Source organism: Pyrgilauda ruficollis, unplaced genomic scaffold (assembly GCF_017590135.1).
Source record: "Pyrgilauda ruficollis isolate IOZ18807 unplaced genomic scaffold, ASM1759013v1 scaffold82, whole genome shotgun sequence".
NCBI lineage: Eukaryota > Metazoa > Chordata > Aves > Passeriformes > Passeridae > Pyrgilauda > Pyrgilauda ruficollis.
Genome location: NW_024530155.1, coordinates 1,162 through 145,340, shown reverse-complemented (window position 1 = coordinate 145,340; position 144,179 = coordinate 1,162). Strand labels below are relative to the sequence as shown.

At 42.6% G+C, this 144,179-nt stretch overlaps 3 protein-coding genes across 3 annotated transcripts; 2 read left to right on the top strand and 1 right to left on the bottom strand.

Annotated features, from left to right (window-relative positions):
• Positions 1-50,485: 50,485 nt before the first annotated feature.
• LOC121364408 (fer-1-like protein 4) lies at positions 50,486-89,607 on the top strand. Its single transcript, XM_041487656.1, is given in 45 exon segments — positions 50,486-50,564; positions 50,664-50,719; positions 51,669-51,757; positions 54,398-54,497; positions 56,959-57,050; positions 57,653-57,694; positions 57,801-57,965; positions 58,243-58,303; positions 59,463-59,594; positions 59,713-59,775; positions 60,793-60,877; positions 61,156-61,315; positions 61,534-61,717; positions 62,488-62,674; positions 62,881-63,245; positions 63,588-63,696; positions 64,451-64,649; positions 65,403-65,523; positions 66,146-66,246; positions 66,816-66,903; positions 68,217-68,333; positions 69,469-69,621; positions 69,861-70,038; positions 70,646-70,770; positions 71,153-71,287; positions 72,999-73,172; positions 73,418-73,534; positions 73,841-74,002; positions 74,315-74,474; positions 75,247-75,353; positions 75,748-75,879; positions 76,468-76,516; positions 77,691-77,797; positions 78,146-78,277; positions 78,986-79,096; positions 79,529-79,656; positions 80,116-80,286; positions 81,060-81,214; positions 83,086-83,264; positions 84,229-84,314; positions 85,252-85,350; positions 85,616-85,857; positions 87,760-88,040; positions 88,794-88,894; positions 89,427-89,607. Coding segments are annotated over 45 exon segments (6,060 nt in total).
• A 1,137-nt stretch (positions 89,608-90,744) lies between these two features.
• LOC121364404 (CMP-N-acetylneuraminate-beta-galactosamide-alpha-2,3-sialyltransferase 1-like) lies at positions 90,745-99,381 on the top strand. Its single transcript, XM_041487646.1, is given in 11 exon segments — positions 90,745-90,908; positions 93,733-93,936; positions 96,287-96,470; positions 96,764-96,969; positions 97,250-97,358; positions 97,701-97,818; positions 98,214-98,253; positions 98,381-98,504; positions 98,627-98,689; positions 98,691-98,734; positions 98,736-99,381. Coding segments are annotated over 11 exon segments (1,320 nt in total). The 3' UTR covers positions 98,800-99,381.
• Positions 99,382-100,710: 1,329 nt separating this feature from the next.
• ERGIC3 (ERGIC and golgi 3) lies at positions 100,711-127,314 on the bottom strand. The gene is made up of 13 exons (XM_041487647.1): positions 127,187-127,314; positions 126,999-127,069; positions 126,404-126,491; positions 126,166-126,285; positions 124,169-124,262; positions 122,841-123,006; positions 121,135-121,192; positions 108,433-108,464; positions 107,695-107,791; positions 105,973-106,037; positions 105,029-105,165; positions 104,135-104,190; positions 100,711-101,564 (listed from the first exon to the last, which is right to left on the bottom strand). The coding sequence occupies exons 1-13, from the start codon at positions 127,272-127,274 to the stop codon at positions 101,485-101,487; spliced, it is 1,152 nt and encodes a 383-aa protein (XP_041343581.1). The 5' UTR covers positions 127,275-127,314; the 3' UTR covers positions 100,711-101,484.
• Positions 127,315-144,179: the final 16,865 nt, after the last annotated feature.

Genomic DNA, 144,179 nt, shown 5'->3' with positions numbered 1-144,179 from the left:
TGATTAAACTACAGATGTAATGATCTGAAGAAGGAACAGGCTCAGAAACATTTCCTTATACATACATACCCACTGACTTCAACTTCTTTACTTTTTAACTTCAGCCATAGCTTAAAATGGCTTGGGCTGGGTCTTCATCATGGAATTAACAACATGTGAATACAGAAGACATCATTTGTCACTAAACTTCACACAGCAACACTACTTCTGTCCTAACGAAGTGAATGGTTGTGAAAAGATTATGTTCTCTGTTTAAATCCTTGCTATGCAGGTTTTCTGCCAGGGTTTGTTTGTCTATGTAACCTGATAGATTAGTAAGGTTTGGTTTGGAAGCACAATTGATTGCTGTTGACTCTTGTTTTCTGCCCTGTGTTCTACATACCTGTAAAAAAATTCTTATTTTGACTAATGAGCAACCTTCTAAAATCTACAGTATTATTGAATATAATTTATTCCTCAGTGTAAATAATGAAGACTCAGACTCTAAGAGATTCATATATCAAGTCTTCACCTTCATCTGCCCTAGACAATTATTGTATTCTGACCAAAATATGGAATGAAACAACAATGACCAGAGGTACATAATAATACATAAGGTATAACTTTATTTTGTGTTTCAGTCATTCAAGGATGGTTCCCTCAAGTATTCCTTAATTGATTGCAGACTATATTGTGGGGTTTGGGTTTTGGGCAATTGTATCAGGAGAATCCAAGTTGTAATCAAGCTAGTTAGAAATTGTTTTCATGGAATAATTTCAATGGATGTTATATGATAATTGCCATTCTAATACTAGCATTAACAGCAGGCATAATTTACAGAAGTCACTGGCCCTAGTCCAAGATGACCCTATTTCCTACCTGAATAAGCAGAATAGTAATTATTTTTTTTTCCTCCCTCAACATTAATGTACATTTGTAGCAGTAAGCGCTGAAAAAAAAATTAACCCTGTTTTTACGATCAAGTCAGAGCAAGCGTGAATGGTTTCAAGTGGTAACTTTCTGCTTACAGAAAAACACTCTTAGCAGAACATGATTTCCTAAGTTTCATACACTAGTTTATCCACCTTTGGAGAGACAAATTAACACATTTTAATGAAAGTATTTTTCTGGACCTAGGTCTATATCTCAGAAAAGAAAGAAAGCATAAAACCCTTTTCACTATACCGGTCCTGATGCAGGGCTAACATTGATCTTCTTTCCACATAGTTTTTGGGAGTTTTTTTTGCAAGATTCAGTGACCTTTAATGGTGTACATCAGCTGTGAGCTGCAAACACACAAGTTCATTTTCTCTCCCCGGTCACATACCTAACTGTCATAAGGTGATTGCTATAGAAAATATTTGGATATTTTGAGCACTAGGTAGCCACAATATTTTGCCTTGTTTGTCAGGTTTCAACATATAAGAAATTTTTATAAAGCATAAGAAAATATTTATATTGCTAGGATTTTATGGAAGTTCTTTAAAATCAAACTTATATAAAAGTTTGTCATGATACCCAAGAAGCACAGAAGATGTGCATTAGATAGTTATGCTTTTTTGAATTAAGATGAATTAGAAAAACCTTGTGTTTGGTAAAGACAAGAAAGTTGATATTTTATTGGGTTTTTTTGAAAATCCAATAGAAGAATGCATTTTTAACCTCTTTCATTTCATAGAGAACATGAATTTGAAAAGTGCTTTTGTTTATGAATGCATCTCCTTTACAAATTATTTTAGCTGAAACTCTGGAATCATCCTTACATACATAAGAACATATCTTCAAGATTCGATGCGATATTCACTTCTCTCTGAAAATTTATGGATAGCTGAGGGACTGGGAAAGCTGGAGAATTTACAGGATACAGATTAGATTTACCTTCTTTCTCAGTCATCTGTTGAAAACTCGGTGCACAGTCACCACTGTAGGCTTTTTCCTGTGATCCGGCACCCGCCTTTGCATCCCTTTTGTTTTATCAGTGCACTGACTGCCATGTTAACTTCGTATTTCAGGCTTATACATGAAATTTGCATCAATCCTGGTCATTGGTACCCTCTGGTGCTGGATAAGTATGAAACCAGACGTAAGTTTGCTTTGCAAAATTCTCTGCTTGGCAGGAAAGATCTCACACTGTCTGCTAGTTCCTGCCCTTGTTTCACTTTTCTTGTAATCTCTGGTACTGCCACACACTGCTTCCCCCCATGCTGCTAGTCTGGAAACTTCTGATAGTAGATGAGAGAAGCAAACATTTTGAAAAAAAAATCTGTGGAAAAGGCACATTACCACTTACGATCTCTCCAGTGAGTGGAGAGCTAAAGTGTTTTAGCTTTGTTTTTGCAAAGTAGGTTTCTGTGTACTGTCTTTGCTATTAGATATAACACAGTTAATGTTAAAATTTTCTGTCAGCGTACCTACACCAGTTCGGTCCATGAAAAAAAAAGTCCTACCTGTTCATTGATAAACACAATTAATATTGCTTGAAGAAATTATTCTTTGAGGCACATAAATCGTATTTTTTAACTTTTTCCTAAGAAACATTTAACCTATGCTAACTGTCACTCTATCACCTCCCTGAACAGTTCTCAGGAATGCTCTGGTATTTAAAAGGTAGGGACCAATAGGTCTTTGCATACAGACATCATGGTGTGGAAGCAGACAAAGTATACTACCTTAGACACCTTGTACAACATTGTACCTTATACAACCCAGCTATGGGCCATTCTCTGCCCAGAAGCATTCCCAAGCCTGCCTAATAGGATAGCTGTAGCTAAAAAAAACCCAAACCACAAAAAAAAAAAAAAAAAAAAAAAAAGAAAAAAAAAAAAAAAGAAAAACTAAAAGTGAATTCTTGCTGACTTAACTTTCATATCTTGTTTTTTTTTTTTGTTTCTTTTCTGTTGGCATAGATCATGCAATCATTTGGGTTCTGCCAAAATGGCCAAAATAGCTAATATGGCAACAAACCCTTTTTAAAACTATGAAAAATCAAATAAGAAACTCTTTACAATACAGCAGCAACATTTGCAGACATCTATTTTTATGTTTGAAGAGATCATCCTTTCTTTATGTGACAGCAGGGAAGTACTTTTTGAACTGACAGTTAAAACCACCAGTCACTATTGAGCAGGAATTAAAACAACAAATAAGAGTTTGTGTTATTTGAGCTGTTTGTTTATTAGAGCATGCCTTAAGAGCACAATAAACACCACACATGTGACCTTTCTAGCAGATTTGACAACACTTACAACTTAAGAGTGCTTAGACAAAATAATTTTTTACTAATAGTATTGTATTTCTATCTTTACCTCTTCATGTTTTGAGTCAGACAGACCAATTATTAATTCCTTCTTTTATTCCCTTTGTAAGTTTTCTTTTGCCACTTGCAAAGTCTTTGTGAACATGTGGAAAATAATACATAAGTCAAAATTTACCTATGAGGAGGCCAAGGTTCTAGCCTCTGTATTTGGATGTCATAAAAGCAGGCTGGGGCTTTAGCATCTGTATTTGGATGTCATAAACCTGATTTCTTTGTTAAAATATTTTCATCGTCTGCTGAAATTACTAAAAATGGAGAAAATAACATTTTTCCTCTAAATCAGTGTCTACTGTGAGAAATGAGATTTTCAATTTTTAATTTTAACCTTTGAATTTATGAAAAGAAAGAAAAAGCAAAATAATTTTAAAATATGCAGTTGTATGTCAGAATTCCAAATTGATAATAAGTTGAAGTGATATCAAATGATTGTGTCAAATGTCCATTGCATGCAAATGAAGAAACCAAAATATCATCCATGGATGATAATTTGACCCTAAATTCTGTACTCAAAACCAAGAGGTTTCATAAGTTTTTATAAGTGTGTGGAAATCCTGTAATTCTTTTAAAAATGTATCTTTATTCAAAGTATGATATAGAGATTCTGCAGCTAAAATACAGCTTAATTCCTTCCTACTTTCTTCCCTTCTGCATGTTCCACATGCAAAACTTTTGTTTCCTGCTGTGAAACAACCAAACAACATACAAAGTTCTTGTTTCAGCTAATCTAAATTAATCTTATTTATTATGGAATGGAATATTTCTCTTCTTCACAATAAATTTTGATACTACTTTCTTGCAGTCCAGTAGAGAGAAAAACATCTGTGATCAGAAGACACCTTTTCAGTCCTTGCTTCACTGCTAAGGTAATTGTGTGGGGAGAAAAAAAAGACATTACAAGTGGTATATGACATTAAAAGGCATGAAAACAGTAGAACATATGTAACAATGCATTAGGAACTGTAGTGAATATATCTTTGAAAATAAATGCAGTGGAACAAAATACATTATTGCAAGTACTGAGAGGGTCCAGTCTAAATCAGGATTTTAGACAATAATGATATATAAAGAAAAGAATGACTCTCTTTCCTGAAGTGGGTATGCTTCCTAAGGATTCAAATTTTAATTTCACTTGTAAAGGTCTCTAATGTGTTTATAGATTAAAAAAAATAAGACACAAAAGAGGTTGGTGTTAAATCTAAAGTTCAAATATCTGGATCTCATTAGCAAGAAAAATATTAGACTTTCAATTATCTCACAAATACAATCACCTCAAATACAAACATGCACAAATATTTTACCCCTTTCTTTTGAGGGAAAGAAGGCAGAGTTAGTTTGAGAGTAGCCACACAAATTTAGACACTTTTTTTGTTATTTATGTGACAGAATTTATTTTTGATACAATCTTTTATCTCATTATAAACAATTATAACAACTCACACCATAAGGCAAGATGGACTTCTTCCTGACTTGGAATTTTACACTGGCAAAAATAGGCACATTTTTGCTGTCCATTCTTAGCATTTTATAACCATTTCTATGTACTCGAGTCCATAAAGGAAAAAGGAAAACTATTTGCTGACTCAGTTCTAATCAAGTCTATTAGCTGACATCTTATCACTATAAAATGTTATCCAAAGTAATCATTTACTTTGCTGAATGTTCAAATAAAATTTTACTCAGTCTACAGAACTACTTCTCTCTTCTTTGGAAAGAAGAAATATAGAACATGCTGACATTTTAAAAAAACCAAATCTTTTAACCCTTTTACTCCAGAATTTTACAGCCACAGACTGCAGTGAGGGAAGAAGCAGTGAGAGATTACTTTTGTAAAGTTGCATTCTCTTCCTTGCCATGGAAGGAGAACTGAAAGTTAGATTTATCTAAGTTTCTTGTGACTTCACCAGTTTTTTAGCTGGGGTTCTATTCCTTGCATTAAAAAAAAATTGTGTACCTTAGCCAAAACACATTCAAGGTAAACTGCTTTCATGTTAACACCTTTGACTCTTCTGGCCAACCAGTAGCAGAGCCCTCACAGAAATCATACTGCCAAAATACTGAATGTGCAATATCTACACAAACCTTACAGACCTTAGGAAGTTATACAGTTTTTACCTGACTAAATTAACAAGAATTTATAATTTGTGTGGATTTGTGATTCAGAAGAATATGCTGGGTGGTAGCAATGAAGAAAAAGATGGAGTAGATAATTCTGCTGAATGCATCTGAAAACTTTTTTAAAAATTCTCCATCTTTATGTGGCTTTTTTTCTTCCCTCTGGTATTTTTACCCCATGTGACAAATTATTTTGAGGCTCTATTTTGAAGTTGTCCTGTTTATAAACTTTTATTTAGAAATTCAAATATGCAAGCTAAAAATTTCTGCTGTTAAGACTTGCATAAACACCACTCTCTTATTTCTTGTATGTACAATTATCAGTAATATGTTGAAAGTTTTTCTTCCCCTGCAGAATCTTGCCTTATATTTTCCACAGAAATCTGAAGAAAAGCTGGAAGAATCTTGAAGAGTTAAGCAAGACAATTTCTACTTACTGATAGAAAAAAAAGGTCAGCACTTATGTTATATCATTTATACATATCTCATAAGATTTGGAGGACTGAGCAGAATGGCTGGCATCCTTACACAGATATCATAGCTGAATATTCAACAGGAGGCCTACAAAATCTAATATTCTGGGTAACAAGTACTAAAAATTAGCCCAACAGCAATTATGTTGGAGAAAAATACACCTTAAGGTCCACTTCTCCCAGTCATCCTACTCTATATTGGATATGGATTTCCAGAGAATCACATCCTTGATATTTATTTTGGAGTTTTACATGTAGGTCAACTGTCTCTCCACATCCCATCTGGAGACAGGTGGGTAATAGTGATCTCTGTAGATTTCTTTTCATTTTAGGACTTTTGGTGAGATCTTGTGTTCATTATTTTCAAAGATTATTGCACAATGAAGGAGGCTGAATTTGTCACCTCCTAAAGTCTTCATCAGCTGCAAACAGACTGACATAGGAACAGACCATTAACAAATAGTGTTGGGAAAAACCATTGTCTTTAGACATTAATGTCCCAAGGATAAACAGTAGATTCAATGTTCTGAATTTTAGCAAGGATTGGCAAGAGTAGGCAGGACACTATCTATTTAAAACTCCTTATATGTGTGAGTCTTAAATAAGTGATGGTATTCGCTGACCTGTACCCATCCCTCCTTTACCACATGTTGAAAAAATATGGCATCATGTAGCTTTTTACACCATTTGTAGCAGCTTGTAATTTCTCACATATAACAGTATTTCTGACTGCTGTGCATACAGCTGAATCAGGAAACTTACACGAAAAATATTTTAGTATTTATGGCAACTACTGTTACAAAACAAGGGTTGGATAACGTGCATGTGTTGTATAACAACAGACTTCAGTTGGTTCCTAATCCTACACAAATTGCATTTCTCTTTAGCTGAATACCAATGTTATGTTTTGCTTCCATTCCTTAAAATTGAGTTGATATGTGATATGGTTTTTTTTTACTGAAAAGGAATCTCAGATTTCGTGCAGAGTCACAAGAAAATACTTCTGCAATATTGATATAGTTGGTTCACTGAAGCATCAGAATTACCATTTGAAGACATTGGTAAAAAAAATATTCAGTTCTATAAATTGTCAACATTCATATTTAAGAAACATAGACATCAACTCACCAGAATAATATAATCCTTGATTAAGAGGTCAGATCATCAAGTCAAACCACTTAGAAGGAAGGTTAAATATAACTGAATTTTATACTCAACTGTATTGCATCTGCCATTTAAAATAATCCAGGAAATAAATTCCTCTTAATAATATTTTTATATCTATAAATAGGAATAAATTGAGCAGAAATTAAAATCTTTAATAGTCATTGGATTCCACAGCATATGGAGAACGCTGATTAACCCAGAAGGTCTGATCTGTGCAGTTTTATGTTATTAACATATTCTGTCAGAAAAGACATTAAAAGTTCTAATTTTCTGTATTTCATCAAAGGAGGTTTGAAGAAAAAAATAGAAATATTTACATTTATTTCTAAGTCTCTAATACTCTTATTGCTCTATGATAAAGTCACATTAGATAGGATTAATCTGAGCAGCTGTAGATTTAGCCTAAAAATGATGTCTAACATAGGTCAGATGAATCATATCACTAAGTGATTAACTGTCTGCTGTAAAAAGGAAGCTTAGGATAACTAGCTCATATGTGGAAAGCTACATTGTAAATGTTGAAAGTTAAGTGAAAGTAATCCTGTCTTGCGGCTTCAAAATATAGGACTCAAGCACTCGATTACTGGATTCATAATTAGATTAAAAAGATAAGTGATTGTGCTGCCAGTGTGAGTGAGTATGAGCAAAGACAAAATTTACTGAGCTCACACGAAGTAGGGGCTATTGGCATTACCTTTTTTCCCAGTGGTCATGGAAGACTCCAGTTCATGCTGGCAACCTTTTCAGCAATCAGTGAATTGATAATTCCCATGAGGAGACATAACCATGAGTAAGCTAATTTTCAGTCTACAGAGACTACTTATGGGTTGATTTTTTTCTGCCTGAGTAGCCTTTTGACAGGTTGTGAAATGGGAGCTGAGTACTGTTGAAGCTGAGAGTAGTTGTCCCTGAGAAAAAGTGTAAGTGGCAGTAGAAATATAAGAAAATTGAAAATAAATGTATCATCATTGAGAAGCAAAAATACTCCAAATAAACTACTCAAATACTCAAAAATAATATTGAAAGTACAATATCTTTTGTAATTGCCTGATTTTTACTGGGAGATTTATAATCTACTGAGTATCAGAAACCATTCAACATTTACATCTGAGCTAGGAATCTGTCGAATTTTATGTCATTTAGTGAGATATGGCTGTTTTCTGTTAATTTGTCCTTATGAAGATACAAATAGAAGCCTTTCCAATAATCAAAACAATAAGGCCCACTAGACATCTGTGTGGGTCAGTAGGAGAACAAAAAGCACAAAGAACCGTGCTCTCTGGTTATATGAAAATATGCCTTAAATGCATCCAACTGTACAAATTAGAGAGGCAGAGCATGAAAATTGTCACCACCAATGTTTTCTTTGGTTTTAAAAAAGGAAGGCACAGAGGCCTTATCTATCTTCAGCCATCATTCTAACACAGGTTTATTCCCAAGTGAGATCTGCTTCAATAAAAGTAAATTACTAGTATCTTTTTCTCCTGGAGAGCTTTTGAAGAAGAAGAAACTTTGCACAAAATATTGTTTCTCAAATACTGATAACACCTTCTCTTTTGGTTCAGTGTACACTGCAGTCTCTAGTAAAATGAAAGTGAACAGCCATATAACTTGCTGCATATTAGCAGGAGAATGATGTGCTAAACTTATTTACTCTTCATGTATAGACAAAAACACCTTAATTTAACATGATGAGTTTTAAACTATAGCTCTCTACCTTATTTTAGTTGATGTTGTGTTCAACTTGTACAAACAGACAGGCGGGGATATGTCTTTACTTCTGTCAGGTTAACACTCCATAATCTCAGTCCACATTAGAATTACATTGAAAACAACCCTACAGAGAATTTTTATGAATGCTTTATGCACATTTAATGTGCATGTCGAAAGAGAAATGTGTATAGTTGAAGAATTATTCCAAATCTTGACAACAGTAAGTCTACTGATACCTGTACTGTTATACATACAGGGAATACACCTTTCATGGGGGGCACTGGCACTGTGCCAGAGTCAATCCATGACAATGCATAAAAGAGATGATGCAGTTTTAGTTTCATATATTTCAAATATGTTGAAAGTTAGCCCAGAATAAATTTACACTTTCAAACATGATTTCTGCATTTTGTGTGTGTTCATCCCTCACTGTACATGCAATTGAAAATAGAAGGATTCAGTGTCTTGGTTACGGCCTTGACATTTAGCTTGGCAAAAAAAAGTCTTGCCCAAGATTATTCTGATTAAGATTATTCTGATTAAGTTTATTAAATAATTGAAACAGGTTTTGGTACAGACTGGGAAATAACAAGTATTTATTTCATAAGAAGACAGAAAATAATCTCTTGGTAACTTCAGAATATATTTTGTTGGCTGTTCAGCATTGATGACCAGGAATAATAGCCTTCAACTGCTCATCTACATTTCTGATTATTAAATTTTAAACGGTCTGACAGTATGAGACATAAAGAATTAATATAATTCTCTATCACTGCTACAAAATCTGACATTTTTCTTCCTCTGTTGTATTCATCCAAATTAGAAATGCAAAGTTTTTTCTAGTGGGGAATGATACCGCCCACTCTCAGATTTTGCATTTTGTGATATCGAGTGCTTCTGAAGGTGAATAAATGCTGCTCACTTTTGCCATCACACTACTTTTTGAAATCAGCCTGTTTCCCAGCCATTAATATCAGAGCAGTTATTAATCTGTGCCATTATCTTTCAAGATTAATGAAGTTATTATCTTATTATTAAATGAGGTAGTTCATGCTTCCCACACCCTTTCAAACAAAACCTCATAGCATAATCTGCACCCAAAAGTTTCTACTGAGAGTTTAGAGAACTAGCTGCAGAAAGATTATACCATCAAACTTTTTGTAATGAATTACAGCCAGGATTTATCTCCATTGTTAGGCCCAAGACTCAATAACCACATTAGACAGTGCTTACATGAAGCAGAAGGAAAGTTCTAGCAGTCAGGAAACTAATGTCTTATACTCACTTCCAAAGTCAAGACACATTAGTCTGTATTTTCAAGACAGTTAGTTTCAGAGGGCTGTCAGGTAAATTTTGCAATCTGAAACAATTTAAGTTGGTGTCCACATCATGTATCTTATAGCACTCAACTATCCAGCTTTGGTTATGGTAAGTTTAGAAGATTGTTTGTAGTGAAGGGGAACAAGTCAGTAAGAAAGTCAGGTAACCTGACCTTAGAAAACCCTTCTAGATTCCTCCTGTCTGAAGACATTTTGTTGGACTGATTATTAAATTAGTATTTCCAGAGAAGTTTAAGACATGTAAGTACTCAGGTAAATGAGGATAAAACGTTCCAGACCAGGAATCAAAATATCAGGGTAGAAAAATTTGGGACCTGTTTCTTGAAATCTAGGTTATAATACCCTGTGATTATTCAATGTGTATAAGCTAGAGTGAACTTTTCTTGCCTCTGTCAAAATTCCCATGTTAATAGCATTATTTCAGTGCAAAGGGTAATTGCAGCAGTAAGCAAAAGTGAGAGAAATAGAAAAAGTAGCTAAAGGTTAACCAGTAATAGTAAGAAATATGTATACATTTCATTAAAAGGTAATTACATTTAAAGGAGAGAACTTTAGGATATTTAATTAGTTCTACAATAGAAACAATTATAATGAAAAAACATGTGTAGGAAAAACAAAAATGAATCTTTTCCCAAATGTATTTAATGACACACAAAGCAAATGGAATACAGAATATAATTAACACAAAAGAGGTAAAGCTAACTGCTTTTTTTTTTTTTTTTTTTTTTTTTTTTTAAATAATTGTTCACATTTAGAATAGGTTGGCCATAATAATGGGAATGGAAATATTACTGCAATCTGAACAGGGCCATAGCTGAGAAACCCTCTAAGAATATGTGTAAGTACTAGGAGATATTTGAAAAGGCACAAAGTTATCCTTCACATTTTAAGACACAAATGTAAATAAATTCCTAAAGTGGACTGGCATAGTAATAAATGCATGTGGTTGAATAGAAACGTCTGGCATTATGATTTTTCAGAGCTTTGTGTTCTTGGTCAGTTCTGTCTAGTACAGAAAGGAGAATAAGAAATGCAAAGCATTGAAAGACTCCCCTTTTCAAGTAGCCCTGAACAGTATTTTTAACTCCTCTGTCTTTTACACATTTTTCTGTTCAAGTAATTTGTGTATTTCTGTTGGCATGGAATTTAAGTTATGAGAGTGATATAAGGATGAAATTCAAGTTTGCCCTACAGCTATAACTGTTGTTTGGCTGGGTATGAAGAGTATCCTTTTATGCACTCACAGTGGTGTTAGAAACTCTCTGGCTAGTCTCTGCATAGATGAGACAATGAGCTGATGTGAAACAGCAGGCTGACTTGAAACAATATGCTTGACCAAACTCCTAGCTCCTGTCAAACAACACATTTGATTAACTGCTGAAGAAAGCGGGAGTTTTGGACAGCCACAGACATTTGCCAGGCTATGCACAGACTAGTTGGTAGATGCTATTTGTGTACTTCATTGTGTTGGTCCTTCTGGGGGGGAAATCTGGCAGTATCAGAGACTTGATGAAGAATTGACCAAAATATGTATAAATAATATAAAATAACTGTTTCTGCTTGTGCAGGTTGGTCACATAGCAGTCCATTGCATACAGCAAAGACAGGCAACAGAGGTTTTGTATATAGATTAAGATACCACAACAAGAAAGATCATGCATTTTCTCAAGTGGTGGCATAGAACCATCAAACATCTTGATTATAAAAATCCATTGAAGAGTTTAAAAGTCTCAGATAATTCAGATGAAAATAATGTTGAAAGGACCTCTACAAGAGGTTCTCATCCCCATCCAAACAGTGACTAGCTACTCAGTTCAGTGGACTTGATTCCTCACAAGAATTTTTTTCCCTATTCAAATATGCCAAAAAATCAGATTTTTTTTTTAATTAGTCCTATTTGTGAATAGCATTGCAGGATCTTAAATGGAATGCACTGCTCTTGCTGAATGCTATTTCTAACACTGTGACAATGGAAGCAAAAAAAAAGAAAAAAATCATTTGTATATAACACTACAGCAAACAAAACACTCAGGATAGCAAACTACATTTTCAACCCTGATAGCCTCAAGTTAAGAGTGGAAATCAGCACAAGTACAAGAGAAAAATTATTTATGACTCTGCTGGAAAGATCAAGTGCAATTGAGAAAGGTTTATTCAAACTGCATTGTTCTAGTTACAAACTTCTTTAATTCCCCAAGTCCTCTCTTTCTACAAAACTTATAGAACAAATTGAAGCATTGAGTTTAGTAGATTGATGATAGGTAGATAGACAGGTGGATTAATTATTTATGTTGCTGAATGGAGGTCAGATCTCTACTTTCATCTTTTGGATCTGGCTGCATATTTAATAATCTTATTAGAAAGATGGCTGGAATGTCTGATGTTAATGTTCCCAATTGTTGATAGATTATGGTCTTTAGAAGGCCTCCAATGTCTCTTCTACCTGAATTATTTATAGCTCACTAATTATTTAGACCCTGCTTATTTTAAAGAACAGGATTTATCTACACACTAATTAAAACTGTCAAAAAGTTTTAATACTATTTAAGGATACAAAACAATGTCAGTGGTGAGATTGAATGCACAGTAGGAATCTATCTTTTCTGAGTACTAGAGTGTCCTAAGCTTCAAATGCAAGTATTCTTTTGGAAATCTGCGCTGGAATTTCTTTGACCAAATGTAAATATCTATACGACAGATAGTTTGCCCTACCAAAGTTGACACCTTTTGTAATAAATGGAGACAAATTAGTACTCAAGGGACATGTTAAATTCTGAATCAGAAGTCTAAAACTGAGTAGAGAAAAGCACTGCCTAAACATACTAATTTCTTCCTTTATGACAAAGGAAATGTAAGATGGCAATTCACATGTGGCCACCTGCCTTCTGGATAGCTGAGGTTATAATGACTGCTGTCTGCAGAGTCTGTTTTTGTACACACTCTGATTGCATGATCAGATCCTTTATTTTATTCATTTGAAATCAGCTTCTTTATTTGTTTTTTTTTTTTTTTTTAAGGGAAATATCAGATAACCAGAGCTTCTTTATTTGAATATATTCTTTTTTAAAAGGAATCCTACATGGATGGTCCATGTCACCACATGTAATACTGAATGCAAGTTTACATCATTTTCTACTACTGTATCACTATTGATATCACTTACTTAGAATATCTCTGCAAATGAGCTAAAAGCAGGAATTTTTAAAGGTCTATTGTAGGTTTGAAACTGTGCCAACTGAAATTAATGGTGTATTTGTCACTGAATCTTGTAGGTACAAAACCAGGACAAATCCCAATGGTCCTACAAATCTTTCACTGAGTTAAAGACAGGTTAGTTGTACAAAATCAAATTTGGCCCTATAAGGATGAACATATAATGTTTAAATTTCAAACAGTTTGCAGTTTAGAGCAATTTGTAATACCAACCAAAATGGCTTATGTGCATGCATCTTTCCAAGAATGGTGCTCATCAGGCCTAGGCACTGGATAGAAGTTCTGCTTGCTATGCTCAAAGAACAGGTGAGAGTGGAAGACAGCTTTTCAGAAAGCAAGTAATCTAAACTTAGGAGGGATTTAGTTTCATCTGCTTGAAACTCACAACTGTGAAGCATATTTTGAAATTCGGCACATAGGACTCATAGTTTTATGGTTAAATAGGATTGAGTGTTTTTTGGTTGATTTTTTTTTTCAAATGCCAGTGATTAGGGAAGGCAAAAATAATGCTGAAAACACCATATCTTTTGTATTTGCCTGATTTTTAACATGTATAAGATACTAAGTTTGAGAAACGATTCAACATCCATATCTGAGCTAGGAATCTGTTGAGTTTTATGTCACCAAGTGGGATATGGCTGTTATCTGTTTATTTGTCTTTATGAAGGTACAAAGAGAAGTTTTGCTAATAATCAAAACAACAAAACCCACCCAAAATATGTGTGGGTCAGCAGGAGAACAAAAAGCACAAAGTAAGCACTGAGGTACACATATTATCAGTTGTAGCAGAATACAGGAATGCCAAGGACTCCCTGGCTATGCTGATAAATTCAACATCACTCAGCAGCTCAATCATCCCTACTGCACAAGTGCTGGAAGGCTCCTTCACAGGCTTGTGGCTGCTAGAGCTATTCACAGGAATGCTGACAATCTGGGAGATCCATGACTAATGTAGCAGGCAGCCTGCATGAAACCATATGTTTCTGAGGTCTTGCTAACTAGCATTGTAGGGGCTGTTCTATATTAGCTTCATGCTCAAAAATATTAATATTTGATTTGCTAGTACAGACAAATATTAATCAGAGATTTCCCAATAATTATATTGCAGCATATATTGTAATATAACGATAAATAAATGGATATTTTTGCTTAGAAGCAGACACGAATCAATGTTCTGACATTAAATATATCCAGATAATACATTCTTATCTTGCACTGACTTCATTCATGATGCTAACATTTAATTGAAAGTGTTTAAACTAAGAAGAAAGAAAATATAAATAAGAAGGTACTTGGCTGAAAGGGAAGAAAAGGATAACTATGAAAATAGACAATCTCCTGGGAAAAAACATATAGGATGTGGAGGCAATACATTACAATTCCTCAAAAATAGCAAAAAATTATTCTGACTTATTTCTATGACAAATTTTTTTTTTTTAAAATTCAATAATGTTGAAGCATATTGAACCCACTTAGTCATAGATATCTTTAAAAGGACAGTTGGTACACAATTTTTTTAAAAATATCTTTCCACTTCTTATTGCAAGACTGACATTGTCTCCTCTAGTATCTGTCTTTAAAATATTTTATGAAATCATCCTAAGCAGGACATGCCTATCCAAATCTACCACTTTCCAAAGCTGAAGTAGAAGAAATAAGCACTGGTGTTAGGCCAGATAACCAGAGCAATAATCTGCTTGGCACACATCTCTAGAAGAAATTCAGCAGAATTACTAAAACAGGATGAACTCTAATACTGTACATTAGTGAGAATTTAAAATTACAAGAAGGATCAAAGTTTACCTGGACAAAGCAAAATAATATGTAATTAAAAACACATTGATCTTGCTCTGCCTAAGCTTCCCAACCAGCTTAAACCTCCATGACCACAATAATATAGTGCCAGACCCAAGTTAACAAACTGCTGACAATTAACATTCATTTATTTATTCACTTATTTTTATGTTATGCTAGGAAGGTCAGAGATTTCAGATGTGTTTTTAAAATATACTATGTAAACCTACCCTGTGCAATAAAACACTGAAAGATAGTCGGGCAACAGCAAATTTACACCAAAATTTGACTTAAGTTTTCCTGGGTACAACATCCAAAGTTACATTGTTTACAAATATTGATCTTTTCTAACTGGTTCTCATACCTTAGTACAAATTATTTCTATGTACCATTTAGCTGTCACAATTCAAATGTCTTCCTTTGTTCTGTGCACATAGAACCGTACTTTTCCTCCCAGTAAGATGTGCAGGGAAGGAAACACAAAACTATCATCTACCAATATGCCAGTGCAGTATTAAAAGCAGCTTCTTTAATAGAATGTTACATAGGGCATTATTCTATCAGTATTTTGTCAGCAAGATGGCTGCTGCAAGAAGGAGTCTCAGATATCCCAATTATAAAGTAAAATTTTGTTTTCAAGTACATTTTATTCACACTGAGGAGCACTTTCTGAGTTTCAAACTGCTGGCTGAGCAAAACAGATACAAGTTTAACTATTTATTTTTAAATCTCCTCTGAGTATTAAACATGCTCATAAAGATATGTCCATAAAGAGAATAAGTACAAATTTTATCCTGACATTTGATTTAAGCTGTGTTAGAAAACTTACTTGACAGATACAGTTTTTCCCCCAAGCATTGAAATAGAGCAGATTGGCACAAAGATTTGTACTTAAAGAGAAGACCTGATTTTATAATGAAATATGAATATGAATAATACTCTTAATCTCTGCAGATTTTCCTACCTTTCAGAATATGGCACTATGTAATGTCATTAACAAAACAAAAGAATGACTACCATCCTTCCTTAAAAGGATACTATTAAGTTATTTTAGCTCCAAGTTTGACCGGTATTAGTATAAGCTCTTGGCAAATGTCCTCTAGGGGGAATAAAGGAAACCATTAATCTGTTACTTGCTTAAATTACTACTCGGTCTCAATGGAAGGAGTAAAATTAAAGTTAAAACATTCCAGGTGATATGATGGCTTTAAAAAAAGCAGAGAGAAAATCTTCATAAAATAGAAAATTCTTATCTTAATTAAGACACTACAGGGTGTATACTGCTTTTGAATTATCATCTCTGGTCTGCAATAATTCAGAGGAAAAATCAGTACAGACTAGTGTCATTATGATTCCAATTAAACGTGACAGTTTAGAAAGCTCTTTTTAGAGCTGTTTTTCATCTGTAGTGCACTCATGAATAACATTAGGTCTGTACAAAATGGAACAACTTAAATACATTTTAATACAAAATGTCAATAAATATATAATTATAAATTACTATAATTACTAATGATATAACTATAAATTTAAAAATTTTTGACTGATGAGTTTATTTTCTACAAATAACTTATTGGTAGGAAAGATATGGACATTCCTCATAATGGGAGAAAAAAAGGCATGCATATTCCCAGGTAGAAGTTAACACGACATGCTTGCTTAATGACAAATTAATAAGCTTTGTTCATCTTAGACAGTGCAGGTGTTTCTTAGCATGTTACTACAGTGAGATGCATTTTTTTAACTATTACATCTTGTTTTGATGATGCAAAGGAACTCTATGAATACTGTATAGAAAGGAAATCTGATTGCTCAGATCTTTCTGACACAGAAATGACATCTTCATCAGAATACAGTCTGTATGAATGTGCATTTTTTGCTTGATAAAACCTGCATTACAATTCATAGAACACAGTTGTATACTGTGTAGTGTTATACTTTTGCTGGTATATGGTGCTCTTATTACTGAATAAAACTCACATCTATAAGGAAAGAACTGTTTTTTAATTAATTCATGAAAAAAAACCTTCATCAACATTTTTTCAAAGGATTATTACTGGAAGTAATCCTAAAACTGTTCTGAAATAGATGAAGAGGGGAAAGAAAGGGAATGTACAATTTACTTTAAAAGAGAGAGAGAGGGAGAGAGACGAAAAAAAGGGCCACATCTGTGCAGAAGGTTGTGATTTCATACTTGCCATGAATAGCAAAGAGCTCAAGAGTTCAAAAGCAGTATGGGTAGGGATAAGCTTCACATCAACTGAGTTTAACTACCAAGGTCATAACTGCTTTTAGTAACATCATAGCTTGTAGGCTGAATCACATGTTGGCAGTACACATTTCTCTCTCTCTAATTGTACTGAGAGCCCTAGGAGACAAAGCTTTTAAAAGGGAGGGATGAATTCTGACCAGTGTAGATCACTGGACATCTTTTGTAGCTCTTAAAAAGCAGTTTACTGTTGACACATTAATTTCAGGGGAACAGTTTAACGGAGTAAAACAAACCCTTCCACAGCAGCTCAGTCAGAAATTGTGCTAGGCTCTCCTGCTCAGCTGAAATTATTCATTCCAAACTATCCAACCACAGCTAATCAGAGAGAGGTTATGATCAGAAAAAAATAACTAATGTAATTTCCACTTATTTTTTATTACTAGCCTTGAGATGTTCAAAGAGAACGTACAGTCTCTTTGGAATAAATAGAACAGGTTTGGGTTGGGAACTTATTTTCAGAAAAATCAGATCTCAAAGACCAAGTTTCTGGATTTGTGTTTCAGCAAGTTCAAAGCTATGAACAGTATTTTTGACAATTTTTTTTCTTGGTATATGAATCTGAAATATTAGTTGTTCTAATGATTACAATTTCAAGTCGTTGCATTAAAAAGGGTCGGTGTTTGAAAAGTTGATATTTGTAGCAGCCCTGTGTGCTCATTTGTGATTACTATTTCTGAAATGTTGAGCATACCTTTTATCATAACAGCCTTTCATAAATGCATTTTATGGCCAAATAACTTTTAACTATTTTTTCTGTAGGTACATTTTCCCATCAGTACACAATTTTGTTTTCTTTTTAGTTGATCAATTGCTCTCTTTACTCTCTTACTGAAAGAAGTAGACCTTTCTTGTAAAATTTACAGAACATTCCCTGGAATATATTTCACAGCAGATGGACATTCCCTGTTTTAGGGAATTATATTCAACACTTCAGTGATATCATTGCTACCAGTTGATAATTAGGTTCTTTCATGTATTAATTTTTTTTCCTGATAGCCAATCTTCACCTCTAAGAAATATTTAAGAATATAAATATGGGATGTGTTTCACTTTGAAAACCTCCAAACCTCTTATACTCTCATAATGCTACATTTTGACATCTTTAATCTGGTGAATTTTCTCTTGTTCTTTAAAATTCAATAAGACTACTTAAGTTACTAATTACCAGATAAATATTAAGTAAATGCCATATAGCAAATTTCAAGAATATTTATTTAATCTTGTATGACATGTTTAAATTGTCCTTATCACAGTGATGTTCTACTATTCATGGTATCATTGAGGCAGCAACAGGTCAGAGATTTTGGCTTGCAGTATATTCCTATGAAAGGCTTTGCAAAAGCACATATCTTCTAGAGAAGTTAGTAAAAAAAAAAAAAAGAGAGATTTTTATCTATTTCTAGCAAATATCTGTCAGTTTGAAAGGCATAGAAGGAATTACTTGTGTGATGATGAGTAGCAAATGATTTCTCCTGAAAATGAGACCTCCTTTTTTCTTGAGGGCCAGGGGGAGAAGATGGAGATCACTAGACCAGGTGACTTCATAGTAAAGATAAAAGATGTGTTGGGAAACAAGATAACTGACCAGGTCAACAAATGCATCTTCATCTGGAAAGACAGGTCTGCAATTGCAGCTCCTGAGTCTGCCCAATCACAGAATTCCATGGTTGAGATTGGAAGTGAGCTCTGATGGGAATCATCTGGTCCAACACTTGCTCACACAGGGACACCTAGAGCCAGTTTCTCAGGACCATGTCTGCTCTGCTTTTCAATATCTCCAAGGAGGAAGATTCCACAACCTCTCTAGGACACCTGTGCTGGTGCTCCATCACCCTCAAAGTGAAAAAGTGTTTCCCGGTGCTTGGATAGAACCTCCTGAAAAACTTTCTTACACCCACTTTCCACAATCTCTTCAGATATTTAGATTCATTAATAAGATTCTTCCCTGTCCATCCCCCATTTCTTCCTCCCCTCCCCTCCCCACCCCCCTTCAACTTCATGGCCCTCCACTGTACTCTCACAAGTATGTCCAGGAGTCCAGAACTAGACTGTCTTCCAGGTATGACATCACTACTGCTGAGTTGAAGGAAGGATTCACCTCCCTGGACCTGCTGGCAATGCTTTTCATAGTGCAGCCCACACCACCATCAGAGTTTGATGCCAGAACACTCTGCTGGCTCAGGTTCAGCTTGGACTACGGGTCATTTTCTGCCAAGCTGCTTCCCAGCTGTGTGGCACTCAGCATATACCCGTGTCAGGGATTGCTCCTTCCCATGTAGCAGGGCTTTGCACTTCTCCTTGTTGACCTTTGTGAGGTTCCTGCCAGTCTGTTTTTCCAGCCTGTGGAGGCCCCTCTGGATGGCAACATCACACTCTGGCATACAAAGCCACTACTGGTATACTGCACCACACAGGTATGTGTCATCTGCAAACTTGCTGAGAGTACACTCTGCCCCAGTTTATTAGGACATATCTAGAAAAAGAACAGCAGAGCGGAGAGAAGAGGTCTAAATCTAACCTACCCTTTTAAATTCTAATGATAAGGAGACTCAGCAAGTGCAAAATAGCACAGAAGAAAGAAAATCCAACTATCAGCAGAAAGCCAGCTGAGCTGTTGGTGGTAAAGCATCACTTAATCAAATAAGTTATTTCAAAGAATTAAGCAGACCAGAACAGAAGCTTAAAAGCTAACACTGACAAAGTACCAATCAACGTTATCAGCAAACATTAAATTGCTTTCCAAAACAAAATCCACTTAGAAGTTCACTTCACAGGAAAGGGCTACCTCACCATAACATAGCAAGACAGATGTAACCATCAGCAAAAATGCTGAACCCCAGGACAGCGATTTCAAGAGTAAGACATTTTATTTTGATAAAACTCCTGTCATGGCTTTTGTGCTAAAGACTGTATTCAAAGTCAAATCATTCACTACTAACAATGGCATTTTTTAATCATGTAAGGGCAGCGTTAAGGAAGAGAACTTTCTTCAGTATATGAGATGTACAGATGCAAAAAATAACTAGTTTATTGTTTAACTTTCAGGGTGCTGTTCATTTAATTATTATTTTGATTATAATTTTCTTAGGTAGATTTTCCACAATTGCTTGCTCAGAAATACAGGGAAAAGTACAGAACTAAGTAGTTTAAATCTCAGTCTGAAGCAGACTCAACTATATTTACTTATGCCATTCCTGATAGATTACTTTCTTACCTTTCTAATCTTCAAATAGGTTTCCCTGGACAAATCCTAATTTAATGTAAAGATTGCTAAATGCAGGATTTGATGCAATAAACTTCATGTCAAATTATAAACTTCTAATTATTTTATTCTTTACATCTACTTTACTTTTTTTTTTGCTTCTGATTTTCTTTTTACTCTTTTCAGCAGTAAAACTTGGAAAAGACTAGTTATATTTTCCTCAAATTTTGAAACCTGAAGAAAATTAGTTATCTGGGCAAGAGGAAGTAAGAATAATTTCCTTTTCATTGCTATTCCAGCAAGTTGGAAGCTACCAAGGAACTAATAATGTGGTGACATGGCATAGCTTACAGGGTGCCTCATCAAGCAACAGCTAGTTCACCAGTAACTACAGAATATATTGTAATGAGAAATAAAAAGCATCTACAACAATTATATAAATCCTCCTTTCTTGTTTCATCACAGTGGTTTCACCTGCAGTTAGGGAGCTTGATTCCTATTTTAGAATTTTTTTTTTCTTTCAGTAATTTAAACTCTCTGATTATGTTCCTTAAAGCATTATACCTGAAATGAGAGGTTTAGATTTTTGGTGAGGGTTTCCTTGCTTTTATGGTTTTTTTTTTTTTTTTTTTTTTTTTTTTTTTTTTTTTTTTTTTTTTTGGGGTTTTTTTTTTTTTTTTTTTTTTTTGTTTTTTTTTTTTTTTTTTTTTTTTTTTTTTTTTTTTTTTTTTTTTTTTTTTTTTTTAGTTTGGGGGTTTTTGTTGCTGTTCTGTGTTTGGTTTTGTTTTTTTTATCTTTTACAAGAGGCTGAGTAACAATTTCGCAATGAAGAAACAGACTTTATTTCTACTGTATATACTTTACTTTTATACTGAGTATCTTATATCAAGTAAAGGGAGCCATTTGTATCTGATGCAAATCACAGCTAGGAGTGAGATTATGGCCTTATTTAGGTCACCTGGGCTTTGTGTACATAAAGTATTCAAGAGTCCATACAGAATGAACATGGCATGAAGTTGTCAATACAAATTATGAAAAAGGAGACAGTGTTCATGAATTTTTTTTGATGTGGCTTCAGTATATTATTTTCATTATTCTTCCATAAAATCAAGGAAAACATACTCAGAGTAAACAGTTAAGGCAGAAGCCCAGTTAATTATATACATAATTATGACTATATGCATATATATATAATGAATCTGAAATCATGGAGAAGAAATTCAGTACAAAACAGATTTTTGATGCATATCATATGTTATAAATGAATTTTACATAAGCTATACTAGGGTTTGTTATTCAGAGAGGATTGTAGACCCCAAAATCACCTTGAAAAACAAGCAAGAAAATGAGAAAAGCTGACCTTGTAACAGGAAAATATACTACTGCCATTTAACCCAACTCATAAAGAGGCAGTTTGAAGACATGTAGAAGGGAATGCAAAGCAAAGGTCAGCATTTTGTGGCAAATGTAATAAAGACTGGGACTGGATTGAAGAAATTCATTGCACACAATACTTAAAAGCCTATAAAGAGTGACTGATGGATGTAGCAGAGGAAGGAGTAGCGTGACAAAAAGAAGGTCCTGACCTGACAGTGCCAAGGAAGAGCGCAAAGATGGGAAAAACAAGAACTTTGACCTTATCAAACAATATTTAGCTGTATTTTCACTTATTTTCATCTGTAGAGTAAATTTTATATGTTCTAAGAGGCAGCATCCTTTATATGACTGGCTAATCCAGTTTTTTGTGCCTACAAGTGTAAGAGTGCTTTGGAATAAATACTTGTCTTCACAGCACCCACTGCTTTGTCTTATTTTTTTGGAACTCAGCTGGTGGATGGAAACTGGAAGTATTCCTTTTATCAGCCAGCCTGACTGGGAGGTGACAGCAGCATCAGAAGTGGAAATCAAGCACATGTACACACATACAATAGAAGTTATGCAGATAAGGAGAAAAGGAGATTACATTTTACTAATTTGATGGTTAATGGCATTTTAAAGTATTTGGACACTAAAAAGGCAACTTTAACTGATATTTCATTAAACAGAATAGAGTTCAGTCTGCTTAAATTGTATACAGTCTTGAAAAAAATTGTAATTATGTATCTTTGTGGACAATCCAGGACACAGAAAAAACATAAAAACATATTACTTTATTTTCCTCAAGACTCTCCTTTTTTTTTTTTTCATTTTTAAGTAATGGAAAACTGTTGAGGGCCATTCGAACTCCTTACATAACACACTTCTTATGATTACAGAAAAACAGTGGATGTGGTGAGTGATTTCCTTTACTTTCCTTACCGCTTTGTTGATAATATTACAATAAAGTAAATTATTTCAGAGCTATCCAGAAAAAAAGAAGTATCTGCACACTCTAAACTCTACTTAGAGGCAAACCTAATCCATATTTTCTACATATCAGAAGGCTTTCCTATTAATGATAATAAATGATCTGATCAGGGAGATCACAAATCAGCATGGATTTATTAGCACTTCTGAGATACAAAAGCACTTTTTGTTAGCGTGTCACTATCAGTTCCCTTTGACATGAATAAAAATAAAACCTAAATGTCAAATTGTTGGCCCAAAACTAGGAAGAATAAATAACCACCAAAGCTGAGATCTCCTGACAAGATGCTGTGAGGTGCTTCATCACTCTTTGATGAACCTATGACTTACCTTGGTTAACCAATCCAAACTGCAGCTCAGCTTTCACAGATGAGAATAGAGCATATTCAGACCTCTCTACAAGCTAGTGATTTTGGCACTAGAGGCACAACATTTATGAAGTCACTTCATCTTCAACTAAATTAAACATAAGAGAGTTCCCAGTCTTCTCCTTTCCTGAATGAAAGTTTGTTTTAGCTGTCAAGCTATTATGTAAAAATGAAAACAGATTTATTTTTAATTTTAATCTGTCACAGCTCACTTTAACCGGGACCTATCCCAATACTCCACTTTTGTCCATGTAAGGAGAAGCACTGGCAACTGTTCCAACAGCTCCCAGGTTTGCAATTACTTTCTGAAATTAGAAATTCATAAATAGCCTGTCCGGGAAACTACATCTAAAACTCAAGAAAATTCAGTACTAAGGGAAGATGTGGTAACAATGTCACAGTTCAAAACAAGTTATATAAGACAAAACCAATTTATTCCATTTTTCTCTTAGAAAAATAACAAGAAAAAAAGTCCACCCAATTTGCAACAAAAAGGACAAACAATACTTGTTTAGAACAGCTGGGAAACTAACCAAGTAGCAGGAATTAGTGCTGCTGAAAGAATATGTCAAGGATGAGGAACACCAGTTTGTGCTGTGGTAAGCAACCTGATCTTCCAACAACAGTAGTAATAACTAACCTCAAAATCCCACCAGGAAGAACAAAATCCATTAGTCTAGACACAATTTGTACTCCTCTCATTTGGCTCAAAATACTCCATCTCTTCCACTTTAGTTGCGCTAGCAGACAGCACCCAACACCTTATCTTTATGACAGAAAAATTTGGATTTGCCTGCTTGTTTGCAAGGCCCTGAATCAGCTCTGCTGATCAAATTAAGTTAAAGAACATACCAGAGATCTACTTACAGATGAAAGAAAACTCACAGTTTCAAAAAAAAAAAAAAAAGGATATTATATTTTAATCACTTATTTATTTCTAAAATCAGAACTGTAGACACTCCTACCTCCCATCCAGAAAACAGAATTATATCTACCCCTAATTCAACGTACAAGATAGAATGAAAGACACACTGGGAACATGAATTACTGCCAAACTACCATCTCCTACCCCAGGCCCTGCCCAGCTGTAATGGATTTAAGGAGTCACAGGTGTAGTCAGCAGGAGAGGCCATAGGCTGTGCTGCTCTACTAATCAACAGAAATCAGCAGACTCACTCCAAGCAAGAGTGTTAAAGTAGCAGGAACAGAAATGAGAGCTGATAAAAAGATGTGTGAAATCTGTAGGTACAGTGCATATATGCAGATGTTTAATGATGTAGTTCATTTAGTGTTTATGTTTTACCATAATAGTTCATGCATGGAACTATTTATGTTTTTTTCTTTGGTTTTGGTTAGGTGGGTTTTTTTGGGGGGGAGGGTGTGGTTTTTGTTTTGACAGCTTGGTTGTTAGATGGATGGGAAGACAATAATGCTTGGGATACATGGCACTACAATGGGATTTTGGTAATTTATTTTAATATTAATTAATATATTTATCTTAATGTGTTTTCTTTAATCTCAAGGTTTTTTGCTTTTTAAGTTATTATTCACCAATTATGTTAATGTTTTCAGTAGACAAAAATGATAATGATAATTCATTATTTAAATGATATTTTGAAATTTTAATTTCAGTACAGTATAGGTTCATGATATGATAACTGCTGAGCTGTATAGTTTTTTTTTTAATTGAATATTAATTTGTGGGAAGAGCACCTGCGAACAAAGCTTATTTCCTTCTTCTCTTTGTACTAATCAATATCTGAAGTAGTACAGCCATTTCATTAAACTTTTGCAATGGATGATTAATGTCTCACTGTCTGTGGCTGCTGTATGAGGAATAGCCCTTTATCAGACAAGTCTCTTATGTCATGAAGCTCTCTTGGAATGTGTGTTTCATGCTTCTTATCTCTAGAAAGTCTGGCTCTGTGTAAACACTTCTGTTAAGTGTTGCATTCAGATTGTTTCCTCTTTGCTTTCTGTGGAATTAGTGGTGGGTTAAAGAAGGTTCAGAGTGTGTGTGTTTATACAATTGTATACATTATATTTGTATTGTATAGATTTTTTACAACTTCTTTCAAATGAGAAATGTGACAAGTGCTTCATGAATCTGAAGTAGCTGGGACTCTGAATTCTTGATTGTGTTTCTTAAAAACAGAGTATCTGCTTCCATGGCTATTGGTCTCTGTTAGAGGAATTTAGGAACTTCCCATACATAATGCACAAATGACCAATTTAAAGTGGAATTCAGGAATGGGGATAGCTTTCTCATCCATAAGCACTGAAGTGCAGTTACCTATGTAAGACACTCTTCTTATGTAAATGGGGGAACATTTCAGGTTTGTCTCTCTTGCTCCTGGTTTGTCCAAACTGATGAGGATTCTGGATGCTTGTCATACTATTTTGCATTTAAAAGGGGGCAGAGGGGAGGGAGTTCTGTTTATTTAGAAAATTAAATGTAATTAACAAAAAAACTTGTATTCCTGATGTAATTATGACTGAATGCTAAGGGATACTTGAATACACTCAATTTTTGGTGACAAAAGTCTTATTTTTGCAGTACTGCACATGATCCATATACAGAACATAAAGTAAGACCTGCTTTATCTCTTCTTTGAGCAAAACAATAACAAAAACCTCTAGATTTTGCTGTACATAGCATGCCATATATTTAGGGCAAAACATGGGCATAAAAATTACAAGTTGAATTCACTACTCTTGACTTCAGAATGCTAAATTATTCTACAGAGTAGAACTACAAAACATTAGGAGATATCCTGACTTTTAATTATTACTATGGTTTCATTTTGGTTTTGTTTGTTTGTGGAAGAAGTTAAAGGAACAGGCTGAAAAAGGTTTTTTTGGCTCAGAAAACATTCATTGAAACAAATTTTTCAGTAAAAATGACTAGAAAAGACATCATTGGCCCCTCTAACAATATGAAAATCTTGAAGTACAGTGCAAGTTTGCTCACTGGGTCAGGTAGATAGATAAATTATACTACTTTTATAAAATATTTCTAAGACAATAAATTGTTTGGTTCTGCCTCAGCATACTAGCACTTCAAACCCATCCCTGCAATTACACTGATATATATCAGCTAGTATTTTTGCAAGATCTTTTTAGAGTGGGAGTTCTATTCATTGAAATAAATATTTTGTATATTAAAATTACACATAGAGCTGTACTATTTTGTATTAGTCAAAGAAAAGTTATGAGAAACTTCTTGAATGGTAAATTACAAGCAAGGGCAAATTTAAAACAGTTGTCCTTGACTGCCTCATATCTAGTGAGCGAAAATAAACTTTAGTGATTTATGATAAGAGAAATAATGACTTTAATAAAGACTTGTTCAAGCTCATTTTTCAAAATGTATAGTACATGTGATTATTTATTACTGATGTTTTTAATGCTTCAGTTGTATCATGCAACACACATCATTTGCTTATCTCATTAAAATTTTGTCTACAGAAAGAAAATATTAGGTCATCAACCTAATATTGCAAATTCTTTAAGCTAGATTAGATGAGTGACATTGAAATAACAATATCTTTGATGAGAACTACTACAGAACTCTAAAACATTAACTGTTAAAAAGCTTAGCTGCTTAAAAGCTCTTGTCAGTGCTGCCTTGTTTGTGATAGTTTTGGAATTTGTGTAATGATGAACAGTGAATCAAGAGATGTAGCTTACTGGAAAATAATTTAAATCTTTTTCCCTAAATATTTTCACTAATGCCTTGGTTTTCATTGCTCTAAGGATATAATGTAATATTAGGTAGATTCTGAAATTCTGATTTTACAAATAACTATGCATTGTCTTAATTTAATAATGTGATGTCTCTGTAATTTTAAATAAATTGTCATGTCTTTTTTTATTTAACATTAGTTTTATGACAGCTCCCTTAAAATAAATTTCTGTTATGTGATTGCAGTCTGCCAGCCTTAGCAGTTTTACTCTCTGGTGCATCCTTGACTTCACCTTTCCCAGAACATTTTGCCCAATTCTTTGCAGTGTTAAAAGCACTCACCTACATGGAGACAGGAATGCTTCAGGGTGTATATGTACACTTTGGTTGTACCTGCAGAAATGTATACTCTATGCTCCTATGCAGCATCTCTGGTGTCAGGGAAATTTATTAAGTCCAGCTGGTACTGCAAGATATGTCTCAGGTTCATCCAGAATAAACCCAAATATTTATTCATGACATCTTTTAAGAGATGAAGCATCCTAGATTTCCTCAAATAATCCTGAGTTTAGGTAATCTGTATCTACCTCAATTCATAGTTGTTTTAATAAATAGTATAAACAGTGAAGGGCACTCTTCTGCCTTTATTACAAGGTTCATACTTGTAATAAAAGCCAAAATATGCATTTTATAATGGGTGTTTCTGGATGGTTCAAATATGAGCAATTTAGAAACAGTGGAGAAATTTATTCTTTCTTAGAGAAAAATGTCTTTTCTGATTTGTATAAACAAGATGCAAATGTATAGAACTCTAGAAATAGTTTGCCTTAACCATGTATTTCAAGAGTAACCCTTTTATTTCTGACAAAGAAATATTTTGAATGCAGCTCGAAGTAAACCATGTTCTATTTCCCTTTCCAGTCAGAGTGTCAAAGATTAATGGATCCTGATGATGAATTTTGATTACAAAGAAAATATGCAAGAAAATATAAAAAACCTTTTAGACTTCTTGTTTTGAAGATAAATTTATCACAGCCAATCTTGCTTGGGACTGTGTGTCTTTACAAAGACAGAGATATAGTTTATATTCTAAATAGCTGAACATAGATAAATGGGTTCACTACTCTTGCCCCACTGAACAAAATGGCACATGAAAGAAATTCATTTTACAGAGATCTCTTGCATATATTTTCAGAATTTCCAGTCCCATAAAATTCAGCTTTCAACCAATCTTTTTAAGCCATGTGTTGCTTTAGACCTGTCAAAGATCCACATGAAAAATCTCCGAGTATAGAAAAAGGCAAGTGGAGAAGTTTGCCAGACAGATAACTCTGTCTAGATGCTGTGATTTGACAGAAATTGAAGGAGTCAGAGCAGGAAAGTTACTTTCCCTTAATGGTAAATATTAACCATCTACACAGGAAAAAAAATCCTGTGAAGCCTGATTATGTACTCTATTCCAAAGTAATGAAGCAGCAAGCCTTATGGAAATAATGTCTTCACAGTACTCAGCAAGCTCCTTGCCAAAGCTATTTCTATTCAATTTTCAAGCCTAGAAACACAGAAATACAATGCTTTTGGTATCACAGTAGCTATGCAGCCACTGATGAAAAGGATATTGTACAGTAGTTGTTTCTATTTAGCCTGACAAAATAGCATATTAGAGCCGCTGTAAATAGTACATCTCATTAGTTTTGCATTAAAAAAGGACACATTTTAAAACTCTACATGAATAGGTTAGTCTGAAATACTTTGAAAAATCCTGTTACACAAAGCCATGGTTAAATCTTTTCCAATAAATTATTTAGGTTTTAAATAAAAGAGGAAAATTATATTTTTTTAAATGTGTATTTAACTAAAGAACTGAGCACAATTGCTTTCCGTAGAAGTATAACTAGAAGAGGAAGTACTCAGGTATGGTTAGCTTCTTCAAGGAAGTACAGAGTTTGAGTTTTCTAAAAGTACCATAAGAAAGAAGAGTTCTGGTATGTGTGACAATCCAGAAAGGGGATGAAGTGGACTAATTGAGTCAGATATGTAGGTAGTCTGTTCCAGGAGGTTTAAGAGAGGTGTTATATGCCAACACATTCAAAAATTTTAAACTTTTTTCAGTCCCTGAAATGTCTTTGCCTTTTGTTAGGAGTTAAAGAAGTGAAAAAGAAATGGAATAGAAGAGACATTCAGGGTGTTGCCTCATTGTCAAGAAGTATCTTACAGAATGTTAAATAACGCTGAATGCATATGTTTCTTGTATAACACAAATGTAAACACATCACTTTTTTCCTTCTCTCAGGTCTTTCTCATCTGCTTGCTATCTGCTGTGTTCATTGGTGGATGGAAATCTTATATTAAGATTGTCAAAGTAACTGTTCAAGACATTTGAACATTTAATCAAGCGTCTTTCTTTCTCTGTTTTGGTAAGTCCTCTCTTGACTAGGCTATCTGGCACATGGAGTGCTGATAGTGTATAATTCTTCTTATTTCTTTTGCAGTGTTAAATATATTAGTGACATGTTAGATATGTTGCTGTTGTGAGAGATATGACAGATATGTTTTTGTCTCTCTACAAATGTCTCTACAAATGACCACAGTAATTGTCACTTTAAAATGCAAACTTCAATTTGTATAATTTCTGAAATATAAGAAATATTGCTGAAAAAAATAGTTTAAAGAGCAGATACATAATGATCCTAAATGGGAAGGACAAGCTGAAGTTACAGTGTAAGCATCTCTTTCCCATTGCAAATTAAAAAATGGAAATGGATACTAAGTACCTGAAGCACACATGTACATCAAAAGTAGGTAAATAAAATATTTGAAACTTTAGAATTTTTTTTTTATTATTTTTGGCCTTTGTAACTGATAGGTTTTTAGTGGTTATAATCACAACATAAATATTAAAAAAGGATGGTCTATGTGTTGTTATACTTGCTTACAATCTTCTTATGTTTTATTACTAGGACAGCTCTTTATCCATGTAAGAACTGTTTAGCTCTCCATTCTGTGGAATGTGGAATTTTTCAATCCTGGATTTTAATTCACCTTTCTTGATAGGTTCTTGATAAACCTAGAGGTGTTTTTTTAATAGATGTTATCATTCATTGATTGAAACTGGTACATCTCTACAAAGGCTGCCAAATACTGAATAAAGCAAATTCTCTTTCAAAGGAGGGTCACATATATTGAACCTTTTTCCTCTTGATTGCTTTGAAATTGGATTGTTTTCATAGCTGCATCTTGTGCTTATTTGTGTGTATATCACTTTCTGCAGGAAACACATTTTCAATCTTCAGAGCCAGTGTTTATCCATTAACAGAGACATTTCAAATGCTTTTAGACTTAGTGAATATTGTGTGTTAAGAAAGACTTCACAGTATTTGTGCTTTCACAGTAATGTTCTTTAGCTACAAACATACATTTGAAAAGAATCAGCAGTTCCCCACTTGGATCAGAATGCAGATGTGAACTTTGGAAGCACATAAAAGTATATAAGCTTTTCACAACATTCCCAGATTCACTAGCATTCATTTAACTATATGAAAAACATTTTGGTAGAACAAATGCAAAGATAGCACCATGACAACCTGCATTTGATTCCTATTGATGGAATATGCTTTTTTTGCATTAGAATTGGGACTAAAAATATATATAATTATATTCTCTTAAATAGTGTATGATATATCATTAGTCAGGCACTAGAAATATAGAAATGAGTTAAAACCCTTACCCATTAAAAGTGGTTTGAAGTGAAGTAGTAAATTCAGCTGAGAAAGAAGATATAAGATTTTCTTTCATGCTGTTGTTCCAATAATCTTCAGTTTTTTCTTCCAAAAGCCTTGTCTCAAATAGCTGGATTTCTACATTCTTTCAGTTGTAACCCCTTCTGCTAAGGCTGTCAATAACTGAGATAATTTAAGACAGTTGTGATGGTATCTTCATAGTAAAAATGTCTGTCTTCTAGAAACTCATTCAAGATTACAAGTTCATGATGCATTCTCTTTTTTTTTCAAACATAATGTAATTCCACTAATTCTGTGATACTTAATGTTGGTGTGTCTTAGCTGTTGGGAAGATTACTGTTAGATTTGCTTGAACAGGGGATGAAAAGAAAAAAGAAAAGAAAGGTTCAACCACAATGTCATTGATTAAGCATTACTTACATAGGCTCATACAAGGTCATGGCCAGCAACTAGCTGCAGGAACTACCTCCCATTCAGATCAAGGTGATTCTCCTGAATTCAGTGCAGTTATGTTTATTTTTATCGCTAGAAATATTAGAGTAATTCTAGAACAAGAAGAAAGTGGAACAGAGCTAACCACAGTAGAGAATCAAAAACAAATCACACTATGTAAAAGAACAATTTGGAAAATTTAACATCCATAGGTGTCTTCTGAAGAAATCAGTCAAGTCATTAATCATAATTTTGGTTACTCTGATTACATTGATCAACATCATAGTACAAATGACAAGTCAAGAAACTTTATTCATGCTGCTCGTAAAGAAGCAAAGCAGAGAAAAATAGCCAAAGAATAAGTTTTCAGGAAAGACTGGGCTGAGGCTTTCAAAATTGCAGGTTTTTTGAGGTGGAGGTTTTGGGGTCTTTCATTTTGAGTTAAAATTTAATATATACATGTGTGAAGACTACCTCATGAAGACAGAGCTGAGGGTTTTTTTAGAGTGAATGACTTTAAGTTCTGTCATTATTAAATACCCTTAGTAAATTAATTCAATGAAGATTTGTCTTATTTGATGTAAACAGTGTTTGTGTCAGGCATATCAGCTTCACAAAATTACTGTTTTCTGTTTTGCTCTTGAATCTTTCCCAAGGGAATAAATAAATGAAAGAATTCTAACATCTTAGCTATTATATCACACTCATTCATAAAAGATTTACCTGGTAAATGCTCCCATATTAATTGTAGTTGTTTGCAAGTAATTCCTCTGAAACTCATAATTAATTTATCTTGTTAGCATTAAGCAAGTCAGTATCAGTTACATCATTATGAAGCAGCACTTCATGCTAAATTTTAAGAACCTTACAAAAGGTAGTTTTATAGCCCAAATTAAAAAAAAATAAATAAATCGAATCCACACTAATAATTTTGCTGTAACTAGATGCTAACAATTATTGTATGTGCATTCGTTTTCTTTCTGTATTCAAATACTTGATGCCTTTAGAATAAGGCATCTAGTTTCATATTCCTTAGAACATGAATTCATATTCTTTAGAATAAGAATGCATGAGCGAACAGTCACAAGATTGTAGCATTTGTCTCCAGGAGTACAAGATAATAGAAGCCTTGAAATTACAACACCAAGGTAATACCAGACCAGAGAACACAGATCTAGATTGATCAACAAATGATTGCTGTTATGGTTGTGTAAAAAGCCTGATGAAGGTACACTAACTGGCAGCATAGAGGAGCTCTCTGTATGCAGGTGGAGCATAGTAGCTGCTGCTTCATATTCAAGTATGCTGTACTGTTCACTCTCATATTCTACACTGAACTGTCACATATCTTAGAGTTATTGTCATTGAAGGGAATTGTTTCTTTGCATTTGATGTAAGGTTTCTAAGGTTTCATTGGTTGTGCTTATCTGCCTTTGAGAAATGGTTTTTAATTCTGAATGCAACTGTGGTGGCATCACTACACTCTCCATCACAAAAATGTCCCCACATTTAGTGCAAGATGGATATTTGTGTCCTGTGAAGGAGAGAGAAGAGATACGATAGCCAATTATTACAGCCCTTCTTCAGATAGATCAACTCAGTTTCAGGAGAACTGCACCTCAAGGCCCTGAGCTTTGAATGTCTCATATATTTCATTGAGTTCTAATGCATTCTTGAAATCTTTTAAACACCTGGAAATGACAGACAAGAGTTCCATTTTCAGACAGTCAAACATTTTTCTAAGAAAGAACTATCCTAAATGAGAAGCTCCTCAGCTTCTCTGTTTGGAAGCTTTCTCCATTCCTAAAAGAAGAGATTAGAAAACAGATGATGAATGGGAAAAAAAAAGAAAAAGGATTTTAGAACTCTATTGTGTTCATTCCAGATATGCTGCTTTGGTAATAGAGAAATTGATATAGAAAGTGGGATCAATGCACTGTCAGGTAGTGTATTCCCAAAAAATTGCTCTGCATTTAGATTATGTTCATTTGTACCAAGCCAAGAACATGCATGTAAGGTTTTGACTTATTGTTGTTCTCATACAAGTATTTCCTGGAAGATGATACTGAAAGAACTTTCCAAGTATTTGAGCATGCATCAAGAACACGCTAATGTAAAAAGATTAAGAAATAGAAATTCTTATTTGAGCAGGAACCATCTGTATAGGAAAGGCATGTTTTAAAAAGATAGTGCATTTGTACTTTTGCATAGCTGCAGTTACACAAATAATGCCAGTGGCAGCTATTGCTGTTATTCTGTAACAGAGGGTATGGTGGGTTGACCCTGGCTGGAAGTCATGTGCCTACCAAAGCTGCTCTATTAATTTCTGCCTCAGCTGGACTGAAGAGAGAGAATATAACTAAAAGCTCATGGGTTGAGATAATGACAGACAGCAATCACTCAACAATTACCATCACAGGAACAAAAAACTTGGGGGAAAAAATTTTATTTATTGAAATCAAATCAGAGTAGGGCAATGAGAAAGAAACGCAAATCTCAACCCCTTGTACTTTGCCCCTCCCTTCATCTTGGGCTCAGTTTCACTCCTGATTTTCTCTACATCCTCCCCCTTCGCTTTGCAGGGGGATGGGAATGAGAGCTGCAGTCAGTTCATCACACATTTTCTCTGCTGCTCCTTCCTTCTTGAGAGGGTGACTCCTTGCACTTTTCCCCTGCTCCAGGTGTGGGATCCCTCTCGCAGGAAACGATCCTCCATGAGTTTTTAAACCTGTCCTTCCAACAGGCTGCAGTTCTTCAGTAACTTCAGCATGGACCCCTTCCATGGCATGCAGTCCTTTGGGAACAGACTGCTCAGGAGTGGGTCCTCCACAGGGTCAGAGGTCCTGTCAGCAAACATGCTAAAATGTGGGCTCGTCTGCCCACAGGGCCACAGGTCCTGTCAAGTGCCTTCTTCAGGCATCCACCTGCTCCAGCATGGTCTTTACTGTGGCTGCAAGGATATCTCTGCTCTGGCACCTGTAGCACCTTCTCCTTTCCTTCTTCACTGATCTTGATGTCTGCAGAGCTGTTTCTCTCACATACTCTCATTCCTCTCTCTGGATGCTGTCACATATCACGTTTTTCTCCTTCTCAACTATACTAGCTCAGAGGCAGTACCACTGCTGTTGATAGTTTCAGCCTAGGCCAGCAGCAGGTCTGTCTCAGAGGCCTCCAGAACCGGCTGTGTTGGACACAGGGGAAGCTTTCTAGTGGCTTGTCACAGAAGCCGACTCTGCAGTCCCCATACTACCAAAACCTTGCTGCTGTCACCCAATATGAGGAAACAGGAGGGAAGAAGAACTGAAACTTGATGTTAGATATTAATTTCTTTAAGCTTTCTGAGAGTTCTAGATGGATGTTACTTGAAATAAAAATGTCTTTGGCCTACAAATGGATTATTAAAAGGAAAAAATGAAAACAAAAAACATATTCAGCAATGTAATTTTCCTAGCACAAAATCCTCTTCTTCCTTTTACTCTTCTGAGATGCAGACACTAGGGAAAAACTTTGAAGAAATGTTATGAATGCTTCACTCTATACTTTGTGTTAAAGAAGGGTTTTTGCTAGTTGTAAATGATTAAGAGATTAAGTCTTGTTCCTAGCACATTTTTTACTTAGGTGAATTTTAGTAAACTGAGACATAGTAATGCTGCCAAGAGTCTGTAGAAACTTATCCTTCCATTAGAAAAAATTGCTTTCAGAGTTTTTTTCTTGACAACTGTGTAATCATGCACCTGAAACAGATTGGTAATGATTGTAAAGTTTCAGAAGAGAAATGGAAATCAAAACTACAAACTAAGATGGCTTTAATTTGATTAGTTAAAATTCACTACCATGAAATGCATAGAGTTTTTCCAATGGACTTTTATGTCACCTTAAGACTTGTTGCAGTCTAGTAATTAAGTAATACACAAAAATTAGAGATCAGAAGAGATATGTTAGTTGTATGCATAACTACTATTAGTACTTGGGAATAATACAACTCAGTGCTGACGGAGTTATATGCTTTAATAGACATCATATTAGCATTTTTTAAACCATTAAAAATAATAACACTTAAAAAAAAAACTTTTATCCTCTAAAAAGCTTGATACCTGTCTAGACAAATCTTAATTTCCCTAAGCATTGTTTTTTGGTTTTTTGGGTTTTTTTTTCATATTTCGGTCATATTTGTTTTCTTTGTTATTTTGTCTGTCAGTCTTTGTCACTTTTCCTATTTTTGTTTAACATTTGGAACAAAATCATGTTGAAAGCACATTTTTTGAGCTGTTACTGTACTTTTATAATTGTTTTTCATTATCATAAATTAAAAACTTGAATGTTAAATATATATTTCTGTTATTTTAAAACTCAGAGTGTATAAAAATTTAATGGTTTTAAACAAATAATTTCTTCCATCACGACTCAGAAATTATTGTCCTAAGATTTATGCTTATAGATAGTAGAGACAGAAGAGTTTAACACATAGTGGACTTAGTTATATGCTGCCTAGCAGAAAGGTATTTTAAATTCATAGCTTGTCAAATGGGAGAAAAAGGAGATACAAAATAAAAACAAAAAAATGTGGGCAGAATTAAAATGGATTGAGTAGAGGAAAGATTTCTGGTGTCTCAGACAAGATCTGTCACCTGTCATGGATTATCACTGAACTGTAAGCTTTATTCTGACATAGAGTTAAGGTTGTCATCAGTTCAAAAAAGCCTGATCATGAGACTTAAAGAACAGGAGACCTTTTTTTTTCATCATTTGCCGTAACCAGCTCTTTCACTTAAAGTGTCAATTGACCCCGAGCTAATACTAGTTCAGTTATCTTTCAACTAAATCTTATAATAATTTTTGTTTAACTCTCTTTTTCCAAAAATTTCTATGATTCCCCTATAGTCTTTCTCATAATTTCTGCCCTTCATTGTTTCAACAAGCTACAAAACAGCATTTACAACAATGGGGACAGGATTCTGTTAGTGTATGATTAATACAGATATGATTTTAATGGGAAGAGGTTACCTTGTCTGCCCTGATAACTTTCTCCTATGTTTTCTTTCTCTACATTGAGATATCACAGGAAGATAAGAAGGGAATGTTATATTTTTGTACATGGCAGTAAAAGAATTAGGAAGATACAAATGCTTAGTTGTTTGCTTGAGTTAAACAATGACACTCTTCAGTATTTAAAGGAAGCTTTTAAGAAAGATGGAGGAAGACTCTTTAACAAGTCCTGCAGGCACAGGGCAATGGGGAGTGGTTCCTAACTGATAAAGGTTAGATTTAAATTGAACATGGAAATTATTTTTTTTTTATACAACAGGAATGGTGAGACACTAGACTGATCTGCCCAGAGAAACCGTGGATGTCCCATTGTTATAAGTCAAAGTTAAGTTATGTTAAATTAGAGTTCAATTATATTGTATTAATTGTGTTATGTTAAGAGATAGAATTGTTAGAATGTTCTGGAGGAAGGGTCCAGGGTTTGGTGGAGGAGCAGTGAGCAGAGCGAGGTTGAAGAAGATTGGGTGGAAGATCTGACCAATCATTTGACGCCCTGGAGAAATGATTGGTCCAGAATGAACAGCATTAAAGATCAATGAGAAGCCTGGAAATGGACCAATCACTGCACAGATCCAAAATCCACCAATCCTGGACTCAAAGGGGGCTATAAAAGGGAGAAGTTCCATTGGGCTTGGTTCTTTTTGGAAACTTGTTTTCTGGGGAAAACCCAGTACGTTTGGGGATAACGTACTGTTCTGTTTTTGAGTTGCTGCGTGAGTGCTCGGGTTTATCCTGGGCACTCCGTTCCTTGTAGCTATTTAAATAAACGAGAACCTCTTTCTCCTGAGAAAGTTTGGCCTCGTTCATATTCATAACACCATCACTGGAAGTATTCAAGGTCAGATTGAATATGGCTTTGAGCAATCTGATCTATTACAATATTTCCTTTACCAAGGCTGAGAGGTTAGACTAGACGATTTTTAAAATTTGTTTCCAATACAAACTATTCTATTCCATGATTCTATGATTCTATTATATTTGATTCTATGGTTTATGATTCTGAAAATATGGTTCCTGTTAAACGCTGAGTAATATATATACATAAATGTGTGCTGTAAACCTCAGTCAAATTTACTTGATCAATTTTTTCATTTTGTACTAAATCAAAATTCTGTTCAAGTTTGGGAGTCCAACCAAAAAATGCTCACGTATGTTTATTTGGGATTGCTTTAAATCAGTGAATTCTTTTTCCAGAAATAGATTAGCTGCTCCTTTTTAAGACATGTTTTTTGAAGCCACTGCGTTTTATCAGAGGAAGAAACATAGAAACTTTTATTTTACATAATCCATGGAAGACAAGTAGTATCAATTATTTTATCTCAATATATTGAATAAAATCACAAAGTGTGCAGTTTGAAGCCCTTTTTTCTAAACCAGAGAGAAATGCAATTTTAATTCTGTACAGATTGAAATATTTTGATTATATAGAGTAGCAAGGATATGATGAACATTGTTTTTTATAGCACACCCTAACACTATAATATTTTTAGGTTGCTTTTTCTCTTTCTTTTTTCCTTTTTTTTTTTTTTTCACTTTGGATTGCAGCACAGTGACTAATTTAAGTAAAAGAAGTCCATAATTATTATTGCTCTTTTGGTTTCCATGTAAAATCTAATCTGTTTGTGCATATTTGCAAAAGGGGAAGCAATTTGACCTTGTAAAGAAAATAATTATCTAAGTGCTCTGAGCCAAAGGTAAACACTAAAATGACAGCTCTTCAGTATTGCTTAATGTAATTTATGCCTTAGCAACAGCACCACATCAAATGTCAGACAAATCACTGTCCAGTTTTAGTTCAGTAGCTGGAATGAAATTATGCCTCTAATGTTCATATGTACATATTAATCATTCATAACAAGATTTATCACTGGAAATTTAAGTGTAGTACAGTCAATATTTCAGAGATAATGTTACAGAAATCAAGTTTATTTACTACATGAAAACTGAGCTACAATTCAAAAGTTTTTTCCTGAAATACTCCCAAGAATTATGGTAGATCCATTTAATACAGAGAAACATTTTATGTAAGTGATATTATCCAGAAACTGCCTAGTTTTCCACACCTATTCTTCCTTTATTTCTTGGTGAAAAACTCATAAATGAGACACTGTCAAGTTGCTTTCTGTCATCTAAAGTATTTCCAGATGGATTCAGTTCAGCATGCACACAATTTAGACTTACAATTTGTTTTAAATAGCAAGGCTAGCAAGTGCTAAGAGCACTTACAGAAAGAGTCTATGAGATTTCACTTTCACGTTGGACCAGCAATTTATGTTTTTAACTCAAATTGTCTTTTTATGTGTCTGTCCTCTTTAGGATTTTAGTTTTGACTTCCCCTTTCCCCCAGTTAATATAAAAAGTAAATTTATATTAACAAGCTTAAAAATCTGTGGGGGTTTCATTATCTCAACATTTTTGAAAGCAGCACTTTTAAGAAGAGCATGAGGCAGAGGTAGAGGTGCCTATAAAAGTGCTTCATCTTTAGATTTTTCAAGGGAAATATTTATTTTCAGAGCACATTTACAGAACTATTTTTGTGATTTTTATTTAGATTATGCTTTTTAATGTGGTTGAAGTAATATACAAAGTGTGGTAATGATGTGACCCAGAAGGTCTCTATTTTCTGGATTATAATAATACTACAAAAAGTTAAACATACAAGGTGGAGAGTTCATTATCTGTGAGAAAAAGAGTTATTTGTAAAAAAACCAAATTAATTATTTTTTTATAATATTAGTTGTTATAAACTTGAATTCTATAGTTACACTTGTTTATATTTTCTTCTGGAATTAATTCTGTTAAATTAATGTTCAAGTTATTGTTTCAGTAATTGTGGATTTCTTTCACATTAGAGCAATTCTAGATTTGTCTACATGCATTTATACATATTTAATAGAAACCTCCCCCTACCTGGCTTTTTTCTGGTATTCTTTTTCTTGTAAGATAAAGATGAAAGAATTCATATGAGATTTTCTAACTGCCCATAAGAAATTCTGTTTGCTTTGTAGAAAACTTCTAAGAGAAGTCTTTAGCTATAAGTTGTAAAGCTAAGTCAATGACAAGTTGCAAAGATAGATTCATGTGATCAAGTGTTATACAGACACGTCTCCTCAAAGAACAATTGTTGTTCCTGACAATGATTTATTTTGAGGATATGAGCTACCAAAACACTTACCTAAGAAGAAGATATCTTTAAAAGACAAAGATGTTTTTATTAGGGAATAGAAATATTGAAATGCATATTTGATGGTAATATGAAGCACTAATAACAAATTACTAATCACCTGATTTTCAAAATTAAGTCAATTCTCATAATTACAGCTTTTTAAGAGCTGTCCACATCCAAAGGGAACAATTCAAAGAGAATATTTATATCTAGAATGGTATTGATAATGCACCAGTGCTCTGGATATCGCTCAGCAGTACCTAGACAACATCACGGCTGTCTCTCTAACCAGCCTCTCTGGCATCCACTGCCAAGGGGAGTAGGCTGGGACTGGGCAAGGAGGAGTGAGAGGAGTGGGGCATTAATTTCTAGGGTGTTTGTCCTTTGAAGTAACTGTGACTGGTACTCAGGCCCTACTACTCTGCAAGTCTCTGTGTTGTATTGTGTTGGTTATGTTGTATGCCGATTTGGTTTGTTCCTTGTACCCCTTTCAGTTGTGATGGTTCTGCCCTGGTTTTCCCTCTCCTTGATCCCCTGTCAGTCTAATCTCTCCTCCCTGTTACCCCTAGCAACCAATGTATCCATCCCTCAGTCCCTCCCGGGTTCCCTGTCCGTCACTTGGTGCCCCAACCCTTCTGTCTAGAATCTTCCATCCTGGGCATCGAGTGATTGGATCAGGGGCCAGGACTCTGCCCCTGCTCTTCCCCCACTGGTTTCCCTGTGTGTCTGTTATCCTCCCACCACTCCCACCTTAATTCCTATTTGCTGGAGACCACCTTGATTCTTTGTACCCACCCATCTTTATTAACCCAGGTCGGAGTCCAGTTGGTGGTCTTCAGCTGGTAGCTCCCCTGGACGTTAAACCCAGATTGCACTACCGCTGGAGTCCGTCTCTTTTTTGCCTCCTGTGGGATAGCAGCCCTCTCTCCTTTACTGCGGATCCTCGTCCCTTAAGGCAAAAGCCTTAGGCGCTCCCCTGACCGAGCCCCGAATTGGGAGAGTGCCCCTGTGCTGCCGGCGGTGCTGGCCGCAGCTAGCTGGGACGTTCCTTAAGGTCAGCCGCAGCCGCTGCATCTCTGGATATCAACTGCTGATGGGAAGTAAAGAATAAATATTTTTGTTGTGTTTTGCTTTACTTCCACAGAGTCTTTGCTTTCCATCATTAAATTGCCTTTATCTTGTCCCACAGGTTTTTAATCTTTTCGCCCTGTCATGGTGAGCAGGGGAATAGAGCAGTTTTGTGAGTATCTGGTGGCCAGCTGAGGTCAACACACCACACAATCTTTCCTTATTCTTTTCTTCTTGAGGAATGCTCTCATCCCATTGTGGTCTTACTATGTGAATTCCTTCTGACTTTAACAATTCTTTCAGAATTACATCAAACTTTTTATTCCCCCAATTATCAGGCACAGAATCTAACTCTGCTGTCATGATTAAAATTAAATGATTGTGCCTTTGGTAAACTTCTGTCCTCTTTTCTCCTCTGCATCCTTTGTGCGTGTTTATTTGGATTCTTTGTTCTCTCTCTTACTTCAACCCCTTTCACGTAAGAAATGGAACAAAGGTACTCTTATCAGAACTACTCAATGCATCCTTTCTCATTAGAAGTGTAACAAAGTAAGGCAAATATTTGTGTTTAAATGGTCTAACAGAGGAAACAGATTTGGGTTAAGAAAAGGAATGAGAGTAAAGGAATTTCCATGGCTTGGGTTGGGTTGGGTTTTTTTATATGACCACACTGTTGTTTTCTCTTTGCCATGTTTTTCTAATTCTCTTTAAACCTTCACAAGTTTTCTTTTTGAGCTTGGGAGACTGAAGAATAAAGTTCCTACTTTTTTACTAATAAACAGCTTGGAAATTTTCAGTAGGAAAAAACTTGAAAGAGAATAGCTAATCAGAATATATAGACTACAAGATTTTTTTAATATAACTAGTCAGTGATTATTTTCATAGATCCTTAAAAATACACCTACTTACTGTTCCCAATTGTTATGTAAATCTGTGAATGGTTAGCAAAGCCTGCCTTTGTTAATCAGCTGCACTCTTAGACTAAATGTTTATAAATAAATAGGTTCTGATTGTGCCCCATTATGAAACTGAAGAAAAGAGAATAAACATTTGTTCTCAATTCTTGATTCACCCTTGCCTTGTTTTTGACTAGACTGTATGTTTCCATCTTGGTTGCTTGAAAAAATAACATCAGTATGACATAAGATAATGAAAATGGAAGAAGAACTAAATAAAGTGCATGAATATTTAATATACATAACTACACACACACATACATACACACACACACATATACACATAAAATTAGAGAAGTCTGGTACAATGGAGATGATCCTTGCAGTAGTTCTTTTCTTAGACTCTCACTACAGTTACAATATGAATTTCAGTAACACTGAATTAGCTTAATGAATTCATTTCAGTCATTTAGTATCTGAATTATTAGTTTCTGTAATGTACTATAACTTATTAATCAGATATATGTTTTGTCCATGATCCCATGCTGTTGTGGGGTGACAGCCTTTATCGCAATATCGTGTGTTGTGTCTGGCAGCTGCGCCTTTTCCTCCCCCGGCCATCTTGCCGCGGCGGGGCGGGGAGGAACTGGTGTGAGTGTGACCAGGCACCTTGGCCTTTGCTTTTGGCTGCTTGGCTTGGCTGGCTTGCTTGCTTGCTTGCTCCTGCCTCGGCTGCTAGCTGTTTTTTTGCCGCTTTCTGCTTTCTACGCTGTTTTTTTTTTCTTTTTCTTTCGTTCTCTCTTTCTTACCCTCCCCCGAAGATACTGGACCGGCTCCGGACCTGACCTGGGACGTCCAGGACCCCCCGGAGTCTGCGAGAGAAGCTCAGCGCCCTCCACAGCACTGCCTGGTTTTCTTTTCTTTTCTTGTGTTGGGGAGTGTTCTTTTGTTATTTGTTAATAAATAGGTTTTGTTTTCCACTGTGCTCCTCCGAGGAATTCCTTCCCGAACCCGGTATTGGGGGAGGGGTGGTTGGAGGTTTTCTTTTTAGGGGGCTCCCTTTTGGAGATTTCCCCTAATTTGTCCTAAACCAGGACAGTATACTTTTTTGGTGCATTGGCCGGGAAACGAAGGCCAAAGACAGTGGAAAAAAAACCTATAACAATAATATTTTGGTTTTGGTTGTTTTGTGGAAGTCATAATGTCATTTGGGGTGGAAGCCTGCCGGTATTTCTGGTCCCTAGGGGTTTTTGAAGTTTTAATACCTTTGTGGTCCCTAGGGTTATTTCCTTACCCAGAAATAGCTCTGGTGTTGTCCCTAATAAGTAGTTCTTGTAGACGAGGGGCATTAACCAGAATAGTTATTGGGCTGGTCTTATGTGTTATGATTTGTCGGAGGGTTATAAAAATGCTGGACTTTGTTTCAGGAATGTATGGATTGTTCTTATGGCTGTGTACTCAGTTTGTTTGGAGAGAAGAAGGGGAAGGGGCTTTTCAGCTTTTGTCTTCCTTCTTCTCCTCCGAATTGCTGACATCTCTATTAGAAAATATTGACTTTCCCCTGAGTTTAAAAGAAACCATCTTTCTGGCATTTAATTTATTGAGCCTTTTCTATACTGTCTGGAGTGTATATGAAATGAAAGCTGAGATTTCTAGAGGGGTTAGAGAGACTCCTGATTCAGGAGTAAAACAAAGCAGGAAAAATCTTGACTGGAGTGGGAAATGGGAGGAGATGGGCCAGACTTTAAAGGAATTCTCTGATCCTATAGACTGGGACTTCCCATCTGATCAAATTCAGAACCCAATCGAGGTGGCAAAGTATTTGAGGGAGAAGTGCCATGGTAATACTAAGGAGGAAAGGATTACTGCAGTGAGCTGGGCCTTGGCGTTTGTTTACCGTACTCTGCTAGATACTGTGGAGCAGCAGATAGCAGAAAGGGAACAGGGAGATAAGTTAGTTACTATCCCAGTGACCCAGGCTGCAGCTAACATCCCAGGCTCCAGGCTAGCAGCTGAATCAGACAAGAGGCCTCAACCCATGGCTGTTGCAGCTAATACAAGAGGTGGAAAGTGTAAAGACAAGACCGATCGAAAGGTGGAGGATGATGATGATGATCCAGGAGAAGGACCCTCACCAAAATCAGAGGTCACATCAAGGGGCACAGATTCTGGAGCCAATATTGACTCCTTTTCTCTGAAGGACCTCAGAGGCCTAAGAAAGGATTACAGACGACAACCTGACGAATCTATAATTAGTTGGCTAGTCCGCCTGTGGGATGCTGCAGGGGAGGTTACGATTTTGGATGGCACTGAAGCGAGGCATTTGGGATCCCTGTCACATGATCCTGTCATCGATCAAGGTATGATGAGGGGGGCTAACCCTCACAGCCTCTGGGAACGGGTCCTGGATAGTGTAGCACAAAGATACTTATGTGCTACGTAAGTATCTTTGTGCTACATAAGATCTCTATATACAGCAGACACGGTGGTGCTAGCCCTCACAGCCTCTGGGAACGGTGATATTCCTGTTTCATCTCAAACCGTGATATTCCTGTTTCTGAATTTGGCAGAGTCCTGATATTTAGTAGAGCCAATGGTAAGCATTTAATCCAGGACATTTTGGTTTCTAAAATTAATTTTGTTAGCTGTGCCTTAAGAGTTTGGTTCATCCGCTCAACCTGGCCCGAGCTTTGTGGGTGCTAAGGGGTGTGATACTCTCAGCGGATCCCCAAGGCTTCTGCCATTTGTCTTATTATTCTAGAGGTAAAATGGGTACCCTGATCCGAATCGATATACTTCACCAGTCCATATCTAGGCACAATTTTTTCTAATAATATTTTCGATACTACCTGTGCGGTTGCCCGGGAACTGGGAAACGCCTCCACCCAGTGTGTAAGCTTGTCCACTATGACTAATAGACACCAGTATCTTCCCAGCTTTGGCAGATCGGTGAAGTTGACCTGGACCCTTTCAAAGGGTTGATATGCCACTGGTCAGCTTCCCATTGTTGTTTGTTTTGCCCGGTTTCGGTTGATTTTCTGACACACCATGCACCCTTGCACCTCCTGTTTAGCTAATTCATATATTCCTTTACACCCAAAAAATCTTAGGAATTGATCAGCCAGTGCTTGGGTTCCCCAATGAGTTTGTGCATGTAATCTTTTTAATATTTTCTGGGTGTATTCTTTAATCACTAACTCCCTTCCATCAGGTAATTTCCACTTACCTTCTTCGAATTTTCCCCCTATCTTCTTGTATTCCTCAATTTCTTTCTCAGAGGCATGTGGGGGAAATTCTCGCCCTTCCTCCTCACAGTTCTCTGGGGTACTTACTGGTAGGAGTGCTGCATGTTTAGCCTCCTGGTCTGCTAAATTGTTACCTCTTGTTTTAAACTGAGTTCCCCTTTGATGTTCTTTTACATGTACTATAGCGATGGCTTTTGGTTCTCGTATAGCCACCAATATTTGTTCTATCAGCTCCTCATGTAGAAGTCCTTTTCCCCTAGTACTAATCAGTCCCCTTTCTTCCCAAATTTTTCTGAAGGTGTGAACCACTCCAAAAGCGTATTTTGAATCAGTGTAAATGGTTCCAACTTTACCTTTTAACTTTAGCAGGGCCCTTAGCACTGCATAAAGTTCACACGCCTGAGCCGACCACCCTGTATTTAGAGGACCCGATTCTATTGTCTCCCCGGTTACCCCATCTACAACCGCATATCCAGTTTTCCGTTTTCCCTCTATGACCCGGGCTGACCCATCTACGAACCATTTTTCCCCTGTTTCCAATTCCTCTTCTTCCAAATCAGGCCGAATTTTGGTCTGCAACTGGACTATCTCAGTGCAGTCATGTGTGGGTATATCTGAGGCTTCTCCATATAAGAATTGAGCTGGATTTTGTGCCGTTGTGGTTTTTAATTCTAGGTTGTGAGAATGAATTAAAATAGCCTCGTATTTCAAAAGCCTTGCGTCAGTGAGCCATTTTTCTGCTTTCTGTTGCAAAATATTTCTGACGCTATGTGGAGAATGCACTTCCAAAGGAGCCCCGAAAGTTACCTTTCTGGCCTCTTCTACCAACACGGCCATGGCTACTATAGCTTGGAGGCATGTGGGCCACCCCCTGCTAAGAGGGTCTAATAGTTTTGATACATAGCCCACCGGCTTCCTTGATCCTGCCCACTCTTGAGTTAGCACCCCACATGCAGTGTGGTTGTTCACATCTACAAACAATTGAGAGGGTCTTTTTACATCGGGCAGGCTTAGTACCGGAGCCATTATAAGTGCCTCCTTTAATTCTTTAAAGCTCCGTTCATCTTGTTCACCCCACTTGGGCCTTTCAGTGGTCAATTTCTCATACAGAAATTTAACCTTTTCACTATATCCCTCTATCTACTGCCAACAAAACCCTAAAAGCCCCAAGATTTGTCTTACATCTCGCTTTGATTGAGGTGAGGGCAGGGAGATAATCCCTGCAATTCTTTCCGGATCTAGCTTTTTCTGCCCCTTTACTAGCCAGTGACCCAGATATTTTACCTCGGGCTCCGTAAACTGGAGTTTAGTTTTTGATACCTTTAAACCTCGATCTCCCAGGAAGTTCAACAGGGCAATGGTGGTCGCCCTAACTCCTTCTTCCTCGGGTCCTGCTATTAATAAATCATCCACATATTGTAGTAACTTAGTCCTTTTTACCGGGACAAATTAACTTAAAAGCTGCTCAAGGGCCTGGCCAAACAGGTTGTGCGAGTCTACAAATCCTTGGGGCAGGGAGGTCCACCGGAGCTGCTGTTTGCGGTTTGTCTCCGGATCCTCCCACTGGAAGGCAAAGTAATTACGGCTTTCCTCTGCCAGAGGGCATGTCCAGAAAGCATCCTTTAAATCAATTACACTTTACCAGATATCTTCTGGTGAAACATTATTCAGCAGGGTATACGGGTTGGGGATCGTGGGGAACAAGGTTTTGGTTCTTTGGTTCACCGCCCTTAAATCTTATACAAGGCAATAACTCCCGTCCGGCTTCCAGACTGCCAGGATGGGAGTATTGTGCCTCGACATACACGGCTCCAAAGTCCCCTTTCTAATAAGATCCTCTATTATTGGTTTCAGACCCCACCGACCCTCTAGCGGGATCGGGTATTGTTTTTTTACCGGGACAAATTAACTTAAAAGCTGCTCAAGGGCCTGGCCAAACAGGTTGTGCGAGTCTACAAATCCTTGGGGCAGGGAGGTCCACCGGAGCTGCTGTTTGCGGTTTGTCTCCGGATCCTCCCACTGGAAGGCAAAGTAATTACGGCTTTCCTCTGCCAGAGGGCATGTCCAGAAAGCATCCTTTAAATCAATTACACTTTACCAGATATCTTCTGGTGAAACATTATTCAGCAGGGTATACGGGTTGGGGATCGTGGGGAACAAGGTTTTGGTTCTTTGGTTCACCGCCCTTAAATCTTATACAAGGCAATAACTCCCGTCCGGCTTCCAGACTGCCAGGATGGGAGTATTGTGCCTCGACATACACGGCTCCAAAGTCCCCTTTCTAATAAGATCCTCTATTATTGGTTTCAGACCCCACCGACCCTCTAGCGGGATCGGGTATTGTTTTAGCCTGATGGGGTCTTCGGGTTTCTCCACCTCTATGCATATAGGTTCCATTTCTAATTTCTCCGCTTCCCCCCCCATTACCCAAGGGTTAATTTCTCCCTCATCTTCCAATGTTAGTTTATACAGCCTTACCATAAGCTGTGATTCCCATGCTATCAAACTTATGCCTAAGCGCACCATCAAATCCCTCCCCAATAGGTTATAATCTGCTTCTTCCACTAGCAATAAATTCCCTAAACACATTTTATTTTCTGTTTCTATTTCGACATTTCTATTTTTTATTTTTATTACGATTAGGCCAATTTTTATTTTTACCTATAACAGTCAGGGTGATGGTACTAGTCCTGTCGAAGTTCTGGTCCTCCTCCAAATCTATCAAGTGGTAGTGCCAGAAGTCCCCAGGCCTAAAGATTTTATATACTCATGTTTGTTAGGAAAATATATCCACAACGCCAGAGGTTTATGTCCGAAAAGGAAACAGAGGAGTCCTGTAGCTTTATTCATGAATGAAGGGGGAGACTGTGAAAAATGTGTATTTTATGATTGGCTTTTCGCAAGTATTAAAATGAATATTGTATGTGTTATGTTAGAAAGTTATGCTGTATTAATTTTCTTAAGTATTAAATTAACTATTAAATACTGGTTTAGGTTATAACATAATGTTAAAATAGAATCTATGCTATGTAAGATATTTGGTTAAGAAAGGACTTGCACTAGATAGACGCCACAGGACACCTAAATCTTTCAAAGAAAGGGAATTTATTGCTCCCTTATCAGCAGAAAACGAACTTCTTCCCACCTCGCTCAGACAGGAAGACGGCATGAGGATTAAGAGGAAGAAGTTACAGTGACCAGACAGAATCCTGTGTTTGAATGGAATTTATGCATCATGTATGAGGTGTATGAATATGCAACAGGCGATTGTTTTTAAGGGTTAATCCTCTGTTAACGGGTGTCCTTTTTCGGGCTCATGATGCCCAGAAAAAGGTACCCGGACGTCCGTATCTCTTTGTTTTTATTGTCTCATATTGTCCTAACCTCAATTGTTCAAACTTTATTATTCTAATTATATTACTACTATTAAACTTTTAAAATTTAAAAAAACAAGTGATTGGCGTTTTTCACAGAGACCGTGGGCATTTTCTACAGGGTCTCTCAAAATGGTGGAGGATGCAGTCTCCTATTTATGCTAATTCCCAGCCAATTTTCCCTCTCTCTTTTCCCATTGGCTGAGGTACTTGAGAAGTACAGACTTCCCTAATGGCCTAATACAGACTCCCTTCCAATGTGCACACCACACAACTCCAAGCCCCCACCCCTCTTTTCTTTGTATCTCTGTTCTGTTTCTCTAAGTCCAAGAATTTAGCAAAGCCTTGGGTGAGCGACAGTGTCAAGTGGTGGAATTTTTCCGGAATTTATGTTTCTTCCCATTGTTTTTTTTCACATATAGCATCTGGCCTTATCTACAAACAGGCCCACAGTTTGTAAAAACACATTCCTCTCATTCCTTTCAGGTTCAGGTGGGGATGCTCAACACCTCCCTCAGGGCGGAGAGTTTTATAATTCAGGAGGTAGCACTGTGAGTCATGGGATATTTTGAGTCCTTGATAGTTTAAGTGTTGCAGCTGCCCATACTCCTGTCCCATTGAGTCCTTTATGACCCATTAGCAGAGATGACCCCTCAGGCTGGGTGTGACTGTGCTGGTGCTTCCTTGGTGGGAGTTATCACAGCTCAGTCATTGGTGTGAAGAAAAAGGAACTCTGCCCTGTGTCGAAGGGTTTGCCTCTCCTTCTTATTTAACCCCCGGCTCATAGTCCTGAGGGGTTGGGTGTGCACTGAGCAGCTCCTGCAAATCCATCATCAACAGTTCATCAGAAATGAAGTAGAGGGGGGTAGAATACTCCTGTAGCTAGGACAGTGGCAAAACTGCATCTTCCTACCACAGCATACTTCCACCACCCCCAGCACTGCTTTTCAGGTGGTCCAGGAAGAGCCTGTGAAAAAGGGGAATAAACGGAATACCTGCAGGGCTTGCTTCAAAGCAACTGGCATTACACAGGTATGATTCACTCCTTGGTGTTTGTGGAGCTGAATAAGCCACTCTAGCCTGCTGCAAGGCACTCTGTACAGCGTGTATGGATGGAGGTGTATGGACAATCATGCTATGAAAAGCTCACAGAGGAGACAGAAGAGTCCTGAAACTTTATTTGAATAAAGGGAGAGAGTCCACTTTTCTCTCTTGAGGATTTGCAGGCTGCAGCCTCCTTTTATCCTAAACTCCCGACCACATATTGCCCTCTTCTTGCCCATTGGATGAGGTACCAGGAAGGTACAGCCCTCCTGAAGCGCCTACCATGTATTCCCCTATGAACCTGTCATTTTACAGCAAAGTTCAGAAGTTCAGGCTTGTGTAGACCCACTTGTCTGTTTCGGGAGCCAAATTGTCTGGGGTCTGCAAGAAACCTACTGCCCAAAGTTAGTAGAGACATTAAGACCCATTTCAAGATAACACCCATACCTTCACCCATCAAATTCTTTGTAAAGACATTAGCACACATCTTTCCAATCACCAGTGTTTGGTGCTGGGTGCTGAGAGGCAGAACCAGACCCTCAGGAGGAAGAAATGATCTCCAAAATCTGCTCAGCTCATGATTGTTCGATAACATAATGTTAAAATAGAAACTATGCTATGTAAGCATAGTTTCTTTGCTTTAATCTGGTCTGAATTAGTGCTTTGAAAGAGCTCTGACATCTCTATCAGCTCTCGAGCTGGATTAGGCCCGGGGGCTGCAGCAGGGAGCACAGCCAGCTTCTGGCACCATGTGCCCCAAGTCTCCCTCCTACCCCTCCTTGTGAGGTTGCCAGCACCCTGTGGAGCAGCTGAAGCTCCTGTCCCACTGCCTGTGGATTTTGATGCTTGTGTCTGCCCTGCAGAGATCTGGCAGCTGGGGTGCAGCTGCTGTCACAAAGTGCTTTGGCATCCTACCTCCACTGAGTAGCACCTCAGGCCGCTGCTCAGGAGGCTGCTGAGCATGTGTTATTTCCTCATGTCAGAGGAGCCTAACCCTCACAATCTGAGCTGCCCTTTCTCACACTCGCTCTGTTTGTTTTGGAGGGTTTAAGCCACAGGACCTGTGATTTTGTGCTGGGGAAGGTGCAGGGCTTGAGCTGAAAGCAGAGCCAGGCTCTGTATTCGCAGCTGGTGTCTCTCAGTTCTGAATTCAGCAGCCCATGTCCTTCCAAGCACCAGCTGAAGCATGGCCATGCGATGGGTTCCCTTCTCCTACCATTTCCTGCAGTGCTCCCCGAGGGTCCCCCGCGGCCCAGGGCTCTCTCAGTCCGCAGAGGTGCATTCGAGGGGGTTCAGCCCGGTGCCGTGGGTTGAGGGAGGGAGGCAGTACAGCCAGAGCTTCCCCCTCCTCTCTCTGTCCCTCAACAGGGGCTGCCCGACCCATGGGCCACTGGGGTGTGGAGCGTCTGGCCAGACCGGCTGGGTGAGTCGGGGTTGAGTCACTCTGGGCGGTGCACGGCTGAGCGAGAGGCAGTAAGGCCCACCACGAGCTCCATGGCGCTCAGCGTCGGTGTCCGGCGGCTCTCCCAGCTGCCGGGCTATGGCGAGCGGCAGGTCCATCTCAGCTTCCGAGGTGGGCTCCAGGTGGCCGGGAGGGTGGGGGTTTGGGGATTTAGAGCTGGGGGCTGTCTTCCCCTGCCAGCCACCTGACACCTCCTCTCTACTTCTCAAGGCTTCACCCAGAAGACAAAAAAGGTCTGCTGTGGCCCAGAGGCCATCTTCAAGGAGGTGAGGAAACTGGGATCATGTGGAACATGTGGGACTGGGGTGGGACAGGTCAGTGTCTTGGTCATAAAATCATAGATTGGTTTGCCTTGGAAGGGACCTTGAAGATCATCTCATTCCAAACCCCACACCATGGACAGGGCCTCCTTACACTAGACTGTTTTCTGGAAATTTCTCTGCTGTCTCCTTCTGCTCTGCTCAGAGGGGCAGATGGATCCCTCACATTGTGTATGTGACCTATACATACAAGCTCCAGGATATGAAATTCAACTGAGTGACACTGCTTGGAAGCCTGGGCACATCAAATCTGAAGGCAAAGCTTCCCTTGCCCTCAGAAAGCCAGATTGTCACTGCAGTTGATGCCTTGTGGGGGCAGGAGTGGGACTCGTGTTTGAGTGCATATATGTGTGCATATGTGTGTGTGTGCAGGGGCAGGGATGGGGGTGGCCTGGGAAGCATGTCCGTGTCTCCAGTGCCATCCCCACAGAAGCCTGTGACAGCCCACCTCTCCCTTGATCAAGTCCCAGTGCCAATGTGCTGCCTGGGGGGGAGCAGGAGGCACAGCCACTGTTTTGGATGTGTGGTGAGTTGAAGCCTCAGAGTGCAGCTTTTCTCTAAGCCAGATGACTCCCTGCCTGGGTGATCACCTCTCCCCAAGCACCTCTGTACATTCCCGTGTTCTGTCTCACTCCACAACCTTCCAGCTCAGGGACTCCAGCAGGCACAAGAATCCTTCTTTTTCCAGGGTGGTGCCGCTCTGACTTCTGTAGCAGCTGACTGTGCTGCTGGAGGGGTTCTATGCCTGGCCAGCAGGAAAGTAACTTCCCATCACAGCTGCTTTTCATCATGTCCATGGACTTGGTCACCTCACAGGGGAGCCAACCAGCCATGAGACATGGGAAAGTGTGGCTGAGAATGAGTTGTCATTCCTTCCTGCTCCATTTGTTTGCAGCTCTTTCGTTGGCCACACTATGGGAAGCTTGTCATGGGTGAAATGCTGTCCATTAAAGTTTACAACTGCAGCAAGGTTTTCAGTAACAGGTGGGTCCTTTGATTGTTGGGGTGATCAGTAGAGGTGGGGGACAAGACATACTGGTCTTTACATTGTCTACTGGCAGTAGAAAATGTTTATTGATTATTTGATGGAAAGAAGATGAGCAGAATGCCACTTACAGAGGAAGGATGGAGCTGGTTGTTCTGGTGGGGCAGCAATACTGTATATATTAAGTTAAATAAGGAGAATGATTTAGCTGTGCCAGCAGTAACAGGGACTACGTAAGGATCCAGATCAGACCCTCAACTGGGACAAAGGTTAAAAAAGGCCCTAAAAAACAGCTACAAAGTCAGGTCTTGCTGCAGACTGAGGACCTGCTGTCATCCTGAACATCCCTGTGGTGACTGTGACCGTGCTGCACCCAAATTCAACATATCTGTTGGTGAAGAAAAGCCCTGAATGCATTGTGTTATGGTTTAACCTTTAATAAGACAGCAATTTCAATGTAAAAGATCAGCCAGAATTCAAAATGCTTCTAGGTGGCACAGGCATAACATTGTGAACTCAGTGGCTATTTCAACAGTTGTAAAACACTGCAGCAAAACCCAAGAATAGAGATGACAGATTGAGTAGTGGAACAAGAAAGGCAGCAGAGGCATGTCCTTCAGGACATGTGAAACATGAAGATGCAGGGAAAGGTGCCAGCTCTGATAAGCAAAATTTAAGAACTGAAGAAAAATACATCAGCTAATAATGCAAACGTAATAAATTTGTATACAGCTAATAATGCAAACGTTTTCAAAGATGCCAGAGAGGGCATGGAGAAAACAGATGAGCATAACACATGCGAAACACAGATGATGACAGAGCAGAAAATATGGCAGAATGTTGTGTCACTGTTTCCTGGATGCTTTTCTTATGGGAGCTGGATCAGAGGAATTGTCTCTGACTGAAATGTCAACAGAAACTGCTGCAGGACAAAGAGATACCACAAACAGTAACAAAACAGTAGGAGCTGACAGCCTGAAGCAAAGGAGTCCAGTGGGAAATGAGTGGATTGACACTATATCCACACACCTCCACTGCTGGGGAGAAGCATAAGAGCAGGTGACAAACAGTACAATTCAAAAGTGTTTGGTTTGTGCACTGGGATGCTCAAAATGAAATAGAAAGAAGGGAAAAACTTGTTACATTGCTGTATCTGTTTATGGTCTCTGAATTTCTGTGTGTGCATCCTTCCTGTGGCAGCAGCATCAAGCTGGCAAAGCTGGAAAGGAGGAGGATGAGCAGACAGCCTCCTTCTTTGGGGGTAGGAAGTTGGACAGGCTCTGTGTCTCAGAGAAAAGGGAGGTGAGAAGGAATACAAGAGATCAACAGCTCACAGCTGAAATTGAGATGTGTGGGGAGCAGTTCCTCTTGTCCCAGTCCTGGGTAGGCTCTTCCAGTGGTGGTTCCCAGCTGGCATTGGGAAGCTCTGCTTCATGCAGGGCTTAGCTTGGCTGCCAGAGAGATGCCATGAGGAGATGGAGGTCCATGTACACATGGGTGCAGATAGTGACACACAAGCCAGGGTTAGGACTGGCAAATGCTGTCCTGCATGTCTTACTGCCACTTGCAGGGAGCCAGATAACCCTTCTCCAGGGAGAAGCCACTTTGGTGTAGGTAAATTCTGGCCTGACTTGCTGCAGACATTCTTGTGGTCATAGCTTTATGTCCTAGTTCTATATTTTCTTGTGTAAAGCTTCTGTTTCCCAGTTTGGTTTTTTTTTGGTTTTTTTTTTGTTTTTTTGTTTTTTTTTTTTTTTTTCCTAGCAGAGTCCCCCCAGCTCTGCTGGGTGCCCAGACACACACTGGCTCCTCTGAAGCCCAACTCTGCTGAAGGGGAGATCTCCTTTGCACTCCATGAGTCTGGATCTGCACAAACCTTTAACCATCAGTGTCAGCTCAGTTGCAAGTAGCTGTCTGGGCATGACTGGGGAAAAGGCAGGACCTGCTGCAGGGTCGGTCTCAAGTATTCAGCTGCCAGACTCCCTATGGAAAACACTTCAGGGCAGCTCAGAGAGGCTGTGAGTGGCAGAGTAGAGGTCCCAGTACTCCCCAGGATGTAGGCACTGATGCTATGTACAGTGTTGTTGCAGTCTCTCTTTTTATTCCAGTGTTAGGAAAATTAATCCACAAACACCAGAGATTTTTGTCCAAAAAGGAGACAGAGGGGTCCTGTAACTTTATTTGAATAAAGGGAGAGGTTATGGACATTTTCCAAATTGTTAGAGGTTATGGACATTTTCTCTCAAATTGTTAGAGAACACAGCCTCTTTTTTATCCTGATTTCCCGGCCACATTTCCCTCTCTCTTTCCCCATTGGCTGATGTACTTAAGAGGTACAGACTTCCCGAAATGCCTAATACCTAAGACTCCCTTGTAATTTGTATACGCAACCCCCCGCTTTTTTTTTCCCCCTTGTGTCAATCAATGGAATTTCTATGGAATGTATGGTTCTTCTTTTATCTCTCTGTATCTAACTTTATTGATCAGCAGACTCACTGTTTGCAAAGACAAATCTCTCGTTCCATTCATCAATCAGTGGAATCCTTCCCATTGTTTTTTTTTATCTCTCAGTACTAGTTTTATCTACCAGCAAACCCACAGTTTGTTTGTAAAGACAAATCCCTCATTCCTTTCACCAGGCTGCTTGGTACCCTTGTCCTCAGCCTTCAGCACCTGATGACATCTGGAAGGCTAATCCTGCGTGAGTCCCTTGTGGACAAGAGCAACAGAGTCACTGATGTAAGTCCTCCATGGACAGCCTGGCTATTAGTAATCAGTAAGGCTTTTTGGGAAACTTCATGTGGTACTCTCTTGGTGGACTGGGGATTGAGGGGAAATCCAAAATGCTGTTTGAACTGGAAGCACTGTGGCATTTGTGCCATCTCTGCACAGACACTTCATATCCACCAAGAGGTTTCTAGGAGCATCTACAAATGCATGGGTTGGGCTAGGGCTCTTGGAGAACTGTCAAGGGCCTGAATGAACAGAGGGAGGCTTCGTAAAACCTTCTCAAGTCTGGGAAATGGATGTAGGAAGTGGCATCTCCTCTGCTTCATGCACCATGAAGTGCATGTGTATGGGCTGCTGCAGTGATGGAGTGAGGTGGAAGGTGATAGGGTGCCTTGAAACCCCCAGTAAGCTTTTGGGTTAAACACTAGCACTAACTGGATGGCTTAATGAGTGTCTGGGACAGCATGAATGTTGCTGACACCTGACTGCCCCTCTGCTCTGCGGGTCCTGCTCTCCTCCAGCCCTGGCATTGGGGCTCAGTCGGTCCTTTGCACTTGTAGAAGATGAACACCACCCTAAAATGAGCTCTTTCCTGCTAGCTGGGTGTGCAGGCGCAGCTCAGTGTGTTCCAGAATGCCAGACCTGTGTCAGGGCAGCTGGCAGGCTGCAGGAAGAGCAGAGGCAGCAGTCCTGCAAGGTGCTGCACATGTGTTTACTCTTGACACAGGCAATATGACTAAACCACATGGTGGCACAAGGTATGCAAGCTCTGTGGCCACCAGACCACCAGCCTGAGTGGCACAGGCACAAGTTGCCGGTGTTACTGGACTCCTGGATCATGGATCAGGTCCAGTTAGAAATTGATCACTTCCAGGATGATTTTTAGCCCATTCAGCTCACTGGATAAATGTTCATGCCAGCAAAGAGACAGGGATTAGACTCACCTCTTGGTGCTGTTGCTGGCTTGAAGGGACTCCGTTGCATAAGGTCAGAGGTACACTGACCAGCCCTTTGCCCCAGGTGCCTCTTCCCTTGCACTAACAGCAACACATGTGCTGGTGAGCTGCTCCAACCAAAACCCAACCATATTCAGTTTTGCTGGGTTAGTTTTGGATTGTGCAACCCTGGCTGCACAACAGCTGCAGGGGATAGAAATAGGGCAGGCAAGACTGCTCATCCAAGAGCAGCCTGGGACCCTCTTAGGTCAGCTTGGAAGAGACATGGCCCCAAGAGAGAATCTGCTCCTTTAGAAAACTGGAAATCAAGCCATTAGACTTCCTGCTAGTTCAAATCCTGTTCTCCTCTGGGAATAGAGCACCCCTTCTTCTCCTGGTGATTTGAAGGAGTGCTTTTAGGGCCTTAGCTTTTCATCCAGTTTCATCTCAGGCTTCTTCACCCTCCAGCCTTTGCTGCTGCCTTTCCTGATCACCGTACTGCTGATTTCTTGGGCTGCATTTCTTTTCCCAGAAATATGTATTTTCCAGGGGTTGAGCTCTGAATCCAGAGTACATCCCTTTCAGCCTGCTAAGGAGTGATCTGCACCATGCTAGTGTTTTTGGTCTCTGCTGGGAAATCATTTGTGTTTAAGTTGGTTTGAGGTCAGGCTGGCCACCTGCAGACAAGGGTGTTCAGACCTGTGTTGGCTGTGCCAATACCCAGCATGCTCTGTACGTCTCTGGCTGTCCTTCCTTGTCTCTTGTGATGCAGGCTCTCGATGGTGGTTTCTCCAGCATTTTAATCCAAGCTGTCCTTTCTAGGGATCTTCTGCCAGCTGTCTTGTGCCTCCTCCAGAGAGACTGCTCCAAATCCTGCATGTTATTGTGCAGGGCTCTCCCCAGTTCCCTTGTCAAAAACGCCTCAAGGCTATTCTCAGGGCCTCTTTATGGTAGATTTGTAAAGTTGAGCCAGCTTTTATTCAATGAAACATGGAGTTTGAGAAGCTGTGGAGGGGGGAGTTTTGTTACATCTAGCTTGTTTATGGAGACAGATAATGGGAGTCTGGTATAAATACGCTTCTTGTGGGGACATGACCACCTTTCTTCTGCATCTTTCCACTAGCTTCTCATTTCTTTTCTTCCATGTCCCCCTTTCTTTTTTTTTTTTTTTTTCTTTTTTTTTTTTTTTTTTTTTTTCATTTTTTCCTTTTTTCTGCAGGATCAGCTCCCCAACTGTTCATTAAGGCAGCAGACAGAGCCCACTTGAGACTACTCTGGAATAACCATGGCCATAAAGTTTACATATGCTTTTAATCCTGGCACGCAGGACTTTGACACTGTTCCAAAATTTGTCAGTCATTGGCTGACTTTTGGACATCTTGGGGCTGTTGAACAGAGGATTTCTTTTTTTCTCCCCCCCCCCTTTTTTTTTTTTTTTTTTTTTTTTTTTTTTTTTTTTTTTTTTTTTTTGTGACATTTTTGCCATTGTTTTGTGGCTACCAGACTCTCAGGCCCTTTCACTTTCTACTTTGTAGATCTACATTGAGTTGGATTTGCGCTACCAGCCTCCAAATAGCTCAGCGGGGAGCTGGGTTGAAGAGGATTTTGTCTATCTTATGAAAGACAGGTATGAAAATCCTAGGAAGAGCAAATTTCCAGGCAGTTTGTACAGCTGCCTTTGTCAGTGGCATCCTTTGGGATGCAATCCAGCCTTATTTACTCTCCACTTCTTGCCTGGCTGATGCCAGGTCTCAACTCCACAGCAGCAATAAGGGAAGGGGGCTCTTGGATAAAGATATACCTTGTTATCACAATGAGCCTTTGACTGCAATGATCTGCTGTAGGTGCTGGGAGTCCTGGGACTCCCTAGGAGACCCTTGAGAGCATTTATGCAGCCCTCCTGGCTTGTGGTTGCAAAGTTGCTGGCCTCCAGCAACTCCATGCACCCTGCATGCTAGTAGTGCCCAAAGCCAGGGGAGTTGTAGGTTGTAAGTTGTAGGCAGACAGGATGACAGGCAGCAGCAAGGCCTGCAAAGTGTCACTTGTGGAACTAGAGGGAAAACAGCAGACACATGGGGTGGACAGTGGATTAGCTTAGGAAAAAATTGCTGGTGTCCCAGCTGGCCAAAAAATAAACAGGGGAGTGGCTGGGGCACTGTTCCTTAAATGCATCAGGGAACAGTCATGGCACACTGGTCTTTAGAGAAAAACATATTTTGTTTTTTACAGTTCGGAGTTAATCATCCACAATCCTGGATTTGAGCAGCTGGAGTAAGTAGCCCTTGAATGTTTTGGCTCACCCTCCTGGGTGGAGGGCAGTGCACAGCCCACTTGTGATGGCTGACGTATGGCTCATGGCATGGGGTGGGGCTTGCAGGACTGCCGAGTGGCTGAGAGCCAAGGAACTGGACAAGAAGGCAGCTGCACTAGGCAGGAAGCTGGCAAAAGGTCTGGAGACTGAGGAAGAAGAGGAAGAGGAGGAAGATTTCTATGATACATCTGAGACTGAGGCCTCGGGCATCATCTTCAGTCCTGTGAAGAGGTATCCATGGCATGGTCTTCTTTCTTGCCCTTGCTTAGGTCCTGGTGTAGAAAGTGCCATATCCTGAGGAATTCCTGCAGCTCATGACAGTCTGCTTTGGCAAAATGTCAGAAAACGTCCATCTCTAAAGGCCCTAGACAGGGTGTGCTGGGGATTTGCTCATTCTCAAGGCGATGGACCACTATTTGTGAGGTTTTCTGTTGCTTCCCTTGGTGGGGACTTACTCAAGTCTATGTTGACAAGGACACCTGCTCATGTGGGCTTTTCTTCTGTGCAGCCGCTCCAGACTCTGCTCTGCACGGGACCTCTTTGCCATCCCAACGCCGCAGAGTTTCCAGGTACTGCAGCACTGGGTGCATGTCCCCATAGCTGCCTCTGGCCCCGCAGCCAGTCCCTTACTGCCTTGCTGAAGGCCTGGGCTTCTCCAATTGCCACATATTCTGTCAAGGCCACTAGCATGATGACCATCATGCTTTGTGTGACTTCCCTGTACAAGATGTAAGATTCCCTGAAGGAACTGCATCCATGAGTGCCGGCCACAGTATCAGTAAGCCCATGTAGTTAGATATGGATAAACAGGAGAAGGGAATCAGCTACATGTGCCATTGCAAAACACTGACTGAGCAGAGCTTCAGGGAGTACCCAGGCAGGGCTGGTACCTGCCAGCTTTCCCAGGGTCTTCTTTGTCTTCCTTAGGGACGGCTGTGGGACATGACCAGGGCCAGAGGACTATGTGGGGGCTTGCTTGGACATGCCAGGAGACTGCTAGGAAGTGGTGGCTCTGGCTGATTATCTCACACCAGGCTAAATTGATTTCAGGGAGTCTCCCAGGATGACTATGGATTTAAATCCTTCTCTGGTTCTAAGTAAACATGGACTCACATTTTGTCCTATCAACCAAGCATGAAGTTTTTGTGAAGGTTGAATTTCCTACCATCATTCTCTTGAAGCAATCATTCTGTACCTTAACCATGGCCTAATTGCTTGTACTGAGAAAAAATGTGAGAACATTTCTTTCATATCTTAGACTTGTAAGCAGTTGCAGTAAATGTAAGTAAATTATAAGCAGCCACATTCCAGTCTTTCCAATGGTGTCCATCTCAGTAGGATTCAAAAAGGAGTATTAACAGAAGATACAAAAAGCTCTGTGGACCCTCCCATGTGGGAGCAGTGGATTTTCAACCCCTTGGGATCAGAAACTGAGAGTACAAGTGCTGCTGGGAAGGTCAGCTCTTGTCAAAAGTACTGGGGCTTTTACACTTTATTTCCTTGCTTGTCTGAAAGAAACAAGTATCTCAAATACTACTTTGATCTGTCCTGGCTGTAGCAGATTTCAGCAGCCATGCTTTTGCCTGCCCTAGGCGTCGAGCTCTGCATTGAGACTGCCCTGTACATGTGCATAGTGGTATTCTTGAAACAATCTCATGATGGAGGTGTAAACAAGGAGAGTGCTGATCCAGACAAGGAGAGTGCTGGTTTTCTCCCATATTTTCTCAGGTTGGGATTAATGTAATTGAAGCACAGAAGTTGGTGGGGGTGAACATCAACCCCTTTGTTGTAGTCAAGGTGGGAGAAGAAAAGAGGCACACAGCGACACAGAAGTCAACAAACTGCCCCTTCTACAACGAGGTATGTGATATGGACAGAGGCTCTGTCCTTGCCCCACCAGTGCCCCGAGTGCCTGGGACCATGCTTGCAAGGGATGCCTGGAAGCCTGGGGCTCAGCTGTCTTGCTCTTCTCTTCCAGTATTTTTTGTTTGACTTCTATGAGCCAAGGGACATTTTATTGCACAGACTCATAGAGATCTCGGTATGTATGTCTTCATCTTCATCTTTCACTGGTTAGTGGTACAGCCTGATGTTTCTGTGTGTAGACACTAGGTGCAATGGGCAAAGCAAGGCTACCAATACCATTGAGGTGGTCCAGCTGGAATCACCTGCCCACAGAGAGTCACAGGGCCTTCCTGTGGCTGCACTGGGGCAGAGATCTAGCCCCTGCTCTGAGCCAGTGCTGGGCAGTGTTGCCTTCCCCCCTCCTCCAGGTAAGGGTTTTTCTTCATCGTGTGACTGCAGTGGGGCCTCTGGGGCACTTTCTTCCCTTTTGTCTTGTTGCCCTGCTGTATGGCAGCAATTCCCTACTGCCCCCTTACCCCGGAGTCTCATCCTGCAGGTCCTGAAGGTAAGTGATTGATATGAGGGGAGCTCAGAAATTATTTGTGCTGTAGAAAATCCCAGGCAGGCAGAGAGGTTGAAAATCCCTTGGCCCAAAGCACAAAGACTTTCCCAAGACACAGGGATGTTCTGAAGATAGCTAAACCCAGCCAGCACATCCTTTGCCAAGTAGTCTTCAGCACTTTCTCTGTGAAAAGCTTCATGTCTCTTCTGCTGTTGAGAGTTCAGCAAGAACTGAGCAAGACTTGGGTTTTGGGAGAGACGCTAGCCTGGTGGGGTCACAGCTCTGCCCTAACCCAGCAGGATATGGACACAAGGACTTCCTGTGGGAAAACAGATCTGTCCTAACTCCATTGTTGGGCTGTGGCTTACCTGGGATTGCAGAAGCTGAACTGTTTGCACATGACTGCCTTGGTCTAGGTTTGACTGTGGGCTATGGGCTGGTGGGCTTTGTGGGAGTGGTTTGGGTAGGAATATATATGGGATAGTCCTAGGGCTAACACAGATGGGTCTATCTGCATGAAGAGCATGCAACCACTACCTCAGCTGTGCTTTGGAACACCTCTTGGCAGCCCTGTGTTCCTCAGAGATATCTGGATGTGTCACCTGGCTGCCCACACCTCATGGTGTTCAGGGGAACTTGTGCTGTCTGCAGGTTTTTCACTCAAAGAAGATACCATTTCTGGGAACTTGCATAGGAACATTCAAGATGGATGTTGAGACAGTGTACAACCAGCCAGGTATGAGAACTGCACCACATGCCTGTGCCTGACCCTGGTGCTGTCTGAAACTGGTCTTTCTTTCATGCTCTGATGGGTCTGGTCAAAGCCCTGGCTTTAAAGCACTTAGTTTTCATGAAGATCTGAGCTTGCTTCTCCACCCAGCTCTCTGAAGGCAGGTGACACCTTCTGCACCTTCAGAGGCAGGGTCAGGGCCAGGGCAGTCTTTGTGCCGACAGAGTTGGATGTGAAATGGTAACCTGGCTGCTCCCTAGTGAACTCCTCCTCTTCCCTCTCAGATCACAGGTTTTTCCAGAAGTGGGCAGTTATCAGTGACCCCATGGACACCCGGGCAGGTGTGAAAGGCTTTGTGAAGTGCAACATCTCTGTTTCTGCACGCGGGGATATTGTGGGCTTCCTTCCTACCTATTCCAGAGACAAGGATGAGGACATTGAAAGGTAAGTGCAGTGGGATCTTGCACTGCCCTGGGGAACACTGCCACGTCTCTCTTCATACTACATTTTTTTGCCCCATTTTCCCCTCTTCTGATGGGCAAAGACCCAGTAAAAAAGACCTGTGGTGAGGCAGGATCCAATCCTCCTGCCAGTCAGTGAATTTCCTATCATTGTGTTCTGTAGACTCCAGGAGGGAGGCAGAACATGAATTTGTCTTTCAGGAATCTGCTGCTGCCTAAGAGAGTCCCTGCAGAGAGACCCTGGGCCAGGTTCTGCATCAAAGTCTATCGTGCTGAGGGCCTGCCCAGCATGACAGCAGGCATCATGGCTGGTATCTCCAAGATCATAGGGGAGAGAAAGGTCTTTATCGACCCATATGTGCAGGTCTCATTCTGTGGGCAGCAGGTGAGTCTGAGGGGAAGCTGTGTTGGGACAGGCTGATTCTCCCTTGGATTTGTGGCAGCATGTGGTGGGCTCATGGTGCCAGAAGCCTCCATGGGGCACAGCAATCCCACTGAAAATAGGCTGCGAGAGCCCAGGTGTTGCGGTCTTTCGCAGCAGTCTGGGCTGTGTGGCCATGGCTGTGCAATGTCTGAATGAGAAGGCTGTTCTCTGCTTTTGTCTCTACAGAGAGCTGCTCATAGGACATCCCCAGCCCTGGGCACAGCTACTGGCTGAGCTACTGGCTTTGCAGGCAGAGATTCATATCCTTAAATACAGGGATAAATCCTGGAGCAGAACTCCTTTTTCTGTGTCAAGCTGGGCTCAGCCTGAGACCCTTGAGAGACTTTACTGAGATAATGACCCAGTTTTTGCACACAAGGTCAGGGTTTCTGGTCCCACAATATCCATTAATATGAGAATCAATCCCTGACTGGCAGTCTTGTGGGCATGGAGTTCTCCAGGCAACCCTTAGGTACCTATGAGTCTGCTGCTCGTTTGCATTCCCTTGATTGTGTAGGTCATGCCAGGGCCTTGGGATAGGCCCCCATTAATGAAACAGAGAGGAATTGCAGGAATGGGGATAGGAACAGGGACGCTGCCACCCCCAGAGCCTGCCTGGCACTGTCTGCAGGTGGTACAAGAGTGCATGCCATTCCAAGACAAGCTCTGAGGCATCCCTTTCTCTGGGCACCATTTGGGACTATGTCACTTTCACACCTTCTCCTTCCCAGGGGGAAACGTCAGTAGAGACCAGCACCACTGAGCCCGAGTGGAATGAGCAGATCAGTTTCATTGAGATGTTCCCACCTCTGTCTAGGAAGATAAAAGTCCAGGTGCTGGATGATGCCAATGTTGGTGATGTGGCCATTGCTACACACTACATTGACCTGCAGGAGATCTCAGACCCGGACAGGAACGGTAAGGCTTGGCATGGCTGCCTTGGAGCAGGATGTCTTGGGCATCCCGGTGCCATGCACTTCCTGCTTGGCATGCTGGTCTCCTGGGGCTGGTAGCAGGAGTGGCTGAAGCATGCTGACATTGTGGTGTCCTGGACAGTTTTTTTGGGGAGGTCTCTCCGCAGTGGCACTCTGGAGCATAATGAAACCCCGTCCCTGTCTCTGCAGGCTTTAACCCCACATTTGGCCCAGCCTGGGTGAACCTGTATGGCTCCCCCCAGAATTCAACTCTCTGGGATGTCCACAAAGAGCTCAATGAAGGCATGGGTGAGGGCATCTTCTACCGTGGGCGCATCCTCATGGCCATCACAGTGGAGATCTTCAGCAGCCCCAGTGCAGCAGAGAGGAAGCTTGGGTACAGGATGAGAGGTGCCCTGAGAAAAATGAAGCTGAAGAAGAAAAGTAAAAAATCCAAGCAGAAAACTAAAGAACTGAGCCAGCTGCAGGGAGAGGGGGAGGCTGGGACCTCTCAGGAGGCTGAGCAGCCCAGGGAGGTCACTGTGGAGGTGGAAGAGCTTCATCCACTCCCTGAGGTGAGTTCTCCTGTGCCAACATGGCTGATTCATGCCAGTCTTTGGCATGCACAGCTGTGAAGGGAAAGAGGCAAGGGGGAGGCAGCTGTGTTGATGCAGTAGCCATCCCTTAGCCTACAACCTGCTCAGTGGCTTCACATGAGCATCAGCCAATCCATGGCTCTGCGCCAACACCTCAGGATTTCCAAGAAAATTTATCCTACTTCTGGCAGCCCAGTGGTGATCTCAGCAGCATCCTGCTGAGGTCCTGTGGAAGGGCTGGCAGACATCAGTTATGCCGTGGTGCTCAGGCAGTGCTTTGGCACACGAGACTCTCAGGCTGATTTCTGTCTCCTTGCTCAGAATGTGTTGGGGAGAAAGGATGAATTCCTTCTCTTTGCTGCCTTCTTTGAAGCCACTATGATGGACTCCTCTCTCAGCTCGAAACCTGTCAACTTTGAAGTCTCTATAGGTGGGTATTCCCCAGGGCCCCATGCCCAGAAACTATGGGAACAGTGTGAATCTCCCTCTGACAGCCAAGTCAGTTCTTCATACTGCCCTGTCAAGTCACCTCGGGAAGTTGGGAAAGATGAGGAACGAGTCCAGGGAGTGTGCACAGTGCTTTACTAAAATCCTGAATCTCTTCTATGGGACTGGAGATTTGCACCATTTGTGTGAAATACCTGCTTTGGGAAAGTTTGGGAAAACTCTTCTAGTAAGTAGGGGTACAAATAAGTAAAAGGATTTGGTAGCAAGAAAGAGAAAAAAAGGAGGGAAAACTGGGATACTGGGGTTGGCCATGTGGCACTGAGGGGATCTGACAACAAGTGATGGGAAAACAATGGCCTGAGAGTGGGTCAAAGCCCCCACCTGCTAAGCTGGATGGGTGAAGATGCTTGATGCTGAGATACTACTTGAGGAGCTGATGCTGGCCCCAGTGTAGGGATGTAGATGGTAATCAGCAGGCACTTGGTGGAGCTGGCAGAACTGAAGAAGGCATACACAAGGACCTCCTTGCAATTGCTCAGCTCCCTCTTGGACCTCCTGGTTGTCCATGTGATGCGCCAATGGTTGGACACAACTACTAGTTCCCAAAGCAGTAAATGCCTCTGTTTCTCTTGGCAGGAAGACTGCCAAGACTCTGGTATTGCCAGCTAGAAAACATATTTTCTAAAAAACCTGAGTGATCTCACTTACTTGTTTATAATTTAATGCTCACCTTCAAGGAAACTATGGCAACTCTGAAGAGGTTGTGACCAAAGGATGGCAAAAAGTGGAAAAGAGAGAAGTGAAAGAAGAAAGGCAGCCTTTATTGGATGCTGGTTCAGATGGTGAGCTAGATGCTGAAATTCTGACTCCAGATTTAGCAGCACTGAACAAATCAGTTACAAAGAGTCAGAGACCGGAGCCCATGGAATATGACAAGTAAGTGTTCTATATCTTTCTATTCCACCTTTCTTGGAGCTGTTACAGCTTCCCACATTGGTTGTTCCAGATGTTATTAGAGGTCTGCTCAGCAGTGCATCATAGGTTTCTCTTCCTTGCAACCCTGCAGCTTGCCATGGCCTAGCTGCCTGGGATTTCCTACTAGCTCTATGAGCTCTATGGTGTCTGCTTGATGTTTGCAGATGGCCAAGGATGGGGTCCCAAGGAAACTGAGACCTGTCAATAGCAGCCATCCCTTTTCTGCTTCACAAGCAGTGTCCTGAGGGCTTGTTTCCAGTGAGCAAGGAGAGGAGTACTCTTGGCATATGCTGTCCTATGTTGAGCAGGCAAGACACATACACAAGCTCTTCTGATGTTTGCTCTGGGAATATTGCCTAGGTTGTCCCACAGGCCTGGCAATGTCTTGGTCTTTGTGTTGTGCAGCCTGTGCCTGCTACTATTTAGTCCCATAGCAGTGATAAATCTTGGCAACATCCCATGCTCCTGTCAGCCTCATTCATCTCAACATGTACTGCTGTCTCTACTAGAAACCCTGTGTGCTAATTTGGGATGACCAAGGTCAGATCCAGCAGCTTGCACCCATGTCCATGGTGCAAAGCCCAAAACAGCCAATTAATTTCCTGTGAGTGAGACAGAGCTCAGCCTCTGCTCCCTTGCTGGATGTGCAAGTGCATGATGTGGCATATGCTATCTGTAGCAGTAGCCATAACCTCCTCTGCCTGCTGTCCTTAGGTCATACAGCTGCCTGCCCATGACGCACGAAAAACCCTGCGTGTACGTATGGAGCTACTGGGAGGATCACACCTGGAGACTCTGCATTTCCAACCGGATTGTCAAACTGGCAGAGCGCCTGGTAGCATGTTCAGGGTGTTTGTCTGTGGCATGCTCCTTCCTGGTGTGCTTTCTTTGTTGTGTATGGAGTTGCTGTGCGAGATGTTTGCTGTCCTCACCACCCATGCAAGTCCATGTCTCTCACAGGGCTTAGTCACACCTGCCCTTTAGACACGGTTGGGTAGGCCACATGGACTCATGCTGTGCAACTGCCTAGTGGTGGTTCCTGGAGGAGTGAGTGATGTGATATGATGTCTATGACAACAAGTTCCTCTGCTGCCAGTCCTGAGCTGTGTGAGATGATTGGGCAAGCAGACTCTCAACCTCAGGTTATTGTGAAGGGGATGCAGTCTCACCCCAGGACCTTGCCTTTCCCTTTTGGCTTGAAAATATGAAAGTAGAGCTTGCCACAGTGTATGTTAGCGGCTGCTCGATGACTGAGACACAAGGTGTTGTAACAACAAATGCTAAGGTTATCCTCAAGCTCTGGAGAGTCCCAGGCAGCATAGTGCTGATCTGCAGCACTCATGAATCCCAGCTCTGCAGAAAGGTATAAGCCATTAGTGAAAAATGCATCCTTGCAAGGTTTTACTCTGACCACTTAGCCAGGTGCAAGCTTCGTGAATATTGTGATTTTGCCACAGGAGCAGGGGTTGGATGACGTGGAGAAGCTCTTGAGAAGACCAAAGGCTAAAACAGAAGAGCGGCTCAGAGAGGTGTTGGAGGAATTTGTAGGTGGATGCAGGTTAGCATTTCCCTGATGTCCTGAAGATTCTTGTTTTCAGGTTAGGAGGTCATATAATGTTCTGCCTCAGCTGTGTGCAGCCTTCTCTCTTCTCCTTTTGAGGTGGATATGCAGAAGGAAATGAGGATGACTTGGGAAAAGGACCCTCTCTGTAGCTTTTCAAGCTTGGAGAGGAGACTCCAGTTCTGTTCTAAGAATCAGAGGGGTCATAGATGACAGCCTCAGTGTTCTTGGGGTCTCACATATGTCCTAAATGTGAAGGATATTTCCTTCATTCTTTTCAATCACACAGTCAAAAGACCACTGTTTCAATCCCCATGACTACCCTGTGGGGACCGTTATGCACTTCAGTCCACAGTGTTACAGTAGAAAGGGAGTCTCAGGTGTTGAGAATCCCCAGTGTACCTTCTGAACCAACAAGCTTGTAGAAGAGAAGGCATTGCAGAAATGGAGCCTCCTGACACATCTGGATTGGTACCAGGAATTTGGAGCTTGTGTCCCTGCAGTGAGCTGTGCTCTACATGCTGGATGCAGAGGATACAGAGTCTGTGCTGCTTTTCTCATTGCAGGCAATATTCACTCAGTGCAGAGAGGAAAACAATGGCTCATCCAAATAACCTGGACAGATGTCGGACAAAATACCTGATGCGCAACATTGTAAGTTTTGGGGTTTGGTGGTGGTTGGTGGGAGCCTGTGCAATCCCTGCTCTGGGGAAACTTCTGGAGGATCAGCAGGAACTGATGCAAAGAAGGAAACCTGGAGCTAAAACTCACTGTATCAGTCATAGGCTTTTACTACAGCATCTTCCAGCTTCTGCTCAGAGCAATACAGTTTCTGGCACAGGGAAAAGATATAGGGTCTGTCCATGGCTGCCCCCTTTTTTGTGCAGATGCTGTGCCCTGATGCCTTCCTTCACCTCCACTGGGGCATATGTAGTTGAGCATGTGCATATTGCTGCCTGGTAGGTTGCTGGAGGCCTTTTGGTGCACCGTATTCGTGCAGGCAGTTTTGCGGTGGCTCACTGAGATCCTCTACTCCTGAAAACTCAGCCCCTTGGCTGAGTACATATCCAGCAGGTCTACAATAGCCATTCATCTGTCTGTCCTTAGAAATGGCAACACTTGGGCACTTATCACCTGGCACACAAGACTAGCTAGCTGAATGAGAGCACAATTACATACCCTCCAACACAGCACAGCTGTAGAGTCATAGCCCCGCTCAGACTACAAAGCTTTGAACGGCTGACCAAAATGCAGTGACAGCAGCAGGAAATAAAATTTAGGCATATCTGGGTCCCAGTTCCTTTCCCTCTGCTTCCTTTCGTGTCATCACCTGAGCTATGGTGAGAGTAAACTGCTAAGCCTGAGAGACTTTGGAATAGAGAACCCACCTAAAAGATGAGTTTTCTGGCCTTGCCAGTCCATAGTGGGTGTACACCCTGAGTTTCTTCTGGATTTCATTATTATATTTCAGTTTTGATTCATCCCAAAGTTTCTCTTCAGATGTGTACACTGTCTCTGATATGCACTAATAGTGGTGAAAGCCAAGCCCCATTTTGCAGTTTCCTACGTCTTCATAATCCCACACTACTGTGGCCCCAAGTTGCTCCTTGGCCAAGGTCTCCCCCAGGAGACCATCTGGAGCCTTAGACCACCAGCTTCTGGAATGTTTATTCCTTAGACGTATTTCTGCCCCAAATGATTTTAAAGCTCATGGACTTCTGTTACCGGATGATATCGGCCAGGCTGATGAGTTACTGTAGTCTCCAGCTCGTGGCACCCTTTGCTAAATGGCTTGTGACAGGTTCATGGAGGTTTGCTCTCAGCAACTGGGCAGTAAGCCCATGGTGGAGGTCAGGGTGAAATGGGGCAAGATGGACTTGGTCAGCACAGTAGGCTCCCTGCAGACCCCCCATGTGGGGTGGCAGTGGGGCGTGGGAGGTTGTGTGACAGCTGTGCTTTCTGTTCAGATCCTGTATGCAAAGCAGGGGCTCCGTGTGAGGCGGCAGCTGACCCGAGACAATGTCAAGGAGAAAGTTAAGGAGACAAGGAGGATCCTGGCAAAGATACGCTCCATGGCTAAAGAGGTACAGTGACTACTAGGGAGCCCTTGTTCTGAGCTGGAGAGAGTAGGCAAGGAGAGGATACTGAGCTGGCTGCTGGGGTTCTCACCAGTCTGAGCTGAAGCTTTTCCTCTGCTGTCTTCCCTCACTATGTAAAATTCCAAGTTCCTGCTACTGGAAGTTACCATGTTTCTTGTGATAGCTCTAATGAGGGATGAGGCCAGGCAGCTTTGCAGGGCTGTTGGTGGCGGAGCAGGGGTCCAAGCAATCTTGCAGTGGGTAGGAGGCTGAGCTGGGCCAGCTCCATGCCTCCTGGGCCTCTCCGCCCCACCAGCTCAAGGCCTTGTCTGCAGCAGACAGTTTTGCCTTGGAAAACAGCCTTGCTTGTGCTGCCCGCACTTCCACCAGGGGCTGACCCTAGATACTTTCTGCAGATTCAAACTTGCATTGGAATAAGATTCTCATCCATAGCAGAGACTCTTCACATTCAGAGTTTCATTGTTTTATTTTAAGTAACTGAAAAAAATTGGCATGTTGCTGTAGTGTCAACCAGAACCCCATGTTAGCTGACATAAGGTGGACAGATGCTGTTGAAGTTTGGGGAAGTCTTTCACCAAGTAAAGTCAAATAATTTTCACATCTTTAGCTATGTGAGGGTAGAGTGATGTACAATTGTAGTGATGATGTTTTTCTTCCCAAGTCACTATTTCTGTGATGCAGCTCTGCTGTTCTGGGAATGGTTGAAGACCTGCCTGTTCACAGGAAGAGGGGAATGAATTCTTTGGTTTGCTTTGCTTGTGTGTGAAGTTTTTCTTTCCTTATTAAACTGTTTTTATCTCAATCCATGACTTCTTTCACTTTTATGTTTTGAATCCAAACATCCTATGTAATGTTTCCCATCACACGGAGAGACAGCGAGGGACAGGCTGCATGGGGCTGAGTTGCCAGCCAGAGTTAAACCACAACACCTCCAGAGCCATATTGCAGGGCTGACTTTCAGAAATATGTGGCAAATGTTAGGTCCTTTATTTCTGGATCTCTAAACCGCCAATACTCAGCAGTCCCTCCTGTGGGGAGATGAAGCTTTCACCATGTCAGCGGAAGGAGGATGACACATGCTGTTCCTCTGCTGTGATGTTCCTCCCTTCCCTCCCTCTAGCCCCAGTGCACTCTCCCTGATGTACTCATCTGGATGCTCAGCAACAACAGGCGTGTGGCGTACTCCAGAATTCCTGCACAAAACATCCTCTACTCAGTAGTTGAAGAGGAGAAAGGCAAAGACTGTGCAAAGATCCAGACTGTCTTTATGAAGGTAGGGTTTATATAAAAACAGTGTGCTCTTGGTTGCTTCATGCTGTTTCCCTCTCCTTGCTTTCAGCTCTCCTTCCTGAAATCTGGGAGTTTACAAGGAAACACAGCTCTCAACTCCACCACTGCCTTTTGCCTCTGACGATGTGGTGCTCTTTCTCCTGTGCTCTTTGGTCAGTCCCAGACTGACGGTGATCATCTTGGTCTGAGATGTGAAACCTGCAAAACCTTCTGTGCTTTCAGGTCCCTGGCTTACACACTGGTGAGATCTTTGCCAAACTGGAAATCTACATGTGGCTTGGGGTAACCAAATATGCGAAAAACTGTTTGGCAGAGCTTCCTGAGGAGCTCCATTCTGAGAATGAGCAGGAGATAGCCCAGTTCTCAGCATACAGCCCTCCCAGCCTGCTCAGCAGGGATGGTGAGTACAGATAACAGTTCTTCACATAAACAGGAGAGCAGGGAGTTGAGAGGTCCCATCCATGGATTAGTGTCTGTGGTGGGACATTGTCCCCCCACAGTCCTTCACCTCAGGCCATACTGTGATCTGAGAATTGTAGTATGTCTGAGAATTAGGACCTGATCTAGGGTTGTCTCCAAGGCCTGACTGAGATAGGCACGTCCAGTTTGATCTCATCAGGATGTATTTGCACATTCACAGCTAAAGCAGCAGACAGGATGGGCGCTTTGTAGGCATTGAATGTGCTGCCAAATTGGCGATGGCATGAGTTCTGCCCCACTGATGAAGCTTAGTGGTGCTCCCCTGCAGTAGATGCTCATAGCAGAACACTGCACATTTCACATGTCGCATGTCATGTACTTCCCAGAGGTGTCTGGGGAGCCCACTGAGCTTGTCTGGCTTGGCCAAACCTTTTGAGATGTACTGGCCTGAGAACCACAGTCCCTAGAAGTGGTAGCTATTCATCACAGAATGTGCCCACTCCTATTTGGCTGGCCTTCTCCTTCAGGCATTTTTTTGACCTCATACAGGACTTTGTTGGGGACTTCCTCTCTCCTTTTCTTACTAGACTTCAGCTATTTCCAGCTCCGAGCCCATCTGTATCAGGCTCGAGGGATCCTCCCTGCAGATGATAATGGTCTTTCAGATCCATTTGCAAGAGTGGTGTTTTCAACTCATTGCCAGACCACCAGGGTAAGACCACTTAAATTCTTGCCTCTGTCATCTTGGGAACCTGGGGAGAGAAAAATGACCATGCCCTCACTGACATGTTTAAGGTCAGTGATATGGAAGTCTTCCTAGGACTTTTGTTTCTCCAAGCACTCAGGTATCTCTGCTCTGAGCAGTGTGATTATGTTCAGGGAATATTTGACAGTCATTGAGCATGGTCTTAAAGGGTGATTGGCATGTGCTAGTTGATCTTGAGTGCTGATCCCACACTTTTACCACATCCCTTCTTCCACCAGCTGCATGTGGCTGTTTGAGAGAGGAAATCAGCCCAGAGTTCCTCACTTTCCTGCATGTGGTTTATTTCCACTGACTGTGGAACACTTGGGCCTTCTGTCTCCATCTGCAGATGCTGGAGGAGACACTGAGCCCTATGTGGAATGAGCTACTTTTGTTTGACCAGCTCATTATTGATGGGAAGAAAGAAGAGTTGAAAACAGAGACCCCCATCATTATAATCAACCTTTTCAGCCACAATAAATTTGTAAGTATGGCCATGCTGCCCTCCTTCTGTTGTTTCTGGAAAAGGGAAGGCAGAGGATCTCTGAGTGCTGCCACTGCTCTGTTTGGTTTCCATGACAGCTTGGTGCTGGTCCACTGGTAACAGTGAGTTGTGGGGACTGTGGCTGAGACTTTCTGACTCAGAGATACTCTAAACTCATCAGGGGCTGATGAGTGCTTGTTGGATCCAGGATCTCTTATTTTTGAAGAAACATTACGCCTGCTTCCTTGGCAGGCTCACATTGCAGAGGGCTCATATCCTGGGGGAATTGATATTGCTTTTAGGGCTATTTCTTCCCTGTGTCCCCACATGTAATTGATTATCCCTCCTCAGTCCTCCCTTTTCTCTCTTTATTGGTGCTTTAAAGTCACACTAAAGCCTCTTTGTCTCCTAGAGCCTCTTTTGCTATCCTAAGGGTAATGACATAACTTGCACCAGGTTCTCCTGTTGTAACTCAGCAGCTTTCTTGTGGTTCCAGTACAAGACAAACCCTGTCATATTGGGATGAGTCCAGAGGAGGCCACCAAGATGGAGCACAGGACAGAGGAGGAGAGCTGAGTATATTCAGCCTACAGAGGTTGAGAGAAAGCCAGTGTCTGTAAGGGTCTAAATGAGAGATGCGGAACTCCAGGCAGCTCTTCCAAATGCAGTTTATTACATCCAAGATGTTACAGCAGTCCAGGGTCGTGGGTGACAGAGCCTGTGCCTACAGCTGTCGGCTGCAGGCAGGCCTGAAGACCCTTAGCTTAGGTTACAAATGCATTATATACTTTGCTGAGCATCTTAATACAGTAGAACTAATCTATACCTTAACTTTTATCTATAGCCTATCATAACAACTATAATTACCATATTCATGTTACTATTCTCCAATCACTAAAAGTTAGTACATTACAGTTTAAGCTAGTTGTTTTTCAGTTTTCTTGCAGTGGAAAATTCTGAGACCTTTTTTCTACTTGCAACATTTGCTGACTTGTTTGCCTGTGCTATCTTTCTGCTTGGTAAAAGCATCTTCTTCTTTGAGGTGGGTTTATCCTTTGCTCAAAGTCATAAAAACCCCTTCTAACTAACATACCCTTTGTCTCCTTGGTTAACCAGTAAGACTGGCTCAGCAATTCTCTTCTACATTCAAAAATCTTTCTGCTAAGCATACATATCTGTGAGACTTTCTTGTCAAACTTTCATCCTTCCCAACATGTGTCTTTTTGCTGTCTGCAGCTACCTGGTGGGAAAGGATGGAAAAGCTCATGTAAGGTACCAAGGGGTCCAATGGCAAGTAATGAGCACAAACTGACAAGAAAGAAAATCCATCTTGATATAAGAAAGCAATTTTTACACAGAGGTAGAATGCATGCTGTAGCTCAGAGAGCTTGTAATATATCCGTCTTTGGAGATACTCAAACCTTGTCTGGAAGAGACTCTGAAAAACCTAATCTAGCTTTGATGTACTCTGCTGCATGGTTGCAGGCCATTTGCCAAGTTCTGCATGGAGATGAACCACGAGTTAAGTGGAGCTGCTGTAAACATGCCTTTATCTGTTCCTAGCTCTGATGGAGCAGAGAAAATCAAAGCAGAGGATAACATGGGTGGAAGAGTAGTCTTGTACTATCCCAGACTGGCTGGAATTAGCGGTGGTCTTTGAGGTGGTGAGATACCACAGGGATGATTTGAGTCATTCCCCTCTTTCCTGCAGGGCTCCCCTGAGTTCCTCGGGCAGGCCTTTGCTGTCCCACAGGTGAAGCTGGTTGATGAGTCATACACCAAACCTGCCCTGCAGTTCTTTGATTTCTACAGAGGCAGCAAAGCAGCGGGAGAGCTCATTGCCACTTTTGAGCTGATCGAGCTTGATTACAGTGGCTATTTGGAGGTAACAGGCTTGTAGAAAGCTGCACATGGTTGCTAGCTCTCTGAGGAGAGCTATATGGGTGAGAAGCTGGTTGCCTGGGGCCCACCAGAATTCCAAGTTGGAGGTCATATCTGGCTTTCCAATGAGAGGAGGCTGCAGGGACAGCCTCTGAGCACAAAACCAGAAGGTGGAAGAGAGGGGGCTTGGCATGGCATAGAATAGAAGTGATTTTCATCACCTGCTGTATCCTGGTTCCACCTGTTCAGCCATCAGTGCCTGAGGATGTGGAGCCCAAGGAGCCCGACTACCTGGAAGACCCCTGTGCTGGACGGTTCATCATCCCTGAGGGCATCCGCCCAGTACTGAAGGAGTTTCGCATAGAGGTGTGCCACCTTCTGATGCACTGGCTTTCCCCTCAAGCTGGCCCTGGGTGGAGGGCAGGGCTTGGCGAGGGAATCCAGTTTGATGGTCAAATGTGCCTGTGAGGCCTGAGCAGATGCCAGAAATGGAGGTGCTTGACCTGAGGGGGAAACCATCTGAGTAGTTCAACAGGCAAAGCTGCTAGGCAGCTGAGCTGGGAGAGCAGGCCTGTGCCTGTTCTGGGGACTGTGTCCTGTGGGTGGGGGGTAGTAGCATGGGCAGTGCCATGGCTGGCATGTCTTGGACAGCAGCTTCATGTTGTTCTTCAGATCCTGTTCTGGGGCCTGAGGGACCTGAAGAGAGTGAACTTTTTTGAGGTGGATGAGCCGCAGGTGATCATTGAATGTGCTGGCAAGAAGGTGGAGTCAGAGGTGATTGTGTCCTACAAAGAGAACCCCAACTTCACTGAGCTGGTCAAATACATGGATGTGGTGAGTGGGAAGGTGGATTCTGCCATGCCAGGGTACACCATGGCTACCTTGCATCACGTCCCTGCATGGGACAACGTAGAAGGAGGGAAACTGCTTCCAGGACTTTGCTCTCCCATGACCACATGGTTCAGCTGCAAAACAAAACCTCTGTGAAATTGCCCGCGAAGAGCCATGGCCTATCACTGCAAGGCTTTGATTTTTAGGCATAGCTGCAAGGTGCCAGCAGGCTTCTCCTTATGTGATGGGGCGGTCATAGTTTGATAGCTCAACGCAGCTTTACTCCTGTGAACTCCATGCATAATTCTTTTGCAGGAGCTCCCAGAGCAGGTATACCTGCACCCTCCCCTCAGCATCTTTGTGGTGGAAAAGCGTGCGTTTGGGCGCACCGTGCTTGTGGGTAGCCATGTCGTGTCCGATGTGATGAAATTCTCTCCCAGAGAGTTGGAGGAGGAACCAGAGGATGTGCCCAAAGGTAAGCTACTTGGAGAAGTTCTTACAGAGACAACAGGCAGGTTTTGCCAGTGGCAAAGATCCCTGTCTCTTCCACTTTCTCTTAGCCAGGCAGCAGAATCCTCTCCCTGCATTCACAAGGTCATAGAATCACAAAATGGTTTGGGATGGAAGGGAGCTTAAAGATCATCTTGTTCCACCTTCTGCCATGATTAGGGACACTTTCCACTAGACCAGATTGCTCCAAGCCCTCTCCGACCTGGCCTTGAACATTTCCAGGAATGGGTCAGCCACAGCTTCTCTGGGGAACCTGTGCCAGGGCCTCACCACCCTCACAGGGAAGAACTTGCTCAAGGAGACCTCCATCTTTAGGGAGCTGGTCCACTAGGACCAAGGATTGAAAAATTTTCAGTTCTCTCACGTTGTCAGGTCAAAGTCTGTTCATTGGATTATAGCTTAGCTAAATAGCTCTATGATAGCAATAGCCAGCACTCCTGATCTGGAAGCATGAAGAAGAAGTGAAAGATTGATTCATCTGTGGCTATTTCTGAGTAGGGAAGGTATATCTCATAATTCTGAATTCCTGGGAGTCAGCAACAAGCATATTGATGATGGTGGCCAATCTCAGTACTGTAGTTGGATTTCCAGCAGAATTTTTGCAGGGTCTGCTTTAAAAAGCTTTGAAATCAATCAGACTAGTGTTTTAACAGGGAAGATTTTCCTGTGGCCAAAAGTAAGAAGCAGTGGGCAGAAATAAATGAATGGAAACATTAAGTTCTTTATTTTCATCTCAGCTTGCAATGTCTCATCTCACCATCTTCCATCTCAGACTGTGGTAAACATTGGACTGGCAGCTGGAGACCCAGGTTCCACACTCACTCCCTTAGTTTTGTGAAGGTGAGTGATGTGTTTGGCCCAACAAATTTTGAAGTTTGTAAAGCCAAACTGTAGATTACAAACAAAAACACCAAAAATTTCAGAAATTCTGTGTTAGGTTTCATCTACCAGGTCTTTTTCTGGACCGAAACACTCCTCTCTCCTGCCTGCTCATTGGCAGTGCCATGTGCTGGGGCTTTGGCACAGGGCCATTAAGGAGGCCTGCCCTGTGCCTTGAGAATGGCTTCTTTTGTAGCAAAGGACAAAGCTGGAGCCACGGGCAGCTTTGCACCTCCTGCGCTCTGCCTGAATACTGAGCCTTTGCCTTTGCCAGAGGCTCCCACGGCACTGGAGAAGGATGCATGAGTGCCCTGGGTGGTCATTTCTTCCCTCTGAACCCTCTTCTCTTTTCTCTCAAGCCTCCTTTGAAGAAAATTCCTATCAATAAGATTGTAAAGAAGGAAGATGAATATGAAGAGGAAAAACCAGAACTGGAAGAACTGGATTGGTGGTCCAAGTACTATGCGTCCCTGAAAGAGCTGTATAACCAGGTAATGTTTTGTGACAGCTGCCAACAGAAGGGAAAATAGGCTGCACTGGTCTGAGGAAGATATTTTCAACCATACTGAGTGTCACAGGAGCTCTCCTGGCATGGATCTGCAGGAAGATGTGAACTTTAGTGTATCAAGCATATTTAAGGTAGTTAGGTATCAAGCATCTACCAGGTGGGCTGATTTCAGCAGGAGGTGGGTATTGAAACATCCCTGAGGCTCGGTGCTCAAGTGGTGTGAGAATGAGGCGTCTTATATTGAGGGACTCCTGAAAATGTGATGTTGCTGACTTTAACAGGGACTTTCATGCTGCTTACTCTGTCCTGGTTATGTGTTATGGGAGCAGATCTGCTCCAAATTTCCTTCCTTGCACTGTCAACTTAAATTCCAATCAAAAGAAGCTAGAAGGAGGATCTGGGGAGAAGAAAAAAGTCATTAAGACACTCGCTGGATGCCATCCTGCAATGATGTTATTGCAGAGTGATTTCACACTATGTCTTACTTACTCTGCTGGAAAATGTCAGTGTTCTGTGCTTGGAAGGAGAAGCCTTTTCTGTCAGGGATATGAGGTGACTGTGTGTGTTTCAGGCATGCAGTGATGAGGAAGATGCTGAGAATGATGACCTGAATGATGCAGGTGAGCTCTCTAGCAATACCTCACTCTTTAGTGGGGAGAACCAAGATTTTATACCATCCCAGAGGGTACTGGGCTTGTGAGAATGGCATCTGTGCAGACAACACCCTTGCAACATTCAGCAACAACAACATAAAAGTGAGCAGAGAGGCTGAACACATTGACAAGGTTGTTTCAAGTTGAAAACACCAAACTTTCCTGAAAAAAAATTGGAAAAGTCAGAAAAGTCCTGGAAAATAGTGAAGTTTTGTAAAATGGTGCTAAAGCAAGTGCTTTCCTGTGTGAGAAAAATGCAGAAAAATCATCTGCAGGGATCATGGGATTGTCTAGGTGAGACCAGGAAGCAGTGGTAGGATGGAGAGAGGATGATGGACAGGAAAACCTGTCCAGGATCTGGGCATCATTCCGTGCTTATGGGGTACTCACGTGGTGTGCAAGTGAATCAGGTAACAGGAGGTACCAGAGGTAATGGACAGTAATAACAGTATTTTTATGATCTGAGAACAGTGTTCCAGCGGTAGGTTCAGGTTTACAGAGGTGTGAGCAGTGACTCATATGGCTCTGACCTGGGAAAGTGCAAAGTATAAAAATGATGTAAATCATCACAATTTAAGGAGAGACTTTGAGGGTACCTGCATGCCATTAGCGCTTGAGGGATCTGGAGCCTTGGGAAATGGGACAAGCACACACCCACTCTGTCCTTGGTTTGGTTGTGCCCCTGAGAAAGGTTGAGACATGGTCTCTTTCATCTGGGTGTGCCGAAAGTAGCAGTGATGCTTCAGTTAGCCACCCAAACCAACAGGCCAGCAAATAAGCACTCATCCACAGAGGAGGGTGGGCTCTCCTCTGTGCCTTCCCTGACAGCACCTGTGAGCTGGCCCAACCACCTTCCTTCATTTGGTTTCTGCCCAATTCCTGTCTGATTGGTGGCCATGCAGGCAAACAGGCAGGTAGATCTGTGCCAATTTTTGTCCGCCCACCCATCCAGTCATGCTGTGCTGGGAGACTGGAGATGCTGGAAGGACACCTGTTACAAACAGCAATAGCTCCAGTTGCCGTGACACAGGCCAAAGCCCTGGGTGGAAGCAGAAACTGTGGCTGGGGTGATTTCATGAAGAGACACTTGACGTGATGGGCGAAATCAGGGTGTTTCCTAATCTCTTATCATCATTTCTAGATGGAGGGAATTTAAATGCATCTTCCATTGACATGGAAGCAGAGGATGAGGCAGTGATTGAAGCTGAACCTGCTCAACCCAAGAGGAAGCTCATTGCCACCCTTCAGGTGATAATTGGGGTGACCTAGTCACTTTCAGCCCTGGCCCTTTGTCCATGTCTTCCTCACTGCAGTGGAAGTTATGCTGGGAGGAGAACCTGCAGTGTGTGCTGAGGCCCCACCATTGCTGGACTTTGATGCAGCTAGTAAGACCTTGGAGCCAAGCTGAGATGTGCATCCACATCTAAGGCTGGCCGTAGGGACATGCAGGAAAACCATTAACACCATGCACTGAGTAATACAGAAGTAAGGTAGGACTAGGTGAAATGATTGAAACAGAGAAAGAATGGTCTTTCTGACTCCCCTTCCCTTTGAGATGGCAAGAAAAGGCCCAAAATTACTTTCTACTTATTTCAGATCTACAACTCTGAGCTGGAACATGAGTTTGGTAATTTTGAAGACTGGTTGTGTATTTTCCCTCTTCATCGTGGCAAAGCAAATGAAGATGAAGATGGAAATGAGGATGAACATTATGTGGGGAAGTACAAGGTACTGTTTCATTAGGATGATATTTGTGCTGCTTGTGGAAGAAGATCCTTATGACCTGTATTTCGGAGCAAGCCAACACCAGCAAAACCTTGCAGAGTGCATGGGTGTGCAGTTTGGGCTGCAACATGACCAGGGTACTGTTAGTGCCTGTTGAAGCAATTGTACTGTGGTCCTACTGTTGTTATCTTATAAATCCATCCAATTTAGATTTTTTAGCTGTGACAAGGAGAAAGCATGAAGCATAAAGGACTCATTCTGGTTGCAGCCGCTGGGTCTATTCAGTATACATATAAGTATTATATAAGTAAGCTTCACTGGTTTTAAAGTTAGGAAAACTTATTTAAAAGAGGCATCATCCTCCCACCCAGGAGCTCTTGAAGACTCTGAAATATCAACTACAGAAGTTGTAGCTGTCCCTAGAAAACGTGTGGTGTCCTCTGTGGCAATCCAAAGTGCCTAGAGGTGCTCAGATCTGACACTGGCGGTGGTATGACGGCCTGCAGCCTAAATTGCAAGCAGGGATTGCCTGGGCCATGTGGACATGATTTGACCCTTGGAAAGGACTGTCCCCCATGGGCACAGGGTGTCTGTGGTCTGCATGGGGAAATGGCTCTGATTTTCTAGCTGGCAGGTGAAGCTGGTGGCTCCAGTCCTTTCTGTGATATTCCCATGTATATCCAGCTGTTCCTTGAAAAGTGTTTTCTGCAGGGCTCCTTCTACGTCTACCCCACTGAGGAAGCTGTTACAGAGCCCAAGGTCTCCCAGGGCATTCCAAGGAACAGACCCATCAAGGTTCTTGTAAGAGTTTACATTGTTAAGGTAAGTCTCTGGGGGAGGTGACAGTAATGCTTGGTGGTCTCTCCCATCCCTGTGGACCTTCTCTGCTCAGTAAATGCGAGCAGTGGCGCTTATGAAAAATGTGATGCTGGCTTGAAGCTCTGCCAGTGGAAGGCACCTACATCCTGTTCATGGAGAGTCTTCCATGCTTTGTAGCTTGAGGATGGGGAGATGGGCATTTCTTGGCTCCTCACATCTGCCTTGAGATCATGAGCAAGTAGGTGGGTCCACAGCTGAAGACATCAATGGCTTGTAGAGTGAGGATTTGTGTGGGATCAAGTGGCTGTTTCACTGCTGGAGTGGTTGCTGGAGGGACCTAACCAAGCGGGCTTGGGTGGTGTCAGGCCTGTGCAGTGTTCCTTGTGCAGGTTGCCCTCCACAGCTGTGTACAGCAGTATCTCTTATATATTCCAGGCTACAAATCTGTCTCCAGCAGACCCCAATGGCAAAGCAGACCCCTATGTGGTGGTGACTGTGGGGCAACAGCAGAAGGACACCAAGGAGCGATACATCCCAAAGCAGCTCAATCCTGTGTTTGGAGAGTATGCAGGAAGGTTTCATCTAGTGGGTTTAATAAGGACAGTGCAAATCTGGGGCTTGAAATGTGGTTCAGCATGTAAGGTCTTCTGTTCCTTTCTGATGGAGAATCTTGTGCTTTTACACAAAGCCCTTGGGCATGTCTCTTGCCTCCAGCTAACTCAGGAGCCATCATGCTTTGGGTTAGGAGGCAAGCACACCCAAGGACTTGATTTAAAATTGGAAGCTGAGCATTCCATAACTCCAGGCCCTCTATCCAAGCCATACATCCTGGAAAAGTAATTCCTTTGTTTGAACATGCACACTGAAAATATCACATACTGCATTTAGAGAGAACCAAAGTTTATCAGAGACCTTTAAGTTGTCAAATACAGTTCTTAAATGTGTAGGATTATCAAAGCAGAGCATGTGTTTCATTTCCATCCTCTTTGCTAATTGTGCTTTCCCTGTTTGATTCTGTCCAGAGTTGTGGAGCTGACAGTCTCCTTTCCCATGGAATCAGAACTCACTGTGGCAATATTTGATCATGATTTGGTTGGATCTGATGATCTGATTGGGGAGACCAAGATTGACTTGGAGAATCGATTCTACAGCAAGCACAGGGCCAACTGTGGAGTGGCTGCCCAGTATGACTTGTAGGTACCAATTTGACATGTGAGGGCCAGACATTCTTCTCACCTGCCACACGTGGGTAACAGAGCTCCTCCTGTTCTGCGAGACAGAATATGCATTTGCAGGTGCTCCACAGATTCGCTACAAGTTACATGGATAACTCTATCTCTTTAGACACCTACCAGCTTCCAGTGATAACTCTAATTCCTACTGCAATCTAATATACCTTGCATAAAATAGCAAAAAAACTTCTTTATTCCTTACACATTGGTGTTCTGCGAGAAAGGTGCTTGCTTGACTCTGACCTCTTTCAGAAAGTACACCAGTTTCTCTAGCAGCATTTTGTAAGCAGCAACACTCAGGACATCTGATTTCCTTTGACCTACTTCCATATGGATTCTCCAGATCTTCGGCCAGATTTCTGCAAACTTCTCTTCTCCTACCCTGCTATTGAAAAATTAGCTGTGGGAATGGAGCTGAGCACCCAGCACAGCTAAAAGTTCTTTCTCACTCAGGAACTGCATCTAGAATTGCTCCTGCTCCTAGCATTGCTTCTGCTGCTCAGAAGCTAATAGCTCTGTGGGGTGCAAGTCCAGCTTGTTTTCTGTCAGGAAAGAATTTGTTTAGCTTTTCATTCATTAAGACTTTCTGTAACCTCTTTAAGCCCAGGGTTTTCCAGTGGAAATCTGAGCAGGGTTCTAGTGATATAGCCTGTGCTTTGGGAAGGAAGGCTGTTTCACAGCCTAGAAAAGAAACTTAAGCTGAAGAAGTTCTGATGTTTTCTTTTTCCATGCAGAAATGGCTACAACATGTGGCGAGATGCTTTTAAACCCACACAGATCTTGGATAGTTTATGCAAGAAAAATTCAATCCCTGCTGCAGAGTACAGATGGGAGGAGATCAAAGTGGACAATAAAATATTCAAGGTCCCTCCAGAGGCTTTTCCTGAAGGTACAGAGGGCTTGTTGAACTGGTCCCTTAAGCAGCTGCCTGTGCTCAGCAATGCATGTGTTGGTGGGTGGTCTGGGAGCCCACAATCCTCTCTTCCCTGAGGTATCCAGGCTGTCTTCCCCACTGTGCCCTGCATGGCCCAGTTTTTTGGGTCACTGTGAGGTGCATCCTTGGTTCAGTGCCCTCATTTCGGTGGACATTGTTGCACTGGGAGAAGATGTGATCCAGGCCATTAGATACCAAAGTGGCTTCCCCGGCAGTGAGTGGAACAAAGTAAACCTAACTTTCACAGCAGTGCTGGTCATGGAAGGTTTGTTGTATGCCAGTTTATTCTGGTGACTGGCACTATCACAAAGCTGTACCTTCATCTGCTTATGATCACTATCAGCAAGAAAATGAAGTCCTGTTTGAGGTTATGTGTTTTTGCAGTTTTTTGGGCTTTTGTTTTTTTGCTTGGTTGGCTTGGCTTTTTTTTGTGTTGATGGTTTTTTGTTTGGTTTTCTTTAATGCTTTTTTTTGTTTGTTTGTTTGTTTGTAGGTGTTGTTTTGTTTTGGGTTTGGGGGGGGGAGGGGGAAGGGAGTATTTCTTCTTTCCTGTTTCTAGCTGACTTTGTCCAGGAATGCTCTGTGCTTCCAGCGGCTTCAGGTGGCCTTGAGTGATTCCACACTGCTCCTCTCTACTGTTGATCTCCACCTTGTGGGCAGCTTCTGCTTCTCATTTGCTGTTTTCTTTCCTTCTACCTGGCATTACAAACCCTGAGCCAGGACACACCAACCTTTCACAGTCTCTACCAGTGGTAATGGAGAACTTCCCTCAGCAAAGGCCAGGCCCTGCTGCTGCCAACACCTGTGCAATTGAATCCAACCTTGAGGAAAGACTACAGCAGATGTGGCTCACATGTGGATGGCTGAGTACTGCAAGGCAGTGATATGTAGCCTGTAGGAAGGATGATCCCTGGCCTTACCTGCTCAAAGTGAGGACACCTACATGTATGGCCAACTTTATTTTCTCCTTGTTTCAGTGAAACTGTTCCTCAGTTTTCTGGTGGTTTCTACGACTTATGCAAAGAAGGGAAAAGAAGTCCTACTCAGGAGAGGGCAAGGAACCTCCAGAAGCCATTCCTCCTTTTTTTCAGGTCACTGGATAGCTGGGGAGAGAGAAACAAGGTGCTCTCCTGGTGTTCCCTGACAGCTGGCTCTGGTTCTGACATAGCTACAGCTGGTGCCCTGTGAACCTCTGTTGTGCTTGAGCACTGCTTGAAATGGTTTAGGTCTCAGATTGATATCCAAGGGGCAGTTGCGCTCCATAAACCCAGGAGTGAGTGGGTCATTATGCCCTCACCTCTTGGCTCTGGCTTATCTCCCACCAGAAAGATTTGGTCCTGAAGTGCCATTTGACTTCACTGTGCCAAAGGAGTCAATTACTGATTGTGTTCATTAACAGAGAGCACAGCTGCATGTCTTGAGACTGACAAGTAATGCCTTCCAGTAGCACTTCTCTGGCAAAAAGTCATCCATGGATCTGTTGGCACTACCACAGAGATGTGGGGACTTAAACTTCCCCAGAGGATGAAGTCCTTCTCAATGTCCCTTGGATCTTTTTCCCAGGGCCAGAGTAAATTTGTTTTTGCCCTTTCCATTGCATTTCTCTTGGCTTGTTTTCTTCCTGCCTGCCAATTCTGTCACCACTGCAACATACTGAACTCACCCCCTTCATCTTTGCCCTCCTGCTTCTCCCCATTTGTTTTTCTGGAGAGGTGCTTGTTTGCCCAGTCCATCATCTCCTGTTGCTTGTGCTAATGACTGATGTCCTGACATGACTCTTGCTGGCCAGAAGCCTTTATTTTCTCCTTGGCTGTGTCCTGCTGCAGAGGCTTCTGTGAGGAACAAGAGAGGAGTGGCAGAGGAGAACTTGTCGCTGGATGTTGAACATAAGGCTTTGTACGTCCTGCAGCACTGGGAAGAGATGCCAGGATATGGGTACAAGCTAGTACCAGAGCATGTGGAAATCCGGTCTTTGTACAACCCCGAGAACCCTGGCCTTGTGCAGGTGAGATGTGTTTCCGTGCCAAACCTCAACATTGTTTTGGGGAAGGACCTTCTGGACAGCTGGTTTCTAGCCAGCTGTCTGGTCTCCTGTGAATCTTACACATTGTCCCCTTCCTGGGTGGGTGACTGGATTTGTGTCTGTGGATGGCTGGCCCAGCTATGAAGTGAGGACATTGGCCATGGTTATCCTTTGCTCACACCTACCCTCTGACGTCTCATGATGCTTCTGAACACCCTCTCCTCAAAGAAATACTGTCCACTGATGTTGTGTTCACAGTGTTGGTGACCGAGAGTCCTTCCTGTCTCCATAGGCCATTTAGCACTGGCTCTGATGAGGATGCTGTGTGGGTAGCAATAGACCTGCTCTGCTTTTGAGCCTTGCCACCATGCACCCCCATGGGTGATGGTATCCTTGCCTCTACCTGCCTCCTCTGCATTGTCCCATATCACTGCTGTTTTGCAAGAACCTTGTTCTCCTCCTTTGGCTTCTCCATCCTTAGTTTTGTGCAATGCAGTCACCTGAACTCACCATTTTAATGTCCTGAACTGAAATCTCCTGTTCCCTTGGGTACTGGAGGTTTGAAGAAAGCAGAATTCTGCAGTCAAGCTGGCTTTGTTTGGCATTGGAAATGCACAAGTCAGACCTATCACTTCTTAGTTTTGTTGGTTTTGCTTAAGCATTGCATTACCATATGCTCCTTGTTAAGACAGAGGGACATGTTTGGAATGGATTCAGTGTAGGTGAAGTGGTTTTTCTTGGGAGCAGAAATAAGCAATCTTTCATAGCCTTAATTTTTTTTCCCTGTGTAAAATTGAATCTCATGTCACTCTCAAGTGCTGGGAATGGAGAGAACCAAGCAGGGGCTTTCTGATGAGAACTTTCCTTGCAGGATCAAGCCCTTGCTCCTTGAAGAGCTGGAGAGTGGTCTGTCTCTTGAAGTATCTTTGCTGTCTTCTCTCATCAGGGCTCCTTGCACATGTGGATTGACATGTTTCCAAATGATGTCCCTGCACCACCACCCGTCAACATCAAACCACGACTGCCTGTCAGGTACCACCTGCCGGGGTAGGCCTGGGGCTGGTGGGCTGCATGGAGGGTCAATGTCCCTTGCCGTGGCTGGTGGGATGTGCCACAGGGCACAGGCTGAGGGTCGGTGCTAGTGTGGCATGTAACCCTCTGACCACAGGATGTTCTCTTGAGTGTATCATACTGGGCCATAAGAACTTCAGCTGCACAAAGGTTTGGGGAAGGGCGGGTCAATGTCTCTATGGCTGGACATAAAGGTAATAGAAACCCAGGCCAGAGCTATTCATCAAACTCTATTCTGGCTAGTGGACAGATGTCCTTGGGAGTCTGAAGAAATGCAGTTGAAGGAGGAAATCTGCTGTTTTCAAGGATCAAATTGTACTTTTGAGATGGAGGGTCCAGATTATTCTCAGTCATGCACCTGAAAGGACAAGAGATAATGAACATGAATTGCAGCAAGGGAAACTCTAACTGACTATAGGGTAAACATTTTCCCAGTGAGAGTGAAGCTACCCTGCAATAGGGACAGATTGACTCAGATGTGCTGGGATGTCCATCCCTGGTGATATTAAAAACTGATGCAGACAAGGCCCTGCACAATCAACCTATGAAGCTTGAGCAAGAGCTTGGAGCAGAGACTGCAGAGATCCCTTCCTGCCTAAGCTTTTCTGAGCTTCTATGGCTTAGTTGAGCAGGGTGGATTTCCCATGAAACAGGGATTTGGTTTGCAAAAGCTACCTGTATTGACTGTGGTTGTTTGTCTTGTAGGGTTCTAGTGTCCAGAAAGGGTTTTATGCTTGGCAGTGAGACTGCTGGCCTGTGCTTGGCGGGAGGAGCAGGAGGAACCACATGGCTGGGAATTTTCAAGTCCTGCTGCTCTGGCATTGTGCTTAGGGCTTGATCTGCCCTCCCATGCACCAGGGACAAGGGCATGTGTCTCACCTCTGTGTCCTTCCCACAGCTATGAGCTCCGTGTGATTATCTGGAACACGGACAATGTGATCCTTGATGATGTCAACCCAGTAACAGGAGAGCCTTCCAGCGACATCTACGTGAAAAGGTCTGGTGGGAATGAGTGAGAGGCCAGAGCCTGGCTGCCCTGCTCCCTGCCCTAGCCCACACACTCACTTCCCTCCTCTGAACCTCTGGTGTGAGGTGCCTACTCCAGTCCTCTGCATGGACTGCTTTAACCCCAGAGATGTTGTCCAGGTGTTGCTCTGGTTTGACCCTTTCCTGCTACCCTATGGTGTTCAGTGCTTTCATACTTCTGCTTGGCCTCTGAGGCTGGCTGACAAGGGTAGAGGATAACTGAGTTTCTCCTGCAGCTGGATAAAAGGTCTTGACCACGACAAGCAGGAGACAGATGTTCACTTTAACTCCTTGACTGGGGAAGGCAATTTCAACTGGAGGTTCATCTTCCGCTTCAATTATCTCCCAACTGAGAAGGAGATCATCTACAAGAAAAAGGACTCTGTCTTCTCCATGGAGGAATCAGAGTTTCGGGAACCAGCTGTTCTGGTCCTCCAGGTCTGGGATTATGACAGGATTTCAGCTAATGACTTTCTAGGTATGGTGTTACCTGGTGGAAGTGGGGTGACCTGCTGGAAGTGGGGTGACCCTTACCTTGCTGGAGCATTTCCCTGGGGTTAATCTCTCTGAGAAGGGACAGTAGGACCATCAGATCAAACTCTTCAGCTCAGCAGTCATCTGGGCTGTTTTTTCACACCTGAGCTACAGACAAAGCCTGGAGATAGGCATGTCCCCTACACAGACATGTAGTGCTTGCATGCTTGTCCCAGATCCTTGGTGTATTTTTTCAGGGCCTGTCACACCACAGGACTTCCAGGTTCTGCTTCCTCACAACATTTCCAATACACTTGCTTGTTTTCTGTGCTCTTAGATATGCAGATCTCAAAGTCTGGGCTTAAGAACATTTTTCCCAGGACCTTATGTTGTGGGAACAGGGACAACCTGTGTGAGACTAGACAACCTTTGTGAGACTATTGGCACTTGAGTTGCAGCATCCCATTGCTGGGGCCTCAGAGCTCCCTGGATGCTCTGGAACTTCCTGGTAATAAAACCTGCTGAGCTGGGCATGCAGCAAGGCCCGGTGCCAAAACCGAGCTAGTGGTGATTCCCCACACATTATGCTACCACAAGTACTGCTGATTCTCTCTGATTTCTGCTGTCGTTCCCAAGCTTATAGCACTCTGTTCCTCCCTTCTTTAAATGTTAACCTCCCTAATAAAAAGCAGCCCCTTTCCCCTACTATCTCCCGGGCATGTTTAAACACTCCTTATACTTCAACCTTTCATAGTGTATTTAAGAGGCTTTACTGCTTGAGGCATTTCCAGTGGTTCAGCCATGAAGAACTGAGGCACTATTAACAATTCCAATGATTTCTGGCATGTATAATCTCAGGAACTTCTAGATAGTAAGGGGCTTCTGCAGGTTTTATTGCAATCTCCTGCCCCAAGAAGGCTGGATGCACTGTAGGTCAGGTTGCTTTGGACATTTTCTGGGTAGGTTTTGATTATCTCCAAGGATGGATTCCTAGCATGCTTCTGGAACCCTTTTCCTGGCTGCACCTTTCTCACAATTCTCAGTTTTTTTTACTTGCAGCATTTTGTGTCTGTTGCCTTAGGTGCTTTCATTATCCATTTTTGAGAAGAGTCTAGCTCCATCAGCTCTGTAGCTTCCTTTAGGCTGTGAGGGATGCAGCAAGATCACCCCCTTGACCTCTCTTCTCTGGATTGAACACATATGTGTCTCTTATTCCTCTTGCTGTGGCACCTACTATCTCAGCCAATAAAAACTATTTAGTTGACACCTTTCTTGTATTGGGAGTCCAAAACTGGGCAGAGTATCCAGATGCAGTCTCACTCAGAAATGAGCAGAGAACACTCACATCCCTTGTCTGCTTTTACCAGTACAGACCAGGATGTGGTAAGATTGTTTTGTTGCAAGGGATCAGTGCTAAAGTGGGACAGGAGCTCATTCTGAGCAGAACAGAGGCATAAGGCCAAACAGAGAGATGAACTGAGTCTGTTGCAGATCTATGATAAACTTGAAACTTTTAAAGCACTTATAATTTTAAATCATTATAATTTTATAAGTTTAATTGACATTTCCAGGAATTAGAGAGGAAGATCAGCTTGCACATGTGAGGAGAGCAGGGTGGGACATGATAAAGGGGTGAAAATAACTCACCATATGAACTCACCAAACAGCTCTTATCAAAAATGAGATGAGACCTGGGGCTTCTGCCTCTTGGTCTCTAACTCCTGAGCTAGTAATTTCTTATGCAGAATTTCAGGTTCTCCATCTGTAAATTTGAAGGGTGCTGCTAGATCATTGCAGCAGCTGGGACCTACTCATGGCACTTGGGAGTGTGGCAGAGACAGCCAAATGTCATGTGGGGCTGACCTCAAGGTTTTACCACGTGTTCTCCTCTTCCCTGTGCCTGCAGGCTCCATCGAGCTGAAGCTGCATGACATGGTGCGGGCAGCCAAGAGCTCCGAGCATTGCACCATCAAAATGGCCAAGGAGAATGCAACACCTCGATTCTCCATCTTCCGAAATAAGCGCATGAGGGGCTGGTGGCCCTTCATCAAACTCAGAGATCAAGAAGATGACGAGCGAGAGGAAAGGGAGTACAAGAAGAAGAAGAAGAAAACAAAGTGGAGCAGCTCAGTCAGACCAGAGGACAGGGAATTCACAGACCCCAGTGGGAACAAGTATTTCCTGACGGTAAGGTGGGGAGCTGGCACTGGTGAGTGCAGCCAGTGTTTTTCCTCTGCCTTGATGGCAGCCTGTCCTACACACACACAATCTACAAGGGCAGCAGTGACCCAGCTTCTACAGGATCCTGAAGACTTCTTCCATCTACTGCTGAGCCAGCACTTTGTCTACCCTGAAGAACCAGACGCTGTGGCTTGCAGGGGTGTCTGACTTCATGTATTCCTCTGAGCTTTCCACAGAGCTCAGCTCCATGAGGGGAGCTGTATTTGTTTAGGAATTTAGTGTTCCCACTGAAAGACCTCAGACCATGTTCTCCTTGCTCACTCCTACTCCAAAGCAAGAGGCACATGGCTGCCCATCAGCCAGTCAGGACAGCAGCAGAAGCTAGTCCTGGCGTCTCTGCCTGCCCAAGACAGGCAGGTGCCAACTGACAAAGGACAGACTTGCTCCTGATACCCCGGCTACTGGACCACTGTGTGTCTCCAAGGGTGAATTTTGCTCAGTGCCACTGTGGGAGGGTAGAGACAAATCAGGTAGTTGTGGAGTTCATTAAAATACAGTTCCTTGTCTGCAAAATAGTTTCTTACCAGGCCACAGTTTCCACTGGCTGTGAAGTAAGACTCTAGTCAATGGAGAAAAAAGCTCTGAGCATCTGTAAGTGGAAATGGGAGAAAAATACCCAGTTGTGGCAGGATGTGTAGTCAGTGGGCTGGTTTGTGAAGCAACACATTCAACTGTGGCTCAGACATATTGTCCCTCCAGGGTAAGGTGGAAGCGGAGTTCCAACTGCTGACTTTGGAGGAGGCTGACAAAAGTCCTGTTGGCTTGGGCCGAAAAGGGCCTGAACCTCTGGAAAAGCCCAAGTGAGTATGTGTATTATCACCTTTAGGTTGAACAGACAGTGCCATGTTCTCAGCAGTTGTGTGTATGGAAACCAGGAGTATTGGCTTGTCTGGAAGCCAAGAGCAATCTCCGAGGTCCTGGGCATTGGGGTCTGCAGGACCAGGACTGCCAGGGTTTTCCAGAGCTCAAATGAGTCCACAGGACTTGAGGCTGCAGCACCTGGCCCAGGATTGATCTAAGGAAGATACTCAAGGCAGCTGTGCCATAACACTGCTTGTACAATGGTCAGGTCTGTCTGTGTGAAGAGATCCCTTGTGTACGAGGGTGAAGGACAGCTCTGGGGACACTGGGACACTGTTCCAAAGAGTCCCATCCTGTTGTCTGTAGAGTTTCCACAGACAGTGTGTTTACTGTAGCCTCTGGGCTGCTCCGGCCTGGAAGCAGCAGGAAGAGCTGGTAATTCATGAGGGTAGCAGGACACCAAAGCAGAAGGGCTAATGTGATGTTCTTATATATGTGATGTGCTTATATATTCTTCTCTTCCTGTTCTAGTCGGCCCAAAACAACTTTCAACTGGTTTGTGAATCCCATGAAGACCTTTGTGTTTTTTATCTGGAAGCGGTACAAGAGATACATAATTGTGCTGTTTGTTGTCACTGTTCTGACAATCTTCCTGGTTCTTCTGATCTACACCATGCCTGGATACATCAGCGAGAAGATCATTAATGGATAAATGCTCTTCAGCAGAGGACTATTCAAAGACAGGGGTGATTGTGGCAGGAATCAAGATCTTAAGATCAGAAAGTTTAATGAAAACCTGTGGGTGCAGAGACAGCCTAAAGAGACAGAGACCTGCAGAAGTGAGCTTTGTTTTCCTCATGAATAAAAACTCCTTGGCTACTCTCTCTGATGCTTGTCCTTTTTAGCTGCTTTCTGGAGCTGGGGGACAACCTGTTTGTGTGGTACAGGCTGATCCTTGTTCAGCAGTCCTCACTACTGCCCTTTGCCCTTCCTCCTGAGAAGTACAGCAGCAAGGACTACACTAGGACAACATGGAGTCACGAGTGTGCATCTGTGTTTGGTGTCAGGCTGACGTAAACTAAATGAGAAAATAAATTCATAAATTGTTCTTGGCATGGTTTGTGGTGCACCAGGTTTCCTGTCATCTGCAGACAAGCCCGGACATGATCTGATCCCAGTGGAGGCGTTTCAGCCAGGGTTTTGACTTCTGAGTAGTGCAGGTGATGCTTAGTGGGACCACAGCTTTTCCAAAGAATTTATCTGACTATGCAGTTTTATAGCAAAGGTGCCTGCCTTATGGCCTTTTGAATGGGGCAGGAATAGAGTATTTTGGGGGACAAAACTGCCTGGGCAGAGCCAGGCAGGTAGATGTGAATCAGGTGAGGACTCTGGCTGGACATGAACCCAGAAGTCAGTGTGGGGCAGACATGATGTTCCCCCAGTGAGTCTAGAGTTCAGCCATGGAGTGGGGACCCCAGAAGGCAAAGAGGGAGGCCTCTCTCCCTCTAGAGGACCTTTGGGCTGCAAGGTGGGAGCGAAATAGGCTGCAAAGGGCTCAGGTCATGCAACACCTGCTTGGGGCTACAGCAAAGTGACAGTGCTGCATCGCTCCCTGTTTTTCTGCAGGGCCCGTTTAGTGGGATGTTGCCTTCATAAGCAGTACCTGGTCCTCCCCGGCAGTGCCCAGTGAGCCCCAGCAGCGACTGCTCCATTCAAACAAACTCAGTGCACTCCAGCACATCCAGTGCACACCTCCAGAGAGCCCTCTTGGCTCTTTCAGCCATGCTCAACCACATTTCCCATCACAGCACCTGTTCAAACACTGGCATTGGTCTCCTTCTCCTCGCAGATGAAGCTGGTGGATTTTGGCTTCCTTTCTCTTGTTGCTTCCGCTTTCCCCGAGGTCTGGGGAACCGGCGGTGCGGTTCCCGCGGTTCCAGAAGCTCCTGGCCGACGGTCTCCTGTCGATTGTCGGATCTCTGACCAAAATGAAGTAGAACAGTTCAGGAAAAAGTACCCAAAAAGCCGCTGAAGGATTCCTGCCGCAGTCTCACCAGGACAGGGAAAGGGGAAGAAAGAAACTTGTTGCTTAAGCTGACAAAAAAACCAAGCTAGCTAAACAACAAAGTAATATCCAGTCTTTTTGACACCCAGCACACCCTGGAGGGAAGCTTGAACAAACCCCACGGCTTGCAAGGCTCCTACACCCGCACCCCGCCCACTGACGCACCTTAAAGTTACAGCAAACATTTCTGGGCATAAAGCCAAGATACGCAGGCTTCCTCAAAATACTTCGGTTTATAATTGCTGCTTTGTGCCTGAGATCTGCAGGTGTGTGTCTGCGTGTACAAACTGAATGGAGGGTGGGGTGGTGTCTGTTCAAGGTGTGAGTTTGCAAGCCAAGAGGTTCAGTTCTGCCTTTGCTGCTGGCAGCACAGTGACCCTAGGCCTCTGCCCCAGACCCCTCCAAGCCCAAATGTGACCATGATTCATGCCAGCAGTTCCCCTCCTGGTCAGCACCATGACTGCTCTGATCTCAGTGTGCAGTGGATGCAGGAGGACTTCAGGTCACCCATCACCTCTGCCTTCATCAGCCACATGGACCACTGCAAGGCTACTGACAACAGCCTGGAGAAAAAGAGCAGGGGTGGAGGGCTACAGGGATGCACCACGGGGGATGGGGTGGCCCTTCATCACTGTGGGCCTACTGATCTGTACCAGATCAGGCACCACCATACCATTTGTCACCATGAGTACAGAGTGGTGTGAATATATTTGGGTGTCGGCAAAACACCCAAAGTAAAGATTTGATAAAGGCATGTGACAGGTTATGGTGGCCAGGGGTGTAAGAGACTGAAGATGGGTCTAAGGCCTGACATATTTGGTCTGCAGTTATGCACATCGACAAAATAATGTAGAAGAACTTACTGTTAGTTGGTAGGACTAACCTTCAGAAATGCAACCATGTGTTGGTCACCTGGTGGGATTTATCCTTTGAAAGGGAAACAATACAATAAAACTGTTGTTGGCATGGAAGTGTGATCATAGGCCATTGTGATCTCAATCTCATGTGTTGACCCCATGTGAGATGATGTTGAAACTGGCCACTCCTGAGGAGGAGATACAGGGTGTGGTCCTGGGGTGGAGAGAGAGGATGACATGATGCACACCGTGTTGATCCAGGGGACATCCTGAAGGTGTGCTGCCCTCCTGCCTCTCCCGCTCAGGAGCCATGCTCTATCTCCTTCTCCTGCTTGGCGGCATCTCCAACATCCAGGGGTCAGTACGTATTTATTGCTAATGCAACAAATAAAATTGACTTGCTTTGCTGTTCTGACTGCCTTGAGTTTTTTGTGCATGGGCATCCTCCTGAACCCATAACACCAGGTGACAGGCACCTGTCAGCTGAGGACAAGAGCAAGGGGGGAGATGTTTGTATGGGAAGGCTGTGCTTAGTACTGGTCCCACACCATGAGTTGAAGAGAAGGCTCTCACATGCCCAGGCAGGGTGGCAGACTGAGGGCTGAGGCAGGGTCTTCCACAGCACAGATCTTTGACAAATGTGAGAATGTCACCAGGAGCAGCCCCAGGGTCTCTAGGATGGATATCTGGACACCTGGAGCCTCTGGGTGCATTGAGGAACCAGCCTCATCCCAGCAGATCTCAGCAGTAAGGGAAGCATGGTGGCAATAAAGGGTGCCAAGCACATGATGCACAGCAACTGCACCCTGATGCTGGCAGCTCTTGGAGCACCTTGGAGCTGCCTATCTCCCACCTCCTGGTAACATGCTTCTCATCCAAACCTCCATGCTATGTCCTTCTGCTTCCTGGCCATGTCCTCTTCCCCTGCTGCTGCTCTCCATCCTGTCCACAGTCCCTTCCCTTTCCAGCTTGCAGACTGATGGTGTGTTTGTTGTTCGCATCATACCATGGCAGAGGACCAGATTGTGCCGTGTTGCCTGACAGTGGATGTTGCTGTTGTCCGCATGTCATGAAAGGTGTGAGATGACCAGCCTGATTGTTGTTGTGCCTGAAAGCCATGGACCCCGTCTGCACATCTGACCCAGCACAGTAGAACAGATTGGCCCACACCGGTCCCTCCAGGAGCCAGATCCATGTTCTGGCCATGCTTGGGATGTATCACCCCCTTCTTCCTTGGAGGAGTAGTTTGGTAGGTGGCCAGAGGCCAGGATCAGCTCAGCTCCCACATCTGCAAGTATTTATCCCCTTTGGTTTTGACCTAAATTTGTGTTGGCCCTAACAGTTTCTCTTTTCAGCAGTGCTGTGATTCCTTGGCATTGACATATCCCTGCTAAGTGCTGGTAATGCTATCTCTGTGTTGCTTATAATTCCAGATTTTTAGCAGGTCACAGAGTGAAATTTTGGACATGGAGAAGAGTGCACTGCTGGCACTGGCCCTGCTTCTCTGGGCTGCAGGAGACACCTTTCTTCCTGAGGACACTGCAAAGGCAGAGCCCTTTCTTTAGGGACACCTTGCTTGATCTTGATATCATGGTGAGCAGCACTACTGGCTCCCTGTGCAGACCTGCCCTGGGAAACTAAGACCCCATATGGTGCACCTGTACATGCCTGGGGCCTGGTGCAAAGAATCAGCTGCCTCTGTAAGGATGCTCCAGCAGAAGGAGGCATCTTCTGGATCCCTCTCTCAAACTCCCCAGAGATGACCTGCTACCTCAGCACTTCCTCTGCACATGAAACATCCCAGTCTCTCATTTTTGTTCTTCACACCGTTGCCAGGAGCTTTGGGATCAGGACAGTGGAACTAGTTTTGGTTTGTGTCTGATAAAGAAGTTCTCTCCTTCTTTGATTCCTTCAGAATCAACTGCTGCTCTGCAGGATTCACGGTCTTTGTAAGTGTGGTGAGGATTGAGCACACTGGAGCTTGGGAAAGCAAACAAGTGGAGCCAGCACCACAGAGCCTGTGCTGTCCCTACTTCTTCCGACCCATGTTTCATTCTCTGTGTGATCGAGAAAATGTGCTCCACGAGAGCTCAGGGCACAGCCTCTGCCTGGCTCCCAGGTAGTGGTGCAGAGGCCCTTTGATCCTGTAACCAGTAGATACAGACCCTTTGCGTTTTCCAGTGCTGTTCTAGTTTGAGTTTCTAGATCCTTCATCTTTGCATCAAACTTCCTTGCAAAGCAAAGTGTTGATCTCCCCTTGGATAAAATAATCACTGTTCAGCTTGCACTGCTTTTTCACTGGCTGTGCTTTTCAATTGCTGAGCACATTTCACAGTGCTCCCCTCTGAGCCAAAATACATCCAGGTGCGCAAGAGTCCTGGTGAGGTGTTGGACGTACAAGGCTCTTGAGAGCTCTCTGCTGCTGGTATCAGTGAGCCATCCCAGCAGGACACACAGGGGCAGGAGAGCAGCTCCACTCCAGGCAGATTCTCCCACCCAGAGGAACTTCTTAAATCATTGAATTCCTGATTTGGCCTTGGGAACCTGACTGGGGCATTCAGCTTCAGGGCTGCATGGAGAGGCTGTGCCAGAATGCCAGAGTGGCAGGTACTGATGAAGAAGGGACAGCAGCTCTGACCTCACTGTACCACCCACAGTTCTCCCCCACAGCATGGTGCAACATTTCCTCTTCCCTTCACAGCTGCTGCACTTGCAAAAAGCACTGCAGAAGCTATTGAGCCCAGAAGCATCACCTTCACCAGTTTGTGCTCAGTGGAATGGGTGCTTGCAAGAGTACAAAAGATGAACTCATAGGAACTGAAGTGTGGGGGCTCTGGTAGCCACCCTGTGGGGAGAAGAGCTGGCATTTCATGGCAACTTCCTGCTTGGGAGAACTCACATCTGGGTTTCCAGTTGCACTGGTGATGGCTTGTTTGTGCTTCTCCCTTTAATATGGGGTGATGGTTCCTGGGCTTTTAGAAGGGACAGGCTATTAGAAGAGACAGCAGGCATCCCATGCTTTAGCCACCTAGGATCATGCAGCTTCTTTTTGCTGTTAAGAAACGACACAGACTCACCAGCAGAAGGATGGTTTGCACAGCATCTTGCTTTACTTAAAATTCTCTCTTTTTATACACTGTTCCAATACAGATAGACCAGACTGGTCAATTATCAATACATTTCACCTGATTGGCTAATTAACAAAATGCCTTTCTTATACACAATCTTTGAGAAAAACAGGAAAACAGAGAGTAAGAAAACAACACCTGCAGGTGGTTTACAATAACAAGCTATCATTGTCTATCTTCAACTCCCTAAAGTCTCACAAGCTGATTCTGGGAAAATTTACCTAGTTTTCTCACTCTCTGACCAGGCTGTCACATCCACAGATTCTCCCATTCTGTTCTGTCTCCCATCTCTGTTGGCTGACTGGACCCCTGGGACAGCAGTTCTGCTGTCTGGGACATGTTCTGGGGGTCAGATCTGAGTACAGATCTGAGTCAGATACCATGGTGAGCAGGGATGTCCATTAGGGCTCTGTTCTCCAGGAGCTGCAGAAAATGGTTTCTATGGAGAAATGGAGCTAGTGCTGACACATAGCAACTGAGGGAGGCACAAGGTGCTACTGGGAGAACATGAGGGATTTTCTAGTACAGAGGGGACACCTGCACAAACCAGCTGTGTTCTCTTCTGACCCTGGGATGAAGGCTGTCCATGAAGCTCTGCTCTTTGCTCTTGCCTTGGGCCACAGAAGCCAAGTCCTAAGTCACTGAGCACTTCACAAATTCCCTGAGGAATGGAAAACCCTTTTCCCTCTGACCTTAGGCTACATGCTTTTTGATAGAGAACAGATGTTCTTCCTGGCAATGATTTAATGCCCTTGAAACTGCAGAACCCCAGGACTGCTAGGGTGGGAGCTGCATGGTGCCTGCATGGGCTTAGCAGGGCAGAGAGACGGTGGGGCTCCCCTACCCCGGCTTCTCTTCATGCATGGGGAAGAGGGCTCACTGCTAGCATTGTGCACTTGGTAGGTGAATGTACACCACTTAGGATGGGGAAGCTGGTGTTTGACTTGTGGCCAGGGTGATGATGCTTTGCTACTAGTTCACAGGTCAGTTTACAAATCCTAAATGTGTTGCAGGCAAGAAGTTTCTTGTACAGCACATGCTGCCAGCCAGCTCTGCCCTGAAGTAAATGGTGGCAGTGGCAACAGCAGAACACAGAAATAATGTTGTTGAACAGTTAGAAAAGGAAATTAATATTGGGCTATTTCAGTTCCCTCAGGGTGGGTGAGCATCCAAGGGGTGTCCTAGGAAGCTGGGCAGAGAGGGTGGGTGAGAAGGCATTCTGTGGTGCCACTGCCACTGGTGTTTGTGATGTATCACTGCAGGTGGCACATAGGATGCTGTTACAGATGTACACAAAGGTGGTGCTGGGCCTGTGCTGCCCGTCCTGTGGCAATGTTTCTGAGCCCTCACAGATGGCAGTGGTCCTGTCTGTTGGGTTCCCTCCCTCCTCCACACCCTTACTGCCCACTGCACAGCCCCCACCAACAGCTCTGCATGGTTCAACACCTGCTACAAGGCAGCCATAGGGCCTCTGCTGACAGGTGCACACCATGAGCTCTCCTCAGATGAAGTTCAGTGGTGGCTGGTAAATGAGGCAATGGACAGGTGCTTGTTGGTCATCCCAGGCTCCCTGAATCTGTTCGCAGTGGGGCAGGGCCAAGAACAGATATGATGGGGATAGAGGGATGCAGAGATCCCAGCTCAATCCTTCCTCCCCTTCATACCCTGCTGCCTGAGCTGTTTTGCACCCTTTTCCTAATATCCCATCTGTTTTTTCTGTTCTTTCCCAGGTCTCTGCTAGGAGAAATGGGGCTCTGTCTCCCTTTGGGCTATTGGTGGAGGTGCTAATGCTGCATGTCACAGTGCTTGTTCCCCTAGACCCTGCAAGGTCCCCTGAGTGGTATCCAGCTCCAGGCCATATTTCAGCAGCTCTTCAAGGTCCTCTGGGCCCTCACAGCTGATGTGTGGGACCCATCTCATTGCAGGACGTGTGCAGTGGTGGGAAACTTGGAGCAGCTGAGTCAGAAAAAACAGAAAGAGTCCAGTCATGGGCTGCTAATTGACGCTCATGACTGGGTGCTGAGGTGGGTGACCTAAAGGGACTTGGTCTCTCCCTGTCTTCTGAAAACCCTAGCACGCCTCAGCCCCTGTCCATGCTGTTGAAATCTGCCAATACAAACCCTGTGAAGGAGGTGGCTGGCTGACCCTGCTCTCCAGAGCCCTACATCCTGGGACACAGGCCTTGTGTCACCCATATCCACTCTTTGCTGCTGGCTGGGGTGACCTGCCGTCCCTGCCTGGTGGGACCAAGAGCCTGGAAAGATGCACCTTTGTTTTGGGACACACCATCCTGCTGTCCTTTAGGGTGAACAGAGCAAAGATCACTGGCTTTGAGCTGGATGTTGGAATAAGAACAACACATCTCTTCATGTGTAGCATATTGGTAAAGCCTTATAGAATAAGAGCCTTGTTACCCTAAAATCATAGATTAGGCCTGCTGTATCAGCTGGGTGCAGCTAACAGCTAGCCTAGCAAGTTACTGTGAAAAAGGAATTGCACCTGTGAAAATAGAGGCTCTGACTGTGAGAATAATTCTGTACCCATGAAACAAGAATGTAAACATCGTTAGAGAGGAAAGTTTTTGATGGACACGTACACTAGCAACTACTAAGCAATGAACTGATTTGCAGTAAGTTACCAATTAAACATGATGCCTTTAGAACTGAGATAAATATGATAAATATGAACTGTGAACAATAAAGATTGGGCTATTTTGCATGAAGAGGTGTCTTGTCCATCTCTACAGTGACATTCATGTACCCAGAAGAGTGCAGTGAACCTAAGGCACAATGTTCACCTTGTCCTTGTCCCCTTCAAACCTCTGGAGCTGCAGTGGGTTACCAGTGTCTTCTCCACAGGAGAACTCACACGGTGTGTCAGCATTGGGGGATGGTGTCTCTTGTGCTGGAAACCCTGCGGATGGCGCAGTGTGGTCGGGGTTTCCAGTGCCTCACTGGAGACCTGGCACTAGTCCTGATGGCACAAAGGGTACTGGGCATCCCTCTGCCCTGCACTTTGAGGTAGCTGGGCATTGACCTGTCCCCACAGGGCTCAGGCAACCTATAGTACCATACTCCTATGAGTGGGATGGCAGCTGTGCCCACAGAGGGGCCACGGGCTTGATGCGTCCCTTCCTACAGCTGGGCCAGCTCAAGGGGTGGGAGATGCCACTAGGCTGGGTGCTGGGAGACAACGGATACCCTCTGCAAAGAAATGGATCCCCTCAGCAGCAGGTGTACATGATCACTGCTCACCTCTGCTTTTGCAGCACACGTGAGAGTTAAACAGTTCATCAAAGAACAAGCTAATGGCTCCATGGGCTCCAGCTCCTCAGGGACAGGCACAACTCTGCTGGGCAGTGAGCCAGTGGCTGCACTGTATTGGGCTGGCTGTCCTGTTCCAGCACAGAGAGCACCATATCACTCCACTCCCCACTCAGGTGTTGATCCTGGGCCCAGCTTTCCTCAAGTACATCCATGACAACTGGACACAGCATCACGTGTGATACCCCTCCACTGGCTTCACAGCCCTGCTCTTTGCCTTGCACACCTGCCATCAGGTGAGCACAGACAATGGTAGTACCAGCTGCTGCCACTGTACCTCCCCTTGCACTGCTTGTCCATATGCTTGTAGGATGCCCCAGTACCCACACAGCATTGGCTCTTGCTGGCATGCACACAGGTCTCCGTGTTTGGCTTTGGAGCAGACAGTGAAGGGAACTGGCCCCACTACTGGGAAAAAAACTCACCGGTCTGGAGCCTTCCGCAGGACGAGAGCCCTGTGGCTTCACTGACGTTGAATTCAGCCCCATTGAGCAACGGGTACATATAGGAAGGATTGTATTCTACAAGTGATGCATTTCCAAGAAACTAGAGCCAGGCTGTTTGGCCAGGAATGGGCCGAAGAACACTGCCAGCAGCTGTCCTGGCTCTTTAGCTTGCTGCTCCACCTCACCACCTGGGCTCACAGACCCTGCAATTTGCAGGGTTTTGGTACTGCTTGTGCTGGTCCTACCAGCTGGGTACTGTGGGTGCCATTCTCCCATGGCAGTAGCAATGATGTGTTCAGCTGGACATAGGGTGGGCACAGTTCTGCCCAAGCTGGTTGGGAGGGACAAAGAGGAGATGCTGGGGCTGGAAGTGAGCATGGAGCCTGTGTGTGGCCCTGCAGGGCTGTGAAGCCAGTGGTGGACAGCAGCTGCTCAAATGTGGCTGTCCACATGACAGAGTGGGTATTTTCAACCACAGATGGCTTTCGGGGGAGGTTTGTAGTTGCTCTTAGGAAAGGAAGATGCCCTCCTCATCCTGCCCAGTCTTTTACTAAGACTTTTATTTTTACAGTCCTTAACTAAGGGAATATTTTTTAAATTGTATCAAGAAAAAGAAGGGACAAATCAAACATGGTGACAGAAGACAACAGAATCAAACACATTTGAAATGATCTTACGTTGGAATAAACTTTGAAAACGCATGAACCACCACCTCCTTTGCTTTTTGACCCCTTACAAGTCTGAAAAAGCATCCCTGCAGAACATGGGGATGCAGATCAAGACTGCAGACCCTGGGGACTGACCTCCCCAAAGAAGTTTTTTTGTACTCCAGAGCAGGGTTAGCAGGATGTCTTTTATCACTTTCAATCACTAACATCCTTGGTTCAGACTCAGCTTTATCATGGTTCTTAGTCACTTGGGCTTTCAGTCTATTCAAATCACCAGAACTCTTGGACTCATATCCTTCCTACTGATAGCAGAAGCCTGTATTACTTAACTTTAATGAACTTAGGTTCATTAATTTTCTATCTCTCCAGATAGAATCTCCATTTCAGTGTCTTAGATTTCTTCTCTCCACTATTTCCAGTTTCCCATCATGAGTACAAGTATTGCACCTTCACCTTCCCTTCACTTTTCTTTAGTCCTCAGGTCTGCTCTGGGAAATAATCTCCAATGCTTGTACAGTTTACAAGCAATTGGCTTTCCTATCAAGGACAAGCCAGTCCTTGACAGGAAACAGTGATAACTGTTTTACTGTGGGTTAAACTCTTGCTGCATTACTTCCTTTCATATTCTCTGTCCTACTACTCCTATAAATTTAGTTGCAAAGCTGAAATGCACTGATGAGCAATTGAAGCTGTTCAGGTCACTTTTTGATCCTGAGAAACATACAGATACTGTGTTCCATTCCTCATGCTGTAGTATGTGATCCTGACCCACGGGATTCATTAAATATCCTTGTAAAAAGGCATTTAAAACAAACCTGCTTTTCAACATTCTTGCTTGGCGATAATAATTCTCCTTACCCATGCCACAAATTGCTTTTCTCCCCAGCTGAGAAAACAGCAGTTTTTATATTCCCTGGTTTACAGGTAAGTTCAACTAATTAAAAAACCCAACCACATAGCAAAACCAGCTTTAAAATAAATTATAAAACAGCTTTCTCTCTGCAGTATCTGATCCTGTGCCTGTCCAATTGCTGGGACCAATATCAGAGTCATACCAAAGCAAATCCAGATCTGAGATTTAAGAGTAATCAATCTGTTTTACATCAAATAGGCAATAATTCACAAAATTTTTTCCTCATTATTTTCAAATTTCTCCCAATATAGTTTCAGATACCAAGCACTTTACTCACTTGTGTAATGATTTAACACAAAAAAGCCCCATCATCATCAGAATCTCTACATACTCTGCCACAATGCAATGTGTCTTTTCATTCTTATTTCCAATTCAGTATCAAGACTAGTTCAAATAATTTAATTATTCTTCCATATGCCTTACTAGCACAAGAGAGGATGGACTTTATTTGAAAATATATACCAAGAGGAAATGAAAAAAAAAATCCAATTAAAAAATCAGTTAAAATTCCGGACACCTTTTTTTTCTGAAACATCAACTTGCATCTTTCAGAAGAAGAACAACTGGGAGCTTCCCCAGCACAGAAAGTACATCCCAAATGCTTAGGTTCCCCATACAGCCCAGGATGGCTGGAAGGCAACAGATGGGATTCAGCACATTTTTAGAGGTCTGACCTACAGCATCAGCGCACTCAGAAACATTTTATGGAAAAATTAAAAATCCCTGATGGTGCTGCTAGAAAGCTTATTTGATGGCAACTTCAATCCATTACAGGTCTCCTGACAATAAAGTACATTATTCCTAGAGGCAAACAGAATGCAGTATCTCCAGCATCTCTGTTGGGAAGGGGAATAGAACTGGAGGAACATGGAGGGACGCAAAAAGAGTGTGACAGTAGGACCTGCAGAGCCAGATGTGATAGCTAATCTTTATAGCAGCAAGGTTCAAGTCGTTCCAACCACAAACTAAGGCCAAAGAATCAGGGCACAGTAACATATGGGTGGTTAGGGCCATCTGGAAGTTGCAAACCTCTTCTCCTGTGCACTCTCACAAGATCACTTGTGCTTCAAAGAGCCTGTTCAGTTCTCCATGGAGGCTTGGGAGGGTTACTTTGTTTTGTCTGTTTTTGTTTGTCTGTTTGTTTGGTTTTGGTTTATTTGTTTTTAAATGGGTTGATGCCATTGCTTATTTATGTTGTCTTCCCAAGTTCAATTTTCTTCTGGATGGCACGTGCTGAGTGATAGATGAAGGAGTCAATGAAACCAGCAACTAAAAAGAAAAACCAAATGGATGAAGTCAGACATGCCTCAAAGAGAGAACAACTCCCAAAGATAGAAAACACAAACCCTGCTGTCAGAGGAAAGGAATCCCAGGTCCACCAGACAGAAGGTTCTGCTGCCGCTGTTGCTGCTCAGAACAGTAAAGTCCTCAACTCCTCAGGACAGACAAGACCCACCCTGCAGGACAGAGGTGATCATGCTTCTCTAGAAAAGATCCCTTTTCCAGAAATAAAAGACAGGCTGCGTCATGTGTGTTTACTGATGACCGAGAAGAGTTTGGAGAGGAAGCTGATGTGCTTTATGCCACTTGTTGCCTTGACTCAGCTTGCAAAGGACGTTTCCCATTTCTTGCTCATTTCACAGCAACCTTAAAAGTACCATATGCTGCCCTTAAAGGACGCCCTTTATTGGAGATGGCAATGTACACCCACCAGACACAAAGCAATACAAACCACTGCCTTTAATTCTTTCTGCAATATTTTCCTCAAACCTCTCCAGCCCTGAAGAAGCCTATTAACTCAGTGTTTGTTTGTGACCACAGAAAAACTCAGAATGGTCTACTGTACCACAAACCCCAGACAACCAAGGTTTTCACAGGACAGGAACCTTGAACTCCTGCCAGGGAAGGAACACAAAGGTTGCTCGGGAGCTATTTTCCAATGATTGGATTTTATAAAGCTTCATACTCTTTCTTTTATTCAAAACTTCAATCAAAGGAATAAGTAAATGATTACCTGGCTGTATACAAAGACATTTCAATATGATACAAAGCAATGCAGGTAAAATGGGAATGGAATCTTCTGTTTATTACTATATAATATGGAATTCTTGGACTTAATATTTGGTCTATCATGCCTCAGATAACTCTTGTGTGGTGGTTTTGCCCTGAAATTATCTCTACTTGTGGGATCAATTTGATACTGTTACACGAACACTGAGGTGACTTTAGAGTGATAGCATAGCACAGAACCATCTAGGTTAGAATAGCATAGAATCATCTAGGTTGCAAAAGACTTCTAAGGTCATAGCGTCCAATTGCCCCCAGCTCTGCCAAGCCCACCACTAAACCACGTCCTTAAGTGTCACATCTATACATCTTTTAGATTCCTCCAGGGAGGGTGACTCTACACTGCCCTGGGCAGCTTGTGCCACAGACAACCCTTTCTATGACATTTTTTTTTTTTCCTAATATCCAATCTAAACTTCCTCTGGTACAACTTGAGGCCATTTGCTTTCATCCTGTCCCTGTTAGAAGAAGAGACTGACCCTCATCTGGCTCCAACCTCCTTTCACACAGTTGCAGAGAGCAAGAAGGTCCCTCTTGAGCTTCTTTTTCTGCAGGCTGAGCAACCCCACCTGCTCCTTATCAAACCTACGTTCCAGCTCCTTCCACAGCTCCATTCTCTTCTCTGGACTTGCTGCAGCACCTCAATGTCTTGCTTGTCATGAAGGGTCCAGAACTGAACCCAGGATTCAAGGTGCATCATCAATGTGTAGTGGGGGACAGTCACCGCCATGGTCCTGTTGGCCACACTACTGCCGGTACAAGTAAAGACCTTATTGGCCAGTAGTTGATTTGATCTCTAGAATACAGAGTCTGAGCATGGTGTATGGCAGAAACATGAATTGGCTGTCAAACCCAGTCAGTGCTAAGGGGCACTTGAATTTGTCGTGAAAGTAATTTCTGAATGACTTTTCAAATCAGAGAGATTAATAGGATAAAATTTATTGCAGACAGAAATTCTGTTTAACAGTATCAGGTTAATTGAGCACTGTGACATCTCAGATGATGGGAAAACCTCGCAGATAAAGGTATGATGTTATAGGTATTTGATACAGATGTTAAGTGAAACAGAAACTGGTTTCCTGACCACATCTTCAGGCTGGTCCTTAACATCTATATGTCTGACTATGAGCACCCTGGATTACTACCTGGAGAGCACAGCTGCACCAACGCACAGAGCTGAGCAGATACTGATTAGCTATTCCAGATGCCAGCACTGAGAGTGAACTGCAGATACTCAGATGGATCTGCAGGAACCTCTGAGCCCCTTCTCACAAGACCCCGTCTAGTCCTTGCAGAATACTAGCTAGACCTCCTATGTTTGGAAGCAGTTTGATATCTCTCAGATATATATTATGCCCATGGCAACCTGGGTTCACAGACTTAACTGGCATTGATTCCACATGAAAACAACTATCTACTTACAGACCCAAGCTGGCCAAGAATGCAAGTACAGACATTTTCATATGGTCTGTGAATAACAGCTTTGTCAGAAAACAAAATGTCCTGTAGAGCATCAGAATTATATATTATGACAGGTCTACAGGTCTAATGAAATGAAATGCTGTAATAGGTCTACATTATCTTGTAAGCCTACAGTGCTAGCTACAGTCTGATGGCACTCCTGTAGCTCTGCAGAACATGCTGTATCACTTCCCAAGGGCTGAAATAATATCTCTTAATCTAACAGGGACTTATTACTAGACATGCAGACTTTAGTGTAAGATAGTAAATATTTACACTTTAGAAAGCAAAATGATTGAAAGGTGCAATACCTGTAAATATGCCTCCAACAATGGCACAAACTCCAGTGAGAAAGTGAGTAAAGGACCTAGAATTTGAACAACCAGCATGAGCTCAGATACCAATGTCAGGTATGTAACAATTAACTAATAATTCTAATATTCATCATACCATATAAGTATGCATTACCTAAATATTCATAGCTAACAATTCTCAAATTAAAGAACTAATTAACCCCTATTGGCTACAGAATAGAGTTTGTCACTGCTACTTTTAGTCAGCAATACTAAGAGGAAGTACTGAATTTATAAATTTGAAAGACAGGCTTTAATTCCCTAAGACATTATTCATTCCTACCCAGTGAGAATGCACAGGAGGGTCACGTGACACAGTAATTAAATCCTAAGCACACGTTAATGTATTTTAAGATATAGACATTTTCTGCCCTCCATTATGAACCTCAAAGATTGGACAGCTACAACCCCTTCCCTTCCCCTGCAGTTGCATTGCCAGCCATTAACCCAGAGAGAAGAGGTTCCACACTGGCTGGAAGATGTAGAAAAGCTATAGCAAATGCAGAGTAAGGAACCAGCTGGACTGTGTGGGTGCTGCTGGCAAAATGGGTATGCTCCATAAATCTAGTCTTCCCATTAGACGTCTGAACCAAGAACCATTATATCACGCTTCTGCTCCATGCACCACTTTCCTTTTCCATCTTGATACATAGTAACAGAAAAAACCCAGACCACAGTTCACACTGAGAGGAAGGGCATCGGTGAGCACCTCTTCCTTTCCACAGCCTGGGAAGGGGCTTGGATGAATTTCAGGCATTTGCACTATCATGTCCAAATGACGATGAAGTTTCAATCTATGCAAAATTACAAAATCAATGAAGGATGAACAAAATAGAATGAAATGTCTCTTACCTGTGTTTCTCTGTCAGCTTCACCATCATGGGTGAAAGCTCATACAGCACAAAGACACCAGGCAGACCCTGGTCTCCCAGTAGCCCATTTGCTATTTTCTCATGTCGTGTAACTGAGAACTGGTTAGTTCTTACCACCTACCAGGAAACAAACACAGCAAACATTGTTTTGCTAACAGGGAATAGGAAAGGTTACTAAAACATGAGTTCCGTGAACCACATCAGTGTAGTCCTGCCCATATGGGCAGCCCAACAGTGGCTAGAAAGAGTCACGAAGAGCTCTATCAGGATCAGGTATTTGCTATCAGGTCTACTTTTACTACAGGCTACCAGTCAAAGCTGCAGCTAGCCCATAGTATGAGGGAAGCATAACACCCAGGCTGGACTATTTGGTCTCTGCTGGCACACAATAGCATAAGCTGTCCCTGTCAACCCTGAGTCTATGTCATCCTCTGCAGGACCAAAATGCAATCCTGTTAAGCGTGCTTCAGGAGACAGCACTGATAGCAGAAAGCCATAAATAATCAAGAGTGAGAACAAGGAAAATAATACATAGAGGCAGGAGAGCAGAGAAAGGCAGAGATAGCCTGTCTTCACATAAATTAAGATCACCCTTCAGCATTCTTCTGCGCCCTGCCATTTTTCTACACATTGTTCATACTAGCCCTATTCTTAGAGCAATTAAACTGGGTTTCTGTAAAACGAAATTATGTTCTATCATCCCTACTAAGTTATCTGACACAAATTACAATCCAAGTGGAGAAACATACAATCCAGGTTTCTTTACTGAATTCCACACGTGGGGTTCCAAGTACTGCATGTACAATACAGCCCCCGGTATACATCTGGAAACACATCTGGATCCACAGTTACTGTCAGCATCAAGAATATGAGGAGAAAGTGAAGGCTTTCACTTGTCAAAGTAGCAGGGAAAAAGATACTTACTTCACCATCTACTTTCCTGTACACAGTGGGGACCACTTTGACAAAATATTGAAACATCATGGAAGCTATAAGCAAAGACAGAGAGAGACACAATTAATATAAAGCAATAAGCTGGAAGCTTTTCACTGACAGGTCAGGTAGACACAAACTGATTTTGTTCAGCTTGTCAGGGAACATCTTTCTGCACAACAGCTGCTGGATGTTTTCAAGGACAGTAAAGTTAATGTCTGAAATGTGTCTTCCTTTTGCCAAAGTGAATTTCATTTCTGCTCCAACCAAAACCAAAACTCATGGCATTTTGGCCTTGAATAAATAGAAAAACTTCTACAAACTTGCTATACCTTTACCAGTAAAACTTCTTGCAAATTCAATTCTAGTCCAGGAAATTTCTTAACAACATGGCCCTAAGAAAACTTACTCAGGTCTAAATGAGTATCTCAAATCAACTTCAATTAACACTGCAGTTTATTCCTGTGAAAGCATGGCATTTATTGTATCAGACAATGAAAAGGAAGATCTGGACCACTGAAGACCCCTTCTGTTGCCTCAGACCAACCTGTTCCTTCAGTTCTCTTAAGGATAAAACAATGCAAGAAAAGAATTATTTTCTATTAAAATTCCCTAGAGAAGACTATCCATCCATTTCTGCAGCAGAAGTAATTCTTTCATATGGTAACTTTAGCTGCAATAAACATAAATTTGACCTGCAATCTACTGCTCCCACTTCTTTACTGGAGCATGTCTTCAGAACAAATTCTTCAAGAATTTACCAACTGAGGTAAATTTCCCTGAGGCTCAGGATGAAAAGCTTGAGCTTATGCAGAAATTTACCAGTCAGCTACAGGTCCTCCCTCTCAGATAGTTTGTTACTCCACAGAATAACTACAGCATCATAAATGTATCAAACATTATGACACCTTTTAATTTTTTGTACTTTTTTTTTCAAATGCCATGCTCTGATTTGGGTACAAGGATCAAAATCAATGGTAGAAAACTTTAAAGAACAGATTCAGGTAGGACTAACAATCCTATCACCACTTCAAAGCAAATGACTTCTTTCTCCAAGCTTTATTACATAAGCTCCAATTACCTTCAAAGACAAACTATTCAGACTTCAGTGGATCTAAAAAAAAAAAAAACACCTCTGCAGTGGCATGTAAAGGACCTTTCATAAAAAAGCAGGCTTGTGGATATAAACTCAAGCACAGCAGCAGGAAGAAAAAACTGTCCCTCAAGCCAGAAAATTTGGAGCTATCTAGAAAAGATCAGCAATATTTCAACTTCACTGCAGCTTTTCAAGATCTTACTGTTGTGTATGTCTAGGTCAGGCAGACACCACAGCTCTCCAGCAACTACCAATTAGGTCTTTTTTGATTACCCTGCATCTTCTGGTTCTCTCTCACTGTATGTAGTAGTTAGACAGGGCTCTCCTTGAACTATATCTGAGGTAGGCCTTTAATAATGACATGCTGTACCTGCTGTTGTGCATTCACAAACACTGAACAGAGACACCTTTCAGGAAGGTCACAGAATCCAAACATGTTGGCAGATTTCTTCCAGGCGAATGGAGACAGCTGCTCCAGAAAGAGCACAAGGTGGAGGAGTCACATTTCACATAACACTGTCAGGGTTTTTTTTGAAACTGAGAACTTTGCTCCTGTTCTCTTCTAACACTTATTAATATAGACACTTAAAAGGAGGCTTCTTTCAGCTGTCTTTTACCTTGCTGTGCAGTGACGGCTGTCCCATCCAGAGGGTTCACAATGCCTGGATAATCCCTTCCAAATGAGAGATGTTTGATATAGTGCGTCATATTGATCTGAAATGGAAATGCTAGTAACTCAAATAGCTGCACAGCACATGAGGGGTGAGGTAAAGGGCCTGATGGTCATAACTGGTATATTTTTCTGACTGTGGCTCTAGAATGGAGACAGGTGCTTCTTTTCTCTGTGCATTCCAACAGTAAACTCCAAAACATTTGCTCTTCTTTTTTATTCATAGGAGATTTCAAGACAAGGTATTTCTCCTTCTCCTGCTCCACAGATCTCAGTGCCCTTTCCTCCCATCTACAGAGCAGGCTCTCCCACCCACTCCTCTCCCTGCAATAGGAGCACATGCTATCAGCTGCCTTGAGGAATAAATACGAGCATTGTCTGCTTTCCTCCCAGCACAAGGTAAACTTCAACAGATCCAGAAGCAGCTGTGACAATATCAACCTTAAGAAACTGTGAAGCATAGATTAAGGAAAAAGGCAGGCTCAGGAAGAGAGGCACAGGCTTGCCAAGCAGCATGCAAATGTCACAGAATGTAATTCAGAACACTCTGAAAGCAGGATCCAGGTTCTGCTTAGACCCATAAAGCCAAATCTGCAGCAATCTAGGATCTCAATGTGGCAATGTGAGGGAAATCCAGAAGGAAAATAGACTAAAAGAACTAGAACACTGCCTTAGGAATACTTACATTATCAAGTCCGAAGCTCTGCAGATCGTGAACTGTAATAGAAAAATAGTTAACAATATAGCTCACACTGTCATAGCAATAATATCTCTCTCCCATATTCCAGCAATAAGGCAGCTCCTTTCATTTCCATCACAATGTAAAATGGCAAGAAAATTGCCTGGGTTTCTCTCTTGCTTGCATAGTAGGGTGCGTGACAGAGAAAACTGCTGTAATGCCCCTCCTTACACAGAGCCACTGCTAGAATGAAGGAAAGTAAATTTAATTTGGGGTTACTTCAGATTAGGTATTCAGTCCTCACTTGCATGTATTCTTCATCTAGGGCAAAAACAAGATCCCAGAGGCCAGAAAAGAAAGCTTTGCTGTTAGCTACACATAACTTCTCTCACTACTGTAAAATACAGAGGCATAACACATCTAAACTAACAAATGAGCAGAGCACATGCTTTAATATAACATGCAAGTGCCTTTAAAAATCATCATCGTCTTAGTAACACTCAGCACTCTGCCTATCAGTCTTGTTACTGCTGCCCAGGGAACATACTAGGAAAGGAAAAGTCTTTGCAGAAATGGTCCAAGCAGGGTATTTACAAACCACTAGTAGGGCCACAGTAACTGTCACCAGTGTTGGGATTTGGGGAATTTGGCCCACCCCATCTCTGCCCTTCCCACATACAGCAATGTGACAATGCTGGCAGCACCACACACCCCTAGAAGGGATCTGGCAGAGATACAGTATGGGGATTTTTGAAGGAGTTTTGAATGAGTTAGAGATGGTACCTCTGAGTTTTTTAGATGATGCGATTTATTTTTCTTATCTTCTACATACGCAGGAAGGGTGAGTTTGGCTCACATCTTCACTGCATGGTTCAGAAGGTCACAAGACTTCTAGTTACAAGACTTTTTAAGGATTTGTTCACCAATAAAACACTACCAACAAGGATATTTATGTTTTTGACCCAATCCTTAAATATTTCATCTTATGGACTCATGCTACAGTGTAAACTTTCTTAGCCATTCATGTTATGACCCATAAACCTACAGTACTGCATTCTAAACCTCTAGTTTACCTTTGTAACTACTTCTATTTTTTCTGTATCTTAAACTCCAAAACTCTAAACTTTCTTCTATTTAGCTTAACATGTCCCTGCTTTAAACTATAAATCCACTTTCTCGCTTCCAGCACCTAAGTTTGGAAACCTTTTCCAGGGTCTCAGATCAAATCCTGTGTTTAATTCTAAGCTTTGACTTACAGGCCCAAAGTTCTGAGAGACCCCTGCATTTCGGATTCCAACATCTTCCCCTTCTTTCTATACTAAGAATACTCTTTTGATGGCTTAGTCAATTATCTTTCGTATGCACTGGAGTAGGTAAGGCACTGCTATAAGTACAACTATTATGAAAATCAATATATACATGCTTATCTTTAAAATCTGTGGGAGGCAATGGTTATCTTCTAGTTTGCTACTTAAATGACTTTATGGAATACCAGGAGCATCAATCTCAGGATGAAAATCTAAATTGCAACTCCATTTCAGTATCACTCTACCAGGTTTATCCAAAGTCATACAATCAACTCAAAGAAGCCAGAGGCTGTGGCCATTTTAACAGGTAAATTCATGGGCTCAGGAAGGCAGACTTCACCATTCAATTTAGCAAAGTAAAACACAGTTCAGTAATCGTGGGCTATTACTTTAGGAGCTAATGGAGTCAGATCACCAAGTATTGCTACATTATTAACAAAGATTAGAAATGCTGCTGCCTTGAGAGCCTTGCACAAGACAAGCTGCTGTGCTGATTTGGCACAGCCTGGTTTTTGGTAGTGAGGGAGGGCCACAGGAGTAGCTTCTGTGAGAAGCTGCTAGAAGCTCCCACCATGTCCAACAGAGCCAATCTCTGATGGCTCTGAAGATGGACATGCTGTTGGCTCAGTTAGAGAGGGTGCTAATGCCTCTCTGATGACACAGTTAAGAAGGAAAATTGAAAGAGCATGCGCGCAGTTTTCTCCAGGGGTGGTGAGGCGCCGCAGTTGCTGCCATCCTGGCGCGGCGCGTGGCAAGCCTCTACTGCCTGGCATCCCCAGCCAGCCGTGCTGCGGGAAGAAGGGCAGGGCCAGTGGCAGCAGCCTCTCGTTCCGAGCGCCCCGCAGGAAGAGAGGCGTTAAATAGCGCCAGTGCTGTGGTGGCCGTCACTGCCCACTTGGTGGTGGCGGGGCCGCAAGGCCAGCAGCAGAAATATGGTGAGAGACTCTCCGGCACGGAACCTAGACGAGATCAATCTCTCCGAGCAGCGGGATCCTGTAGGAATCTTTGAATTAGCAGAACTTGTTATCAAAAGTACCTATGAGCAGCAGTTTTACTTCTAGTCAGAGAAGAGGAGGAGATGAGCACATGTGAGGGAGAACAACAGGACAACACCAAGGTCAGTGGAAAAAGAGGGGGAAGAGGTGCTCCAAGTGTCAAAGTCGAGATTCCTCTGCAAGCCATGAGGAGGACTATGGGGAAACAAACTGTCCCCCTGTGATGCACAAAGTCCATGGGGGATGCAGAGATCCACTCGCAGCCAATGGGAGAAGTGCTCGTGCCAGAGCGGGTGGATGCCAGAGAAAGCTGTGATCCAGTGGGAGACCCAAATAGAGAGAGAGGGCCTCTTCTTCCAGGGATTGAGGGCCCTTGCTTCCAAACTCAAACAGCCTATCCTTAGGGGACTGCACCCCATTGACAAGTGACATGCCACAATAGTTTTGGGAAGACTGTTTGTCTGTGAGAGGGATTCATGCCATAGCAGAAGAAAGACTCCTCTCCCTGAGCAAACAGAAAAAGATCTCAGGTGACAAAGTGATCAAAACCCCCATGTCCTGTCTCCCTGCACTGTCAGTGGGAAAGAGGGCTCAGCTGGGGATGGAAAAAGGTGGTTTAAAGGCTTATTTTACTTCTCATTATCTTCCTCTGACTCTGTTAATAAGAAACTTACTTTATACCTTTAAATTTGAACCTATTTTGCCCTTAAGAGTGTTTTCTCTCAGTCCTCATCTCAACTCATGAGCCCTTAGTTAGTTTTTTCTTCTCCCTATGCCCAGCTGAGAGCAAGAGAGGGTGAGCAAATAACTTTTGTGGGTGCCTGGTGTTTAGCCAGTAGCAAACCACAACAGCTGCAAAGCTAAAGATCTGATTTGAACTAGCCTCTCCTTTAAAACATTTACTTGAGTATGCTGTGAACTCTTTTTTTTTTCCAATTAACATTTTTCAGTAAACTACCAGAAGCTGTACTTGTATTTACACAAAACTCTAACTAAACCTAAAGAGACAGGCATGAAAAATAGAGAATGTACAGTTAGAAAAGGAAATGCTAAAGTACACTCCCCCTAAGGCTCTGATGAAGGAAGAGGTCCTCCTGCAGCTAAATGCCCAGAGACTAGGTTGTGGTACTTGGAATTAAGGTAATGGTTCTGCATTTCAAAGAGCTCAGAGATGCATTGGCTTCAGATATTCCTTTTGCTATCTCTGACTGGAGTGCAGACCTGTCACTGCCACTACCACAGCGACAGCACACAGGTTTATGTTCCTGTGCTGAGAACTGTATCAATGAACTTTAAAAAAAAAATTCCCAGTAAAAATTTGAAAGTGTATGTGATGGTGGGCAGGGGAAGGAAAGAAAGGAGAAGTGGCCTTGGCATTATGTTATGCTATTCTTTTTAACAGCTACCAGCAACACTAGGCTGTTTCATGCTGCACTTATTATTTGCACTCAAGTCAAGAGTTCTGTGGCTCAGCTGCCAGTGAAGTGTCAAGTCTTGCTGCCTTTTGTACAGACACTAGCTGGCTAACCTTCATTTATAACAAAGTTCTACAGAGATCCTGGCTCTGATGGGTCTGCATTTAAACTGGACCTACGTGATTATCCTTGTGGGTACCTTCTATCTCAGGATATTCTATGATTTCATACCACCAAAGGAATAAAACTTTCTTTGTCCCACCATCTTTTGGTCCCTCAGCTCATTCCTATCCCACCCACCTTTCAGTCATGAGCCATCTCAGACTCTGTAAAATGCTGAAATGCAAGTCTTGCTTTATCTGAGGCTATTCTTCCAGTCAGAACAGCTCCAAAGTAAGGTTAATCCCACAGCTGCACTGGCACAGTGATGCACAGAGAGGCAGAGGGATGATCCTTGTGGTAGCTGTGCTCCTAGAACACTTTGCAGGATTATGGTGTTCATCAGATTTATCACCTGGGTAGTCACACGTGTTGGCACATGTGAAGTTGTACTGAGGACTAGTGAGCATGACAAAACTTACAGGAATAGCACAGTACCAGAGAAATCCCAGGGCATCATTTGAGAAGGACCAGACATTAACTAACATGTTACACTAGATTTACATTGTATGTGACCCCTATTAATAGTTATGGCTACTGAAAAAGAAATGTTCCCGGAGTGCTCTGCTATGCTTTCCACAACAAAGTAGTTTTTATAAAACTTCTCTCCAATAAGTGACTTATAACCCTGCAGTAGAGCTGTTCAGTTTCTAAAAGAGTCTTCCACCAGCCCGCAGATTTATTTCTCCTTGATCACTGATGATTATGCTAAGCACATATGTACATACTCTACATTGCAGATACATGTTTAGCCTAACATAAACCAGCAGGCTATTTAGCCTGCTAAGATAAGGAACAGGACAAGAAAAGAGAACAGAAGATCTTTAAAAGACTGTCTGCTAGGACCAAAGACTCTTATTTCTGAAGAAACAAATACATTTTTTCATTTCCTTAACTACACCTAACAGGCAAAATAAAGATACCTGCTAAACAACTTAAGTTTGTCAAGAATTCTGTCTGCTTTATAGAACCAAGATTTGTTAATAGTTTTAGTAACACAGTTTTAACTAATGCTATCGATCTGAAGAATTCTTCCCATCCTGCATTTCTGACCTGGACAATTACAAAACCTCCTTGGACTTCACAAAACTCAGTTCTTAACCCCTAAAAGACGATTAACAGCACTTACAGCCATTCAGGACTCTGTCAATAAACATGTGAAGGTTCAAAAAAACCAAAGACTGCCACCCAAACACATTTCTCCAAGGTGAGAAAGGACACCACTTTTCAAAGTGGGGACGAATTTTCTGGAGGAAAATATCTTACAGGAGCACAGAGGCAGGAAGATGGAAGTGGCATAAGATGTGTTGTGAAGAGGGGAATGAGGCAGGGAGCAACACAGAAAATGTTGCAGCTAAGCAAAGCTGAGTGTCTGAGCCCTCTGCCAGATGCTACTGACTTGAAACACCACATCCCAACCTGCAACTGCCATGATTACCCATAGAAAAATCCAATGGTTTACTAACCCCTGTAAATGTTCCCACAAACTACTCACAGATCAGCTGGCTTAGTACATGAATTTTCAGGAAATATTCTCTAACATGTTGTACAAATGAGATTAAGTGAGATAATTCTCTCATCTGACTTGAAAAGGCAGAAGTTGCTCTAACATATCAGTGTATTCTCCTCAAGTACATTAGCTGCACAGTGCAGCTAAACATATGCCAAAACATTATGTCCAACATGGGGATACTAAAATAATTTAAGACAAGGATTCTCCACCTTTTCCACCTCGTTTACCATAGAAGAATGACCTTGCACAGCTCTCCCTTTAGCTTCCTGGAAACCTCCTCAAATCCCAGCCTAGATCAACAGCTCCTTCCAAAGGAGATTTATGGGCTCAGCAAATAACAAAAATCATGTTAGTTCTGTAGTTCAGAGGAAAAAAAAGGATACAGCAACACCTAATCTCAACAGCATGCACTGGGAAAACAAGCAGAGTAGGAGAGAAAAGAGAAATGTTCATATCCTTACAAAGAGATTCTGGTAGAGTAGTACTTAAAGTTCATATCAAAAAGGGGAAGAGAAACATCTATGCTTGTGTGCTTTCTAGGCCATATCAAATCACCCCCTAGACAGCTAAAGGACTGACACATGGTCAAGCAATCATTTAAAGTGCAACACAAAACTCAAAATACAGTAATTAATCACCAAAAGGAAAAACACACTGGGATGTGTGCATATGTTAAGTGAACTCCAAAGCAGCATGCCAAATAACAATATTGGTTATATTTAGATTATTTTTCAGTCATAAGAGAGATCATTTTAGGAGCAAAGCTATTCAGATATGCACTCAAGGTTTATATTTACAACATATTAGCATTCAAAGCTGTGTAATAGGTTCTTTATTCTTAATCAGTCCTGTGCTATTTTCATCCCACCTGATGCACAGAGGGAATAACAAATCATGAGGCTGATTTTGTTCATTTTGTTACAAGATCCTGACAAAGGTGAATACTAGGAAAGATTGGGGGCAGGAAAACTGTTTGACCAGCATATCTCAAGGGAGGTTAAGTAAACTCCTTTTTTGTTTGCTTCAAAAGCTTGTTCATTTGTATTCAATACTGTGCAATATATACATTTAACACTAATCAGTAGCTGTCATAGACTTACAGGGCCTTGTAGCTGTGTGGGCCTCCGAATCCTTCCCACAGCAATTTCATCCCCTCAGCCACATCTCTGCTGGAGCTTCTACGATAGCATGATTTTTGGTATGGAGAAGGAAAGGCCGCTCCAGAGGGCTACCTGACAAATGTTAAGCATTCCCAACAACTGGTACAACTTGAGCTCTGATGGATGATAGTGAAGCAACAAATGAAAATGTCATTTTTGTTGTCTCCAAAACAGACTTGTTATAACTTGAAAACAGTTTGTCCACCATAAATGGGTGAGACCATGCGTCTTTCAGCACCAAGACAACCAAACTCTGGTAAGAGGTCACTAGGGGAAAAAGAAAAGTCCTCAGCAATGCTGAGGATGAAGTAAGACTCAGTGTTCAGTATTCAGTATGGGGATAAAATAGTTCCCTAACAGACACTACTTTGGGACAAAAGTTAGAATGAGCTCATACACACCTCCTCCATGGAAGGAATAATGTACTGGTGATCAGAGAATTTGGATCTCCTTCACATTGAACTGGTGTCCTGATGGAGACTGAGTTCCACATAATTTTTTCTTTATGTTGCTGGGCAGGAGAAGAACTCAGATAAGCAACTGCTACCTGTAGAGGCCTGTGCAATAGTAATGAGCCCACAACTAGCTGGGCTATAGGAAAGGAACAGAGAAGGAGACTGCAGTCGCTGCGGAAAAAGGAGCTAGTGTCACTTGCTCTTTGCTGACACTGAGAAGGTGCCAAGGGACTTGAAAAATGACAATCAGTCTGCAGTCAAAGACTTGGTATCTTTTCACAATTCAGTAATCAAAACACTAAAAAGTATGTAAAATAAGACAGGCTATTTGGGGTCATCCACAGCATCCAAGGATGAGTTCAAATAGGTTCTGGCTGTCAAACAAGCTCTAGCAGAGAGAGAAAGAAGCCCTTCATTAAATAAATAAACAGAACACTAATGAAGATGTACAACTGACCAGTGGATCTGACTCTCAGAGAGATAACAAAGCTTCACACCTTTCTAGGGAAAGCTGGGTGGCTCCAAGGAGGCAGCTCCTTTTCCAAGACCATAATCATCGCAAAGAGCAGCTAACCTGTGTTTTTTCCTTCCACAGCCATCACCACAAAAGAGGATGAAAACAAACAGTAATCTCTCAAAAACAGCATCTTCAAAGATAACTTTGTTCCTCCAGCTGACATGTAGGGTGTAAGAAAACCACAAAATGTGGACTACATACAGACTGCTTCATCCACAGGAATTGTCACAGTCATTCAGAGCGTGCCTTCAGGACAGAATGTCCTGAATGATGCCATCAACACCATCTTCTTTTTAAGCAACTGAAGGAATCTAATGAGACATTTTAAATAATCCTGAAAAGCTCTCTGGCTTTCAAAAAAGCATGATGGCCAATGTCTTCTCTAAAAAATACTGATGATGGCATCTCAGCAACAGAGTGGCCCAAAGACAATCTAAAGGAGGAATGAGAACCCTCAGCTTCCCCTTCACTATAAGAAATATAGCAAGAAAGATGGAAGTGATATAGATAATGTCACTCTCCTCAGGAGCCTACCATTAGGTAGGTGAAGTTTCCACAGGCAGGAAAGTCACTCTCAACTACTGCAGATGAAGCAGAAGATGGCTGCCGCTGTAAAGGCATGGATAGACATGGCAGCAGCCCCTGAAACACAAACCTCAGAGGTTAAACAGCTAAATCACCCAATCATTCCTCTTTCCTCTGAGACAGGAAGGAACGATAGGAGATGTGAATTGCTGCAAAAGAAAACAGATACAATATTCAGTCATAAATAGGCCCACCTGATGCTGGAGGCTGTCCTTGCAGATGCAGAAGTGAAAGAGAGAACTTCACCAAAATCTGCAGCACACTGCATGACCCAAACATAAAATCTCAGTTTAACATTCTGTTAAATGTATTAACAGGACTACATGTTAAAGCAGACCTTACTGAAAGAATCAAACACCACAAGCACTTAAGTTCTTGTCTGGAACTATGATCCAAACAAGATACGAGTTCTGGAAATACCTCACAGAACTCTGTCCTCTAATACAAATTCTTTACCTGTAATTCTGTGAAAGTGGAAAAGCGAAAGAGAGAACTTCACCAAAATCTGCAGCACACTGCATGACCCAAACATAAAATCCCAGTTTAGGATTCAAAGTCTAAACAGACAACAGTGAAGCAACTCCAACCTCAGCAAGAACCAAATGAATAAGCAGGGTTTGAGGCTGTGCTGCTTAAAACAGAAGACTCTTAAGTATCAATAATGCTTGACCTCCCTTAATGCAGGAGAACCAAAACTACTAGTTTCAGTGTTAAGAATTCTGATTGGAAGTGCTTCAGTCCTCCTCACAATCTCTTTCAATCCTCCTCCTAATGATCTGGGCTTTCTTAGTGCAACTGAACAACAAATGACCATTTGCAGCCAGTAAGACATTCCAGAGTTGGGGGTCTTCTCTGACACTGATGATTGGATTTTGTCCATGTCACATCATGGTGCAAGCCTAAAGTGACCAATTTTAAATGCTTCCAATAACTTGGGATGAAAAGCAGCATCACTGCTTGCTTCAAAAGCAACACATTTCCAAAGGTTCAGCTCGGACTCTAAGAGAACACAGGATGTGAAGAACAGAGATGGAGTACCTGTCCAAGAAGTTCAAGCATTGTATTTATGCTCTAGCTAATAGTTAATTAGCCATTTTAGATGGCATAAAGGCATAAGATCAGCCATGTGAGTCATCCTAGACAGGACAATTCTGATGACCTGAGATTAGGAATGAGTAGCAATACATACTAAAACATAGTATTTTATCTTAGTTTTCACCATTACTATCTCTAGTAGTAAAGTGCTCAGCCTCTAATGGAGAGCTGACAACACAGACCTTATGCAAACAAAGTTATATATATATAAACTGAAGTTAAACAGCTAAACAGAAATAAAATTGCACCTTACACAGCGCTGCCACGTGTGTCAGCCCCTCTTATTCTACTTTCTGAAATAAAGCCATTTCAACTTGCTTCTCCCTAGGAAGTTACAGTTTCAAGATGTTAACACCAAGCACATAATAGAGTTCAGAAGCTCAGATCAGGATTACATCTGCAGTCAGATCTACAAAGTGCTGCTTAATAGGACTCTTGCAACTGTCACAGTGATGCCCATGCCCATTTCCTGGCTGGAAATCTAGGATACAACAGGAACCCTCAGCATAAGAAGAGAGGAACAACAAAAGAAACTGAAAAGCTGATATGCAAGCTTCAGTATTTCAATGCCACCTCAAAATAAAAATCCAACCATTAGCTGTACAAACGTGGCAGACGCCAATAGGAGGCAAGAAGAATGGTGCAGTGGACTGAACTTTTCACACTGCTCATATTCTTCACCCTTATATTCTCTACTGATTCATATCAGTAGGGAATAGAAAGAAAAGCAAAAATACTGTCAGTCATTAGAGTTCTGCATCAAGTAGGTCTAGCAAAATTATTTAATGTGACTTTCAACAACAGTTTGGAATATTCAGACCTCTCTTAGACATTCAACTTCATCCTGTGTGACATTCTGTTAAATGTATTAACAGGACTGCATGTTAAAGCAGATCTTACTGAAAGAATCAAACACCACAAGCACTTAAGTTCTTGTCTGGAACTATGATCCAAACAAGATACGAGTTCTGGAAATACCTCACAGAACTCTGTCCTCTAATACAAATTCTTTACCTGTAATTAAAGGGAGGAAAAAACCTCAAAATATTAGAAAGAAAACTTACAGTGAGTCATGTACAAGAAAACAACCACCCTCTGAGTAGTCCATTTTCCTTATGGGTCTGGAAAAATTTCAGATTGTTTGTTGGCTAGTGCCATGAAAACACTGCCAAGGAAAAGGCTGGGTAAATAGGAAAATCCCACATTACAAATAACTAGGAAAGCAAGAGAGAACAAAAGGAAGAAAATCATTAGGCCACTGCTTTTCATGCTTAGCCTGAACCTCAATTCTGGATGCAGTCTGGTACCTTCAGACAGAGCTGAACTGAAAGAGGTTCAGAGAAATCCTGCAAGAAAGCTCAGAGGTTGACTGGCATCCACAAACGACCAGCTTCATAAGCTGTGACTCTTCAGCAGGGAAAGATATGCCGTGAGCCCTGTACAGGAAAGGCCTATGAAATGCTAAGGGGAAAGGAGAGAGCGGGAAGCAACCACATTCTTTTTCCATAGACAAAGAGGAGGCCATCAGATACAGCCAGCAAGAACAAGCAAATGAGTGGATGAGGTTGGCAGTAACTACACAGCCCTTTTGGGTTTATCTGTATTTTCTGAGTGAATTTTAATTCATCTGTACAGCATTTCTGGTGGACATGGAATTAGAGAGCTATCCTGACCTCATGCCCTCCTCTCTGTACACAAAGTACTTGCTCTGAGGCAGCAAGCCTGCATTCCTGTCTGTTACAGAGAGATGTAATACAGAGATGCTTCTCTTTAACATATATGGCATGACTTCGTTGATTGTGGCTGTAGTAAGGTTACTGTTGTCATGATAGTTTAAGCACACAAAGGAGGTTTTGCCACAATAAGTGAAATATTGTTTTATTACTAACGATCAGTATAATGGGGGAAACCAGGCTTTTCTCATTGTTATTGTTTGTACAAAAGTGCTTCTTCTGTGCTCAAAAGTTTGTCTGTTGTTCTCCAAATACACCAGTTACTCTCACCAAGCACATTCACATTCTCCCCTGACGTTAACCTCAGCAGTACAGATTAAACTGGAGTGAATGATAAAAGGAAAAAATATAGATTTGATGTTTGGATTCTTCACTGGATAAGGAATTGGTTGGATGATCACATGCAAAGGGTAGTGGTCAATGGCTCAATAGACAGATGAAGACCAGGAAAAGTGGGGTCCATGTTAGGAACAGTACTGTTTAATACCTTCATGAATGACATTGACAGTGAGATTGAGGGCATCTTAGCCTGTTTGCAGATAATAGCCAGCTGAGTAGTGAGGTTGATGTGCTTGAGCGGCAGAACGCCATCCAGAGGAACCTGTACAAGCTTGCGAACTGGGGCCAGTGAACGTCATGACCAAGTGGAAGGTGCTCCACCTGGGTCAGGGCAACCCCCAGTACCAATACAGGCTGGGGATAAACAAGTCAAGAGCAGCCCAGAGGAGATGGAATTGGGGGTGTGAGTGGACGAGAAGCTTAACATGACCTGCCCATACGCACTGGCAATCCAGAAACTTGCATATTGGGTTCATTCCCAGCAGGATTCCACTCAGGTGAGACCCCACATGCAGAGATGCCTCCACCTCGGGGATGCCCAGCACAGAAAAGATGTGGACCTGCTGGAGCAAGTCTACACAAGCACACAAAGATGCTCCAAGGGCTGGAGCACTTCTACGGAGAGAGGCTGGGAGAGACGGGAGAAGAGAAGGCTCTGGGCAGATCTGAGAGCCCCTTCCAACAGCAAAAGGGAACTATAAGAAAGAGGGGAACAGACATTTTAATAAGGCCTGTTGCAGTAGGACACGGTGCAATGCTTTTACACTAAAGGAGCGCAGATTCAGACTGGATATAAAAAAATGTATATGTTGAAAATGATGAGGCACTTGCACAGGTTGCCCAGAGGGCTGGCGGACACTGTCCCTGGGAATATTCAAGGCCAGGCTGGATGGGGCTCTTAGCAACCTGCCGTAGAGTGGAAGGTGTCCTTGTTCATTGCAGGGCGGTTGGACTACATGGCCTTTAAAGGTCCCTTCCAACTCAAACCATTTCATGATTTTGTAAACAACCACTATTGTTTTTGCCACACTGTATTATATATATGCTCGAGGAAGTCCTTCACAACTTAAATTTTACTCTGAACCTCATGAATAGAGGAAAATATCCCTTCCAGAGGTACTGGTAGTTAGGTTCAGGACTGAAAATTTTACTTGAGGTTGATTGACTGCAAAGCAGCAAAGTTTTGCAGAACTGAGAGACCGCCCAGAACCATTCTCTACCAAGTCCTTCCACACTCATGTTGCACCACCCCTAGAATCCACTTTTCTATTTGTCCATGATAGTTCCAAACCACTGTAACAAAACTTCAACAATGTCTTCCCCACTGAAGTGGTGATGCTGTTACTACAGACAGCAATGCAAAGATATTAAAAGAAAATGGTAAGACACACTTGAAACCAAAAGGTCCAATAAACAGGAAAAGAAAATATTTTACCATGTACATGAGACTGTTGAAAACTTTTTCCTGGTGCAAAGTGAAAATTTCCAGCTACCTGCAAGAGACAGTAAACATTCATTAATGGTCTGAATCTATGTAAGCCAAGCAGTTGTACTGGTGTTTGGATTTTTAGGATTTTGTTTACACAAGACAGACCCCAACCAACTCATTTTCACAGGTGACAGTAGCAGCAGACTTTATCCTAAGAGAGGTATGAATTCCCCATGTTCATTACAGGCAGTGATGCTGAAATCCATAATTAAATACTGATGTGGATAACAGCTGTTCTATCCAGATTATTTAGTGGACATAAAAATGAGAAAAGGAGGAATTAACTCCAAGTAGGGAACTGACTGGTCCTTCAGAAAATACAAAACAGTATCAAAGAAAAAGAGAGGAGAAAGTGAGAGTGAACACTTATAACAATAATCAGCAGCAATCCAATATATAAACCCATGAAAATAAGAGCATGCAAAAACAAAGCATTTAACCTACTAAACCCCTCTCCCAAAACAACCTAACCCCCAAAAATCTGCAAAAGACAAACTGGTAAAATTTCATCCTGGACTCTGAAAGGGATATGGATATTAGGTGCCAGTCCTCCCTGACACTTACTAACAATCCCATGCACTCTGCCCTGGAAGATTTGAATGTTTCAAGCTCACACACTGTATTATATCTTTGGTGCCTGGGCAAACCTATGCCTTATGTTAACTGCAGACCTGTTGAGAATTAAGATGGGCAAAGTTCCAAGTGCCTAGAAAAAGGCCCCAAAAAGTTCCCCAGTGACACTCTCACTTGGACCATTCCTACATCCAGTACTCCCCTTGGAATCTTCCTGCTCATCATATATTATGAGAGAGGGTCCCATAACAGTTTGATACTTATGATAATGCTCAAATCACAATGTCTGGATATGAGAGTACAAGGTCTACTTTCTAGAAATAAACACTGTGGTCTCCAGGAAGAATACACAATGATTAAAAAAAAAACAAAAAACCCAAAAAGAAAAAAAAAACCCCAAAACAAACCCCAGAGTTTGAAGTTAAAAACAAACAAAAAAATAGCCTGGGTCCAACTTCTTCTAGAAGGTACCTGGATATGCAATCTGTGTGTTTGTGGGGGTAACCCACAAAATGACAGGTTACATAGTTACCTGGTGCATCTTGTGTATTTTCATATATCACTTGCATAAACCACCTCTCTGAGCATTTTCAGCCTTGACAACCAACTCCAATAGCCTTGTTTCCACTGTTTTTCAAAAGAAGATAACACTTCACATCTCCAACACCTCTGCAGGCGAGTTGTTGGTTACTGCTATCTTCAGCACCCACTTGTGGCCTCTGATTTAAAACCGGAAGGGCAGGTGGAATAATTCAAGCTCAAAGAGGCTGCCTCTCCCCCTCCAGAAATCTCAGCAAAAAGACTTGGTACCCAGGTGGGTGGAAAAGGCGAACTCCTCCAGCTGCCATGCCTTCCTACCAGTGCACAGAACACAAACCAGAATTAGCCTCTTCCCCACTGCTCTTCTTGACTGTCCTCCTGAACCCCATGACAAGCACAAAGATGTTGCTGATCCCAGAGGTTATTCTACTATAGTCTTGTAAGCACCTAAAACTGGAAAAGGAGAGGAATGCCCCAGCTCTGCCTTTTCAGAGTCCTCACCATCATGCAGCAGGTTCACAGCAAAAGTTCTCTCTCACCTTGTTGACCTCTAGGAAACCATACACTTGGCAGCCCTCATTCTTCTGCTCTTGCATTTTCTGGCTAAACCCTTCCCTCTTGCACTGCTCTATGCTATCTGGGTTCTTGAAGGCCCAGCCTCGCCGCCTGTACGCTTCTCTGACATCGTCACAAGTATTACAACACCTGCAAAAAGCACAAGCACCATCTTACCATCTTTACCATTAAGAAGAGATGCTCCAGCTCAGGACTTGAATCCTTGACAAATTCCTCTTCAACAAAGCAGCAACACAAACACTGGGGACTGGACCTAGGAAAGTGGCCTAATGCTTCTGAATGAGCATGAGCTTCTTGATGTGCCTTTTGAGGTTTGGAGGTGAGGATGCACACTGTTTGAATACAGGACTGGAGTTCTAAGAGGGCTCTACCTGGCCATTTACACAGCCAAGGCAGCCCTTGGCAAGGAAATCTGCCACAAAAAAAACACCAGTGTCCTACAGTTGTGAGCAGTTTGGAACTTCCTCACATGAACAAAGCATCTGCCTGTTTCTGTTGCTCCTTTCCTCTGGTTTTAGGCCAAGACATCGGGCTAAAGCGTGGCTTAACTGCAAACTTTCTTTGTACTTTTCTACCTGTGTACAACACCTTGGTTGCCAGAAAAAAAGCCTAGGTTTCTTCCTTGGTTTCATGTTTTGCTGGACCTGTTGAAGGAATTCCTGCTGTTGAAGACAGCAGTTATGAATACCTCAAGATGAAAACATTTCTGGGAAAGGATACAACTTGACAGATGGGACAAACCAAGTTATCACTGAGCCAAAAATAGCCAAGATTAGTCCAGAACCTATATGGACTATCATGGATCGATCCTTATAGTAATTTCCTGTTCGGAGGAATGAGAAATAGGAAAAGACGCTTGTTGTTTGTGTGAGCCATAGATGTTTGCTCTTTGCTCCTGTAAGGATACAATACCAGCAGCAGAAGTGAGAAGGCAAGGCCAGGGCATAACCAGGTTTTACATCAAGATAGCTCACGTAACAGTGAAATAATTTAAACACCTCTGCTCTGGACACCAAACAAGCCCAGAAAATCTCTTGCCTGCTGAGATACAACTTTTGTACTGCTCAAACAGGCATGTAGACAATCCAAATAACTTACAGATGCACCTTCTCAACAGTCTTGAGCACAGCTTCCAAAGGCACAGCCAAACCACAACAGCTCTTATCACTGAACATGTGCCTGAGAGCAGGATTTCATTGCACAGACCTTCACAGACATTTGGAAAAAAAATATGCATATAACATACCAGCATTCAAGTGCTAAGAAGACAGGAAAAAGGTGTAAAGGTTACCTAATGTCCTCTGACTCTGCCCCGTAACAACTCTCGCAGCGATCAGCATCCAAAGAACTTGGATCAAACACTTTTTCTTCTTCTTTTCCCAGCTCTAAGACAAAACAGGACTCAAAGTGATGAGATACATCTAGAAACTCTATCTTGTACTCTTGTTCTGTTCTATGCATAATGAATACTCTATGCACACACAACGTGCTATTGCACATCCTGCACCCAACACCCACCTAAAACGGTACGTATGTAGCCTGCTGAGGTGTGGAGTAAAACCAAGAAGGAGCATAGTATTTGTCCTCTCAAGAACAGCCTCCATGGAAAGAACTGGCTATCTGTAAGCCTTGCTGAAGCATCAGACATTACTTGCAAAAACGCTTTGCTAAAACGTGTCTTAAGTAGACCCAGCCAGTACATTATGAGTCATACAGGACCTGCTTAAAAACATGTAGAATAGTTTTTGTCCCCAGAAAATAATTTTTAAAGTCATAACCTGTGGTGGCTGCTAAGTGACACAGCAGTAAGAACACTATCACGACATTCCCATGACAACCAGAGAAACCCTTGTGCCTGCCAGTTGTTCAGCTCTTGCCTTAGTTTAGCCTTTCAATGTCAACAACAGAAATGTTAAACCTAAAGTGATACAAAGCTAAAAATTTGGTCATGTTGATACTCAGAATTACAGTGACTCCCAGAAAAGGGAATAAGTAACTCATGTTTTGGAAAGGAAAAGTCAAAACAGTATTACTGTGTGTCCTAGGTTGATGTTATGATGCTTGTATCCCCAGTCGTCTGTTCTGTTTATGCTGGATATTATGTCCTGTGCCTTCAAGACTGGCTCTGAAAATTGAAGTTTTGTTTTGTTTTGTTATTAGCCTGCTCACTCCCGCACAGTCGGTGGGACACAGAGATGGGGCAGTACATAGGGTTGCTTTTGCTTTTTGCTCTTGCTTTCACTTTGCTCTTGCTCCTGCTTTTTGCTTTTGCTTGTTAGTTAGTTTAGCTAGGCAGTCCGAATTTTCCCTGGACTATTCTTCTTTCCCTTTTCTTGGAACCAATTGAACCTGCTCCAGACTGGGACCTGGGAAACACCAGGAGTTTGCACCTTGCAGCCTGCAGCAGCCATCCCCAGTGCCGGAGGGACTGATAACAGAGTGACCACTTCCAGGAGAGACTTCCTGAATTTGTCATCCTTTTCAGATCGGTGAAAGAGTGTTGTCATCCGGTATTGTTCATTTTGCGTGCTGGGGGGTTTGTGTGCTTTGCCTGTTAAATAAACAGGTTCTTTCCACCTCTCTCTGAGGAATCCTTCCCGAACTGGTTGGGGGGAGGGGGTGTGTGGGTTTGCTTTCTGGAGGGGTCCCCTTTGGAGGTTTTCTCCCAAATTTGCCCTAAACCAGGATACTGTGCGACTGAAATGCTTTGTCAAAATCCTTTCTGGTTGGTGTCAAAGAACAAGGATGAGTCATAACATGTAAAAAATGTAGAGGAGAGTTTATGTAGCCAAGGATCACTTATTACAGCTTGCAAACAATAGATCAACTCACATACATTTATGCAGGTGTGCATTAACACACACAGAGTTATGGAGTAAAATGCAAGTTTAGGTTTAAAGGTTAAGTCACTGGAGCCTTCCCTAGAGAAGGGCTCTTTCCTTGAACCACATAGTCCCATTTGTTCACCCACTGTGATTTAAAGATACAACCAAAGCCAAGTTTTGCAAGAACAGCTGCTTGAATTCTAATCCCAAAAGACCACGAACTGTGCAACTTTATTCCTTGAATGTATTCATGGGTCTTTGTCATAGTTTCAGGGGGACTGGGCAAAAATTTGCTTGCAAAAGTACTGAGTGTAAGAGTAGTTTAATAGATCTGCATGTAATAAGTATTCAAGAATTTGTGGCATTTAAACACTCTACAGCTGTCAACTTGTCCCCACAGAACAGGCATACAGTGGAAAGACTAACAGAGCATACACCCAGGACAGGCAGAACAGCATCTTACCATGTCTCTCAGCCTCTGGAGTTACATGATTCCCAGCTTTATCCAAACGTTGTTTAAACAGATTGTGCTCTACATCCAGCTGCTGCTCTCCTGCTACATCCATTGCATCAATGCTCAAATCTGAAACCAGCGCACAAGGAAAGTGATCTATAAACATGCATTTGTTACGGGCACACTGAGCCTCTTGAGTCCCTGCCAAGGACAAAAATTATCATCACCATTCAGAAGTCTTACTCACAAGCACAGGGCATATGTGGAAAAATAACATCTAGATTGATCTTCAGTTTATCTCCCCTTGATTTGTCAACGTACAATTCTGGGTGAACCTGGGAACAAAGGAAAAACAGTCCCATTTCACTTGTAAGCAAATCAAAAGGCCCATTTCCCTTGGTGCTGTGGCCCAGGAGCTGATTTTTAAGAGGTTTGCCAGACAGCTGAGCCACTGCCATGCACAGCCCAGCCCTTGCCATTTGCAGTGCTGTTAAATAACAGGGGCATCTCTGAACGTGGGGAGGGAACAGGGCTTCAGCGCTTGCTTTCCCTTCTTGGTATGGCACGGCATGGCATGGCATGGCTGCTCGCAGGCGGTGAGACGTAGCGCCGTCCCCCCCGCGGGACGCCACGGGCGGAGGAGGGCAGCCCGCTCCCACCGCCGCGGTGACCGGACAGGGCACAGAAAAATACCGCGAACCGCGGGTCTGTGCGGAGCGAAGCGGCTGCCTGGGCAGCCTAGGGGGGCGGCCCGGCGGGGGCAGGGGTGAGGGCCCTCCGGCCGCGAGTCGGAGGCAGAGCCGGGGGACTGGGGCTGTGTCCGCTCCATCGGCGGTACTTACCTCCTTGGTGAGGTAGTACTGCAGCTCCGAGAAAAAAAGCAGCACCATGATGAGCCCGCTAACTGCCGTCACTGCCGGGGAGACGAGAAACACTGTCAGTCCCGCCGCAACCCAACCGCCGCCGCCCCGAGCCGCTGACGAGCGCCGGCCCGCTAAGATTCCCCGGCCACTCGCAGCCCCCCACTCACCCAGCGCTCCCCCACACGTCTTAACCCGAAAATCTTCTAGGGTCTTAGGAAAAGCGTCAAACCGCTTCAGCCGCCACAGCGACTCCATGACGCCGCGCGGCCCGGAACCGAACCCTTCTTCCGGCGCCGGCCTCGCCCCCGCTCCCGGGCCCGCCCACGGCGGAGAGCCGCTCTCTGTAGCTGGCTGAGTATCAGTGTGTCTTGTCTGTGGCCTCCAGGTGGGATTACGAATATATGTTATTTTGGGAAATAAACAGAAGGCAAAGAACCTTGTGCGCTACGGTCACGCGTTTTGGGAACGATCCCCTCTGTGCCGCCCAACATAATAAACGTAATAAACATACCACTTTCTAACTTTTAACTGGGTAGAGAGTCTTTGTCCGCGATTTTCGGTTTTAACGATTCACTACCAGTGCTTTGGAAGAAAAAGGGAAGGAAAGGGAAGGAAAGAAAGAATCTAATTGTATGGAAAGGATGCTGGACTTTTATGGCGTAAAGAAGGTGACTGCCACTCATACGTTTCCAGATCAGTTTAGCAGCTTATCTGTCAAGTCTTATTTCGTAGACCTTTCTTTGAAGATGGTAAGCCAAGTCTGCCTTATTATCTATCCAACACCAAAAAATATCACTAGCATCACCAGTAGCTCATCACAGAAATGCCACAGAAAATAACAGTGGATATTTGTTTATTTTACAAGCAAGTTTAAGAAGGATGAACAAATACAAAAAGTCACAGAAAGTACTAAAACATCTGGAAGAAGCAGAATGTATGAGATTAAGTGTACCTGGCAAATTCTTTCCCAAGTTTCAGCACAAACAGCTTTTTCTTGAAAACTCAAGAGAGCTATGTTAAATCATAGTTCTCTTCTTCTGACCAAACAAGCAGGGTGTTCTGTTTAAGATAAAAATAAGAAAGTAATTGTATCTGAAACAGGTCTGCACTGCATACTAATATGACATCTATTGTCTATAAAAGAAATACATTAAAATCACCTCTTCTGTCATAAGGGATATCACCATTATTTTCCCCTTTTTTATGAACACTAGATTATATGTAATATATTTAAATATGCTGGTTTATTCCATACCCAAATCACTTATAATGGCAAGAATAGAAGGATGTTTTTAGAATAAATTATATTATCAATAAGTGAATGGCTTTGTTTTCTAATCTTACTCTTAGTTTTATACAAGCAACTTTCAGACAAGAAACTCAGTAGCTGATGTAGCCATGACATTTTCTGAAAAATCCTTTTTGAGATATAAATATTCAAATTATACTGAAATACACTATAAACACTTGTTTCCAGAGCGATGGAAGCTCAGAGACTTTACCTGGAATGTGTTCAGAAGTGAGGCTGTGTGACATAACTGCAGCACACAGATTTGCACAAGCCCTGGCCTCAGGCACTTGAGCACCTGTAGAACAGAAGCAGATACAGAGAGCTGTTCCTATGTAAACAGCTAGGAATTTTAACTTTTTAAAAGTATAATACCTGGTTTATTTTATAAACAAATCACTAATTTTCAGCTGTGCAATGTCTAATTTCACAAGGAAGTGCAACTGTTATAATCTTGGTTTTGAAAAAGATAATGCAGCTGAGAGTCAAGAGATTTATATATTAATTCCAGATTACATTGTTTTACAGACTTTTGGGGCAGTTTACCAGCACCTAGGTTCAAGTTAGCAATAAACATCAATTAAAAGTAATTGCTTGCTTTAGTTGCAAAGCTGGGGTTGTCCCCAGGAATTCACTTCCAAAGTAGTAAAAATCTCTTTAAATTCTTTACTCATTTGTCCTTGACACACTTTAGAAAAGCAGGGTAAGAGCTCATCCTTTGCCTTTTGCATTACATCACTGAATGCCACAGTAACTCAGAAAAAGAAAAAACTGCACCCCTTTGATTTTCATGCAGCTTTTAATTAAAATAACATTTATAACTGGTAAAAGTTGGCAGATGTTCTATTCTTTTCCTACAAGAATGGTAATAGAAGAACCTCCATCAGGGGAACAAATGTGGCTGCCTCTGAGGTTAGACAGCATCCCCAGAGGTTACACCCTTGGCAAAAGCCAGTTAATGTCACCTTCTCCCAGAACTGTAGATTGGGTTGGGTTGGATTTTTTATGGAATATCTAATGCCACTTTAATCAGTCCTTTCCTAGTAACTATAAAAATTCTTTACAGTTTTGGGTTTGCTGTAAAAAAAATGTCATGTTTGCCTGAATGTATTTATAAAGCTCCTGCCAGTACTTATTGAGGTGTTGAGGAGGGGAGGAGGAAATTTCTGACATGCTTCTATTAGAGAACTTGGCTTGAATAGCTGTTAAATAGAATTGGGACAATGTGGGTCCACACACCAGATGAAGCAATTTTTCAGCAATTCTTGGTCACAGTCAATATAGAAGGTAGTATCCAAACTATGGTGGTGAGTTCTTCAAAGAGATTTCAAGTGCTTTCCCACTGGAAGAAAAACACGTAGCCCCAGTGTTTAAAGTGCAGATATTCGGCTGCCCATGGGAGGCAAAGGCCAGCAATATCTTTCCAACCTGGTAGCTTTTGTGTGGGAATCACTCCCAGACAAAGTTAATTTTGGAGCTTGGCTCCAAAGTTCAGAGATTGAGCCCAGAAAGTGAATCAAAGCAAGTTTCCTTAGGAAGGAGAACACCGGTTCCTACTGCTGGTGCTCCAGATCATCATCTGGCAAGTGGAGAGAAAGGCCAGCAAGGTCTTTCTGTACTCACACCTATTGTGTGGGAGCAATTTTTGGACATTTTGAATATCACTGGTAAGATCCATTTTTGGTGGTTGGCTCCTGAAAGAGGATTACAGTGATTTTACATAGGAAGTAAATAATCTAGCCACCATGTTTCTGGTGCAGATGATAGGCTGATAGGCTGGGGAGGTGAAGGCCACCAAGACATTTCTGTCATGGCATCTTTTGTCTTTGAGCAATACCCAGATGTATTCTGTAATAGAGCTTGATTCCAAATGTCCTGAATGTGAGTGATGGTACCTTCCTTTGGAAGGGAAGGACCTAGTCCTACTGTTGGTGCTGCAGATGTTAGGCTGCCCAGGGGAGGTAAAAGCCAGCAAGAATTTTGGAAAATTTTGTGTGGGAGCAATAGCTGCACATATTTGATACTTGAGATAGTATCTGAATTTTGGTGGACAGCTCTGGAAAGTGAATGACAATTCTTCTCAATAGGAAGAAAAGCACATATCCCCAGTGTTTCAGGTGCACATAATTGCTACCCAGGTGAGACAAAGGTCAGCAGAGACCTTTCTGTCTTGGCACATTTTGCAACCAGTCCTTGGACATGTTCAATACTCAGGGTTGGTTGCTAATGTCAAAACTGTCTTCCTAAATGTGAGTGATAGTCCCTTTCTTTGAGAAAGGAAACAGTTCTGCTGGTTTTCCTTCAGATGGTCATCTGCCAGGTGAAGGTAAAGGTGATTTAGACCTTTTTCTCTGGGAATCTTCTCCATGGCAGCAATCTTAGTAAAGAAATTTAAGTATTGAATACATCCATTATTGTGGTCTCCTGCGAGAGCATTAAAGGCCTTTGCCATGGGAAGGAAAGCACCTATTCTCAGTATTTGAAGTGCAGAAGGCTGCCCAAGGAAAGGTAAAGGCTAGCTATTTTGGAGGTGGAAACCATATTTCTTCTGAGATGAGGGGTCATATTGCTTCTCTTTGGCAAGGAAACTGAGTAGGGATCCACACACTGGGTGGTTTAGAGAATGTCTTAAGTGAATTCAATTGCTTTTTGCAATTAAAAAATTGCAGTGCTAGACGTAAGAGCTGTTGTGCTGTTACCATGGAAATGCAAAAGTCAAGCTGTTGAACTTTTTGTCCTTGTACCTTTAGTATTTGAGCAGTCAGTGGTGTCATTCAGTTTTGGCTCCTGACTCTATTAGATTGAAGGATTAAGATGGTACGTAGAGCTGAGAAGGAAAGTGCAACTACCAGGATGTGTGATGCAGTTCAATGGGTGTAGTTGAAGGTGTAGCCAGGAAGAGCTTACTCACCTGGCCCTTTTGTGAGCTTCTTTGTTTTTGCCTGATGTTTTCATTTTTGTAGCTGGACTCTGAGGGAGTGAAAAAAATTATTGGCACATATAATTTGTGTTGCCATTTGAATGCGGGGCACTTTCAGTCTCTCTGAGTCCAAAATGTCCATCTACTTCTTGTACAGAAAAATGTGGCCAGTAAACTGCTCTGTCAAAACATGCCAGTGCCATGCACTTTCCTTCTCAGGTATGTGTACAATCACATTTTGTCAATCTTGGAGTCTGAATCTAAAATGAAAAGTTTCTAGCTACATCTCACATAGATATGTGCCAGGACACACAGCTGCTGAATTTCTGCTTTATCTCACAGCCTTTCATGAACATGTCATGCACTGGGGTTCTATGCCTTCCTTTTCAGCCGTGTGTCCTGTCAAATTTTTTTACTGCCAAATCTCATTTCAAACCTTAAAATGTCCGACAAATGTTTCATAAATAAAAGGTACAAAAAGCCAGCATTTGCATTAACCTGCACCTGCTGCCTATAAACTGCAACAAGCACACCTCTGCTATGTGCTTTCCTTCTCAGATTCTTGTACCATCACACTCTTGCAGTCTGAATCTAAACTGAAAAGTTTAGAGCAACAGCTTGAAACAGAAAAATTCACCAGGACAGAAAGCTTGTTGGGTCTTGATTGTTAAATCTGAAAACTTATTCACATTGCAATTGACAGTCCCTTTCCCCTTGTAGCCACTATATATAACATATATATATATATATATATATATGCACACTATATGTGTGTGTGTGTGTGTGTGTGTGTGTGTATGTTGTATATAACACAGTGTAACTGCAGTCACACTATGTTGCTCTGCACTCTTCTACTCAGCTATATGTACCATCATGTGCTTTCAGTTATGGAGAGATCAAATCAAATTAGTGTCTCAGCCTCTCCTGTATACAGGCACTGGGAGGTTGGGATAGCCCAAATAAATCAGATTGTTGGTGTAATTTCATGTTAATACAGCCTGTAGAAGTGACTTGTCTTTGGACTGATGATGCTATTGCGCTCTCATTTAAATTTAAAATAGATGCCATAATTGCTAATGCAAATTAACATCTCAGAAATCCAACCAGCCTGCTCCTCTTTCATAAGGACATCCTTTGAGGGCTGGACAATGTGGTTACAATATAACACAGTGTAACTGCAGTCACACTATGTTGCTCTGCACTCTTCTACTCAGCTATATGTACCATCATGTGCTTTCAGTTATGGAGAGATCAAATCAAATTAGTGTCTCAGCCTCTCCTGTATACAGGCACTGGGAGGTTGGGATAGCCCAAATAAATCAGATTGTTGGTGTAATTTCATGTTAATACAGCCTGTAGAAGTGACTTGTCTTTGGACTGATGATGCTATTGCGCTCTCATTTAAATTTAAAATAGATGCCATAATTGCTAATGCAAATTAACATCTCAGAAATCCAACCAGCCTGCTCCTCTTTCATAAGGACATCCTTTGAGGGCTGGACAATGTGGTTACAAAGACAAGTACACCTCAGAAGCAGAATAAGAAGAGATCTAACTGGGATATTAGGGACAGGATTGGGAGTTTTAAATGGAATTGATTCAGAAATACTGATGAACAAGCTGGCCACTGCAGCAGGTGGTCTAGCAAAATTGAAACAGCCCTTACAGTCATCTCTATTTGCATTAAGAACTAACCAGTGGCAGATTTCAAAAGTACTGCCAAAGTGGGAAAAAGCCGGGGACCATGACCACAAGTTAATAGTAGAAGTGCTTAGTACAGTTCAAGATAATGTGTCTTTAGCTTTCAGTTGTATACAAGCACAGTTATGGATGCAGGCAAGAGCAGCTTTGATCATACAGGAAGGGGGTGAAGGTGATTTTCCGGCTGAAATCTGAAAGATTGTCTGGGATAATGCGATTGATTTTGAAAGAAAGTTTCAATCCTGGTGGATAATGGTAGATTTTACCTATGATCCTGCTTCTAATGCAGCCACTGCCTTTGTGCTTACTATATGTAATGCCACTGTTTATGTTATCCACCCCATCATTGCACTAGGATGAAAAAATGAAAAAACAGTGCTCTACCCTTCAGAACATAAGTTGTGGGCATGAAAGGTGAATGAAAAGTGGCAAATAGTAAACTCAGAATCTTGTGCTACTAGGGAACAACTAGGATTCATTTGTGAAAGCAATACTATTAATGCTCAAGATGTGTGTCTTGACATCGAACTAAGTATTTGCCACTTCGAGATTCATCCAGTCACTGATCAGAAAACTCTGCTTGTATATACTGGTAAAGGTTGTGTATGCTTGAGAACTGCTTGTGCTATTGTAAAAATCGATAACGACGTTATTTTGGCTAGTAGAAATCACTGTAGTTTTTGTATACTACACCGAGTAGCTGTGTTAACCTCCTTATCTAATGTACATGATAAAGCATTAGGAGACACTTATTATGGTAGGGATTTGCATTAAGCAAAAGAATTTACTTTTTTTCTAGGAAACGGGGCAAATGAAGAAGAGTGGAAATTTTCCAGGGTGGAAATCCATCTTGGATTTAGGTGAAATGTGCTGTTTTGAATTATTAAGTCTGTAGCTTGCTAGCATAGCTGAGATATGCTGTTTTAATTTGTTTAGTCCGTGCCCAAGACTGCCTGCTCTCACAAAAGAGAGATGCTCAAAAAACTGCCTCAGCCCAAGGAAAAAATGCGAAGGAGATAGGAGGGGCCCCTTGAACTTTGAAACAGGTGAAAACCAAAGCTGAGGCTGCAGGAGACAGGGCAGGATGACCCAGGAGTTCTTTCTGTACTTTCTGACAAAAAACTAGCTGCAAGTGTAATGCGAAACCAGTAAAATGGATATGTATGAAACTATTGTGAAATTCTATGCATATGTATCAGTAAGGGAGATAAAAAAGGATTGGGAGTTCTCAGAGGTGCGCATGTCCTTTAAGGGGGAACAATCCCCACACGCGTCCAGCGCTGTAATAAACATACCGGCTTTACAACTTTTACAAAGTTGTGGAGTTTTTTTTATTTCCACAAATCACAGTAATGCAAAACAAAACTGACAGAGTCAGAATACAACCTGACACTGTTGGTCAGGGTGTTGGTAGCAGTCCCTTTAAACAGTGGCTGCAGTCCTCCTGGAGTGAAAGATGTGGTTCTGTTGAAGCAGTGACTCTGCAGAAGGCTGTAGTTTTCCTCTGAAGGTCCAATGGTGGTGTAGATGGGCCTGGTGTTCCTCTGGGAATCCAGTGGGAAAAAGCTGCTCAGGTGTTGCAAATCTCAGATTATGTCCTGGCAGGAATGCTTGGCTCCTCCCTCTGGGCGGAGCATCTCTCAATGGGATGATGTAATTTTATCAGTCATGCAGTGACACTCAGTGGCCCGTTAACAGAAGATATTTTCCAGAGAGAGGATTGGTCCTGGAAGAGATAAAGAAAACTGTCCCAGGTGGCCCAATTAAGAGAAGATAATTGCCCCACAACTAACAGATGACAATAGAATACACACCCCCAGCCACATCTTGCATTTCCAGCCTAAGACATTATCCACCCCTTATTCTATTACTATCTGCATCATACTTAAATCAATAAACTCTCCACAATGAAACAGCATTACACACAGTTCTCACTTAAGACTAGGTTTCCCTGCGGTACACAACGGGTTTCTCCATCTTTTCATATTACCCACCAAGGGTAACCAGGTCCTTGAGCAAAAACAATCCCATTGATGGGTTTTCTTTTGCTTGAGGTGGGACTAATCCAAACAGTCTTTCCTAAAATACCTTTCATGTGTAGCACAGAGACTTTATCTCCATCCACTGTGTGCAAGGGCTCAGACTGGGCAGGACCAGCTCGATTGGTGGACCCTTGGGTGTTGACCATCCAGGTGGCTTTTGCGAAGTTCATTTCCCAGTTTCTGAAGGTTCCTCCACCAAATGCCTTCAGGGTAGTCTGAAGTAGTCCATTGCGTCGTTCAACTTTTCTGGCAGCTGGTGCATGATAGGGGATATGATATATCCATTCAATTCCATGTTCACTAGCCCTTGTGTTTATAAGGCTGTTCTTGAAGTGGGTCCGATTGTCGGACTCAATTCTCTCAGGGGTGCCATGTCTCCACAGGACTTGCTTTTCCAGGCCTAAGATGGTGTTATGGGTGAAGTGTGAGGCACAGGGCACGTCTCCACCCATCCAGTGGTGGCTTCCACCATGGTCAGCACATAGTGCTTGCCTTGGTGTGTCTGGGGCAGTGTGGTATAGTCCATCTGCCAGGCCTCCCCATACTTATATTTGAACCATTGCCCACCATACCACAGGGGCTTCACCCACTTGGCCTGCTTGATTGTTGCACATGTCTCACAGTCACAGATAACCTGAGAAATACTGTCCATGGTTAAATCCATCCCTTGGTCTTGTGCCCACTTACAGGTGGCATCTCTGCCCTGATGACCTGAGGTATCATGGGCCCATTGATCTAGGAACAACTCCCCCTTTTGTTGCCAATCTAAGTCTGTCTTTGACACCTCTACCTTTGCTGCTTGATCTACCTGTTCATTGTTTTGGTGTTCCTCATTAGCCCGACTCTTGGGGACATGGGCACGTGATGGACTTTCACAGGTAGCTTCTCCACCCAAGTGGCAATGTCTTTCCACTCATCAGCAGTCCAGATTGGTTTTCTTCTCCACTGCCAGTTGGCCTTTTTCCACCTTTCCAGTGAGCACCACAGAGCATTGGATACCATCCACAAATTGGTGTAAAGGTATAGCTTTGGCCACTTCTCTCTTTCAGCAATGTCCAGGGCCAGTTGAACAGCCTTGAGTTCAGCAAGTTGACTTGATCCACCTTCTCCTCTAGTAGCTTGTGTAACCTTTTTTGTGCAGTTCCATATGGCTGTTTTCCACTTCCGGTTCATCCCTACAATGCGACAGGAACTGTCAGTGAAAAGAGCATATTGTGTTTCTTCTGCTGGTAGTTGGTTGTATGGTGGAGGTTCTTCAGCCTGTGTCACTTGTTCCTGCTCCTCTTTGTCTGTGAGACCAAAGTTTTCACCTTCCGGCCAGTTTGTAATTATTTCCAAAATTGCAGGTTGTGAGAAATGGATTTGTAAAGAACTCTCAATCCTGACATAAAGCTCACACATCTGTATGCAAACACTGAGATGAGATGTGCTTATTTAGGAAGGCCATGGAATAGAGATGACATTGTTGAGAGAGAGATTGTATTGGAAACAAGTTTCAATAAGTTTCAAAATATGGTCTTACAAAAAGACTAGATATTTTAGAGAATTAGAACTGTGAAAGATGCATTGTAGCAGCACCACGTGGGGAAAATATACAGGTCATTGGTGTTCGAAGTATTAGCAGCGTTGTGTGGCAAAAGCTAATAGGCTGAAAAATATTTATAAGGTATTGTAACCAGGAAATAAGTTTGCTTCTGATGGAATGGCACTGAGTTTTACATCTCTTGTGTCTCACTATTCATCAAGACTGATAATGGAATAAAATCTTTTAAAACGCCTCTCAGTTGCCCCATCTCAGTGCCCCGTAAAAGCTGTGAAAACCAGCACCAGAGTGATTCGGGTTTTCAGTACTGGCGTGCTGTGTGATGAGAGCAATCCACTTGCTTCATGTGGCGTCTGTGGCGTGGTGGGTAGGGGGAACCTTTCCTTTAAACACCCACTCCAGCACTGGTAGTCGGGGTGCCAGGAGGAGTTGTGCTTCCATGCCAGTCACCTCCGAGGTGGCTTGAACTCCTTCATAGGCAGCCAAGATTTCCTTCTCTGTGGGACTGTAGTTGGCTTTGGACCCTCTGTAAATTTGGCTCCAGAATCCCTGTGGTCAGCCTTAAATCTCCCCAGGCACCTTCTGCCAAAGGCTCCAGGACAAGCCATTGTTCCCGACTGCAGAGTAGAGCACATTCTTCACTTCTTGTCCTGTCCCGACTGGGCCAAGGGCTACCACATGAGCAATCTCCTGTTTGATCTGGGCAAAGGCTTGTTGCTGTTCAGGGCCACAGTGGAAATCATTCTTCTTGCAGGAAACCAGGTTGAGAGGGCTCACAATGGGCATTCTCCAAAAACCTATGGCACCTAGGAAAGCTTGTGTTTTCTTCTTGCTGGTCGGTGGAGACATTGTAGTAATCTTATTGATGACCTCAGTGGGAATCTGACACTGTCCATCTTGCCACTTTACTCCCAGGAACTGGATCTCTTGGGCAGGTCCTTTGACTTTACTCTTCTTGATGGTGAAGCCAGCTTCCAGCAGAATCTGGATGATCCTCTCTCCTTTCTCAAATACTTCCACTGCTGTGTTCCTCCACACAATGATGTCACCGATGTACTGCAGATGTTCCTGTGCTTCACCTTTTCCAGTGCAGACTGGATCAGTCCATGGCAGATGGTGGGGCTGTGTTTCCACCCCTGGGGCAGTCAGTTCCAGGGGTATTGCATGCCCCTCCAAGTGAAAGCAAACTGAGGCCTGCATTCTGCAGCCAGAGGGATGCAGAAAAATGTGTCAGCAATGTCAGTAGTGGCATACTACTTTGCTGCCTTGGACTCCAGCTCATACTGGAGCTCCAGCGTGTTTGGCACAGCAGTGCTCAGCGGTGGAGTCACTTCATTCAAGGCACGATAGTCCACAGTCAATCTCCATTCTCTATTAGACTTGCACACAGGCCAAATGGGGCTGTTGAAGGGTGAGTGGGTTTTGCTGACCACCCCTTGGCTCACGGATCATTTTATGGATGGGGATCATGGCATCTTGATTTGTCTGATGCTGCCAGGGGTGCACTGTAGAGGTGGCAATTGGCACTCGTTACTCTTCCACCTTCAGGAGTCCTACTGCAGATGGGTTTTCTGATAGTTCAGGCAAGGTGTTCAATTGCTTAATGTCCTCTGCCTCTACAGCAGCTATGCCCAAAGCCCATCTGAGTCCCTTTGGGTTTTGTAATAGCCATTCTGGAGGAAGTCTGTGCCTAGAATACACAGGGTCTCAGGGCTGGTCACAATAGGATGTTTCTGCCACTCCTTCCCAGTCAGGCTCACCTTGGCTTCCAACAGGGTCAATTACTGCAATCTCCCTGTCACCCCAGCAATGAAAACAGGTTCTGCCCCCACATGTCCCAATGGTATTAGGGTACACTGCGCACGAGGATCAACTAAGGTGTCATATTTTTGTGGCTCTGATGTGCCAGGCCATCTGATCCACACCGTTCAAAAGATCTGGTTTCCCCGTAGCTCTTCCTGGCTAGAGGCAGGGCCTCTCTAACCCTGGTTATTATTTCTTTCCTGGGCATACATATTAGAGGTTCCTTCAGAGGATCTGACCCTTGATCATACCCAGCAGCTCGGTTTTTGGACGTTGAGGCTACCTTCACCTTAGTGGATCTCCCTCGGTTAGTGTTTCCCTCCTCGAGTTGACACACCCGTGCTGCCGGACAGAAGTGGGTTTCTCATCCCACCTTTCCATGTCTTCCCCATGGTCATGCAGGAAGAACCATAGGTCAGCCTGGGGGGTGTACCCTCTTCCTCTAGCTGGGGGACGTTGGGCTCTGACTTTGGGGCCTGTGACTTGAACAGGTGCTGCATTGATCTTCCTCACCTCCTCCCTCATCTCCCTCATCTCTTCTTTAAACTCCTCTTTGAGTTCCTTGACCACAGCAGAGACATGACCCTGCATCAGGCCATTGATAATACTCTTGTAATTTCTAAGCTTGGTGGCAACAGAACCCACTGTCTCTCAGTTGGTATCAGCATTAATCATTGCAATGAAGGTGGTGTATTGAGATGGCCTTAGATGTGCCAGACTCCACAGCATTTGACCTGTGCACCTGACCTTGTCGGGGTCATTATCATGCTGTCCATTCCTCCCAAAGAGTACCTCCAATACTACCACTTCTCTCAGCTGGATCCCTTTCTCTAGAGTCTTCTAGTGCTTTCTATGATGGTGCTCCTACATTCTCTCCCTGTGGACAAACCTCTCTAACACTCATTAAAAGTTGCTCCCAGAGGGGAAGGGGCCCTGGTTTCCTTACAAATACCTGATTCATACCTGAGTCCTGGGTCAAGGGTCCCAAATTCCTTGCCTCACCATGATCCAGTTGTACACCTGTGCCCATAAGGTCCCAAACCTGAAGTAACCAGGTTGTATAAGCCTCATGTCCCTGTCGTACTGAAGCATGATTTCAAAAAGTTAAGATTTCAGCTGGGGGTTAGAAGCAATTCATAGTGATCAGGATGTAAGTTAGATAGGTAGACAATAGGTTAATGATTATTAGATGCTTAAGCTACAGCTGATTGTTATGCTGTTTGCTATTATGAGGCTGTTTGTCGAAGGAAGTGGAGTAAGTGAACCATTATAAGAACGTATTGAAACTAGTAGAACAATGGTTACCACCTGGGCTTTATGTAAATCAATCACGAAAAAGGGCGCCTTGGATCGTGCCAGAGGGTCACAGAGACCTGATGAAGATGTTCCTGACTTCATCCTTTAAGACCACTAACCCAATTCGAGACAACCAACTGCCTGCTGAGGTTCCACACTGTGCAGGATGCCTCCCAGACCCAAGCTGCCACCACCACCAACTCAGGCTGCTTTGACAGTGCCAAGCACCACCATTAAACTGACATCAGGAACCTTGGCTGGTGAGTTTTGTTTCACAGGGGAAAGGTTGGCATTGCTGTTCAGGTAACTCTGACCATGAGTGACCAACTACCTGCTGAGGCTCCACACTGTGCAGGCTGCCTCCCAGACCCAAGCTGCCACCATCGCTGCCTTGGGCTGGTTTGACAGTGCCAAGCACCTCCTGGAAACTGACATCAGGAACCTGGGCTGTTGAGTTTTTTTTAATAGTAGAAAGGCCAGCATTTGTATTTCAGTGGCCTGTGCCCCTGAGTGGCCAACTGCCTGCTGAGGTTCCACACTGCGCAGGATGCCTCCCAGACCCAAGCTTCCACCACTGCCAATTCAGGCTTTGACAGTGCCAAACGCCTCCTGCAAACTGACATCAGGAACCTAGGCTGGTGAGGTTTTTTTTCATAGCAGAAAGTCCTGCATTGGACTGGAGGTGCCTCTGACCATGAGAAGCCGACTGCCTGCTGAGGTTCCACACTGCGCAGGATGCCTCCCAGACCCAAGCTTCCACCACTGCCAATTCAGGCTTTGACAGTGCCAAACGCCTCCTGCAAACTGACATCAGGAACCTGGGCTGTTGAGTTTTTTTTAATAGTAGAAAGGCCAGCATTTGTATTTCAGTGGCCTGTGCCCCTGAGTGGCCAACTGCCTGCTGAGGTTCCACACTGCGCAGGATGCCTCCCAGACCCAAGCTTCCACCACTGCCAATTCAGGCTTTGACAGTGCCAAACGCCTCCTGCAAACTGACATCAGGAACCTAGGCTGGTGAGGTTTTTTTTCATAGCAGAAAGTCCTGCATTGGACTGGAGGTGCCTCTGACCATGAGAAGCCGACTGCCTGCTGAGGTTCCACACTGCGCAGGATGCCTCCCAGACTCAAGCTGCCACCTTTGTATGTAGAGAGCATTTTGGGCAGACACTGTGGCCTGGTTGCACAACCCTGCAAAAGGCATTCTGTGGATTTAGAGGCATGCTTGCAAACACTCTGTGTACATGCCTACTTGCAGAGTCATACTGCCCTTGGTCAAATAATATGAGAAAGTTTGCCAGCTGTACCTAAGGGAAAAGGATGTGAAGAAACATGGTCTGAGGATATGAAAAGAGGATGAGAAGAAAGATGTTCTTCTGATACTGCTGTCAAGCTGAACTACGTGACCAAGGTATGTTAAGAAATGCTCTTTGTTTTATGCACAGTACTCTGTAGCCAATCAAATACATCCTGGTGTCGCGTGAACCCTGTATTATGATATAAATGTATCCTTAGATTGGTAATAAACGGGCATTGATCATACCTCTATGAGGATTCGATCTTTGTCTCCAAGGGCTCCTTCCTTTTTTCCTCCTACCCCCTCTCTTTCTTTAGCCACCACCACCAACGTGGGCTGCTTTGACAGTGCCAAGTACCTGCGGCAAACTGTCATCAGAAACCTGGGCTGGTGAGTTTTGTTTCATGGTAGAAAGGCCTGCATTGTTGTTCAGGGGACTGCCTGCTGGAGTTGAGACATAAACTTTAAGGAATTTAGAGATTTTAGAGGAGCTGAGATATTAGTTAGAGATACGCTCTACTGGAGTTAATTGAAATAAATGGGTAGGCCTTGATGAAATTAAGAGTTAGTAGTTAACTAATAATTGATTGCTTGTCAACACAATGTTTGGTTAGGTAGGTGTATAATGAAGAATATAGAAACCTGACAAATAGCTTTTAGGAACGTAAGACAATTGTGAGCCTCCTCTGTTTTGAAGCCAATTGAAGACAGGGAATGGGAGTTCTACCACGGGTTCATTTGTCATATTTGCATTGAAAAGGTAGAAAGGTCAGAATGAGGAAGACTTCATTTACTTCCTCATTTTGGGACCCCTCCCCATGAAAGGGACCACCGACCCATTTCAAGGAACAAACTACACATGCTTAATAGCTTTTGAACTAATTAGCATACGAAGTGGGGAATGGAATGTACCAAAGTTGTGAATATGTATTTGTATTTTGGGTATTCAATACTTGTATAGATAAAAGGACTCTGTAATCACCTGTAAATTGATGTGTGTATTTGGGAGTTATCCCACATGCTGCCCAGCGTCACAATAAACATACACGTTCTAACTTTAAACTGTTAGAGAGTTTTTGTCCGTCACAGTGGGATATTGGTACTAGATCAATATACATATTTATTGGGGTTCGCTGTTACTTTTCTCTGCCCCAATACGGGTAAGGTGGTTCTGGACAGGCCGTGCTTCAAAGGACGAATCTGGACTCTTGGGTTTTCGGTCTTCGATTTTGTTTATTATTTCTTATCTCCAAAGTTTTCTGTCTGCCCAGCCGAGGTCTGGTCAGCAAGGGAGATATTAGTTAGAGATACGCTCTACTGGAGTTAATTGAAATAAATGGGTAGGCCTTGATGAAATTAAGAGTTAGTAGTTAACTAATAATTGATTGCTTGTCAACACAATGTTTGGTTAGGTAGGTGTATAATGAAGAATATAGAAACCTGACAAATAGCTTTTAGGAACGTAAGACAATTGTGAGCCTCCTCTGTTTTGAAGCCAATTGAAGACAGGGAATGGGAGTTCTACCACGGGTTCATTTGTCATATTTGCATTGAAAAGGTAGAAAGGTCAGAATGAGGAAGACTTCATTTACTTCCTCATTTTGGGACCCCTCCCCATGAAAGGGACCACCGACCCATTTCAAGGAACAAACTACGCATGCTTAATAGCTTTTGAACTAATTAGCATACGAAGCAGGGAATGGGATGTACCAGAGTTGTGAATATGTATTTGTATTTTGGGTATTCAATACTTGTATAGATAAAAGGACTCTGTAATCACCTGTAAATTGATGTGTGTATTTGGGAGTTATCCCACATGCTGCCCAGCGTCACAATAAACATACACGTTCTAACTTTAAACTGTTAGAGAGTTTTTGTCCGTCACAGTGGGATATTGGTACTAGATCAATATACATATTTATTGGGGTTCGCTGTTACTTTTCTCTGCCCCAATACGGGTAAGGTGGTTCTGGACAGGCCGTGCTTCAAAGGACGAATCTGGACTCTTGGGTTTTCGGTCTTCGATTTTGTTTATTATTTCTTATCTCCAAAGTTTTCTGTCTGCCCAGCCGAGGTCTGGTCAGCAAGGCAGCCCAATGCACTCTCCCCCGCCCACAAGGCGGCTGTGTCTTTTATAGTGAAAACTACGTATAACATATTTACCTTTTATTCCCAAAACCTTTCATCCTTATTAACAAGTGCACCTTCACCATGAACCAATCCACAAGTGCCAACATCACCACAGAAAATGGATGACAAGAAGAAGAAAGAAGAACCTGGGAACACACCATGAATCCTCCATCTTGTCTCCATAACCCCCCTGTACCAACCTCTAAAATCTGTGTTTTACCCTGTAGATATATCATTCCTGCACCATTCAAACCTGAAGGTTTCTCATTTCCCCATACACAGATGGCACATCCTTAGAAGGGTCAAAGTCAAGCCACCAGACACTGTTGGCAACACTCCAAGACCTCTGAGCCCCCCAAGGGTTCTCTCGGCAACTCTGGACATCCGGAGTGATGTGCTGAGTTCCCACACATATTTTTTTAAATAAATAAAGTTTCCACACTGCGCAGGAGGCCTCTCAGACCTAAGCTGCCACCACTGCCAACTCAGGCTGCTTTGACAGTGCCAAGCGCCTGCGGCAAACTGATGTCAGGAACCTTGGCTGGTGAGTTTTGTTGCCTAGGGAAAAGGACAGCATGGGTGTTCAGTGGCCTGGGGCGCTGTGTGGCCAACTGCCTGCTGAGGTTCCACACTGCGCAGTACGCCTCCCAGACCCAAGCTGCCACCATTGCCAATTCAGGCTGCTTTGACAGTGCTAAGTAGCTCCTGCACACTGACATCAGGAACCTGGGCTGGTGAGTTTTGTTTCACAGGGGAAAGGTTGGCATTGCTGCTCAGGTGCCTCTGACCATGGGTGGCCAGCTGCCTGCTGAGGTTCCACACTGCGCAGCTTGCCTCCCAGACCCAAGCTGCCACCACTGCCAAATCAGGCTGCTTTGACAGTGCCAAGTGCCTCCTGGAAATTTACATCAGGAACCTCAGCTGGTGAGTTTTGTTGCTGTCCTGGGTTGACTATATGATGCTTTTATCCCCAGTAGTCTTGTTCTGTTTATACTGAATAGTAAGTTTTACACCTTTAAAACTTGTTCCAGAGAGTGAAAGAGAGAAGGAAGAAGCGTGTAGTTTGTTTTCAGACACTACATTCACTCCTCCACTTTCCTCCTCCTGGAGTGTGTTGTCTGCAGATAAACAGACAGCAAGACA

Excerpts from the sequence above, each read along its gene's own strand:
- ERGIC3 (XM_041487647.1), bottom strand. The coding sequence starts at position 127,274 with ATGGAGTCGCTGTGGCGGCTGAAGCGGTTTGACGCTTTTCCTAAGACC. Across the intron at positions 126,492-126,998 it reads AGTACTACCTCACCAAGGAG|GTTCACCCAGAATTGTACGT; the intron begins GTAAGTACCGCC and ends CTTTGTTCCCAG. Across the intron at positions 108,465-121,134 it reads TCAACAGTCTCATGTACATG|TTCACGATCTGCAGAGCTTC; the intron begins GTAAAATATTTT and ends TTTCTATTACAG.